We start from the raw sequence: 144,179 nt of genomic DNA on the forward strand, positions 1-144,179 counted from the left end.
TAAGTTGTTTTGGAAGATAGTTAATTGCTGCAAAAACACAAGAGAAAGCTTTAGACTCAAACATTGGTGCTAAACAGTAGACAAATCATTTTACCTTGATATTTTGCACTCAGATCTGTGAGAATGACACCGCTATCGCATACTTACCAAACCTTTCTTTAAATATAGATTTTTTTATCTGGAAGAGGTGGTGGCTACAAAAGTCCCTACAATAAAGCAATGGGACTAGATGAGGCCCCAAAGGATATGTATAAAGATAATGTTGAATTGTGGGCTTCAATTCTCACAAACATCACAAACCTGGTGTGTACAACCAGACTTTCCCAGTCCTGGTAGTCGGGGACACTTGTTCCAATTTCTAAAAATAGGATCCTTGTTTTTGCCATCCAATTTCTTCATTAGATTCAGCAGCAAAAATCATTGCCAGAATTATTCTTGATAAACTACTAGTCGGGAACTCAGTAACTTACATTCTATCTACAATCCAGAATGGGTTCAACCGGGTTAGGTAATCTTGAGTAATGCTTAAATTTGCACTTGCTAATATGAAAATTGTTGGAAAGTGTGTTATTGGTAAGGGCAGGTAGGCACCTACAGTTAGCAACAGGTCTCAAACTCCCATCAGGACCAGTGAAGCTCTCAGTAAATTAATCCTTGCTCAACCATTGGTAGCTTGGCCCACAAGCAGTTAGGCTTAACCTAGGAGACAGGTGTGTAAAGCATTAAGGCCATATTTATGCTTTTTGCCGCAAAACTGCGCTAACAGTGTCCACAGGTCCCCTAACGCCTAGTCTGACCCAGGCGTGAAATAATGTGCAAAGCAAGCTTTGTGCCATTATTTAGCCCCTCCTCCCACCTGTGCGTTATTTTAGCACAGGGTATAAATATGGGGCTAGCACCATTTTTAGATGGGAACACCTACCTTGCATCTTATTGACGCAAGGTAGGTGCATGCTTCGAAAAAAAAGGTGCAAACTCTTATATTTTGACATTAGACGTGTCAAACATCAAAATATAAATATGGAGTTAGGTTTGCGCCAACTTTGTGTAAAAAAATTATACAAATTCTGCACAACTGAAGTAGAAATGAGGTCCTTAATATTAACAAAATAGTAAATAAGCAAAACATAACCCACAATAAAAAACCCACAACAATTTTAAAAAATAGGAACTACTTTTATCTTAAAATGACATCAGCACAACAAAAAACCAATGTAGGGAACAAGAAATATGATTTTTTAAAGATTAAAAGTAAAACTAATGCTTAGAAGCAAATAGAGCTCAAAGGTTTAAAAAAGGTCACACTGGACAGGGACAAGCCCAGAATTCAAGCCACCCACAATGTAACACTATTGCAGTTAGTTCTTGATTCAGGAAATGGGTCCACAGCACCCGCCAAGGGTTCATAGGCTCTAGTTTGCCTCTTGGAGTAGGGGACTACAACTCCCACAGTGCACCTCTTCAACTAATTGAGCTTTTTACAAGAGTTGCTCCAAACCTCTGGTTCTTCTTCTGGAGGTCCTTTGGGGTCCTTGACTTTTCCACAAACTGGGTCCAAGGTTCCAGAAGCTCTGAGTTGATCCTTGGAAGTTGGGAATGCAGTTCCCAGAATGTACCTGGTCAGAATCCTCAAATGGCCACTGGACACTGGTCAGTTGGGCTCTTCTTGCGGGACTTGAAGTAGGGGGCTCTTTTGTTCCTGTAGCTTACAGAGAGTCCACTCCTGGAGCTGCAGAAGCAAGGCAAACGCTTTCCTTGGTGAAGCCCAAAGTATGCAGCTGGTGCAGTCCTTGTGAGTGCAGTTCTTCAGGTGCAGGCCTGGGGTCCAATAGGGCAATCCTTCTTCTCCAGTTTCTTCTTACAGCAGAGATCTAAATTGTGTAGCAGTTCTCCCATATTTATCCTTGCTTCTGGAATGGGAAGCAGGGTCCTGTACAATGGGGTGCAGGCCACCACCCTCTGGGGTGACCACTTCCTGTGAAGTGTGGCAAAAATCAATCCCAGAAAGCAACATTCTCTAAAAATCCAAGATGGCAAAAATTCATCCTTGAAAGTCAGATCTGGGTGAGTCCACCCACTAGTGTGGCTAAGTCTTCCTTAACACATCCCTTCCATCCCCTCGCCTAATCCAGTTTCGGTCCCAAGTGGCTTTCCCTCCTTTAAAGACCAGTTTGGCTGCTCTTCCCCCATCCTGCTCTGCCATCTGCTGCAGCAGTTCACCATCCACCAGATGCTTCATTTGTCTCATTAAGGTAGTCTGGCTAAGACTGCCAGACGCTCACCAATCAGGAAAGGGCACTAAAGGGCTGAATTTGGTAACTTTCAGAAAGAGTTCTAAAACTCTTTCCCCGTGCTAGTTATATTAAATTCAACATTTGCAAGTTGTTAGATTTATTATAACATTTACTCTGGTACCAAACTTTCTCTATTTAGCTGATCTCCTTTTGAAATAAGACGTTAATTATTTCAAAATAATGGCTCCCAATGTTAGCCTGTGGAGCCCATTGACTACAATGGTAAAAACAAATTTGCATGGTTTCCCTCATCTTTTATAAAGTCCCTGCTTACATTTATACTGCACCCAACCCTTGGACCACCTAAGGTAGACTTTAGGGGTGATGTATATGCAAACAGAAGGTAGTTTGAATCTTTGGAATTGCTTTTAATTCCAAAGTCGAATTTGGGGTTAACTTTAACTTAAAAGCAGCCAGCAAGGCAAGCCTGTCTTTACAATGAAACTGAAACTGATGCATTAACTATACTGGGCTCCCTAAACCTGCATGCCCTACCATATACTAGGGGCTTATAGGTAGGTTGTCAGTGCCAATTATATTTAGGCCTAATTTGTGAATACCATTTTAAAGCGATCACTGGACCTGTGACTGGTTAGCAGAACCCAGGGCACAGTCAAAGTTAGAACACACCAGTATCAACTAAAATGGAGGCAAAAAGTGAGGGGGCTTCTGCAATCAACCCAGTTTTCACCCATAAATATACAGTTGCTAGACACAGTTTTCTACTGTCTACTGTCTGCACTTCCTTTACGGATCTTGCCTGTGACTTCTACAGTCTTGTTAGATCTAATCTACAGTATTGTTTGCATACTATAGGGCTGGACAGAGGAGATGGTTTATGTTGTGTATGCTCTACAGTATAACCTGTTGAGTATAGTAAAACATTTGATGAGAATGGGAATTGCTCTGACCCATTCAAACTTGCAAAAGGGGTTGTACAAGGCTTGTTTCTGGCCTCAGTACTCATTTTGTTATACACTAATGGCCTGGCAGCTGATTTAATCAAGAACAAGTAGAACATGCCTGTTCCAGTCCTTCTATATGCTGACAAAGCATTTTTATTATCTGAAATTCATAACGGCCTAAGAAAACCCTTCATGGAACACTTGAATTTAGAAACCAACCTCACTAAAATATACAGAAAGGCGTGCGACCCAAAAAACTATAATCTTCCTGTCTTCTGGGGTAAAGCTATTGGAAAGAAGAACCACTTTCCTGATTTGCCCCTACCTTTTGTAAAAGAATATTCACTCACTAGTTACTCTAGTGGGATGCTTCAACATGGGTTTTCCACCTAGTATACCTAATGTATGTGGGAGTGCTTTGATGCTTAAGTTATTGCAGAGTGAGTTATCATTCAGGGATCTAATGTTTTAAAGTGACAAATATCCAGTCCTCCGACATATCAATCCCATGTTTTCCTATAGGATTTGTAATTCGGCAGACGGGATATCTGCCACTGTTGTGACGGAGTAACCGCCCACCAAAATCAAGCCCATAATCTTGGAGACAAATAAATATTGAACAAGATTTGTGAGAATTAACCTTTGAAATCAATTTTATGTGAAATAGATATTACTTTGAATAAAAAAATATAGAAAAACAGTTTATGAGATACAAAATCGACAATGCCATATGCAAAGTAACAAAGTATTGTACTCTGTAGAGTATATTTTCTCTTGTATCCTTGGTCCTTCTAATTGTCACATATACAAACTGCAATAGCAGCAAACCCTGAAGTGTTCATACATGGAACGTCCAAATCAATAAATTTGAAATTTGAAAAAAACTACTGAAAATTACTGAATTTCAAAAGGTGCTACTCAGTGTCATACAGTCCTTCATAAAAGGTGGTATTTAAGAGCAAAACTGTTTGTGTTCCTACTGAACAGGATGAGGGAAACTAGTAAAAGGTCCACCACCTCTATTTAGGCCTCAGGAAGCTTAAGTAGGACACTGAAACTGAAACAGAACTCCTCTTCCCAAAGTAAAACAGGGTCCATTGTCCATGTAACTTTACTCTGAAAACTAGAATCTGTCTTCTTTGAACCACTCTCTCTACTTTGGTCCTTGAAAACTAGGTAAATCTTATCCTAGGTCCTTGGTAAATGAAGTGGGAACACTTTATGTGTGCTTGCTGATTTTATTTAGAAGACACTGTTACTGGTAAACAATGACTGTACAAATGAATCATATACCAGTTTTATTTTCATTGTGTTACTTTATCCAGACAGAGTCCCCCTTTGAACTCCTACATCCATAGTCATTTCATTGTTGTTCTTAATCTAATTATTGTTCTTTGTGTCACCTACTTCCAACCTGCTCAGACATTCTCAGCACCTATCTCTCCTTTCTTTGAGTTGAATGATCAAAACGTTGCCCTATTTCCTCACTTTGATGCAACCAGGTCTAACCTTCTAAAATTCTACAACACACACCAGGTCTTCTTTCTCATAACCATAAAGCCTAACCAGTTCATCTATTTTAAGTACCCAAATGACCTTCTACACCTTGACCATGACTTTTAAGGACTTCCTTGAGAAAGCATCGCTAAATTCATTCAAAACAATTCACCGTCTGAGAGATATTGAGTTGCTGGCTGACTGGGGTGTGAGCCCTAGTCAAGCAGCAGCCACAATCCCTGGTAGGGTGAACCACAAAAAGTCAATAAATGTGTTTAACCCTGGATAGCTTGGCACAGGATGAGGTCGTCAGTCAGGCTTAAATTAGGGGCAATGTGTAAAGCATTTATGGAACACACAAATAGTCATAAAGTGAAATTACAACAGAAGAAAAATCCTAAACAAATTTAGAAACATAAAGTATATTTTAATAACTTAGTTGATACCCAAATGACTAAAATCAAATTAGTAGAACAGGAGTTATGAAGTTTAAAGCTTTTGAGTGAAAACAAGTGCCTAAACGATCACAGGGCCAAATGCGGACATCCAGTTATGCCAGACCGGGTCAAAATCCACCACAATGGATCATGGGTTGGATATAAGTAGTGGATTTAGCCTGACCGGTGCTTACTATCATACTTAGAAGAATTTTCAATAAAAATGCCTGGGAAGGTAAGGTGTCTGACGCAAGACCATCATCATAGGGGAGCCGCTGGATGAAGTTGTAGTGCAGATTTCTACATCTGGACATAGTCACATTTTTTAAAGTCAAAAATTTTCAACGGGACGGGGGCTGTAGCCAAAGAGAGTTCCAGGAGGCCTTACACCGCTTTGACACAGGACTACTGAACAGGATTGCTGGAGAACGTCTTGGGAGTTGCAACGAAGTCAGGCTGACCAGTGATGCAACTTGGGTGGATAGACAAGCAGGTTGGTCCCAGTCTTACCTCAGTTTTCAGATAACTTTTTTGCCAAAATATTTCTAAGTCCCAAGATTTGAATGTTGGCTATCTGGACAGCTTGAGCACTACCACCAATGGTCCATGGCTTGAGGGACACTAGTTATACCCTTGCTATACCATGTGTAAAATCACAGCAATCATAAAAACACATGACATTTAAAGTTACATCATTTGTGTGAACACAGGGAGTTGCATAGTCTGTCTTAAAGTGTAGCAAAGTGGGATAAGTTGAGTAGAGTACTGTGCAGTGGCATAGAGTGAGGTACAGTATTGTACAGTGGAGTGTAGGGTCACTGAGTGTAGTACAGTATTGTGCAGTGGCATACATTGTAGTAGTGTATTGTAGAGTGGACTTGTATAGAGTAGAGTCTTATAGAGTGGAGCAACAGAGAGTGGAGTGATGTACTTTGGCATAGAGTGGGGTAAAATGTCATACAGCAGAGCTGAGTGGAGTGGTGTACCATAGAGTGGAGTAACGTATCAAAGAGTGGAGTGGCATGTCATACGGTACAGTGTCATGGAGTGGAGTAGAGTGCAGTGGCATAGCATACACTGGGGTAAAGTGTCATAAAGTAGAGTAGTGTGTTTTACAGTGGAGTAGTGTGGCATGTCATAGAGTGTGGGAAACTGTCACAGAGTGAAGTAGAGAGGAAAAACATAGACAGGAGTACATTTGTTCAGAGTGGAGTGAATTAGAGCACAGTAGAGTGTGGTACAGTGGTACTGCACAAAGTGTTGTAGAGTCAAGCGGTATATGGTGCAGTTGAGTGGAGTGGTGTAAATTGTTTTGGACTGTCATAGAGTGAAATAGCATGAAGTGGATTAGCATAGAATTGATGGGTGTAGAGTGGAGCAGGGTAGAGGTGTAGACGGTTGTGGAATACAGTAAAATAGCATACAGTAGAGAGGCATACAGTGGAGTTGCATGGAGTGGAGAGGCATAGAGTGGAATAGCAGGCAGTGTAGTGGTGTAGAGTGGAGTACCGTTGACCAGAGTGGCAAACAATGGAGTAGTGTGCAGTGTAGTTGTATAGAATGCAATAACGTTGAGTGTACTGATGTACGATTGAGTGAAGTAAAGTAGAGTGCCATGTAGTGGAAAAGTATAGAGTGGAGTGGCGTACAGTGGAATAGCATACAGTGGAATGGTGTGAACTGGATTGGTGTAGAGTGGAGTGGTATTGAGTTTCACAGTGTAAACTGTAGTGTCATACAATGGAGTTGCATATAATGGAATAGCACGCAATGGAGTGACATAGAGCAGATTTGCATACATTGAAGTGGCATAGACTGGAGTGTTCTACAGGAGTGCTGTAGACTGGAGTGAGGTTGAATGGGAATGGGCAGGGGAAAATGATTAAACCTAATCATTACCAATATCTAAGGCACTATCCAAGGACACAGGAATAGTGGCCAAACAACAACATGGTTGCCTTTAACTTTTGTAAAGGCAATTACTAACCAATCACAGAATGTCTTGTCATCGCAATGTGCTGCAGTAGTTTTGTGAAATGCCACAAAATACTGGGAAATTTCATGAAAGTACAGTGACAACAAATGTATGAAACTCTAAATACTTGCACAACAGCCATGCAAACAGTAACTTGCACACCAAATGCAATGCTCATGAGCCCACCCTTAATGAAGGTCATGCACAGGAAGGGGGGTTGTGTGCCCATGGGGGACCATGGCATTAAGGCTTTAGCTCCTGGCAAGGCCTTAGGCTTTTGTCCATGCATTGCGGGAGGGTTGGGCACAGGATGCCTGAGGAGTTTGGGCATATGCTCAACATAAAATATGATGAAAAAACACAAACATTAACTGAGAAAAGGTTAAAGTGACATTAGAGTTAAATATTGTAATAAGATCTTAGCTTTGCTACAAAACAAAATTCCCTGGAAGAACAAAGGTTAAATTGACTTTATATTTAGATATGAAAATAAGTGAAGCACTAACGTTTACAAACTGAAAAGCACTAAAATTGTTATCTTCTCATGGCCCTTCTGACCAGATCTCACTCTCATAGAATTTGAGGACTTGGTTTACGGGAAGCAGTGCACTAGGGTCTGGGGGCAGCAAATGTTGTTTGGTCCAGGGCCATTGCACTTTACCGGTCCACTACAATGTGGTTTCCCTTTTTTTTTTTGCATGAATTCACATGCATCGAATTCAGCTTGTACTGCTTGTGCTGTACAATACACTCCCCCTATAGTCCAGCCAAAATGTACAGAGGTAACCTTGTCAGTTCAAAAAATAGTCCTTTGTTTCTAGATATAATCACACCCCCTCCTCCTGAGTGCCTGGTGAATTTTCATGAGTCAGGACACAGTTGTAAACACTATCTGTGGACGTCTACAAAGCAAAGTAGTTGCTTGGTATTGGACGACTCGACTTATGAATGCAAATCCAGAGACATTTTAAGGCAATGGCAAAGTGGACAATTTCTCAGTAGCCCACCTTCTAAGTGGCTCCCAGGTAAAGTGAGTGGAGCAATTAAAATTCATGCCACATTAGTTTTACAAATCAGCTTTTTTTCTAATTCGAGAGCTGAACATGCTTAACAGAACTCCAGGTATGCTAACAGTTTATCTGGGCAAAGTCATGTGAAATGTTGCAAATCAGGCAAGAAGGAGTGCAAACTCTTCCAAGGGAGTTTACTTTCTGGCACAAGAGATCTTTTGCGCTGAAAATGTGTCCTTTTCTCAGTAAAAATAGCACTCTGCGCTGCTTTGCACTACTTTGTATCGAGAGGCGTTACCTGAATTAACAGGGGATGATTAGTGCTGACACCCATAGTTTTTGAAGCAAAACTCAATCTACAATGATGGCAAGCCTGGACTTTATGTCAAAAAATAAAATGCCCTTGAAGAAATTGCTAGCATGGAGAATGGTTTAAACTTCTAACATTCCACATTTTCCATGTGTGCAGCACTGCATTAAATGTGTGGAATGTAATAGAATTTGTCTATCTATCTCATTTGGCCACCCCCGGGTTACATGAATCCAGGAAGGAGGGGATAGAGAACTACCTCTATTTTTTGTTAAGGGGAAAAATCTCTTTTTCAAGTTAGAACTAAACATGCTAAATTATTCTGCACCTCTAATGTTCCCAGTTATCTATTCAGACAAATTCTAGGGATCAATTGATTAGCCTAACAAACAGCTAATCAATTGATCGTGTAAGTTGCCTGAACCTATTCCTGAATAAATAACAATAAATACTAGGGGTGCAACATATTTTGTGCTTAGTTTGAATTTTTCTAGGCTTAAGATTTTGTTTTGTATGGTTATACTTCCAGTACAATTCCTATGCTAGACAGCATGCACCCATCTTTGCACCAAGTTGTGTGTGGCACTAGGCAGGCTCTCTATGTGCCAGGACAAGGGTAATGAGTAGCAGAAGGCCATTTTTATGTCCCCACCCCTCAGAAGTTCCGGGTGCTCTGACCCTGCCCTCTTATGCTTTATTTTTTTCATTTTTGGGACTTGAGGATCAGTCCCCATGTGTTCTGCCAGCCAATCAGAGTACTAGCTCCCATGGGATTTGCAGGATCTCCTTGCTCCTGTGGGAGTGCGATGAGTAATGGGCCAGCTTCATTTACTGCTTCCTACTCATGACCAGCAACAATGGAAGGCTTGAGGCTTCCCACCAGAAATAAGCCCAGGGAGGGGAGCACCAGGCTGATCATCTTCTTTTGGGTCCCCAGAGAGATGGGGGCTGCCAAGGACAGGTGGCTAAAGAGCATAGAGGAACAATGCATCCTGTCCTCTTTGTGTTGTCTCCCAGGGAGGTGTGGTCCACCGACAGAAAATTGCAGGAACAGGGCTTTCATGCACATCTACCACCAGCCTGAATTTTGTTAACCTTCTTGTGCTGACCCCAGGGCTCTTGGCCCTCCCTGGGGGTTTTAGAAACTCCAGGAGTGGATCACTACATGTCCACTGTCCTGTCCCCCCAGCAGATGGAGCACTTTTTGTCATTTTTCCATTACTTGCGCCCCCACCATGCACAGTTTTCTCATTGATAATTTTATTGCAAACATTGCAGTGATAATATCAATGAAGCCATAGAAGGTGTCATCAATGATGTAATATGCGGAGTAATTAGCTGTGCATGGTGAGGGCATGTGCAATAGTTACCTTAGGCATGAGTTATAGTTACTTGAGTTATCCATAAATATAACTGCGTAATTTCTATGGTTTTGTGCAAGTAAATTCAGAACTATAACATCCCTGTAACCTCCGTTTTTTTTTCAATGAATTTCTATGGTTTTTTTTAGCACACATTTCAATATAACCAGCGCCACGCATGACCTTTGGCTATGAGTAGTGGGTTTAGCAGTGGATTTAGCCACAGGGCCTGGCCTACGGTCAGACCTGCAGCCAACACCGCCTCCAGCCGTGTGAAACATAGGGTTGGATGCAGTGGGTGTTTTTTTTAAATCTTCTCTGGATCTGCGAATCCTACACAACTTTACACAGGGGGGACCACACTGGGACCCACTTCTGCCAATCCACAGATCCATAGATCGGACAGACAAAACAGGAACTTTTTTGCCCATGAGGGTTCCCTAAGGGATCCCTCTGTGGGGAAGATTTGCAAAACTGTCAACCAGCCCAGTGCAGCTATGAAAAATAATGCACTGCACTGTGTGACAGGAAGGGAGCAGGAGAGTGGCAAATCTACAGAAATCTGGCACTCTCTCTAGTGCTGGCACTGATTTTAGTTGCTGTGCACCACACACACACCTTTGTGCCATAATGCATAGGTGTGTGTGTGTGTGTGTGAGGGAGCGAGTGATAGTTACCTTAGGGTGTGAGTTATAGTTACTTGAAAGAACTGTAACTGCTGAATTTCTATGCTTTTTTATGAGTAAATTCAGAACCTAACTGTAACATCCCTGTAACCTTTGATTTTTGTCGTGAATTTCTATGTTTTTTTAATGCATATGTTAATATTTGTACCGGGTTTTTGGCAACCCAATCAGGGCCTTGCTTTTCCCAAGGATTTGAGGAGCATCCACGAATCCTAAGATTGTCTGAAAAGGAAATGGGCAGTTTTTTGCCTATGTAGGGTCCCTCAGCACACCGCCATATGTTCAATTGGGTCAGGATACCTGCATCCTGATCTCATATGTTGTTACACTTTTTTCCCCATCCCCCAAGCAATGCGAGAAACAAAATGGCGGCCACAGTTTTTTTCTGTCAGGTTGTGACCAGCCAATCAGCACCTTGCTTTTCCTCTGAATCTGCGTAGGACTCAAGGAAGATCCTCGCCCCTATATATCCAAATTTGTTTTCCAATTAATTACAAGAAATACGTGCTCTTTGGCACTGTTTGACAAATCTTCACGTAATTGTCCAAAAAAAAGTGTGCTAGTAATTCATATTGCGCATGGAAGGTTTCGGGATGATCCATCAAGCGGGGGCCGAGAAAGAAAGAGGGGTCAAAAAACATGCGTTTCCCATGTCACTTCCCATAGGAGTTTTGAACACAACTACAGCCCGAACCTGTAGATGGAATTACACCAAATTTAGCAGAAAGGTAACTTTCGGTACACAGATTATGCATTTTGTTATTCAGTGTAAATCCATTCAGAAGTTTAAGAGAAATTAAAGGAAAACCAGATTTGTATTCTAGGGCCGCAGATCAGTCATGATGTTTTCATGATGATTGAGGTGAATTTGTGAATATGCACGCCAACAGGAATGCTGTGATTGGTTGGCTACAACCTGACCAGAAATTAGCAGTCACCATTTTAGGTACGGGGACATGGTCCCCAGGGATGAAAAATAAATTGAAAAGTGGCATTAGGGGTCAGGATGGAGGTACCCTGACACCAAGGCTGTGGTTTGGGGGTCTTTATGGGTGAAATTATGACCTTAATTAATTATTTTTCACAACCTGCGATATTCATGAATACGTCACAATGCAGTGCGGCCCTCCCTATGTAACATTGTGAACAATATCGACAAAAAATGTTTAAAAAAAACATTCACAGACTCATTCATACACTCAATCATTCACTCATAATAGCACTCAGACATTCGTGCATGTACTGACAGATCCACTCTGACACTCACACACCCACTACCAAACGCACACAGACATGCATCAACTCACACACCCACTCAGACCCTTACGCACCCACTTACAGTCCCACCCAAACACTGAAGCACCCACACAAAGACCTGATCAGACACTGACGCAAGCAGTCACAGACCCACTCAGACATCACACATCCACTCACAGAACCACTCAGACCCTCACACACCCACTCACAGACCCACTCAGACCCTCATACACCCATTCACAGGCCCACTCAGGCACTCATGCACCCACTCACAGACCCACTCAGGCCCTCATGTACCCACCCACAGACCCACTAGGACACTCATGTACTCACTCATAGACTCACTCAGACCCTCACACACAAACTCACAGACCCACTCAGACACTAATGCACCCACTCACACACACCCTCAGACACTGAAGCACCCATTCACGGAACCACTCAGACTGTCATATCCACCCATAGAACCACTCAGACCCTCATGCACCCACTGTCACACCCAGACAGATACTCTCACACGAGGGACACCCTCTCACACCGATTCTCATACCCAAAATGATATACCGGTCGGCTGTGCATTACAGGGTTGCATGCAGATTATGTGGTGCCAACAATACAGATCAATGTAAAAAGAGGAACCACGAAATACAAGCATGTTTGATGAAATCAGTATATTTGGCAATGCGGTAAGGTGAAAGAACAGAACGTGGAAACTGGACTATGGAACTTGTGCTCTAGGTCAGAAAATCAGTTGGAAGGATGAGAAATTTTGGATTACGATTGGCATGCATCCAAAGATGCTACTGAAGGTGATATTGATATAAAGCTTTCTGCTTTGGAAGGTGAATTGGAACTGAAGACTTATGAGGAAAGGATCAAAGGAGCTTCCGCGTTAATGTCACATAGAATATTGTTAAAAGAAAGTTTAGCTCCAGCCATCTAGAGCTGGTGTAGATGGTACAAGATGCGATCGATGTCACCCAGGGAATAAGGGAACATTGATGAGAGAGAGAATGTTAGCTTTGGAAAACGTGCGTATTAATAGGTTTCATAATGTTCCTTAGAGAGACGTTCGCTCCGCCATCTTTGGTAATTTTGTAGGATAGCATGTTTGGGTTTTTGTGCGGCTGATTCCATGTGTGCACTTAAGTGTGGTGTGGATCATGATGCGTGACTGTGTGCTGTGGAACATGAGAATGCTGGAAAGTTTTTTCTCGGGCAGTGTTGTAGTAAGACATACAGGGGGTTATTACAACTTTGGAGGAGGTGTCAATCCGTCCCAAAAGTGACGGTAAAGTGACAGATATACCACCAGCCGTATTACGAGTTCCATAGGATATAATGGACTCGTAATACGGCTGGTGGTATATCCGTCACTTTACCGTCACTTTTGGGACGGATTAACACCTCCTCCAAAGTTGTAATAACCCCCACAATCTCTTACCAATCAAAAAAGAACCTATCCATTTGTGTGGTTGTTACATGGAAATATAAAGGTAAACTGAACTCTTATTCACTGGCTACCTGGACATGGAACCATACTGATCTCATATCTCTTCATAATCTTTACTCTGAAAAATGTGTAACACAATCAAATTTTCACAACTCCATTGAAGGCCACAGTTGCACAAGGGTAGAAGATACGGCATGATACCACTTTATTGGACACATTTAAGAATATAATTAGGATGCAAAAAAGAACATGAAACTAATTTGCAGTCGGGTTCACAATTTTTCCCATGAAGAGGGTACTTCTGGTTTTCTTGTGATAAATCAGTATCAGGAAGGGTCTGTTGACTTTAATGGTGGGGGGAAGGGACATTGGCATCATCTCAAAGATAGTTGTGCCTGCAGCTTCTGTTCCTTTCTCATCAATACTTAGCATTGCCTTGTGAAAAGCCTAAAAAGAAAATGTAAAAGGTTAGAAAAATAGATGGTAAGTAAGCATTGCTTAATATTTTAAAAAAGTGCCAGAGTCTATGATATTTCCCAGGCTGCCCCTATAGCTGCATCACCAAGAGTTCCTGCCACCGCTGCCGAATACCAGTACCAATGCTACCTACTAACCATAATACTCCTACGAGTGTGGCAGTGTGACCTATACCAGGTCACTAAAAGCAATAAGAATGGTCTGGATAAGCTGGAATTATTATTCTAATTTTGAATATATATGTAATTGTTAAACACTCTGTGAATGTGCACTTTTTACATTTAGACAGTCATTTGATGTATGATTTTCCATCCAAAAAAACACAAAGGTTAAAGGGACAGTTATAGTTAGGGATTTTAAAAAAACTAGGAACTCACTTAAAAATACAAAGGTTAATAGGGCAGTGTAGTTTGGTGAAAATATCAATTAAAATGTACCAATTGAAATTAACAAAACCACTGAAATTCATCAATTATAGCTATCTCAAATAGCTATTGTTAGAAATGGGGTCTCCTGTTGACAGTTCATTTGCACCCTGTCTACGTAGGGACCCTCACTCTAGTCAGGATAAGGGAGATACCCAGCTCAGATAACCCCTGCTCACCCCTTTGGTGGCTTGGCACGACCAGTCTGGCTTATCTCAGAAGCAATGTGTAAAGCATTTGCACATAACACACAGTAATACAGTGAAAACACTACAAAAGAAAACCACACCAGTTTTAGAAAAATAGCCGATATTTATCTATGTCAAATAAGACTAAAATAAGAAACATTCAACATACAGTAAGAAAGATATGAATTTTGTAAGAATTAACTTAAAAATATAGTTCCTTGAAGTTGAAGTTGATAGCTCCGTCTGGGGCTATCACATGTTGTGAACAACAAATCCAACAGTCCAGGCCAGGTGCAGCGTTGTGGGACAGCTACTGTGTCGGGAAGACCTGCAAACAGTACTTTGGAAATGCTGGGCGTCATGATCCTTGCGATGGACTGGGTTTGCGGTGCGAGATGGGATGGGATGGTGCTTCATGTACTCCATGAGTGGACCACAGTGCAGGCAGTGGAGTCAGTGTGGAGCATCGTTGTCGGGGATGCCAAGGCTGTGGCGTGAGCAAGGCAATGCGGAGTGCGGGGCCCTCAGGTCACGGTGCAAGCAGTGGCTCAGTGACTGCAACAGGTGGTGGTGGCGGTGAGACCAGGGTTGTGGTGCGATGTGGGGTACAGCTCTGTGTGCTGTTGTCAGGACACGGTGCAGTCAGCCGCGTCCTTGATTGCATCACACTATTTTTTCTTCTGTTGCAGCACAAAACACACAGGTCCCAGTGCTTTAGGCAGAGGAAGCTGAAGTCTTTGATATCCCTGAGACTTCCAAAAGGAGGAATGCTCTACTTTATGCCCTTGGAGAAATTTCGCAAGCAGGACACACAGCAAAATCACTTCTTTGCCATCTTTAAGACAGAGGCAGCAACTACAGGCCAACCCAGCAAATCACACAGAGCCAAGGTACAGTACTCCTCTTTCAGTTCTTCTCCTTGGCAGAGGTTCCTCTTGATGCAGAAGTGTTCTAAACGTCTGGGGTTTTGGGTCCTCTGCTTATACCCCTTTCTGCCTTTGAAGTAGCTAAACCTCAAAGGAAAGTCTCTATTGTTGACAGGATCCTGCCTTGCCCAGGCCTGGTCCCAGACAGACACCAGGGGGTTGGAGACTACATTGTGTGAGGACAGGCACAGCCCTTTCAAGTGTGTCAGCTCCTCCTTCCCCACTCTAGCCCAGGAGACTCATCAGGATATGCAGGCTACACCCCAGCTCCCTTTGAATCACTGTCTAGAGGAAATTCAAAACAGTCCAACTGTCAGTCTGATCCAGACATGGAATACACAAGCAGGCAGAAGCACAGAATGGTTTAAGCAAGTAAATTCCCCCTTTATAAAAGTGGCATTTTCAAACTGACAATCTAAAAAAACAACTTTACCAAAAGGTATATTTCTAAATTGTGAGTTCAGAGACCCCAAACTCCATGTCTCTATCTGCTCCCAATTGGAAATTGCACTTAAAATATATTTAAAGGCAGTCCCCTTGTTAAACAATTAGAGGGATAGGCCTTGCAACAGTGAAAAACAAATTTGGCAGTATTTCACCGTCAGGCCTTTTAAAACACATCAGTACATGTCCTACCTTTAACATACACTGCACCCTGCCCATGGGGCTACCTGGGACCTACCATAGGGGTGACTAACATGCAGTAAAAGGGAAGGTTTGGGCCTGGCAAGTGAGTACCCTTGCCAGGTCGAATTGGCAGTTTAAAACTGCAGACACAGCAGTGGCAGGTCTGAGACAGGTTCACAGGGTTACTCGTGTGGGTGGCGCAACCAGTGCTGCAGGCCCACTCGTAGCATTTGTTTTACAGACCCTGGGTATACATAGTGTACTTTACTAGGGACTTATGAGTAAATCAAATATGCCAATCATGGATAAACCAATCAACAACATTTACATACAGAGCAGCACTTGCACTTTATCACTGATCAGCAGTGGTAAAGCGCAAGGAGACAAGAAACCAGCAAAACAGAGTACTGTATACCATAAAAACAGGAGGCCACAATGCAAAAAGAGAGGGGAAACATGCCAAAAGATGTCACGTCTAACAGCTATGGACACCTAAAAGAAGGCATCCAAGGGGTGCAATAAAATACAGAGCATCAAAAACACGAAGGGAACATGCAACAACCAGAAGAAAACATCTCACCAGCCATCAGGGAAGGGACAGCAAGAGCCTGGGGAAGCCCTCCCAGTGTCCACCAAGCACCTAAGTTACTGAAGGAGACTCTACCACAACCATAGCAAGAGGAATATGCAAGCACCACCAGAAGAATAAGCCTCATGCAAACAGCTGAATAGAAGGCCTGCCCACCCAAATTAAAGTCCTGTAACTCCTTGTCTATATGATAAACATTAATATCTAACTATCTAAACTATGTGGATTCATGCAGTAGTCATGATCCAATTGTATAGGAGGGAGTGATATTATATCCCAATTATAAAGGAAAGACAACATGATTTAACCCAATTCACCTGCGGAACCACAATCGTGGCAAATTCCTCCAATAGTTGAACAGTGGAAGATTGGTCTGGTGTCCTTTACATAATGATGTTATGTATGTTATGGTATACAAATTTAGAGATTGCGCTATCACTCAGGAGAGTGTCCTGATGCTGAGCAGGTGTGACTCTAGCCAAACATAGGGCCTTGTAGGACTACTCCAAAAGCCAGGTCTTCAGCTTCCTGCAGAATTCAGGAAGTGATGAAGACAATCTTATGTGTAGTGGCAGGTTGTTCCAACCTTTAGGAATGATGTAAAAGAAGACTCAATTGCTGGATTTGGCTTTTCACTTCCATGGGATGTGTGCAAGTGGGAGTTTGAACGAGCGGCGTGTCTTGAAAGTTTGTGAAAGCAAATGCGATTGTTGAGGTCAGTGTTGTGTAGTGCAGGTGAGGAGTTTGAAATGTGCTTGTTATGAATGGGGAGCTAGTTGTGCTCCTTTAGCTGTTGTATGAGTGCGCATGGTAGTTTGAGAGGGCTTCTGGATGCCAAGTTCTGAATGGTTTTCAGCCTTCACATGAGTTTTGTGTTGATCCTGGCACAGAGGTTCTTCTCATAGCCGAGCTTGCTTGTGATAGGGTCATGTGTGTTGTTTTTTTTGTCGGTTGATTGGGAGGCATTTGAAAATCTTCCTCAGAACTTCATGGTAGGGAAGCATGAGACAGTAAAGGAGTTGACATGGGTGGTTGTTGGACCTGGCCCTCTCTGAAGGCTCACACTCAAACCTTTTGCCTTGAATGAATGAATGATCTTTGCTTATAAAGCATGCAGCTACTCATACAGAGTGTCCCGGGGCTTAAGCAACTAACAAGCGGCGAAATGAAGGAAGCCAAATCCCCCCTCTTTTAACTCTTGGGCAGGAGTGTTCTCAATTCTTTTTTTAATATATCTTTGGGTGTAATGGTCCTAAGGTGTGAAGGAAGCTGATTCCACAGCCTCGCCACCCTCACTGTAAAAGAGGAACCTCCACGGTGCTTTCTTTTAAAGCGAGGGACTACCATTAGGCCCGCTTTACTGGACCAAAGTAGGCATAACGGAAGATAGTTCATCACTCTCTTATTAAGGTAGATAGGCCCCATATCTTGGAAAGCTTGGTAGACCAATACTAATGCCTTAGAGATTATGGGGGTCATTCTGACCCTGGCGGTCCCTGACCGCCAGGGCCGGGGACCGCGGAAGCACCGCCAACAGGCTGGCGGTGCTTCCTGGCCCATTCTGACCGCCGCGGTCAGAAAAGGGGAACAGGCGGTTTTCCACCGGTTTTCCCCTGGCCCAGGGAATCCTCCAGATTCCGACCCCCTTCCCGCCATCCCGTTCCTGGCGGTTTTTACCGCCAGGAACAGGATGGCGGGAACGGGTGTCGTGGGGCCCCTGGGGGCCCCTGCACTGCCCATGCCACTGGCATGGGCAGTGCAGGGGCCCCCTAACAGGGCCCCATAATGATTTTCAGTGTCTGCTTTGCAGACACTGAAAATCGCGACGGGTGCCACTGCAACCGTCGCACCCCAGCAACTCCGCCGGCTCCATTCGGAGCCGGCTTCATCGTTGCTGGGTCTTTCCCGCTGGGCCGGCGGGCGGCCTTTAGGCGGTCGCCCGCCGGCCCAGCGGGAAAGCCAGAATGACCGCTGCGGTCTTTTGACCGCGGTGCGGTCATTCAGCGGTTCCCGCCAGGCGGGCGGCGGTTGGAATGACCGCCTATGTGTTGCCACACTGGCAGACAATGCAATTTCTCATGAAAAGGGCTACACTGCAGCAAACCTTGGATTTTTGAACAAGAGACAAACTGCACTATCTTGCATTACTTGTAAGCAGTTAGTTAAGCAATCTAACAGGCCCAAGTAGAGACCATTGGCAAAATCTGGCCTTGAAATAATCAATTCCCTGTCCATTGTCACCTGGGCAGAGTATGGAAGGAACAGGAAAAAAAAATTCAACATGCAAAAAATCCAATAGATACAAAAAATCCAATATCAAGATTTAACCACAGCTGCAACCTAAGCCCCAAATGAAAGTTGGGTTTAAAAAATGACCCCCAAATTTGAGCCACCGATGTAGGAGGAGGAGGGGTGGGGGCAGTCTTGGGGCATGCTCCAGTCCACCATGGAAGAGGGTTGCGACCAAAGTGAACAACTTCTGTTTTATCAGAGTTACATTGCAACTTATTATCCTTCAACCAATCCAGCACAGCCGACACACAGCCAGCAAAGGCCACTTTGGCCTCAGAAGAGTCCCCCTCATATATGAGCAGAAGTTGAGTGTCATCCGCATACAAGATGACTTTGATATTGAAAGACTCCACCAAAAATGCCAGAAGAGCCATATAGATATTAAAAAGTGTAAACACTTTAAATGGTAGTGGCCTGACCCCACACAAAGGACTGATAACCTCCCCAGATATCCTGGTGAAAGGGGAACTGATGCTCTTCAATACCACTCTTTGAAGTCTTCCACACTTGAAAGGCACATTAGGGTATAAGTACTGGGTCTCTGATCCCCTAAAATGAAACACTTATAAAACTACAACTGGCTCTGTCAGAAGACTGCGGCACTGCTCAAGGGACTCAACTGGACTGCTTTTCCGGAAGGACTACTTTTCTGCTTGTTGCCCTGCAACTCCCTGACTCTGCTAGAAGGACTGTGCCTTCTCACCACAAGTATTCTCCAAGGGCTTGTTAGCTTGCCTCCTGTTCCCAAGTCTCAGGGGCATCAAAGACTTGAACCATCTGCACCTGGACTCTACAAGCTGTGAGTCTGCCCTGCCTTGGAAGTGGGCCTAAGGTGCTTCAACTTTGGTGGTGTTCATGGGAACTGCCACAAAACAACGCAGAGCCTCGCTAAGACTCACCGCGCAGCTGCCAGCCTCATGGGACTCAACACCAAGCGGCGCAAAGCCTCTCAAAGTATCACTGAGGAAACCACGCACCAGGATTTAAAGTACTGTGGTCAGCAGGCCCAATGGGCATCCCGTAGCTGGCCCATGCTCTATTGCAGTGGGCCTGAACCTGTGACTTTGTCACACGACCAAATAACCACAGTTGACACTCTGCTTCTATGCAATATTTTCATCTAAATCTTTAAAATTGCATATCTCAGGATCTATGTATTGGATTTTTGTCATTCTGATCTTGTTTTATTTATGAAATCATGATCTATTTTAATAACCTTGATTGGAGTCTGTTTGTGGTGTCTTCACTGTTTTACTGTATGAGATATTGCACAAGTACTTTAACAGTGCATTCTAAGTTAAGCCTGTCTCCTCTGTGCCAACCTAGCGGGGGGGATGGTGATCAGAGGATAGTTTAGATTGTGTTGTGATCTACCCTGACTAGGATTGTGGTCCGTACTTGGAAAGGGTGCATACCTCTGCCAGCTAGAGACCCAGTTTCTAACAAATGGTAAAAAAAGTCAGCCTTAGCGAATGCCCCTACCCGCGGCTCAAGAATCAAAGATGCACTGTGCAGTTCTTACATTGTTTGGCTCACATAAAGGATATGTACTCATTTATGTCACTGTGGTCCTACTTAAAACCAAGTCTACACACTGCTTATACCCCAATGAAGGGAATAAAACGCCTTTTCAAGATCTTAAAATGCACACAACCCTGCTGGCATATGCAGAACATCCTGTGCCGTAACCTTAACCAGCCATTTCACTTTGAGTTTAGAAACCTTGTAGGCAATTATGTGGGTTTCCTGGAGAAACACAATTTGAGCCTTCCAGCAAATAAAGTGGCATAGAACTTATAACATTTTTGTAATCTAATCATCCCTCTGAAGCAGAGTATGTAGCAGTAAGGGTGGCCTCCAATATCAGAGAACGCATGCTTGAAATGAACAAGCCGAGATGGTGAGAATGTTGGTAAGCTAGAAAACAATATAACAAAAAAGGAAAACAAATAAAGAAAGAAAAAAGTAAAGGACACATTCCCCAATTTATCTGTGAAGAGGAAAACACTGAGGGCCTCATTTTAAAAGTTTTGGCGCTGGCCAACATATAAAGCTGTTTTGCTGTTCTGCTCTGCACCAAAACAAAAGGACAGGAGTGCACAATATCTACGAGATACAGCACATTCTTGTCCTTCCCCCCAATGCTGGCGCACAAATCTTTGCATGCGCCAACTCAGGTACCCTTGCACAATGGTGCAAGGATGCCTGCATTGTGTGGATGATTGTTTTGGTGCAGGAAGGAACACCTTACTACAGAAATACGATCACAAGAGGCATTTTCCGCCTTCACATAGAAAGAGGGAAAACAGGGAGAAATAATGTTATTTCTACCCGTTGCACCACCCTCACACCACCCCTGGGATGGCATAGGAAATGGACGCATTGCCAGGTTTACCAAACCTTGTAAATCTGGGAATGCAACAGATTCCATGGATGTTGCTTAGGAACACTCACAGCCACCCAAGGAATGCCCCTTTCACACAGAGTAATGCGTGAAAGGGGGCCATATTCACAAGGCCATGAAAGGCCACGCAAGGTGGCTTTGTGTCGCCTTATAAATATGGCCCTGCAGTCTGCACCGCAGGTGCATCTAAAAAAGTGACACACCTGTGTTGCAGGTTGCTTGTAAATGAGGCCCTGAGTAAGAAATCAAGAACAGTTTCTCAGTCCCATGCAGAATCCAAAAACTTCCATGTGCTCACATATTAAGCCGTCTTAAGACATCAGCGTTTTGGCATGTTTAAGCATCGACCTTAGATACGTTTCACCAGAACTAAACATAGATATACTTCTACTTAGTTGACTGGTGACTTTTCATTTATTTTCATGTTTTTTGTAGCCTGGATGCCCATATTTGACAAGACTCTAACATGGCTTACGATGTGAGCACATGACAGTTTTCCGACTTTGCATGGGTTATCTTGAGGTTGACATATTTTGATTATGTGAGATTTGACTGTGTGAATCACCAGCTGTAATTATTGAGTATTTGTGACTTGGCTATCTTTTGGTTTCAGCTTAGAGATTGTCCCTGAAGGAGGGCCAGTCATCCAAAATGAATTTGACCCTCGACGAATGTATCCAAATATTAGAGATTGGCTCGTACTTATGAAGCATATTTGGAATGTATTTACTTTTCTGAAAGAGGGCCTCACAATGGAGTGAGAAGTAATTGCAGTGAGCTTAAATTAAGTGTACAAATAAACTTTGGAATCTGGCACCATTAATATTTTGAAAGGCTTCTGCCATCATTATTCAGTGTGACGAGGTATTATATTGTGTATGACATATGACAGTTATTACATATGTCCTTAAATCCACCACATATTTCTTGCATTTATGTGAGTCATAAAGTAGAAAATGTGGGTGGATTCCAGCTGTTATTCAACAGCAAGTAACTTTTTTAGGCAGACAGGTCCTTCCATAGATTTGTTGCCAATTGTAAATGGGTGGTATGTAGTGTGTGTGTTATTCAGTGTGTGAAATTTGAATTATGCAGGTGTAATTTGAGTAATGTGGGGAACTTCAGTTTATGTTTGCGCCACATAAAGTTCAATTCCACCACACCATGTTTGTGGCAAAATTATAAAGCAGGAGCAAAGCAAGATAAAAGGAAATGTGCCCTCACATCCAAAATGGATATAAGGAAGCATTTTTCTCTAAAATATCATTTTAAATGATTTATATGCAACATTTGATTTGCATTTTGAAAACATATGTGTAATTTCATGTAATTTTCCTACATTTTTATGCAGCTATGCAAAAGCAAATTATGCAGATTTTCCTCAACCCTGGTATCTAGTAAAACCTTAGTGGTTTGAAGTTGTGTTTTGTACATCATTATGATTAATTTGGGTCAATATGAAGGAATTCCATTCTTTATTTCAATAGCAACGGTAAACCATTTGAGCTGTGGTAGGAGTCACTGGGTATCCTTCTGGGCCCCATACCTCCCTGGACCCTACTCTCCTGAAGGAGCTCTTCATTTCCAGCCTACTTCTGTTACTAGTCACTTATTTATTCAATTATTTACAGTGAGACTTTTATCACTGCTATTCAGCTTGCTTATAAGCGTTTTCTCAGCCTACTGTCTCCGCCATGGTTCCAGTGTTGCCCTCTGGGTATGCCTGGTAAAAAAAGGACTAGAAAAAATGCTAAGCATGCATACTGACAAGCCCTCTTCCCTTGAGGACAAACTCAAGAATCTTAGTCAAAACCTTTAGTCAGTCAAAGCTGATCTTCAAAATATTATATCCATCACATCCAGTCCCAAAAAGCACTGGACTCTTAACATGACTTCTAGGGTTAACACACACTAAACTGTATATTCCATTCTCAAGAATGCATCCTAACTCCACCGGGCATAATACATCGATGTGAGAAACTGGGGCTGATTGCAGAGGCCCCATAACTTTTTGCCCCCATTTTCCACTTTATGCTGGTGTTTTCCTGACTCTGATGGTGCCCTGGGTACTGCTAACCAGTCCCAGGGCCTGTGCTCTGTGTAAAATGGATATGCAAATTAGGCTAATTATAATTGGCTAAGTAAACCTACCTATAAGTCCCTAGTATATGGTAGGGCATGTAGGTTTAGGGACCACAGCATAGGTGGTGCACACCTAGGTGCATTGCTGAGGTGCCCAGTGTCATTTTAAAAGCAAGCCTGCCTTGCTGGCTGCTTTTAAATTAAAGTTATATGCAAATTCGACTTTGGAATTAAAGGTACTTCCAAAGTCTTAAACTACCTTATTTTTACATATAAGTCACCCCTAAGGTGTGCCCTATGTGCCCCTAGGGCTGGGTGCCATGTAACTATAAGCAGGGACTTTATAAAAATAGATTTATAAGCCCTGGTGAGGTAAAAACAGCCAAATTCGTTTTTCCCTCATTGAAGTAAATGGCCTTCATAGGCTAGAATGGGCAGACTTTATTTAAAATTTTAAAGTCTCCTTAAGTGTTACATACCAAGAATTTGGTATCAAATTGATTGTTATAATAAATCCCACAACTTCCAGTTGTTGGATTTAATATAACTAGTGCAGGTAAAAAGTTTAGACTTTACCTAAAAAGTTGCCAATTTCAGCTCTGCATTGTTTTTGCTGCTGTGCTCTGATTGGCCAGCCTGCAGCAGCTTCTGCCAGGCTACTTTAATGAGGTGTGAAGTGGCCTGACTTCACACAAAGGAATGTGCTTGGGGGAGAGAATCTCCCCTCAGCAGATGGTGAGGCAGGAAGGGGGAGGGCTGCCAAACTGGTCTTCAAAGGCAGAGAAGGACATCTGGAGCACCCAGCAACACCCCCACATCCTGCAACCCCAGACAGCTAGGTGCCCCCTTGATTAGATTAGGAGAGGGCAGGAGAGGGGTGTGTTTATGATTTTTAGCCACACCAGTGGGTGGGCTCAGCCAGATCTCTCCTCCAAAAATCAGATTCATCCATTTTGGATTTTTAGAGACTGTTGCCTTCTGGGATGGATTTTTGCCACACTTCCCAGGAAGTGGTCATCACAGGGGGACGACCCTGTCCCTGATTGGAGGACCAGGGCCCCCCTGCTTTTCACCCAGGAGCAAGGATAAAACTGGCAGACCTGCACCCACGCCTCAGATCCCCACCAAATTTCAAGAAGAAAGAACTACAAGGAGAAGAAGGACTGCCCTGCTGGACCCCTGGCCTGCACCTGGACCCTGCACTCAGAAAGACTGCACCAGCTGCACACTTGGGCTTCACCACAAGAAGGACTTTGCCTGGCTTCCACTGGTTCAAGGAGGGACTCCCTGTTTGCTACAGGTGAAAAATTGCTAACCAGAGTCCCCTGCACCAACTCCTGAAAAAGTGAGCAGCTGACCACTGTCCAGTGGCCAAAAAGGAGTTTGCACCAGGTGCATTCTGGGAGTTGAAGTCCGCACTTCCCAAGGACCATCACAGTACTTCTGGACCCTTGGGGTGAGCTGTGGACCCCAAAAGAACCTTAAAAGAACATCTGGGTGAAGCCCCAGAAGTTTGGAAAAGATTGGAGAAGTTTTGGAAAAAAGCTCCATAAAGTGACCGACCCGACGCGGAAATTCTAGCCGGCTTGCCTCAACCGCGACCCGGCCTGACTTCGTGGTTCGTCCCGGTAAAGAAAAACATCCAAAAAAGAGACTAAGTCCGAACGTAAAAAGTTGACCGGGACCTTCCAGCCATCGTATCCGAGAAGGGCTCCACGGACGTCGGATCAAGATCCAGGTTTACCCCGGTCGAAGGATTTTCATCTCGAAAAAACGACTAAGTCCGAAGGTAGAAATCACCACCGAGGAAACCGACTTCGCGTATCCGGACAAGGGCTCCAGGAGGTCGGATCCAACTGGCAGGTTCGTCCCGGTGAAGAAAAACTTCAAAATAAAGACTAAGTCAGAAGGTAACTTTTTAACCGAGGCTTCCCGCGACCTGTATCCGAGCAGGGCTCCATCGCGGTCGGCCTGAAAGTTTGACTTTGTCCCGGTCCTGGTGCAACCAGATGACCCGATTGGCGCTTTTTGTTTCTATGCGCTAGAAAATAATAATACTTTAAAAATTCATATCTCCGGTTCCCCTGAACCGATTTTAATCATTTTTGTGTCATTTTAAAGATAAAAATATAAGCTATTTTTATAAATTGGTTTTGGATTTTTAAACTGTTTCCTGTGTTTTATTTAATTACTGTTGTGTGATATTTGAATGCTTTACACTTTGTCTCCTAAGTTAAGCCTTGACGCTCGATGCCAAGCTACCAAGGGTAGAGCTGGGATTAATTTACTGAGACCTAACTGTACTTTTGTGGAGGTTTGTGGCTTGTTGCTAGGTGTAGGTACCTACCTGCCCTATCAATAACCCATTTTCCAACATAATTGGAAGCAGCGACGGGATCCTGTACTTGTGTTCAATATCACGTTACAGTTTTAGGTAAAACAAATTAAAAATCCTTTAAATTGTCCTAGTGCAAAAATTGTTTTTAATTTTTAATTTGGATTAATTTCAATTATTGAATTTTTGTAATTTTTCTAAATTCTTGTTTCCAATTTTTGCAAAAAGTTTTTGTTGACACAAAACTAGGGAACCATGGAGCTTGATCTGGCTAGCCTACCTACACTGACAGTAGTCCAGCTTAGGGGGTTGTGTATTGAAAGAGGGTTGCCTGCAACCACTAATCTCAGGAAGAAAATCCTGATTAAATCCCTGACAGCATGGGCTGAGGCCCAAGAGGTAGAGACAGAGGAAGCTCCAGAGGAGGAAGAAAAAGGGGAAGATGCTAACTCTAACCACTCAGGGGAGGGAAGGCATCCGAACCTAAGTGAGGAAGAGGAAGAACGGTCCTCAATAAACACAGTCACTAGGGGCAGACCCAAAGCTAGTGGTAGGAAGAGGGTCCTTTCAGGAGGAGAGAACCCATCCATCAGGGAGAGAGAGCTGGAAGCCCAGCTAGCCTACATAGCTTTGGAGGCAGATAAGCTTGCCCTAGAAAAAAAGAAGTGGGCAAGCAAAGAAAAAAAAGATGGAAGCAGCGATAAAGAAGCTGAGGTGTCCATGGGTGGGGGAGTTTGCCCCAGATTACCCAAGGGGGTGGTTCCTGCTTATGTAGAGGGGGATGACATAGATAAGTGGCTAGGGGCCTTTGAGAGGGCACTCCAAATGAGAAGGGTTAGGCCCCAATACTGGGTTTCCCTTTTGTGGGAGTTGGTCCCCAACTCAGGGAGGGATAGGCTTCTGACCTTAAGGGGGGAGGAGGCAGATTCATACCCTAGTATGAAGAGGTGCTTAGCCAAGAAGTTTGGTCTGACCCCAGAGCAATATAGAATGAAGTTCAGGGACACCCAGAAGGTCAGTACCCAGTCTTGGGTTGACTTTGTGGACACCTCACTAAAGGCACTAGAGGGCTGGATTATTGGCAACAAAGTAAATACTTATGAGGGGTTATACAATCTGATCATGAGAGAGCACATCTTGACCAATTGTATCCAAGAAAGGTTACGCCAGCATCTAGTGGACTCTAAGCTGACCAACCCTAGAGAGCTAGGGGAGGCAGCTGATGAGTGGTTGAGAACCAGGGTGGTTGTCAAGTCCCAGGGGGGAGACTCCAAGAAGGGGGGGACAGGTCCCCAAAAACCTAAGGAGGGAGGTGGTAAGCCCACCACAGAGACTCCCTCTGTACCCCAGAACCCTAAGAAGGAGGAGAGTAAATCCCACTCCCACTCTGACATGCAGAGACAGGGAGACCCAGGGTTAAAAAAGCTCTTGGACAGTAGGGCTTGCTTTGACTGTCAGCAGACAGGTCACTTCAGAGGAGATGCAGCCTGTCCAAAGAAGGTGGTTAGCACTGGGCTGTCCAGTGTAGCCATAGAGGAGGATTCCTCAGATGATGAAGTCCTCCTAGCATTGTGCTGGGAGACAGGACCAGATGGTAAGCTGGTGATCCCTGAGGGTGGGAGTAGGCACTTCCACCACATTCAAGTGAATGGGATCCCTACCACTGGCCTGAGAGACACCGGTGCCAGTCACACTGTAGTGAGTGACCGGTTAGTGACCCCAGACATGTATGTCCCAGGAAAGACAAAGAAAGTCAGGATAGCCACAGGGGAGGTCACCTCCAAACCTGTAGCCATAGTGCCCCTAGAGAGGGAGGGTATCCTTGACTGGATTAGGGTGGTAGTCAGTGCTGACCTTCCCCTAGATTGTATCCTGGGCAATGACCTCCCAGAGGTGAGTCTGGTCACAGATGGGGTGGTCGCCCAGGGCGCCCCCCCAACCCAAAGTCCTGGGGAGTCAGTCCCTACAGTTAGGAGACAGGGGTCCCCAAGAAAAGGAAAGAAGAAAAGGAAGGGTAGGCCACTCTTAAAGAGAGTTCCAGGGAGCCAAAGGCCTTCTGCCCCAGTAGGGGGGGAGCCCAGAGTTGGCACTGGTGAGGCCTCACCTGACCCCAAGGAAGTCCTGAGTAGTCAGGCAGCTGTCCAGATGCAAGGTGTTGCCCCTGCACTGACAGAAGGGAGAGTGGAAGGAGGGTGTCTGCCACAGGAGGTGGTAGCCCCCCACTCTAGACAGCAAGAGGGGTGCCAGGACCCCAAAGATGCCCCTAAAGCAGCTCAGCCACCTGTCAGTGGAGAGCTTAGGGTGTGGTTCTTGGTACTGACAGCTGTCAGTAGCCTCTGCTGGGTGCTAGCCTTCCTGGCAGCACTGTACTTGGCCTGGGAGGCAGACCCCAGAGCCAATAGCAAAGTAGGCCCCCTGACCCTATTGGTCATGGTGGGGTTGCTCAAGTGTTGGGTGACCTCTTTGGGTAAGCTAGGTGTTGCCCTAGCAAAGTTTGGAGTAGGGGAGGTGGGCACCTCACTACCCAAGTTGGCAGAGAGAGAGGAGGAAGACCCCCCTAGAGGGAAGTTTCAGTTTGAGTTGGGTCCTTTTACTGTTGGGATGGCTTCACTACCCAGAGGGAGTGATCCTGACAGGGGGATGTAAGGCAGAGTAGGCCCTGCAAAGGGACAGCCAGTTTTCTTCACTGTCTTCCTCGCCTAACAAGCCAGGAAGACTCTCCCAGGGTTGGGCTGAGTCTCCTGGGCGTGTGGGCTGGGGGGGGGTTGTGTGAGAAACTGGGGCTGATTGCAGAGGCCCCATAACTTTTTGCCCCCATTTTCCACTTTATGCTGGTGTTTTCCTGACTCTGATGGTGCCCTGGGTACTGCTAACCAGTCCCAGGGCCTGTGCTCTGTGTAAAATGGATATGCAAATTAGGCTAATTATAATTGGCTAAGTAAACCTACCTATAAGTCCCTAGTATATGGTAGGGCATGTAGGTTTAGGGACCACAGCATAGGTGGTGCACACCTAGGTGCATTGCTGAGGTGCCCAGTGTCATTTTAAAAGCAAGCCTGCCTTGCTGGCTGCTTTTAAATTAAAGTTATATGCAAATTCGACTTTGGAATTAAAGGTACTTCCAAAGTCTTAAACTACCTTATTTTTACATATAAGTCACCCCTAAGGTGTGCCCTATGTGCCCCTAGGGCTGGGTGCCATGTAACTATAAGCAGGGACTTTATAAAAATAGATTTATAAGCCCTGGTGAGGTAAAAACAGCCAAATTCGTTTTTCCCTCATTGAAGTAAATGGCCTTCATAGGCTAGAATGGGCAGACTTTATTTAAAATTTTAAAGTCTCCTTCAGTGTTACATACCAAGAATTTGGTATCAAATTGATTGTTATAATAAATCCCACAACTTCCAGTTGTTGGATTTAATATAACTAGTGCAGGTAAAAAGTTTAGACTTTACCTAAAAAGTTGCCAATTTCAGCTCTGCATTGTTTTTGCTGCTGTGCTCTGATTGGCCAGCCTGCAGCAGCTTCTGCCAGGCTACTTTAATGAGGTGTGAAGTGGCCTGACTTCACACAAAGGAATGTGCTTGGGGGAGAGAATCTCCCCTCAGCAGATGGTGAGGCAGGAAGGGGGAGGGCTGCCAAACTGGTCTTCAAAGGCAGAGAAGGACATCTGGAGCACCCAGCAACACCCACACATCCTGCAACCCCAGACAGCTAGGTGCCCCCTTGATTAGATTAGGAGAGGGCAGGAGAGGGGTGTGTTTATGATTTTTAGCCACACCAGTGGGTGGGCTCAGCCAGATCTCTCCTCCAAAAATCAGATTCATCCATTTTGGATTTTTAGAGACTGTTGCCTTCTGGGATGGATTTTTGCCACACTTCCCAGGAAGTGGTCATCACAGGGGGACGACCCTGTCCCTGATTGGAGGACCAGGGCCCCCCTGCTTTTCACCCAGGAGCAAGGATAAAACTGGCAGACCTGCACCCACGCCTCAGATCCCCACCAAATTTCAAGAAGAAAGAACTACAAGGAGAAGAAGGACTGCCCTGCTGGACCCCTGGCCTGCACATGGACCCTGCACTCAGAAAGACTGCACCAGCTGCACACCTGGGCTTCACCACAAGAAGGACTTTGCCTGGCTTCCACTGGTTCAAGGAGGGACTCCCTGTTTGCTACAGGTGAAAAATTGCTAACCAGAGTCCCCTGCACCAACTCCTGAAAAAGTGAGCAGCTGACCACTGTCCAGTGGCCAAAAAGGAGTTTGCACCAGGTGCATTCTGGGAGTTGAAGTCCGCACTTCCCAAGGACCATCACAGTACTTCTGGACCCTTGGGGTGAGCCGTGGACCCCAAAAGAACCTTAAAAGAACATCTGGGTGAAGCCCCAGAAGTTTGGAAAAGATTGGAGAAATTTTGGAAAAAAGCTCCATAAAGTGACCGACCCGACGCGGAAATTCTAGCCGGCTTGCCTCAACCGCGACCCGGCCTGACTTCGTGGTTCGTCCCGGTAAAGAAAAACATCCAAAAAAGAGACTAAGTCCGAACGTAAAAAGTTGACCGGGACCTTCCAGCCATCGTATCCGAGAAGGGCTCCACGGACGTCGGATCAAGATCCAGGTTTACCCCGGTCGAAGGATTTTCATCTCGAAAAAACGACTAAGTCCGAAGGTAGAAATCACCACCGAGGAAACCGACTTCGCGTATCCGGACAAGGGCTCCAGGAGGTCGGATCCAACTGGCAGGTTCGTCCCGGTGAAGAAAAACTTCAAAATAAAGACTAAGTCAGAAGGTAACTTTTTAACCGAGGCTTCCCGCGACCTGTATCCGAGCAGGGCTCCATCGCGGTCGGCCTGAAAGTTTGACTTTGTCCCGGTCCTGGTGCAACCAGATGACCCGATTGGCGCTTTTTGTTTCTATGCGCTAGAAAATAATAATACTTTAAAAATTCATATCTCCGGTTCCACTGAACCGATTTTAATCGTTTTTGTGTCATTTTAAAGATAAAAATATAAGCTATTGTTATAAATTGGTTTTGGATTTTTAAACTGTTTCCTGTGTTTTATTTAATTACTGTTGTGTGATATTTGAATGCTTTACACTTTGTCTCCTAAGTTAAGCCTTGACGCTCGATGCCAAGCTACCAAGGGTAGAGCTGGGATTAATTTACTGAGACCTAACTGTACTTTTGTGGAGGTTTGTGACTTGTTGCTAGGTGTAGGTACCTACCTGCCCTATCAATAACCCATTTTCCAACAATCGATCAATGAAAAGTAATTGAGCTTGCTCGTGAGATCCCAACCCTACCTCAATTTTACCTCCAGATCCCAGAGGGTCATAGACCCCCTTTTCTGATGCTGACATTCACTACCTTGTGCTATCTTATAACACATATGGACGTCACCTATGTCAGTCACTATCAGGGATATTCCTGTTGACCTGTTCAGAAAACTCAGTCTCAATCATAAAACCATGAACAAGCACAACCCACTATGAGTCCCCACACACCAATATACATTAGTTACTAAATCCCATTTTATATCTATCCTTCTCAATTGCAGGTCAGCTGTAAAACATGCAGCCAATATTGCAGATCTCATTCATACACAAGACCTTGACCTCCTTATCTTAACTGAAACTTAGCTCAATGGTTCCTCTGCACCCATTTTAGACATTGTAGTATCATCAAACTATGGCATCATCAGATTAGAAAGATTCAATAGAGCTGGAGGTGGTATAGCATGCACCTAATGTTCCAGGCTCACATAAAACAGTCACAAACTATACCATTGACCTCCTTTGAATACCTAGGTACTGAAATATGGAGCAATGATAAGGTTGTATGCAAACTTCATACGATTTATCACCCCCTGGGCATCAACCTGCCCTTCATAGAACAAATTATGGAAACCACCTTTTGTAACTCGGACCAACCCACCAACCACATCTCCCTTGGAGATTTCAACATACACTGAATTATTCCAATAGCCCCCCTCTAAATACTTTCAAGGCCTTCCCTAAGGACCTCCACCTCACCCAGTCTTGTAATGGCCCAACACTTCACTAAGGAAAATGCCATACAACTTGAATCCATCAATCCCTGTGACTGGTAAAACCACTATGTTATCTCCTTCCTTATCCCGTAAAAGGTGCTGTCTAGAAAGGGCCAACCTCTTAGACGCAGACAATGGTCAAGTCACTTAAGAAATATTATTATTAACAATCTAACTTCTTTGAGCAAAAACATTCCTACCCCCAACAAACATGACTAATGTGAATGATCTTATAGAACTTTACATCTATTTCATGTCAGATATCCTAGATTTGATTGCTCCAAAACAGCTTAAAAGAATAACCAGCAGAAAGTCCAAACCCTGGTTCAATGGTAACATAAATGAGGTACGGTGCAATCTAAGACTTGCTGAACGATTATAACGAATCGCTCCATCCAGCTCCCATCTCAAGCAATTGAGATTAATTAAAAGCTCCCACAACAAACTCATTCGTAGGTCAAAAGCTGAATAATTTTGAACCCAATCGGGCAATGCCAAAAACAGACCCCGAAAACCATTTGAAATCATCAAACAACAAGCCACTTGCCTCTCTACTCTCGGTAGATACTGGGACATTGCCAAGTGCAGATGAGTACTCCACCAATTTCATCTATAAGATAAGGAGGACTGAATATGAGCTGCAAATTACCTTTAAGCTTCATGACCAGCCGAACCTTCGCACAATGCAGTTCCGGGATTGATCCCCTCTTGCTAGCTATTCTATAAAAAAAAGGCTTCCTAGTCTTCCTTCAAAATCCCTAAGGAAGCCGACATACTCACAGTGATTTCAATAAAACCCTCCAACCATTTGAATGATCCTCTACCCGCTAAGCTCAACAAATACCTTAGTTCTTCCTTACTCCCCCTATGGGTGAAGATTGTCAGTGCATCTCTTTCTCAGGGCATAATTCCTGCTTGCCTAAAGATTGGACAGATCACCCAAATTTAAAAAAACACAAATGCAGATCAGTCAGACCCCAACAATTTCCATCAAATTTCCAACATCCTGACTCTAGCAAAGCTTCTTGAGAAACATGCACATCTGAAACTCTGCATCAAATTTGTACAATTTAAATTGCTTGACCATTGCAAATCTGTCTTCAGATCTGGACATAGGGGGTCATTCCGACCTCAGCGGTCTTTTCAATAGACCGCCGAGGGACCGCCGTACGGAAGACCGCCAGTGCTGGCGGTCTTCCGCATGGGCCATTCTGACTGTTGGCAGCGCTCCGCCCGTTTCCGGACGAAGAGCCGCCAACAGCCATACTGGCGGCAGGCGGGGAAGTGGAGGTAGCTCCACCTCCACCGCCACGCCAACAGAACACCGCCCAGCGAATCACGACCTGTGATTCGCTGTGGCGGTGTTCTGTTGACGTGGCTGTGTCGGCGGAGCTGCCCGTTCCCTCCCGGAGGATCACCAGGAACAGGTAAGGTGATCGTCCGCTAGGGAAGGGGGGTGAGGGGGTGTTGTGAGTTGTGTGCGTGCATGGGGGTGTGCGTGTGTGTATATTGAGGGGGCGTGTGAATGCGTGCATGAATGCGGGGGGTGTGTGTATGTGCATGAATGCGTGCATGAATGCGGGTGTGTGTGTGTATGTGCATGGATGCGTGCATGAATGCGGGGGGGTGTGTGTATGTGCATGAATGCGGGGGTGTGTGTGTATGTGCATGAATGCGTGCCTGTATATGTGTATGTGTGTGTATATGTTGGGGATCGGGGTGGGGGACGGGGGTCCTGCAACCTTTTGGGGGTGGCAGGGGTGGTGGCGGGGGTGGGGGAGGGAGTCGGGGTGGGGGTTGGGGGTGGGGGAGACCCCTATCAGTGCCAGGGAAGGGATTCCCTGGCACTGATAGTGCTTACCGCCATGGATTGCATGGCGGTCCCCAACCGCATGAAATCCATGGCGGTAAGCCGGGGTCAGGCGGATTGGAATACCGCCGGCGGTATGTGACGACCGCCGGGCTGGAGACCAAGGTCTCCAGCCCGGCGGTCGTTACCGCCGTGGCGGTCGGAACGGTGAAGCGGCGGCTGACCATGGCGGTAACCGCCATGGTCAGAATACATTAAAAAAGACCGCCAGCCTGTTGGCGGTCTTACTGCTGCTTCACCGCCTACCGCCAGGGTCAGAATGACCCCCATAGTACTGAAACTGGTTCTGACACACATTGTTGATGATGTACTAAGACTGCTAGATCAGAACGAACCCTGTCTACTTATTCTTCTTGTTCTCTCTTCTGCGATTCATAAAGTTAAAAATGACAGCTTGACTCACCTCCTTGAATACAAGATGGGGATATTCGGTCCCATTTTAAACTGGTTTGCTTCATTCCTCCAAAACAGAGCTCAGAGAATCAAAGTCAACCACACCCTTTCGGACATCACACTGGTAACAACTGGTGTTCCTCAAGGTTCCACACTTTCACCCACATTTTTCAACTTGTAGAAGGAACCTCTTACTGAAATTTTGAAGCTCTCAAACATACATCACCATATGTAGGCAGATGATGCACAACTAAATCTGAAAATCTCTTTACTTGATATCAAGATGCTCAACTGCACCCTACTGAAAACCCAACAATGGCTGACCCATAATCACATCATGCTCAGCACCCTCAAAACTGATATCCTTCTGATCGCTCCACACAACCACATTGCCCCAATCGAAAAATGATGCAACCTCACAGCTCTTAATTAGTTCCCCCATATTATTGACTCTACTTGATATTTAGATATAACTTTGGACAAATACCTGACTATGCAAGATCATATCAGTGAAACTACCAGGGGAGCCAATCGCCAACTAAACACTCTAAGAAAAATCAAACCCTTCCTGCCCACTGATGACTTTCAGTTAATGGTACAATCCCTAGTCATCTCAGAATTAGATTACAGGAGTTCTACGCTTGCAGGCTTATGAAAAGTAAAGCTGGCTCTACTAAAGGCCACTTGGAACTCAGCTGTCAGACCCATAACAGGATCCAGAAGCACTGACCACATTACTCTAGTCCTGCAGCATCTAAAATGGCTCCCGTTTGAAGCAAGAATCCAATTGAAGATTGCCTGCATGACTCACAAGGCCCTTCACTATAACACTCCTGCTACCTGGCCAAAAGACTCGAACTCTCCAGGGTAGATCCTCATTAAGAAGCACAAACTCCTGATTCAAACCTCAGAAATTCAACAAAAAGAAAACTTAAAAATGCTTGTATTCTGGCCTTGCCCCAAGAATATGAAACAAATTACCTCCTGAAATCAGAACATGTTCCTCAACTACCTCCTTAAAAAAAGAAGTAAAAAATCCTCTGACGCACAAATTCCTTCACCAGGAGTATTGAAGTCTCTCAGCTTGTCTATCTTTAGATGGATTTTGTCAGACCCTGGAGCTGCCTTGTTGACTGATATACTATATTTGTTTGTTCCTTGCTTACTCATTCCTGACTGTGGAATTTCCTGATCTTGGTTCTGCCTGCTAATTGATATAATTTATTTGTGTTGTTCATTGCTATTCCTTCCTAATTTGTTATTGCTTATTCCCTTTCCATATGTATGACGAGGCTGCTTTATGTAAAGCACTCTGCTACCTGGATTGGTCATGTTCGGGATATATACAACTCCTCAAATAAATAAATAAACACTATCACAACAACATCTGATGAAACTTTCCTAACATATGAAATAGTTTGAAATAGCAAATGTGAGCTGCACAGTATTTTAGTAGGGTGAAATTAATTTGGCACCTCAAACATCTCACCTTTGATACTTTCAAGTTCGGTTCTCCTGTGATTCCCGAAAAATCTGCGAGGTCACTGAACATATCAGTCATTCCTAAATTTTCAAGTATGTCTTTTAACTCCAGAGTGGTAGTGATGGAAAACTTTGGCACAAAGAGATCCACTGGACCCCTCCTGCAGAGAGACAAGTACACAAACAAACAAGCATTAGAAATGTAAAAGGGATCATTTAATAATTTAATGAAAATGGGCACAAACCTGGTATCCTGAAAATTGTTAATGTAGAATCATTAGGGACATTTAGAAATTAATGTACACCATGGAAAAGGGTGAATCTGGAAGCTGGGTATATAGATACAACCAATAGCCCAACTTGAGGCTCCTGGAAGAAATGTTATCAGCTGCCACTATGGAAACAGTTAATGTATAACCTCATACATTGTCACTTAAAAACTCTGCATTGTGTTTTCTGAGACGTTGTGAATTAGGAACATTCTTACAGCATTACACACTGAGATCACAGAACTAATTTGTCCTCTGTTCAGTTTAGTCGGTCACATAGTTAATATATTTTCTGGCATCGCAATCTCGGCATTTAGTCTGTGGGCTGATGTCAATTAAATGTAGTGCTATCTTTCTTTCTATGATTGGTCACACCTGCTTTCTTTGATGCTCCTGTGAGTACTGCAAACAGTTAGTTCTACTATATTGAAGCAATGAGGTAGCTGCAATTGAATATTGATATGTGGGCGACAGCACTTTGGGTCCACAGAGGCATTACAGGTGGCCAACTCTAAGATGACGATGCCAGAACCAGTCTTTAATAACAAATCAATGCAAAGAAAATGGGTCTAGATTATTTACAACAGAAAGACCATCTTTTTTAAAAGCAATGTGTGCGTTAGAGTGTGTGTCTGGGTATGACGGTGTGTGTGCACTGCTGGATAGATGATTGACTACCATTGAATGACTAAGAATTGATGAACGAGTGAGTGGGTGGATGGGTGAGTGGATGAACAATTGAGTGAGAGTGTGGGAGCACTGATCGTTGAGTGGTTGAATGTGTATTAGGATGGATAACTGAAGGAATGGTTAGCGATTAATAGATGAGAAGGGGAGGGAGTGTGTGAATAAATGATTGGGCACGTAAGTGAGCACATCAATGAATGATAATGTTGTGCTGGACCGTAACATATTGAGGGAAAATATTGGCAATTCCTATATAAATAGATGTGTTTTGAGTGCTTTTTGTGTGACCTCTTTTTCCACTTTGCCACCTATGGACACCTTTGGACAATGTAGTCTCTATTTCACCCATTAAACATCAATTACTCCCACCATCCATTCCTTCTCCTCTGTGGCCATCACAAATGGCATTGTATCACTTCACACTTTCTGTACTCCAAGGCTTCGGAACATTTAAGTTCTGCAGGGTATTACTTAAAAATGAAATTCATTTCAGTCCTAAAAGCACATCAACCAAACTATACGCTCAGATGTTTGTGAGAAATTCACAAAAATGCAAGGAAACTTCAAAGAAAATTACTTTTGTGAAGTTCTGACTGTATACTATAATTTCTGGGTGACCAGAGGAAATTACATTGATGTCAATAGTAATACCAAAGAAAATAGCAAACGCAGTTATGTTACGCTTCCATTCACTTTTTATCACCTCATTGAATTTGAAGAGATTGGTTTTAATATCTGTTAATTGTTGTACATGGTCATGTTGCATATATTCCCCTTCTAGAATAGGTATCGCCTTTTCTAACTTATCTAGGCAGTCCAGCAGGAGTCTTTGTGCACCATAATGTTTGGCAATGCAGACACCCCAAAGGTACACCATGACTGCCTCCCAGAGTGTGCTCACAGACCTAAATGATTTTTCATTCAGCTGGAAATAATTCAATATCCCTGCACTAAACTCCTCACTAAACAAAGAGTCAAGAAATACAAGGAGTGACAGGCACCAAGCACAGGGTTGGTAACTTGAAATGGATATTACCACTGCTAATTTAATGGGTACATATTAAGTGGTAATAGACTTTACCCAGGTGCATATGTCATGTGAACCTATCCAATAGTACAGTAATGCCCAGGATCCAAAGGCAGGAGAAACATGAGTACCCTCTTGAGAGAAGCGGTATTTGCTTCTCCATATATCAACAAGCCTATGCAATTCCAGGTTGTCAATTAATGCGTGTGCTGCTGAATGATGGGTGCATCTCATCAGGTGGGAACTGTCACTGTATCTGTCTATTACCACTGTAAAGTTACTGCACCATTCTATGGTCTGAGGTCCCAATGCAGCAAATTTGTGCCAAACCTGCCCTAGAAAATCAGGATCCTCCAGGATAAGCCCATTTACACTGACCATTATGAAATGTTTGCCATGTAGTATGCCTGAATCAAATTATAGTGATCCTGGTGATCACTCACCCTGTAGAAGAATGTAATGGTATCCCTATCTCAACAAGGATGGCAGTGCTTGTAGTGTATGAAGAGTATGTAAACCAAGTTCTATAGACACTCCATTTAGAAACAACTCAAGAAGCAGTGAGGTGGTGAGGACAGTCTTGTAGAGTAGTACAAAATCTATTCTGTGGTGGTCTAGCTTAATTAATATATATCTAAACTTATGTGGATTATTTAGCCCTCTGAAATTCCAACTATGGTTGTTCCCCTACTCATCCCAGGGGAAGCGCGTATCGTCAGAGCAACCGGAGGGGCAGGAGCCCAGTGTCCAATTAGAAGGGCAGGAGCCCTTTAAATTTTCCTCGCGCTCCCGCCGTCGCGGGAAGCGCGTATCGTCAGAGCAACCGGAGGGGCAGGAGCCCAGTGTCCAATTAGAAGGGCAGGAGCCCTTTAAATTTTCCTCGCGCTCCCGCCGTCGCGGGAAGCGCGTATCGTCAGAGCAACCGGAGGGGCAGGAGCCCAGTGTCCAATTAGAAGGGCAGGAGCCCTTTAAATTTTCCTCGCGCTCCCGCCGTCGCGGGAAGCGCGTATCGTCAGAGCAACCGGAGGGGCAGGAGCCCAGTGTCCAACTAGAAGGGCAGGAGCCCTTTAAATTTTCCTCGCGCTCCCACCGCGCGGGAAGCGCGCGGGCGGCGCCCGGGCGAAGCCCGGGCCAAGGGCGGGCCCGTCCTTGCCCGTCATTGCCAGGAAGAGCCAGGGCAGGGCCACCCCCCTGACATTTTGTAATAGGTAAAGGCTGCCTGAAGGAAGCACCATATGGTGCTGTGGGTGGAGTGAGGCACCCAGAAAGATCTCCAACAGTTCGGAACTCCAACGCCCTAAACAGGTTCCACAGATGCAGGACTTGGGCAGTGGCTGACAACTATCTACCTACCCGGACACCTTCTCAAACATAGGTGAACAGCCCTTCATGCCTCTTCATGCCTCTTAGGCATCTCAGCACTCCCTAACATAAACCTCAGCAGAGCTAAACAGGGTGAGGAAAAGAGAGGGAGAGTGCTCACAGGAAATAGATTGTTAAACTTTTGCACAAGATCTGAGTGTCCTACCAAAACAAGATGGGTAGACGGAAGGGAGGGATACCTTTGGAAGAAGCAGGCAACAACAAGACCTTAGACGGCTTCCTCCAAAAAGCGGTAGGGACACTAGAAAAAGAAATTGAACTGGTCGAGCGCCGTCTAACTGCTCCCCCATCTTTCTTTTCACCAGCTTCCCAGTCCCCCTCTGCAGAACCACCAGCACCAACCACCCTCACAATTCAAACACTCAACGCAGAGCCCTTGGACAGAACCATACATTCTTCGGGATCTACCCAGCCTATGCCAAACAGGCCTACACCCTCCCCAAATCATGGCACAAAGGGCAAAAGGAAACGGGGGGAGACGAATCTAAAGAACAAACGGGCCCGTGTCCTGGACCCCTCTGTCCATGCCGTGCCTACCAGATCTAAGGATCATATACCTGCCCAAACTACCAACTATGGCAATCTGGATATTACTTCTATCACAGACCTTATTAAAGATGAGTTTCTAAAACAACTACATCCTATAACAATCCGTCTATCAGCCATCGAGGAGAAACTCGATGCCCTCATTAAACCCAGCCAGCCAATCCCCCCTTCCCCATCGGGTTTGCACTGCTTGCGACAACACCCTATCCTTGGCCCCCCTGTCAATGATGCCAGTAGTCCCCTTCTCCCACCACCTATGGTTCACAAGCCAAAACCACCTTGCTCTGACTCACTACATCAACCAGCGAAGCTCTCTACACCTAGTCTGGCTAATCTCCCTAAAATGTGGTACCCAAAGAGCGATTCCTTTTACCTAAGGCGGACTGGTGAAATTGCCCCTTCCACAAACACGGGCGCCAAACTCCATAGAACCCACCCAAATATCCCAGTAGATCGGATGCGCAGGGACCCAGGAACTAACATGGGAACTTTACATCTACCACCAGAAGCCTGCCCCTACGTGCTTGTTATTACGAATGTCCCTAAGCTCAAGTCCATCATCCCAGAATCATTCACAGAACTGAAAAATAAGGTTATTCATTGGTTGCATAAACATGCTAGATTCGCATTCCATATGATACCCTCAATATTAATGGTGAGGAGGGTGGGTTGGGTGGGTCCACTCAAAAACCCTGGTACTGGGGACTGTATTGTTATTAACTTTAATGCGCCTTCCCTTGTCGAACAGCTTTCCCTAAATGCATGTCATCCCAACCCCCTAGGGGGGGCCACTTCACTTTGCAGGCTTCAGGCCTTTTACCCCCATAAAGCTGCACCAGGCTTCAAGGGGGTGACAATGACATCCAGAGATTTTCCTAGGGCTCAGATGCCAACTGATTTCCAGCCAAGTTGCAATGCTGCCTCGCCCACACTCTCCGAAAACGATTGACTATTACACATGACTTTTCCTAATTCCCGAGGTTCAAGCAACTGGAACAAAAACTATCCTATAGCTGGGAAAAATGAAACTTATAAAACAGGGCAAATCAACTGTGGGGCCGAATATACTCCCATTAGCAACACTAGTGAGTCTACTCTAACTCCCGCTCTCGCCCAGTCAGACTATCTTAAATGTTCTAAAATCCATATCGGGGGAACAGATAAGGAGCGCAGGGCGATTGAGATTAACTTAGCTACAGACCCACTAGATCACAGCAAACCCGCAGACCCACCTCTACTCCAGGTATTTGAATGGCTTAGGCCACCCCCGACCTAGATGGGGCTGGAAGCACCCTAGACACGACTGAGAAGGGCACAATGCTTCCCCACGGTACCCTAGCCCCAAGAGAGAATCCTGTGGCTGAAGCTCCCCATAACAAACCAGATGGCTTAGATACCATCCTCAGTTGGAACATTGCCGGGTTGGAGAGTAAAATGAACAACCCTGAATGGGGAAAATTTATAGACAAACATAAAATATGTCTCTTCCAAGAAACATGGGCGCTGGAGCCTAAATATAGAATCGGTTACAAAAGCTACTGGGTTCCAGCAAATAAGGCGAATTCAGGGAGACCCTCAGGTGGCCTGCTAATATGGCTCAGCTGTTCTCTCAAATGTCAAATTGAACCAATTGACTTGGGCTGCCCTGATCTAATGGGTCTATCAATACCATCCCTTAGAGAGAAACCACTTTTAATAATTAACATCTATAATAGGAGCCTGGGCAATAAATATGAGTCCAACGCACTGACTATTTTAGACAATTTTCTCACCGATAAATCACCCTCTCATTTTATTCTCATTGCCGGAGATTTTAACACCACTTTTGAACCCTACTCGCTGGCCCAGGAACTATATAAAGATGAAGATGCTCACTGGGGCATCCCCCAGCTGGTATCAAGCAAAAGACCTAAAATCAACAGACTATCATACCAGCTCATGGACATTACATTGGCACACGGCCTCCGGGCTTGCAATGGCCGTTCCCGCTCGGATCTTAACCTTCACCCCACATTTAGGCGTGGGTTGCAGAAGAGCCAGATTGATTACATCTTGCTCGACATCCGCCTTTGGGGCCACATGGTCGATATGAACATCATAGAACATGAGGAAAGCGACCATGAACCATTGATTTTATCTCTCAGGAACCTACTACCCCTACTTGAAACCTCCTGCCCCAAGTCCTATGGACAGCAGCTCGTACTGACCAACAACAGGCGAAATGTTAGATGGAAATCCCTGAACACTGACATAACCACTTTGGCAAAAGTGTACAGGCAGCTGGCGGATCATATGGAATATATACTTCAACCCACGAAAGATAGTGGTGGGTTTATAGCAGCCCACACACTGTTTTTTAACTCTCTAAAAACCCTACTTACTAAAGAGTCGGCATCAGAGCCTAAACAGAACTCTAACGCAAGATGGTTCAACACTGCATGCAGAGAAGCACAGCATAAGTTGCTGAGAGCCCTAAGAGGTGGCCAGATGGATTATATAAGGGAAGCTAGAAAAGACTACAAAAAGGAACAAGGTAGAGCCCGTAGGAAATGGGATGAATCAAGATGGGTCCTCCTCCTGGAATCTGCTAAAACAAACGACACCACGAAATTTTGGAAATTGGTAGCTGATGCCAGCAATGAACCACACCGTTCGCCTGGTGCCTCAATACTCCCTGCAGAATGGTCCGACCATTTTTCCCAATTATACCTGGGGACAACCGATGCTGCTTCCCGGGATCTGATCCATATCATGACCACCGAGACCCCCAAAATTGAATTCACTTTGGCAGATACCAAGGCTGCGATTGCCTCAATGAAATGGGGAAAGGCCCCCGGCCTTGATAAAATACCAGGAGACCTTTACAAGACGAATCCAGATGTATGGGCCCCATACTTAAACCTCATTTCCAATGAGATAGCTGCTGGAGCACCTGTTCCGAGCTCCTGGTTGGGAGCAGAGATAGTCCCCATTTTTAAGAAAGGCGACCCCTCTAACCCTGCCAACTATCGCCCAATCTCCTTACTCGACAACTTCCAAAAAATCTTTGCAAAGCAAATTTTGTCCTGTCTAGAAGACTGGATTTTAGAAACAAATGCCATCTCTGATCTACAAGCAGGGTTCAGACCAGCAGTCAGTAATATAGATCAGGTGCTAAGATTTTTAACAATAAAATGGAAAACTGTAGAAATAGGAAGGGGTAACCTTTACGTAGTTTTTATCGATCTCAGAGCCGCGTTCGACCTGGTCCCCAGAAACCAGTTATGGCTGACGCTAGCCAATATGGGTGTCCCACATGGCCTTCTGAAACTTATTACCCGCCTACATGAAAATACCTATGCCCAAATCAGGAACGGCAAGAAGGGTGATCTCACAGAACCAGTGGCTATTGAGAGGGGAGTTAGACAGGGGTGCGTCCTGGCCCCAACTCTCTTTCTATTATACATAAACAACTGTATCAAGTACTTAGTAAACTGCACAAATGATTCTCCCAAGCAGGCTGGAACCAAAGTCCCCTGCCTACTCTACGCAGATGACACTATTCTTTTGTCTAAATCACCCATGGGAATTCAAAACTTGGTAAACCAGTTTGGTGTATACTGCAGAAACTATGGATTAGACATAAACCATAAGAAAACTAAACTTATGATATACAGCGCCCCGAACAAGAAGCTCAGCGCAAACATAAAGATGGATTTAACTCCCCTGGAGAGAGTAATGGAATATGACTACTTGGGCATTAGACTATCTGACAAGTGCAGCTGGGAGCCAGCCATAAGGAAAGGGGCACTAACAATTAGCCAAAGATGTGGAGTAATAGGACGCAAAGCTAGTACTGCCACAAGCCCCCCTCTGATCCTTATCTCTGAAATATATAAAGCACAAATCCGTGCTGCGGCCCTATATGGAGCAGAACTTTGGGGATTACACAGACAGATGGATACTCTCCAAATCAAAGAAAATAACTTCCTTAGACACATATCTAGACTGGGGAGGGGCACGCCAATGCTCCCCCTCAGACTGGACCTGGGCTTAAATAGTATCAAAGACATAGCATATCTAAGACCACTCCTGTATTGGGTCAGACTATGGAAAACAGATGAACTTGAACCCTACAGGGCAGCAGTCAAAGAACTATTACCACCTCATCACGGATGGGAAAAAGTACAGTGGCTTAGGGAGATGAAAGCGGCATGGGCCAAATTGAGTCTATCCCAGTACTGGGAGAACCCCGAGATGATTCCTGGCAGTGCTAAACGCCTGATCAAAGAACATTATTGGGCAAAAATCAACGAGGAATCTCTCGGTCCAAATGGGTCAGGTCGGCTGACAGCAGAATTCCTGCTGGTCAAACACATTCCTTTCCCTGAAAGCTCCCTGGATCTACCCATACCAGCCCGTGCTCGCTCTCTATTACTCCAGCTCAGGTACGGGACATTGGCGGTCAATAGCTACACGGCTGGTTGGTCGACTAACAGTTCCCCATCGGACAAATGCATAAATTGTCACTTATGCAAGGAAACTGCTGAACACGTCCTATTTTTTTGCCCTCTGTACAAAGGTCCCCGAGGGAAGTGGATTATTCCCTTGTGCAGAACACTCCAACCACTATCCCGCAACAGTCTATTCAGAATATGTAAATACGACACTTCCATACTGATAATCAGCGCTGTTTCTAAATATCTGGCAGCAGCATGGAAAATTCGTAATAGGACTATTTTAGATTTTAACTCACTGTTTGAAGAGCTGTCTAGAAAATAGTAAATCAGCATCCTGTTATATTAGCCTTGGGCTCTAATTGTAAGCCGCGACTTATTGAGCCCAAAAGACCGTATCTCTGAATAAGTGCTACATTGAGTTATTTTAACTAAAGCGTTTTATAAATTTAAAATTATACTTAATTTTATAATTGTCAAGATGCAATTTATTGGATTAATTAACCCAAAAGAACTAATTAACCTAGAGCATCATCTACCACTGTCTGACTTCTTAAATTTTTTATCGGTTTTACTGTCTGGAGTTTCAATGCCTGATTTTATATAGAGATGTGCTACACAACAGTTTTTACGTTATTGTTATTTTACTGTTCAGGGTTATGTACAGGGTAAGATCCAAAGACTATTCCGAGCACCTCCTTCACCCCACCTATTTATGAAATCTTTCTCAGGCAGCTACTGGACCCCTACTTTTTTTACTATTGTTCCTTTTACTGTGTATTGGTTTATGGTTTTTATCTTTCTGTATGTATGTATATATTTTTAAACCTTTTAAATGGCCCAAATTTGGACCGAATAAACTATTGATGATACTCATCCCAGTCTCAACATCTCATCACATTGCTTCAAAAACAGTACTTCTTGCAATGTTCCAAGCAGTGTAGCCCATTTGAGAGTCAGTAAATCAGGATGAAAATGTTTTAATGTTAGCTTATGCAATCTGTTTGGTTTAAACAATTTCTATACATACATACCCACTCACACTAACTTCCCCAAAATGCTAGTGAATACTTCCCAAACAATTTCCAACCACCAAGTTCCACAGGGGGAACTAACATCTTTAATATGTCAAATGATGTTTTATTAGTAATTTGTAGAACACACGAATGCTAATTGGTGTTTTTGCTCTGCTGTCCGAACAGGGTACTAGGGAGAAAAGTGTGGCTAAAAGCCCAATGAGCAGGGAGGGGAAAAAGCAAGGTTTTTAATTATTTTCTGAATTTTAAGTGATTTGGCTGGGTCCTAAAATAGTCAGGCAGCAGATTCCCCCATTTTGCATGTGGTATGGGAGAAATATCTTCCTCTCCAGTAAGCCTTTTTAGTCTAAGGATAACTACCTTTCAAATTGTGGTAGGTTGGGAGAAGGTACATGCCATTTAAAAATCTTTTGGAAAAAGAGAGGGTCGACCTTATGTAGGGTCTCATGGGCCCCGAAAAAGGCTTTAAACTTAAACTGCTCCCCAGTTGGTAGCCAATGGGGACCAAAAATGGTTTGTGAGATTGAGCTAAATTTGGGAAGGTTCATCAACACACCGGCTGCTGCATTTTGGCTAGTCTGCAGTTTTGTTTTGTAGTTGCTGTTCGGTACCCACATACAAAGCATTACAGTAATCGAGTTGTGAGATTATCAGAGCTAATATAACTGTTTTCTGCAGGTAAGTAAAGGAAGGATTTTCTTCAAGATGTTTTGCTTGAGGAAGGAAGAGGATGTTGTCTGATTGGTGTTATCAGTGAATGCCAGTTTGATGTCAAAAATGACCCCTAAATTCTTTACTTTTTGAACCGGAGGAGAAAGCAACGCTAGATTGATGGGCGACTGGCAGTATTCCAAAAAGAGGTGTCACTGCCAAAAATCAACAACTTGGTGTTCTCCGAGTTTAATTTCAAGCAATTTAATTTCAAACAATTTGTCTTCACCCAATAATCAATGTTACTGTTAAATTGTTTGGCTACTGTTTCTGGGTTTGCAGAGACTGAAACTACTATCTGGGTGTCGTCATCATAGGAAGCCACGCGATTGAATAAGTTCCACAAGAGGGGTGACATATACATTTGAAAAGGGTGGAACTTAGCGAGGGTCCCCTGGGGACCCCACAGGTGAGTGTGATGGGGTCTGAGGTAAAGTTCTCCAGTGCAACAACTTGCTCTCTTTTGAACAAAAAGGAGCTCAGCAATTCTAGTGCCGGACCATTCATACCTATGCAATAAAGCCTGATGAGCAGAAGAGAGCGCACTTGACCAAAAGATCAAGTAGGATCAAAGTCACCTTACCACACTTGTCAACAATTAATCTAATTTCTTCTGTGGCTTTCACAAGAGCTAATTCTACGCAGTGACTGGGTCTAAACCTGTGCTGCGATGGATCAAGATCAAGGAAGTTAGTAGTTTCATGAAAGGGCATAGGGCCAGATGTACAAAGCTTTTTTGCATGTCTTTTGGGCTTTTAAGAAATGCAAAATGGCCTTTCTGATGTACAAATGCCTTTAGGAAATCGCAAACTGTGATTAGTACCCTGTAGAAATCGCAATTTGCAATCCCCAGAATAGGAAATCGCAAATATGGATTACTTGCTTGCGATTCTTATTCTGATGTACAAAGCATTTCCTAAATGTAATTTTCAGCATTCAGGAAATGCAGTTACCATCGACTTGAAGTTGATGTAACTATATGCAATTTAAAAAAATCCCCCCCAATTGCCTTTTTTAAATTGCAATAGAGCACACACAATCCCCCCTGGTTATATGTGTGCTCTACGTGTGCACCCCTATTTTTGGGGTGCCCCAAGGGAGGCCTTTTTGCAATTGCCATCCCTGGTTTTGCATTTCCCAAACAGCGATTTCCTATGAAGTTGCTATTTAGGAAATGCAAAATTGCATTTTAGTTTATCTGGCCCACAGTTTCTTGGTTCCATGTTTTTTCTATAATCTTAGCCAGAAGGGGAAGGTGGGAAATAAGTCTGTCAATTTTTACCTGTGGTGATCTAGCAAGGGTTTGTTTAAGAGTGACAGTATGGATGCTTTCTTGCCAGTTGATGGGAAGCTTCCAGAGATTAATATTTTATACAGCAGTGCAGTGAGATGGACTGAATTGTCTTTCATACATGATGGGGGAACTGGGGAGGGCAGGGATCCAATAGGGCACATGAATTGAAAATGTCAATTAATTTTGCCACCTTGTCTTCTGTAGAAGAGGTGAAAGTAGTGAGTGTTAATGGGCCTTGCTGTGGTTTGGAGGCAATGGCTTCCTCTAATGTCTCCTTCACGAGGAAGTCTCCAATTTTACCATCAGAGTGGTGAACTCCAAGAATATGTTATTACCTTTAAAAAATGAGCTATTTTGTTGCACAATGATTGGTCTGGGGGTAACAGTGTGTTTATTGTTGACAATGCAGAGAGATTCAACTGTATTAAAAAGTTCCTTAGTGGAGTTTTTGGTAGTGTTAATTTTTCACGTGAAAAATTTAGGGCTTGATTTAGATTTCAGTGGATGGGTTACTCCATCACAACTGTGAAGCATAGCCCATTTGCCGAAATATAAACCCATTGGACATAATGGCTATCCATCACCGTTGTGAAGGAGTATCCCATCTGCTGAAATCTAAATCAGGCCTTTAGTCTTGGCGGCACTTATTTGTGTTCTATATTCCTTAATCATGATTTTATATTTCATTTTTTTCATCGGAGCTATACCTTAGTCTACAGAGTTGCTCTTGGCACCTGCACTTCTATTTGAACTTTCTGAGTTCCTGTGAATACCATGGAGTGGAGGGCAAGGACTGATAATTTGCACCACTGTTTTGGGGAGCTAGCCGGGTAACTGCAACATCAATCAAGTCGGTAAAGATGGCTGAAGCTTGTTCAACGTCACTTTCATTTACGGGGTGTGATTCCCTCAGCATGTGTTTTAGTTCCATACTATCGATTATTTTCAGGGCGCTATTTTAGCACTGTGATCTGTCCATGCCAGAGGCACAACTTTCTTGACCAGTAGGTTCAGGATTGTTAGTGAAAACGCCATCAAGCGTGTGATTCGCCTGATGGGTTGGTAATCTCACCAATTGAATTGAAAGCTTTGCATCCTATTGATTAAATATTCTGTGTCCTTGTCCTCTGATCCCTGTAAATAAAAAATAACATTCCTCCAAATTGTAAAACTGGGGAGCTGTTTGCATTCGTTGAGATCCAGTAGAGAATAAATGAAAGTTTCCCTTGGGCCTGGATGGCGGTAGACCAGGAGGCCCTTGAAGGTATATGTATTGTTTATTTGTAGGTTGAACATGAAGGCTTCACAATTGAAATGCGAAAGGGGCTTAAATGTAGCCTTAAAGTGCATGTGATACCTAAGTGCAATCCCACCCCCTCGCTTGTTTTGTCTATCAGCTCTGACTAAATCGTAGCATCCGGGATGGCTGTTTTAATGTCTGGGTCACATACAGCAGTGGCCCCTGTCTCTGTGAGGAAAAATATGTTGGGGCTCTCTTACTCTATAAGGTCAGCATATTCATGCCTGTGTTTTATAAGTGACCTCGTAGTAAGGAATAAACGGGACAGTGTACAGTCCGAGTGTGCAGACTTAAAAGGAGAGCGTGCCCAGGTACTTTAAGGCGCCATTCTTATGTGAAGGTTCTAAGACAGGGTTAATTGCAAAAAAATTACAATTTGGACACCAATACTGATCTAGGTAAATTGAAATTATGTAAAGTACATGACAGAATGAGTGTCAATGTTTATTATTGCTTGGCTATTCAAACTCATTGCAATCTAAAAAGACACATTAAAACGTCAATAGCAGCAAAACACATAGTTAAAAAGTGCAATATAACAAATATAAACAAATAAGTAAAAGTAAGTGCATGTGGCGATCAGAGATCTCGCATACACACCGCATCATAATCCCCAACCACCAGCCTGTCCACGGCGGTAAGGCTGGTGGTAAGAGGGACTCGGGGTGCCCCTGGTGGCCCTTGCACTGCCCATGCACTTGGCATGGGCAGTGCAGGGGCCCCCAGGCACAGCCCCATCACGCAAATTCGGGCAGTGAAATGCGCGACAGGTCCTGTTGCACCCGCTGCACATCAACATTGCCGCCGGCTCAATTACGAGCCATATGCAATGTTGATGTGACTTTTCTGCTGTGCCAGTGGATGGAAACACTGTTACCATCCACTGGCCCAGTGGAAAAGTCATAATGGAGAGCCAGATATACCGCCAGCACTGGCGGTATACTGGCGCCCGCAGCTTCGGCGGTCTTTTTAAAAGACCGGCGAAGTTTTAATGAGGGCCAGAATGTTTAGTATACATGAACATGACCCTTTCCGTTCTAACAGATGTGCAGCACAGAGTCAGGTTTGTGATGGTGCATGGAAAGTGCATGCATAAATAAGAGTTCCTATCCTGCATTCAGTCGAAAGTTCAAATGCTCTTCAAAGATACAGAGAGTAAAGTGCTTACAATAGACAAGTCCCGGGGCCTTGCCAATCCCCTGGCTGGGTACAATTAGCTTGTGGGACTGCAATTTAACACACATGGAAATAACTGATTTCCAGGCACTCAAATATGCATTTTCCCAATTCGATGGGCTCATTGAAGAAAACAGTGGGAACCCTGGTGAATGCTGTCGTCTAGACCATTTTGTACACTGCTTCACAGGGTCTTTTCATAGTGAAAGGGCATCATTTCTGTTGTCAACAGGATGTATAGATTGCCGTGCCTTATCAGCGCCAGGATTCTTGGATAGGATCTTTACCTTGTGCCACAGTCTGTTGTGCAAAAAGAAAATCCGTGTAAGATGCAGATCATCCATAGAATGCAACTTCCTGTTCAGTGGGGACCTTCTCTTTCTGTCGTCAGCAGTTTGGGAATATCATCAGACCTTGTCAACACCAAGGTTACCTGTGCTTTTTTCACTACTTCCTTAAAACCCCCATGCCGTGTTATTTTTCAGCGAGCATGTCCTAAGCCTCCTATTCGTCCTCTGTATAGATTTTAGCTGCCAGTTTTCTTTCTACCTTGTTCAGGAATCTACAGGATCAGTTTAACAGCAGATCCTCTGGTGCCAAAGAGACCAGGACCCCCTGGATTCCTCTTTGACTTCAGAGTGGGTGGAGCATTGCTTTTCGGTCATCAAGAAGATCCTTGCCAATGCACAGTAAGTGTAGAACATCCTCCCTTCCTGCACGGATGCAAGTGGTCTTTGCTGGATTATATTTCCAGAGAGGTAGGTGGAGTAGTGAGGGCAATACTTTTCTCTGGTTACTTTTGTAAACCTTGTTTGGAGATAGGGTTGTGAAGCCACTTTACCGTAACTTTGCAGGGTAAACCATCTGTGAGCTCTGCCTACCAGCGTTGCCTTGTCCTCCATTAGTGAAATCTGACTGATGATTTTATTTACAACACTTTTAAAGCTGACATGGGTTACTGGCATTTCTGCCAAGCACTGTAAAACTAGTTGCTTTATTGAACCATTGAGGTAGACTCTCACAGGGGAGTTGTACTTGGTTATCAGTTCTTCCGAAAGGTGGGCAATCAAGGTGTTTGGTTCCACATTCTTTGTCCTGTGCCAGCAGTTAATGTATGCATCCCTTCTGCAAGCTGAATTAAAGCCTTATCTGTTTGGGTGGCATATATTTAGGGAGACTAAAGATCATTCTGTAGCCATCTGACAAATTTCCATTCGGGGTGGACACATCTCTGCCCCTCATTGGTTCACTCCCATACCTTATGATTGGAGTGTACTTCATCTGAATCACCCTGAGTAGTGGTGTGAAGCTGGGGCCAACCATTTGCTCCTTCGTATTTTTTAGTGCCACAGCTGGAGATTGCCCTTTTCTCCTCAGGACTTCTTTCTGCTGGATGAATGGCCCATTCCTATTGATCATAACTCCTAAATACTAAGTATTAAGCCACTGACTCCAGTGACTGATTGGCCAATTGCCAGTCTTTTCTTGGTTTTTCTTAGAACCAGAGTCTTAGTTTTCTCTAAATTGATCTGCATGCCGCTTTCATCTGAGTAGGTTTGAGTGGCATTAAGCGGATGCTGGAGGCAGATTGGGTGCAGCTTATAAGTACCAAGTCATATGTGCATTAATTAAAGGATTCCTCTAACAACTAGGAAAAAATAAAAATGCTTCTAAAAACCACATAACAATATTTCACCTCACAGGCAACGACAATCACCAGATCAAACTCTATTTAGGAAGCTACAGGATGTGGGTTTGGGATGTCTCCTATGTAATCAAAGTGGGTGAATCCTTATTGGGAGGATAGTATCAGCATGATATGATCAACGGTCACAACCGATCTTCAGGGGACCATGCAATTTAACAAAGTTCTATTAACACCACTAACACAGGACAAGACCTGGTGTTAGATATGGGGTCTTTCTTTGGCAGTCAGGTTACCCCTGTCCAAGCAAGGACCCTCAATCTAGTCAGAGTATAGGAAAATCACGCTCAGTTAACCCTCGCTCACCCCCTTGGTAGCTTGGCACGAGCAGGCAGGCTTAACTTCAGAAGCAATGTGTAAAGTATTTGTACCAACACACACAGTAATACAGTAATACAGTGAAAACACTACAAAATGGACAGCACACCAGTTTAGAAAAATAGGTAATATGTATCTAATGCCAACAATGAAATGACAAAAATCCAATATACACAAGTCAAGATATGAATTTAAAAAAGAATAAGTGCCTTAGGGCCAGATGTAGGAACCGTTTTGCATGTCGCAAACTGCGAAAAACGCCATCGCAATGCTGACTCACATTTTGAGTGTTCCCTTCCTATTTGCGACCCGCACCTCAATGCAGAATTGCTTTGTGACCACAATTCGCAGTTAACACCCACTTGAAGTGGGTGGTAACTCATTCGCAAACGGGAAGGGGTCCCCATGGGCCCCCTTCCCCTTTGTGAATGTCGATAAAAATAATTTTTCAGAGCAGGCAGTGGTCCAATGGACCACTGCCTACTCTGAAAAAATGAAACCAAATGGTTTCATTATTTTTTTTGTATTGCAACTCGTTTTCCTTTAAGGAAAACGGGCTGCAATAAAAAAAAAAAAAACTGCTTTATTACAAAAGCGGTTACAGACATGGAGGTCTGCTGTCTCCAGGAGGCCACCATCACTGTGAGTGCAGGGACTCGCTATGGGGTCTCAAAATGCAACCAACCTCATTTATATTCATGAGGTGGGTCTTTGCGACCCCATAGCGAGTCACAGAAGGTGTCTGAGACACCTTTCTGCATAAAATTTTGCGAGTTGCAATTTGGGAGTCAGTCTGACTCGCAATTTGCAACTCACAAAATTTTATATTGCTACATCTGGCCCTTAATCCTTACAAAACAGGCATAATGTTGATTCTGCACAAAGTACCTGATTAGCGTAAAAAATAAAGCCTCACGGGCAAGCATGCATCGGAAAAGGCAGCATTTTGCATTTCTTAAAAGCCACAAGAAGGTCCATGCGTCATTACTTCTCCAGTCGGGTCGGCCCAGCTTTTCATATCTGCCTATTTCTACACTACAATTTACTTTTTGTTTAAAACATGTTCCGGTAGGCAAATATGAAAAGCTGGGAGATAGTTATATACATGAGGTGTGGGAACTTCCCTTCTGGTACAAATGTCTCAATGGCATGAGAGAGGTTTTTCTTAGCGGTAGTGAATGCAAGACTTCAGTCAGCCATTCGATGATTTGTAAGCAGCTGTCCTTGCATGGGGCATGTAACCGCATGGGGCATGTAATGCCTCGGTTGCGAACTTGGATTGCTATCTGAAGGGAGTTCCGGTCCCCTTGATTAAACGCACATTCCAGGTGCTTTCAAACGGCAGCTACGTCCTCCTCAATAGTGAAGACTGTTGTGGCTTGCGGGCCGGAATAGTTTACGTTGTTTCGGTCACCAAGGTCGTTACTTGCTGCGGGAATGTGTTGTTTCCCCCCACTAAATTAAGGGAGGTAGCAGATTTCTGGCCTCACATTGCTACTTCCAAGGTGAATTTCGACAAGTTAAGTAGACTAAAGGCTTTATTGTTTCAGAAGCATGTGGCCCTTACATCTGCACGCGAGACCTACGCACTTCAGGTGAGCAGAAATACAGTCCCTGTTAAATACCAACTTTCCGAGCCACTTTGGTGAACTCGTGGGACGTATGTTTAATGCGTCCAGCACAGCTGGATTTGCACATTTTTTCAAAGCCGTAGGTGTTGGTTTCATTAACACCTTCTCTTCCATATTCGGTTTAATACCTTCGGCTATTCATTAAATTTTCGGAAGCATTTTTGGGGGGTTTCCTATCACTTTGACTTTATTAGTCGGCATTTTGCTGTTGCTGTTGTTTTTTCGCAATGGCTGTGCTGAACTCACAATTTAAAAATACATCTGTCAGTGAAGTTGGTTGGTAAATTGTTAGTTTGAAAATGCCACATTTAGAAACCAGGCATTTCCTTTCTTAAACCATTCTGTTACTCTGCCTGTGTGTGGATTCCCTGTCTGGGTCAGTTTGACAGTTGGACTGTGGGTACACTTGTCAAGTCGAATTGGCAGTTTAAAACTGCACACCCAGACACTGCAGTAGCAGGTCTGAACCATGTTTACAGGACTACTCATGTGGGTGGCACAACCACTGCTGCAGGCCCAATAGTAGTATTTGATTTACAGGCCCAGGGCACCTCTAGTAAAGAGGGGACTGCTCATTTGCCATCCCTAGAAGCTAAAAGCCTTGGGGTAAAGATTGACAACTCCTCTTTAGGAAAACAGGCTGCTCTGTTTTCTTTTGCTTTTACTTCCTCAGAATGTTAAGAAAATACCTTCCTTATCTCATTGAAGAAGAAACAAATCATCAGTTATCATGGCTATTGGCTCTCGTTTGGACAATGTCAGTTCCTTATGTATACACTTACCTTCCACACTTCTGAACAGGCTGCTAATAGCTCAAAATACAGTGGGTTGTTTGATTTTAAAAGCTCATAGATTGACGTCTGCTCGCCCGTTAATACAAAGATTGTATTGGCTTCTTAGGAATTGTAGTGTACAAGTCAAGTCTCTCTGTATGGTTCACAAAGCACTGTATTGTAAGGATACTGACTATGGCGGTCATTCTGACCGCGGCGGGCGGTGGTAGCCGCCCGCCATGTGGTCACCGCCATTTGGCCGCTCCGCGTTCAAACGACCGCGGAGGCCATTCTGGCTTTCCCGCTGGGCCGGCAGGCGCCCGCCAAAGGAGCGCCCGCCGGCCCAGCGGGAAAGGCCCTGCAACATAGAAGCTGGCTCCGAATGGAGCCGGCGGTGTTGCAGGGGTGCGACGAGTGCAGTTGCACCCGTCGCGATTTTCACTGTCTGCTATGCAGACAGTGAAAATCATGCTGGGGCCCCCAGGGGCCCCACGACACCCGTTCCCGCCATCCTGTTCCTGGCGGTAAAAACCGCTAGAAACAGGGTGGCGGGAAGGGGGTCGGAATCTCCATGGCGGCGCTGCTTACAGCACCGTCATGGAGATTCAGCCCAGACAGGGGAAATCCGGCGGGAAACTGCAGTATCCCCTTTTCTGACCGCGGCTTTACCGCCGCGGTCAGAATGGGTAGGGAAGAACCGCCAGCCTGTTGGCGGTGCTTCCGTGGTCCTCCACCCTGGTGGTCGATGACCGCCAGGGTTGGATGACCACCTATATTACTTTATGCTTGAAGAGATACATCCCTACCAAACATTATGCTCCTACTCGAACAACTCGTCAATTGTCCACATTTCCGTACAGCAAGATTTGGTGTATGTAGAATTTCTGTTTCTGCCCCAAAATTATGGAACTATCCACCACCTTTTCTTAGAGTTGAACCAGATCTACTAACCTTCAGACCTACACGTAAGACATGCTCTTGCAACTAGCCTTTTATCACTAACTACATTAATCATTTCAGATAGCCATCAGCCTAGCACCAAGAAAGCCTTACAAATTCACTGACAAAACATTTACTAACATGTCTGAGCCTAGTACTGTCCAGTTCTTTTCCTCAGGTTCAAGCCCTCCCCTCACGGATTGAAATGTACTAGGCAGCAAGTTATTCTTGTCCATACCCTACAGAAATGGCTAAAGGTCTTTACCCAATGGACAACCCATAGTGCTGCTAACAGTGCCCTAGTTATCTCACTCCACTAGGTAGTAAAGGGTGATTCCACTCTGTACTTAATTTGTAAAAGAGTGAGGTGGGTGCCCGAGGCCCTATACAGAAGCCCGCAGCGGTGCAGATTTTTGATCCACTGCCAGGAACACCCTAAGCTCACTCTTGCAGATTCCTATTTTATCCTTTTGTGACCTTTTTTTCCGTCTTTCTCATCCTCAGTCGTTCACTTTGCTTGCTTGCTCTCGGGGAAATGGCTGAAGCGGAATAATAAGTGCCGGTCTCCAAAAGTAAGTTCCATTGACCCCCACAGGCAACCACCACCAAATTAAGTACTGCTTCTACCTCAGGGAAGCCTATCATGTAGTCAGTGTATATTCATCCGCCTCATAACAGCATCCATACCATTGACTAAATCACTGCATTTCCAATTAATTTACTCTGCAGCGAACAGCACCTACACTTAGATGCCCTAGTTCTTCAAAATAGGGAGATATGTCAGTACTCATAACTGATTTTCTCAGTGCCTTATTCACTGAAGTAAGTTCTAATTATCTCCAAATGTCATCCTAGGTTTCTATCCCTGGTCATAACTGAGTACAAACAATCGAGGTGAAGCCGGCATTAAAGATCCATTGTTCTTATTTTCTATTTTTTAAAGGAACACCGACTTCCATGGAGCTGGAGAAGAACCCAATTGCACAGTCCTTTTGTGCATCCCACAAAATATAACATACCCGTTTTCACAATTTGATCTTTTAATGTAAAGACTGATTCATGGATGATGCACATTAAAGTAATCAATAAGACATTACCCGTGTGCTAAAGACTTGACCCATTTCATCACTGTCGGTCTTGAGAGAGCATCCTGCACCTGCTTCATTTTCCCCTCATTGGGGATAATCAGTAAAGCGCTGGCTTCGCCTTTATATGGCATTTTCACCACGGTACAGGAAAGATCTTCATCGTAGTCGGTGCTGTACATTCCTGAACGGAACATCATGGGCACCTTCACAACGGTCTTCTCATCCACGTGAAAGTCAGCTTCTTGTGTGTTTTCCTCATCGAAAGGCATCACCCATTTGCCTAGAAGGGAAGATGTGTATTGTTATGACATGAACATTTAGGGTACCTATTTCGTCTAAATGTAAGAAAAAATTCCTTGTACATTCCTAACATATTTGTTTCTAGAGAAAAATCACTAAGATTCATAGAACAGAGAATCTTTAATGAATATGATTCAATAACCTCTCTCTACTTTATTCCTCCCTCTGGCCATATGAAATTCAGTATCAGGAATAAACCAGATTAGGCGCATCATTTGTTAGAAGTCAATGGGGCTGCATGGAACTATGAAAAATGACAGAAATTACCCCCTTGTGACCTTTAGATTAAGGTTATCTTTGCTAATTTCTCATTTCAATCCCCATAGTGCCCGTATGAAAAATAGAAAATCTTTCTTTTCCAGCACTGTCAGTCAGCTCCCCGCACAGGAGGTAAGGTGAGCGTCTTGTCTCTGCTCTCAGTGACAAACTCTCTTGACTCGTTCAAGGTCTTCCAGACCACTGGTTCCCTGTATAGATGTGATAGAGGGGGATGAAACTTGCTGCATTCTCTGTTCTGCCACTTCTTGTTTCCTGATTACCCTGCTGCTGTTACTCAGTCCCAATGGCCTATGCCAATGTCAATGGGAGAGTCATATTAAGGCACAGTTGCTAGTAATGAGTTGAAAAACATCAGGCGAAGCAATGTCAGCAAATGCCAGGTAAGAATGACCTGATGCAGGAAAGCAAGAAAGACTGAGCTGAGGATAAGGAATGAGTGGGATCTCCTGCAGCAGGACCATCAGAAGAATCTGAAAACAGTCGTTAGAAATGTGCTTGTTCAAGGGAGCTGCATAAGGAATATTTGACACGAATTCCATCTGCTACCCTCAGGCAACAAATGCCCCTCTTTGGCCCCAAGTGGGCTTCCATCCAATCCAATAGGCCAATGGAGGTTGTTCCTTCCTCCACTGGAGGAGGATGCTCCCTCATATCTTGAGAAATGAATGAATGAATGAACACATATGCACATGGCTGGATTAATAGATTAATGTTTTGATGGATGAATAGGTGGCTGAGTGTACATATGAGTAAATATATATGAGATGATTGGAGAGTGTATGGATGGCTGCAGTCATATGATCTCCATACACTCTCTTATGTGGTTGCAGACTCATATTGGAGAGCACTCCAAATACTTTTGCTCGCACATCCTGTAAAAATTGGGTTACTGGTTGAGTGGGTTAAACCCTATTGAAGCAGAAACCACAATTATTTCTCAGTGTAAAGTCACAAGCAAACCCCATATTAACCTGTGCTCAACCTTTGGGTAGCTTGGAACAGAGCAGCCAGCCTTTTTTGTGTTAGAAGAAGAAAGTCATCCTTTTATGCATTACACTACATAACAGCACCTGACTAGCAAAACTTAACGGAGGGTGGGAAGGGGGATGAGGGAGGGGGGGATGTGAGAGGGCGTACATCATCTGAGTTGCAAAATTGTATCACAAGTAAGGGGGAAGTGTGGCTCAATGGTTAGAGCGGCAAACCCTGATTCAGAGGTCTGGCCCGGGACCAGGGTTCAATTCCCACCTCGTTGGGGCTTGGGCTCAATTTCCTCAGACCTGATAATTCTCCCCTCGGTTCCAATTTAATCATGGATCCCACTCTGTAACTCTGGACAATAGCTTGCTTAATATCCACAACAGCCCCAACAGTGCTGGGATGCCTGGATTTCTGTTGGGGGTGCCCAGGAGTGGGCACCTCACAGGGAAAGCTAGTAAGGGTTCCACAGTGGTATGCGTACAGCGCCAAGAAGCCTGACTTACATGGTAAAAGTGCACTATACAAGTACAAAGTTTACAATATATGAGAGTAAGAAAACATGCAAGGCCCTATTATTAGGGAGCAAGGGCCCCAAGACCCCTGCCGGGAAGGGTAAATCTCCATGACGTCTGGCTTAAGAAGGTAGAAAATTCATAGCAGAGTGGGAGACCACTGAATGGAGGCAATATTGTCCTTGGGCCAGAGAGGAAGAGATACAAAATAAAAGTATCAGGCAGTGCTGTGGCAAGGGGGTATTATAGGTGCAAGCAACTAGGAAATGGGGGCAGGTGTGGATATGGAGGCGTGGGAGCGCAGAGATGGGACAGGCTCAGGACATGGCAGGGTAGGTGGCAACCGGCTGGCTCGGAAGAGTGGGGGGGGAGGAGGTTGGGGATAGGGGGGTAGGAAGGGACTGGGGAAGAAGGCGAGGGGGACGAGTGAGGCAGGGAGGCAGGGGGAATATGGGGTGCCAGGGTATGTATGACAATACTCGTTACCTCAGTGGTGGGGATTGTCAGACGTGCTAGGGGTCATCCTGAAGAAAAGGCACCCAAGTCTGCATAATATAAAGTGGATTGGTCTTGCAGGTGGTAGATTATGTGATCATTGGCTGCAGTCTCCATCACTGCCACTGTCCATTCTGCTGGAGTGGGAGGAGTGGGGGATCTACAGTGGCAGAGGATGCAGTTTTTAGTAGTCGTGAGAGCGATGTGCAAGAGGTGGCATTGTAGGTGGGATAGGTCCAGAGATTCCCCTATGTCATGTAGGAGGATTAGAGATGGAGAGAAGGGTGTATGTAGCCACATAGAGGCCCCTAAGGTGGATCCTACCTATGTCCAGAAGGATTGTATCGAAAGTCATTCACAGTGGATGTGTTCTATGTCAGAACTAGTTGTCATACATTGCCAGCAATTTGCATGAGGTAGGATTCATGCCTTGTGTAGCGTCCAGTGACATTCATAGAACGTTTTCAAGAGACAGGATTTCGGGCGGGCCTCTTGTGTGCCTTTGTCTAGAGCTTCCATGATATCAGTCCAGCCTTCCTCTTCGATCTCCATGTGAAGAAGGAATTGCCATTTAGTGCAGAAGTTATCTTGGAGGGGCTACAGGAAGAGGTGGGAGTAAGGGTTTCGTAGAAGCCTGACATTACACCTTTGAAGCAGACCCTGGTTATAATGTAGGATACTATAGATGAAGATTGAAGGGTCCAGGGGCGAGCAGTCATGCAGCATTGTATGCAGTGCTTCAGTTGTGGGTGCCACCATGACTACTGCTGAGACTGGAGACCAAATTCTTATCACAGATGCCAAAGGGACTTGAGATCACCATCAGCCATGACTTTATCTAGGATGTGGATGCCTGCCGCGCATCATTGCACACAGTTGAGTGCCTCCCCACCTATTTGTAGGCTGTCATTGCCCCAGATTGGGGCTCAAGTGTGGACGTGGGGGTGGACGCCAAGAAGGCGATGTGCATAGTGCCAGGCTTTGTGCATCGCCCGGAGTAGTGGGTTGACAGGGTGGGCTGTCCTATATATAGAGAGTCAAGCTCATTTAGGCTAGAGAGTAGCAATCACTCTGTGGTGACCCATTGTGGCGGGCCCAGGGTTTCAGGAAGCATGTATGTCAATTGAGAGAGAGGGAGGGCCAAGGTATAATGTTCAACCAATGGGAGTCCCAGGCCCCCAAAGGAATGGCATGCCATGAGTTTGGCAGGTGATAGACGGGGCAGGAGGAGCCCCACCCCAAGGCCTGGATCTGTGCGTTTACAAGTCATAGTGTTGTAAGGGGTACTAGGAGGGGGAGCATGCCTAGTACATATGTGAATCGTGGTAGCGTGACCATCCATACTGCGTGGACCCGGCCCCTCATGGAGAGTCCCAAGTGCGACCATTTGTAAAAGTCCAGTTTCATATGGGGGGGGTCTAAATTGTCTGCCACCATTCGGTCCAATCCTCTGTTAACAAGTAGGCCTAGATATTTCAGACGGAACAGTGTCCACCGGAAGGGATAGGCATGGATGACTGTTTTCATGGTGATGGTGGAGAGGGGCAGCACTTCACTCTTGTCCCAGTTCACCCAATAATGGAAAGGATCGCAAAGCTATCGATGATCTCCAGTAAGGCTGGGAGAGAGCAGCCCTAGTCTGTCAGGGTGAGCAGGATATTGTCTGCATACTGATAGAGTTTGGACACCCTCCGCCCTTAGAGGGCTATACCAGTAAATAGGGGGGACTGGCAGATGGTGGCCACCAGGCGTTCCATTGCCAATAGGTAGAAGAGCGACAAGAGTGGGCAGCTTTGTCGTGTTCCCATACATATCGGAAAGGGGTCAGACAAAAAGCCTCCACAATTAGCCAGTGCTGTGGGGCGATCATATAGCAAGTGCACTTTGGTGATAACTTGGTCTCCCAGCCTGAATTTTCATAGAGTTGCAAACAGGTAATTCAATTCTATGCATTCATATGACTTTTTGGCGTCCAGCGATAGGTCCAGGGCCTCACCTGCCAGAGGGTATGGGACAATGTGTTCAAGTGGTTTCTGGAGGTGCGTCCCAGTACAAATCCTACTTGTGCATGATGTATGGGAGACAGGATGACTGTGTGGAGACGGGCTGCCAGGATACTAGCATGGATTTTTACATTCCCCTGCAGAAGAGAAAAGGGACGGTAGCTGCCAAACCGGAGGGGGTCCTTCCCAGGTTTAAGGATGACCGATTTAGTTGCTCTGTTTGATTTGGAGCCCAAGAAACCCTCATGGCTCACCCTCCGGAAGGCCTCGTGTAGGGAGTCTGCAACCTCCTCTCTGGTTCATTTATAAAAACTCTGCGGGAAGCTGTCTTCCCCAGAGGCTTTATGATACAGGAGATTGGATATAGCCTGCGCTATCTCGATTTTGCTGATCACCCCATCTAAGAGTGCCCAGCTGTCGGGGGAACAATAGGGGTATGTGGACGCCTTTCAAGAAGGTTTCCACTTGGCCGGTACTGGCCACCTTTTCTGGGCTGTATAGCCCTTGGTAAAATGCTGCAAGCTTGTTAACAATGTCCTGTGGATGGGTGAGGATTTCACCACTCGAGGAGTGAATGGCAGGGATGGCCTGTGTCACCTCCAGTTGGCACAGTTGAGCCACTACCAGCCTGCCGGCCTTTTCCCCTTATTTGTAATGGCAGCTCTTTAGCCATTTCAGGGCATGTTCGGCCCTGGACGTGTATAGTTCATTAAGGGCTACCCGGGCTTGCTCCAAACGATGACGCACAGGTGCTGAGGGGCGGGCCTTATATAAGCTAGTGAGGGATGCAATGTTGTCCTCTAGTACACTTTGGCGAGCTATTCTTTGTTTGGTAGATAGTGCTGCATCCCTCATTATTTGCCCCATAATTGAGCCTTTGTTATTTTCTGTATAAGTAGAGATGTGAGTCAGTAGCTGGGTTTTGCCCTGGGAGTTGCTTTAGCATTGTACAGGTAGGCGCCAGGTTTATGGCCCATAGAGGTAAGACCTGTGTCTACTGACAGCAAGATGGGAGCATGGTCAGAGAGAGTGGGTTTTAGAATTTGAGAATCTTGTGTGTGGGGCACCATGACGTGTGAGATGAGAAAGTAATCCGGCCGTGATTGGGTACCATGCACCGATGAAAGGAAGGAGTATTCTCTGTCTGCCTGGTGGCTGAAGCTTCAATGATCTACTAGGCTGTGGTGTGAGGTCAAGTTCTTCAGCTCTATCCAGGTTGTTGCCTACGTCGAGGGGGCCAGTCCTGTCAAGCACTGCATTGTGAGCAAGATCCCAATCACCGCCTAATTATGTATTGGGAGGCCCCTACCTCAATGAGGAGGCAGTTGAGTCGGTGCAAAAATGTACATTTAGATCTGGTGGGCACGTTTACAAATCCTACACTAAGCGAGTTTCCCCAGCTTTTAGTTTTGCAAAAATAAATCTGCAGTTGGGGTCTGACCATGTTTTGGTAATAGTGATGGGTAGCGACTTATGGAGCAGGATCACCACACCGAATTTCCTAGTCATCCCTTCCTCTGTCGTTGACAGTTTTGAGTAACTGCAACAGATCACACTTCTTACCCATTCCGGGCACAGTTTATTGTATTTAGATCATCAAGGTGGGTCTCCTGTAATAGAGCCACATCAGCTCGTTTTGATTGGAGGTAGGAGAGCACCTTTTTGCATTTCAGAGCAGTCAGGCTTATCCTGGAGGCAATGTGTAAAGTATTTGTACAACACTCCAAACAGTAATAAAATCAAAACACTTCACAAAAGTGATCCCACAACAGATTAGGAAAACAAGAGCATTTTTTTGTATATAAAACAAGATAAAAATGACAAAATTCCAATCGGTAGAACTGGAGATATGCAATTTTAAAGATTTTTGTGACAATAGCGCCGAAAAACACAAAGCACCCACTCTGGATATCTGGATGCGCTGGACTGGGAAAAAGTCACAGTTTCAGGCTCATCACGATGGCGGTCAGGCCAGCTATAGAGAATCAGTTAGGCTAACTGAACAAAGTACCTTAAATCCTGAATGCAGAGCCTTGCAAGAGTCCATGTCGAAGATGCATCGTGCAGCTGCAGCAATGCACCGGCTCAGAGGCTCTTCAAGGCTGAGATGCAAGGTCCTGCATCATTACAAAGGATCCTGTCAATGAGAGCTTGTGCTGTGAGGTTGCTGTTGAAGATGCATCGTGCAGTCTGGGCGATGTGTCCGTTCCAAAAAGCTGCACAGCTGCATTGTGGAGTCGAGCATTGTCATTGTGACTGCCATCAACAAGGTATGTGAGAGCTGGCATCAAAGATGCGACACGCACTGGCGGTTTTGATGAAGCTGCAGGCTGCAAAGGGGGTGTGAGGTATTAGCAAAAAGAAGACTTATGCAGCAGTGGTGAAGTGTTGATTCTGCCCGAGGTTGTGCTGCACAGCAGAGGAGATGCAGTGGTCCTGCTGGGTCCACAGAGGCTGGTAGAGCACCTTAACACACACTTCCACAAGTCCAGGACTTGGATGACACCACTTGGCAAGGTAAGACTCACAGATGGCAAAGTCCAGGTGCTGGGTCGAGGTTGTTGAAGCCGTCTATCCATGAGGCAGCCAACTAGCCCTTGGAGTCATTCTGTGGTCCTGGGTTCAATAGGTACAGGTCCTCCCCTTCTCACCCAGGCAAGAGGACAGTAGGCAGCAGGTCAACACAGAAGGACAGGCATCCTTCAGAGTAGTAGAATCTGAACCCTTTCAGGAGCACAGAAATGCTTCTTCCTGGCAGACTACCCCAAGGTCCAAAGGTGTGCTGAAGAGCTAGAGTCTGAGGCCCAATATTTACACCCAGTTTTCCTTCTGAAGTGGGAAAAGCTTCAAGCAGTTCCTCTCTGAAATGTACAGATGTCTTGCCTACCCTACCCTGACTGCAGGGGGTACGCTGCCCTTTCTGTGAAGGCAGGAGACAGACCACCCAAATGTAGATAGAGCTGTGCCCTGTCCTCCTATCCTGCCAGTGATGGCCCATTCAGGCACACCAAAGCTACCAACTGTTTGTGCCTGTTCAGAGGAATAGACAAAGCCCAACTGTCAACTACACCCAGTCATCTGACCCAGAGACAGGCCGTAGGCACCAAATGGCTAAGGCAAGAAAATATAAACTTTCTAAAAGTGGCATTTTCAAAATTGTTATTCAAAATCTGACATTGCCATAGGAGAGGATTTTTCATTACAATTCTAAAGATACCAAACATAAACTGGGTACCTGTTCCCATTTATATGGTACATTCAATTTAATAAGGTAGCGCCAATGTTATCCTATGGGAGAGACAGGCCTTGCAGTATTGAAAAATGAATTTCAGAATTTTTCATTACAGGACATATAAAACTAAAAGATATATGTCCTCGTTTTTAAATACACTATACTTTGCCTCTGGGCTATCCAGGGCCTATCATAGGGGTGACATATCTATTAAAGCGAAGGGTTGAGGGCTGGCAAAAGGTTTATTTTATTTTATTTCAAGCTGGGGTTCAGGAACAGCAATTGGGTCTAAAATAACATGATTACTGAGTATATATTTTTTTAATACAACCTCCTTTGTTTGTTCAAAAATATGTAATCCTGATCGTAAAAATCCTTTCTTGTCTCCTCATCCTGCAGTCCAGGCAGTATACACATCGTGCTTGCCATCACATACAGAATTGCAATTGTGGAACAATCTGATGCATTCTGCGGCTGATTAAAACCTGATTTCATTTGGTGCTAAATTGCAGCTGCAAAGTCATCATTCTGTGTCTAGTTGCTATTTGCAAATCCTTCATACATACAAATACTGATTCACTATTTAGGAATCACTAATAACTAATCACTATTTGGTGATGCAAAATGACCAATTTAGTATTTTTTTGGTTTACAAAAATTAGTGATTAGTGGCCTTTAGTACATTAGAAAAGGCTGTTTTAGCAGTCAGTAGCCAGTTTGTGTCTGGTTACAGAATTGAAAATCCACCATACATCTGACCCTTAATTTTTTATCCCATTCATGCATAGTATTCACAAAGCATTTTTGTTGTTTACTGCAGCAGAAATGTTCTATTTGCTTTTGTCCTTGGCTGAGGAAATATGAGTCTCTGCACCAGCTCTGGTGGTCTTTTACCGATGATGTGTTAAGGCCTCCTCAGCCTTCTGACAGCCTGCATCAGTGTCAGACATCCCCTCCACGGAGCCTTTGTTAATCAGTAAGTGTCCCTCTGAGCAGTCTTGGCATGACAATCCAAGGCACATGGAGGTGTGCCACATTTGTTTTTTCACAAAAAATACAGTGGTGTCATATCCCTTCCTGGGCGTACTTACTCTTTGGAAGAGCTTGCTATGCAAAAAGCACACAAGGTTGACTTCCTAAGAAAGCACACACATCACTGCTTTACACCTAGGTCCAGGTTTTCCTCGAACAAACAATAAGCAAACATATTAACTTCGGCAAAATTGTATTTGTCATGGACTGCCTTCCACCATTAAACTTTCCTGTTTCTTTTTAGCAATTAGGATGTGCACACCAATGGAGAATAGCAACTGCACACAACTGTGGCTTTAATTATATTGCATATTGTTTGTGCTAACAGTCTTCATCTTGGTCCCTCTAAGACATTAACCAGTAGACTTCAGTTGGTTGGGAAAGCAGCAGCAGGCGTAGCCCTGAAACTTCCAAGACAGTCATCAATATCAGGACACCTAAGTCAGTTACATTGGCTGCCAGTTAATAAATGTATTCAGTTTAAATCTCTAACATTGGCTAACAGAATCTATCATGAAGTGGGCCCGGAATACTTGGTAGACAGATTTCACCATTACAATTGTTAGAAACATGTGATCCTGTAAAGCCAGGTCCCTTAAGCCCCCCACTTTTGGATTAAAGAGGAGAGGATGTAACATCTTTTTATTACTTAGCAGTCAAATTCTGGAATACTTTTTCCTTAAATCTCTGAGAGGTGGATGATGAATCTCTGTTTGGAAATCAGTTAAAACCTAGGCTGGTTTTCCCCCCAGTAGGAGTGTGGTCTTAATTTCCTTTCTGTTATGCCTAGCACCACAATGCTATTTTGGGCAGATGTTTGTATAAATCCACATTTATCATATGTCACAACTACTCAGGGATGACTAACATCCTGGAATGTCTGTACATAATAACTGCACATAACTGCAACAACAGTGTATTGGAAAGAAGTTCAAGGACTACAAAGCTGCTTCAATTCCTTAAGTCATAAATGTCTATCACACATCTGAGGGTGTGTGGCTTCAGCTTACAAATTTCCATAGAGACTCTTACTACCTTTATGCCTCGAGCTCTTTGAAAAGCTGCAATTACACTGTACTACCAACAGAGTTCCTCACAGAAGAGTACAATGGAGATGGAAAGTACAGTCAGACTATTGTACTGTAAGAGGTCCTCACAGAATAGTGCAATGGAGATTGGAACCTTCCATTGTGCTACACTACCAACAGAGGTCCTTATAGAAGAGTGCAATGGAGATAGAAAGCTGATGTTGTTCTACACTATTAACAGAGGTCGTTACAGAAGAATACAATGAAGATGGAAAACGTGCTTCACTCAGCCACCAACAGAGGTTCTTGCATAAGAGTCCAATGGGGATGGAAAGCTTATTGTACTATTCAACCAAAAGAAGTCATTACAAAAGAGTAGAGAGATGTTGTAACCCTCTCTGGGTGCATACATACTCTTGGAAAGAGTAACTTACGCAAATTACACACAATATTGACTTCTTGAGAAAATACATACAGCACTGATTTGTCCCTAGGTTCATGTTTTTACCGATAAATGAGTGCAATAATCAAACATATAAACTTCTACAAGATTACATTTGTCATTGACTGGCTTCCGCCATTAAACTACAACACTGCATTGCACTTAGGTTCATGGATTCCCATAAAAAAAGAGCAATAAACAACTTATTAACTTCACATTTGTTATTGACTGACTTCCACCATTAAACTTTTACTTACATTGTAGCAATTAGAATGTTCACCCTAAAGGAGAATGGAAACAGCACAAATATTCTGGGATCACGCTATCATCCAGCATTTTTGCACACAATTAATACATGTTACTGCAACACCAGTGAACTGGAAAGAAATGTAAGGTCTGCAAAGCTGCTGCATTTCCTCAAGTCATTACAAGTAAAATACATTTGCTTGAAATGTCCCAAACCTGATGGGGTGTGGCTTCAACATAGGAATTTGCATATGCACTTTTACTACTTTCATGCTTTGTGGTCATTTTTCTAAAGGATAAAGAAGTGTCCACATGGTTGATGGTGATGAGTCAATATTGCAACTTATAATAAATATTGAATGTGATGGAAATAATTGATGACTCTCTATTATACATAGGGAATAATACTAATTGGGAAGTACAAGTTTCTAAGATGTTCCATTCTTAGGGAACTATTATTCAGGGCAAGATGCAGTCACTTAAAGTGAAGGTGCTCAATAGCTGAGGTGGGGTGTTCAACTGATCTGTACTTTGTGCTGTGGTATGAGGGAGCATTATTTGAGTAACATTTCAAGAGGCCAGTGGTAGAAGGGTGCTGATTGAGAGCATCTAAGTGTGATATTTTCTGGTGACATGAGGCTGGCCCAACAGCACTTAAAGGATATTATGTTAGTCCACCTGTGAATTCACCTAGAACAATGAAAACTGGGTTGCCGAGAATACAAACCTGTGATAAGCAGGTGAAACACAGATCGTTTCAACAACTTTCTCACCGACGTTTTAGAGTTGTCATTAGCCAAGATCTTCTAATTTTACTAAAAACAAATACATGGACTATTTATGGGCTTTCCTAAAGTCCACATTGTACGGTTTACTGTCCTTCATATTTTGGATTTTGCTCACTGCAACATGCATAATGGGTCGATGACCATCCCATTTCATTGACTGGTTCCTTTGTCTGTGAGTTTTGTATTCTGCCAAAGCACAATGCCATCACCCTCACACAAAGCAGCCCCTTTAAAAGTCCCTTTAACTTTACAAGCCCCCCTCCTCCTCATGCACTTCCACCAGGCAATTGCTTCTACTTGCAGCACACCACATCATGCATGTACCATACTTATGACCTCTATTTGTTGCAAAACACACTTATCTCTTTCATGATGGCTGCCCATTTGTAAGCTTGCAATGATATGCGCATACACAGGCTGCCATGATTGCGAATAAAATTCCGAGCTATTGCAGGATGGCCACACGTGCATGAATGCAAAGGTGGCCATCTCTGAATATTTATGTAAATCTTTATTAACAAAAGAAGGCTGCCTATGTATCCACATGTGTGTATCTTTTTACATGTTCTTTAAATAAAGGGCAGCAAAACATTCAAAAAAATTGGCAAAGCCATCAGTGAGTGCCAACCTATGCAATTTACCAGTGCTTATTGTATGTCCTGTTCTATTGGGCAAATAGTTGTGTACATAATTAGCAACTTTGTTTCTTTTTCACCAATGCTGTTTTAAGCCTCCTATCATTCCGATGACTTCATCAATTCACCCCCATTCTGGCCAAAGACTGATGGCCCAACACCTGTACTCCATTTGAAGTTATGCTAAAAACTTTTTTCTGGAAAGTAGCAATGGTTCTAATTTTCATGTATACTATTTACCATACCGGTGACATCTCCAAATGATATTCCTCAGTCTCACTGGCTGGTTTTTAACACCCATGAAGTTGGGTTTTCGAAGGCCCATAATTTTCCTCAGTATCGTGTAAGAATTAGCAAATCTCTATCATTCTTACCCAGATGTTTACTGACAACAAAGGTGAGACATTTTCATCCTAAAAATGTGCAGATTTCCATGTGAGGTAGGTTGCAGAGAATAAGTGTAGTAAGCTTATCACTTGAAGAGCTCTACAAGTTATTAATTCAAAATATTTGTAGAGCGACACAATCTGTCTAGCTTTGGATGTCAAAGTATACTTTGGAAGTCCTCTGGAAAAAAGTCATCTTTCTTTCCATGATCATTTGCAGATAGTACATAGCATGTAATTATTAAAAGAAACAATATGATGAGTGGGAATGTGGATGCTTTCAATCAAACTCAAGTGACATTTGTCCCGCCATGAGAGTGACTTCACTTCCAGGGCACACGACCATGGTTGGTCATGTGACCAGGTGTGTTCATGTGACCGGGCCACAGGACTACATAGAAACATGTGGCTTCATTGAGATATCTCTATAAAAAAAGGGGGGATTAGGACTGAGGAAATGGGCACACCAGCCAGGAGGGAAGGAAGAAATTTCTCTAATGAAAAAGGTGGGATCAAAGGAATACACTTTCCTTTGGAACAATACCATTCATACCCAAAGTATTCCTCACCGTGAAAAGATTTCTAGGTCCTTCGCTCAACAAATAAACCAGAGCTAAATCAATAAAGAAAATAATGTTTTTCTTTATATGTGACCCTCACCCACTGTAGTAGTGATATGCTTCATTATGTGTCCACCCAAGCCCCTAAAAGCCAGGGTGGGCTCTACCATCAATACGGTAGCAGTCAGGTATATCCTATTGGGGAGCTCAAGACAACGGCACCTCACTTTGACTAAAGGTATCCCTTTATTAGTAGTAAAAGTGGTTACAAGAAAACAAATGGGGGCCTTACTAGGATTTTTTGGTCCTAAGACCCTTACTTAAGCCGTCAACATGTTTCAGCTCTCACAACTGGCCTACAAGGTCGTAGGCTTTCATCAGGGTGAATAGAATGTAGTAGCCCTGGAATCAAGCTAGCCTGGCTGAAGAAGGGTTATACCCTGAAACCGGTCCCAGGATGCTTGTTTCCGGCCCAGGGAGGACCTGGCCTGGCAGTTCGGGCTGGACTGTTTCCATGAGGAACAGGGTCAAGACTGATTTGCATATGGCTGGGTCGAACTAGGGTGGCATGGTGAGCAAAAGAACGATGGATTAAACCCAGATCTGTGACTGGGGAGTGTTTGCATTGTCAGCACTCCATCCATCATCCTTTTGTGTTACTCATGTAGCCCTTGTGTCAACACATATGCTTATCCAGTGATTCACTAAACATCCAGTGCTAATACAATGAGTGCTGGGAGTAGTATGCTTGTTTCTACTCTCTATTTCAGGTGCCACAATCATGCTCCATATGAGGATAAGGCAAGAGCGAAGAGGGGGATTCTTAGGCGCTGCACCCCCTGAATATGGTGGAGGAGCAGAGGGATAATCAAGGTGATGGACAATGACACCGAGAGGTGGGAGCAAGCTGGGGGAAAGACTGTTGGAGCTAAACTGTAATGTTTTGAATCATCCAAAATATCAAAGTAAGTAACCAGCAGAGCAGAGGCAGGGGGTAATTAAATGTCATTTGTTTATTGGTTTTTATGTTGTGTTTCAAATGAACATTTGCTATTGCGCACTGTGAGGACCAATGTTCTGAGTACTCACACAGCATCATTGGTTATACAGTAGAGGGCTGTGCCAATGCATGTAATCATAGTGGACAATGTTACTGTGCATAACTTGGATATGTATAATACTGAAATACCAATACAAAATATTTTTTTTAAATCTGAGACTCCTTGTTTAGCCGTATTTGGGGCTCCAATAGCAGCGAATGCTCTAGTAACATAATATTGGCTAAAAAAAAATCTGAAATAGAAGCTACAGATGAAACTATCTCGCAACTAACCGATGTATGAAAATATTGGGACAAGAAGAAGAATAGCAAAATTCAACTGCCAATATGTTACAATGGATCTGGACAAGTCTCAAGATGTTAGACCTGTCTCCAAACCTGATGAATGAGGTGTGGTAGGTAAAGATCCTTAGCAACATTCATCAATAGTGTATATATTTAGGGCCAGTTTTACTAACATTTTACTTCATGGTTGCACCACTTTTGTAGCGCATCCATGACGCAAAATGCTAGTAGATATTTACAAGGCCACGCAAGGGGGTGATTCGCACCGCCTTGAGTGGCTTTGTAAAAAAAAATGTATGCAATATAGTAGCTTGCACTGTATTACGTTACATTTAATTCTGGGAGGCTTTCCATTGATTGAACATGGGCGTTCTACATGCATCCACCCATGGATTTACACAGTCCCAGATTTACAAAGGTTTGTAACCCTGGGATTACATGAAATTGCTATGCCTCCCAGAGGATGGCATAACATTCTTTTTTTTTTCTTAGTTTTGTTCCTCCTTCTATGTGCCCTGCATTCTGCAGCACCCATGGAAAGAGACGAATGCCGTGAGAGATTGTTTTTGTGCAGGAAGGTGGCACCTTCCTGCACAAAAACAATTCTTCTTGTAACGCAGTCTCTCTTACACTGTGGTGCAAGGATGCCTGCATTGGTGCTAGGCTGCATAAAGTGTGCCAGTAGCATGAGAGAGCTGACATGCACCATATCTTTTTAGACATGGCACATTTTTGCCCTCTCCCTTTCATGCAACGCAGTGCAACAAATTGCCTCGCTACACTACATTGCGTGAAAGGTTTGTAATTCTGGCACTTCTTTTTTATCTTTCTTTTTCTCATTTTATTTTCACTGCAGAAAGCATCAGTGAAAATCACCCGGTACAGGGCATGCATCCAACAGTTAATGTGTTTCTTTTTTTTGCTTATGCTATTCAAAACAGACTGAAGGCTTCACAATCCAAAATAGGAGTCTCATAAGAAATGCGCTTATATTAATAATGTTGCTGATTTTTAAAAGGAAGCCCTGGGCATGCTGTGCAATGGCATATGTCTTGTTAAAAGTTTTAATGAGGGTGTTGTGAATGCTTTTCTCAGAAATAACTTTTATACTCTCCGCTAGAGTCCTAAAATCAATGATCATTAGACAGGAGGTTCAAAAGTGTTTTGAAGCCTGATGAAGGTCAAAAGCTATCTGGCATGTATGTATTTTGTTAGAACCCCACACAGTACATAAACTGTTAAGGCAGTTGTGTTATTTGACAGGGAAAAATAATGTCTGCAGCATGTCCAACTATGATTGGGAAGTGAACCTGCATCATCTCCAACAACACCAAACCTTGTAACAAAACATTGTACAATATGTGTTGGTGTTATTGGTATTGATTGCCTCCTTTGCTCCTTTCTTTAAATAAAGTGACCTCATGCAAAACAATTTTCTGACATTTCTTGGGCTACCTAGGCAGAGAATATGTGTGATGATGTGTTTAGGAAGATTTATTTATAGAATGAAAGCTCTCTTTAGAAGGGTACAATTTGAAAGGAGCAGGTAAACAGAACATTGGGGTAGGTGTGGATTTATGGGGAAGAGGCCTAATTGCGCTGTAAAACTGCTAGAAAGCATTTTAGGAGAACACTAACTACTGTTATTACACAAATATGTTAAGTTTATTTGTGAAGTGCACTATTACCCGTAAGGGGTATACACCTAGTCTCATCTAGGGCAAGGGGGTTATTGAAAAAGCCAGGCCATCAGCTTCCTGGGGAACTCAAAAAGTGAGAAGGAGGCTCTGATGTGCAGTGGGAAGTGCTTCCACTCTTCAGGGTAATGTATAAGAAGGCCTGGCCTTCAGAATTCTTTCTATGGAAGCGTGGAATTTGTAGTAAGTGTGTGGAATCAGAGTCTAGTGGAGCAGAGGTGTCTGGATTGGTGATGGAAGGAGATGGACTATTCAGGTAGGCAGGCCCCATGTTGTGTAGTGCCTTGAATGTGTGAGTGAGAAGTTGAAACTGAGCTCATTTGTGCATCAGGAGCCATGGAGCTCCCTCAGGTGAGGTGGAAGTGTTCTACAAGGGAGGTAGAGAATGAGTTTGACTGCCTATTTCTGAACTATTTGAAGTCTTCTTGTGAGGCGTGTGGTGGTTCTGGCACAGAGGGTGTTCTTGTAAGCCAGGTTGCTGGTGAAGCGGGCATTAGTCATGTTTTTTTGGTGTTGTTTGGGAGTCATTTGAAGATCTTCTACAGATTCTTCAGGATGTAGATCCAGGTTGCAGTCACAGCACTGACTTGAGTTGTCATGTCCAGCTTACTGTCAATGATATTGAGGGTCATGGCTTAGTATCTGAGGGTTAGGGTTGCTACTTTTCCAAGAGAAAAATACTGGCCATTTGGTGTTGTCTTAAGACTCTGGAAAGGCCTGGATGTGATACAAAATAGTACTGTAAGCAAAATCATATGTAAGCATTTGTAACATGACTATTCTGTCTTTGTTTACTTTAATTATTAGTCAAGGATCATCACTGCAGCTCCCGAACACATTTAAAAGTGCTTTATATTTATATTTGTTGTTTGAAGTTTGGACAGATAAAGGGAAAAAATACTGGTGTTCTGTGATTTTCCTCATGTTTGTACCGGCAGTGCTATTAAAATACCGGGGGTGCTATTAGAAAACCAGTGAGGCGTCAACCCTACTGTGGGTTGATGTGTTTCCAAGATCGGCTGGCCACTAGGTAGAATCACATGGTTAGGTGTTCCTTCTCAAGTTCATTACTTCTGTCTTGCTGAGGTTGGGACAATTGGCCTTCATCCAGAAGGCAGCTTTGGTCATGCAGGTGATGATCATCAGATCATCCCCTTTTGTTAGGGGATAGGGGGTCTTGTCCGAGATGGAGAGTATGAGCGTCATGTTTTCTGCTCAGGGGAGGATGTTGATGTTGTGTATGTGAATGACATTGGCCAGTGGGGTAATGTAAGTGTTGAAGAGGGTCGGGCTGAGGGACAAATCTTGAGGTACACTCAGGTGACTTTGCGAGATTATGAAAAGTATGTCTGAAGGCTGACAGCTTGTCTGTTAAGAAGGAGCAAATCATTGAATAGAGGATTCTTGGATGCCAATCTCAGGCAGGTATCTGTTAAAGGCTGCAGTGTGGTCTAGGAGAATGAGGATGGCTGTATCTCCTCTGTCGAGAATCATACAGATGTTGTCCATGGTGGTGATGAGTGCTATTTCTGTGCTATGGTTTGGCCTTAAGTAAGACTGTGTGGGGTTGAGGAGCTGGCGTTTGATGAGGTAGTCTATGACACGTCTATTGAAAAGCTTCTTAAGGAATTTTTCTGGTTAAGGTAGGAGATAGATTGGTCTGTAGTTGATGAGGAAGCCTTTGTTTTCTGAGTTTATTTTGAGCCGAGGTGTGACCATGGCATGTTTCCAAATGTGCGGGAACGTCTGAGTTGATGGAGACATTGAGGATGGGAGTAAGAACTGCGCAGGAGGGTGTGAGTCCTTTGGTGAGGGTGTGGTGGGGCAGGGTTTGGACTGAGCCCCAGAGTGGATCGATTTCATGGTAGTGGCAGTCTCATTTATAGTGATGGTAGACCACATGATCAGGGTCAGTTCTTTGGCCCAGATCGGTAGGTGGGGGTATCGGGTATGGGTAAAGGTCAAAGTGTCTGTATATGGATGTGATCTTGTTGCAGAAGTACTCCGATATCCTGTTGCAGAAATCTTGTGAGGTGGCGATGTTGTTAAAGGCAGCTGCAGGCAAGATTAACTCTTTTAACAACGGTGAAGATTTCCTTGCTGATGTTAGTGCTGCTGGTGTGCTGTGCAGTTGGTGTTACGGATCTGTTGGTGGTAGCATCTTAGGTCAGACTTTGAAGATGTCTTTGTCCATTGTGCCTTGGAGCATTATATACTGATGCATTAGCTATTTTTGTCAACCTGAGTTCTTCTGTGTACCAGCTGGTTTGTGGCTGTGCTTTTGCTGTGTTGCCATGCTTGCAGGAATTTATGGTGTGGGCACATGGAGTGATTCAGCTGGTAAAGTTCTCAATGGCATCCAGATGGCTGCTGGTGTGCTCAGGTTGGTGTGTGAAGACAGTGGCCTTTCAGTCCTCTTCTGGTATGTTCTTCCAGCTACGCAGGCAGGTTCGATAGTGGTAGATCTGCGGTGGTGTGCTACGAGATACTGAACCTAATGAGGACTTGATCTGTCTAGAGGATTGGTATTTGTTGCTAGCTGTAATGCTGCTGAAAGAGGAGAAAATCCGGCCCAAGAGGTTTCTGACAGCGTAGGTGAGTCCAGAGGTTTATGAGGTTTTCTAGAAAAGGCATTTAAGTTTGGGTCAGTGCAGTCTTGCAGGTTAGAGTTGTTCAAGTCCACTAGGAGGATAAAAGTGCCTGAGCCGATGATGTGAATGCAATGAGGTCCATGTTGCTTTTGTTGTTGCATTTGGCACTGGTCCTCATGGTCTGTATATAAGGGTCCAGCACAGGCTGAGATCTGCTGTGATTGCTTGAGGAGGTCCATCCAGCTTCTAGAAGTATCTGTGGAGGTGGTGAAGCTGATGGTGTCCTTGATTATGATGGTTAATCCACCTCCAGGCTCGTGCTGACAGTCCAGCTGAGCTGTATAGCAATGTTTGCAGGAGTTTAGGGTCAAGGCACATGTAGTGATTCAGCTGTAGTGATGTCTGGTGCTGATGCTGGCTTCAGCATTGTTTATGTGAGGAAGAGCAGGTCTAGGCCATGGTTGGGCAGCTGCTCCCAGATTTTCGTACTGTGTTTGGTGAGTGGATGGGTGTTGAGGAGCATGTGTGAGAGTGTGAAAAGAAGTGTAGAAGGCAGCTGGTTTATGTGAGTCTGAGGTAATACTTTTGGGTGCGGTCTGTGTGAGAGATGGAAGTGGGTGATGTGGCACAGTCCAGGAGAACTTTCAAGAGGCGTCAGGAAGTGAATGCCCCTTCCACATTGTGTGGTGAGATGAGGCAGCAGTTTAGTGAAACATGGCAGGGATTGAGAGTGAGGAGGAGCATGGCACAGGTACCTGTAGGTAGGGCGAGGACCAAAGTTCCTGGTGCTGGGCTTGCTGTTGGCATGCCTTTGCACTGTGCTCTGTGCAGCCGAGCCATGGCCACCAATATGTAGATATTGGGAGGAGAGGGGGGAGGAGGGCAGGGAGTGTTGGTAGGGCTGAGGAGGCACAGGAGATGGGCAGGAGAAGCACGGGAGAGCAAGGACAGCTAAGGAGAGCTGGAGAGAGGAAAAGAAGGAGAAAACAAGGGTACATCCAAAATGAAATGGCACACAACTGGTGGGAAAAGTAAGAGAAGAGTGGCAGAAAAATGGATCGAAAAAAGGAGGAAAATGCATAAAGCAAAAGTCACAAAACAGAGAAGTGGCACAAAAGAAGAGCAAAAAAGACAGATTGAGAGAGAGAGAGAGACCAGGAGAGAAGCTAGATCGGAGCCACAAGGCGCTGGAGCCGGGTCTGAAAATGCCTTGCCTGATCAAAGGATTACGCACTGGTAAATCCGAAGGTGACTAGGAAGAGCCTGCTTAATGTTTATTCTATGCAGCAGCTGCAATTAAGAAGGTCCTTGAAGTGGTGAGGAGCACATAAAGGAGCTGAAAAGGGGGCGCAGGTTGCAGGAAGCTGAAGCACAGGAGAGCAGGAAAACGGGAACAGGTAAGGAGTCCTGAGAGGAGCAACAGAGCGGAAAAGTAAGCTTGTTTCTAAGGAGAAATGGCAAGAAACACAAGGTGTCAATCATGACAGAGAGACACATAATGGAGCGAAAGATGAGGCAGAACCACAAAGCAAATGTCACAAAACAGAGAACACATGCACAAAAAATGTGATGTGGCAAAGCGACACAAGAGAGAGAGATGGAGCGAGAGCCTTCAGCAGAAAAGTTAGGCAGCAGCCTCAAGGCGCTGGGACAGGTTTGTAAGTGTAGGGGGTTATGTGGGAGGTAGACTTACAATGGCAAGGAAATGTAAACAGTATTCAGGATCTAGCCAAATATAATGCACACGGAGGTCAGGATGCAAGGATAGAATGTTATAACAGAATTTGAAAATCTAAGATGTAGTGAAATTTCACTGCTTACATGATACATTGTTATGTGGCTGTATTGCAATTGTTTGTAAAATAGACGTGAATAACACAATATAACAGAATCACCAAAATCACACCAATAGTGGTAACAACACATATGTAGCAGAGTGTAGAAGTGTGTTTAGCAACTGGTTCACATCCATTTTAAAGCAGGTGATCATGTTAAGGTGTCTAAACTGAAAGGTGTCTTTACCAAAGGCTACCAACAGTAGTAACACATTTTACACAGTGCCAAATGTAGAGTTTATAGAAGGTATATATATGTTTTGCTTAAAAGATTACAAACGTGAACACATTATGAGTAGCGTTTAAAACAAAAGGTGCAGGCTGAACTACACAGGATCTACAGGAATGAAACGATTCTGAAATGGAAGGGTAGAGGGAAGATGAACCAGGTATTACTCAGATGGAGGCCTAACCTGAGAAAGTTAACATTTGGGTTCTGGCTAGCTCTCTAAAGAACGTGTAAGTATTGAGCTTTCTGAAGAAGAAACAAAATATGGATGTAACATCACCTTTTCTTCCAACGCATCAAAGGGCACGTTCCCTAACAATCACATTTCTGTTTTTACTATTAAACTGGTTAAACCAGTGGACCTAAAGTGACTTGGGAAGTTACCCTTGCCGGAAATACAGTCCCCTCAAACCTGGAATATATTTACTAGGTCAGAGGCCAGATTTTCCATAAACTGTGACAATAATGTCCATATGGGATTTCGCCCCTCCCTCACAACCCCTAGTCACAGCAGTGATCAAGGTGATCAACAAATCCATAGCCACGGTCTACTTGCATTCAGATATTCAGCTAGGTTTTTAGAAAATGTTACAAGAAAGGTGTTTTTTAGAACTCCCAGACTTAATACAGAGTTTACTTGTAGAGGTAACTTAAACCAGGTTTTAGGGACTGTATTCATATAAAAGTCACTGTATCTCCAGACCTTTAGTGTCCTGATATTAACAGTGAGAAACATGGTAAAGTTACTTAAATTGATTTAAATAATCCAAATGCTGTGTGTATGCATTGTTGGCCTATTTACCTCAATTGATATTGTTACCCAAGCTATTAAGGCGTGATTGGGCTGCCCTGGTCAATTTGGTGTTTAAAAAAACAGAAGAATGCACCAATACTCACCCACATAAGGAAGAAATACAAGTCTGAAGAGAGACTCAAAGAGCACAAAAAACTCCATGAGTAAATGTGTTTTAAAACTCAACAACAATAAATGTGTGTATTTGGGCTTGCACTTCTGGAGCATTAGCCAAGTTGCTCACAACTGAAAGTAGTGTTTTCAAGTAAGTCTGGCCTCTATCTTAACCCCGCTGGCAATGATAGAGTTTTTTGTGTCAGAAACCACATGCATGCACCTGGATCTCAACAATACTCTAATGCATCTGGTCTGTACAATCACAAAAAGTAGACAGAGCTAACATGCAATATGATACTAAAGTTGTGATGATTGCTTATCCCAGTGCATTTTAAACCAAGTGAGCATTATTCTTGATGAATGTGCGATCATGCAAATTGATAACAATGTATGCCAACAGAGACAGCATTAAGAATTTTCTCAATTTCAGCAATGAGCCCCAAGACATTCAACTTTCAGCGGGGCTGTTCTACAAGAACATGTTTTCACATTTCAGATACAAACAACTGGGTGGCAACACTAAAGGCTTTGCAAAGTGGGCAAGCTTTGCTTCCCGAAGTCAGCAGTTTCACCACCTCAGCCATACATGTTCTGACCTCTTTCTTCCAAGATTTTTCCCTGACCTTGGAAACACAGCTGGAAAAAATAATTTTACCCAGCGTTGTGTAACAGGCCTTCTATAAACGTTTTTGTGGCTTGGTGTAAATTTAAAAGCCTGTGATCCCAGATTGTATGCATTCTAAGTTGACAAACCGGAAATCTTTGTAATGTTTGCAAATTCTCTCTACATTTCTCTGGTACCACCTGACATTTTCTAAAGACCCAGTCTCTGAATATGGAGATTAGAGACCTAAAGGGAGGCCTTGCTTTCTTCAGAATTATTTTGGGAAGGCACAATGTGGTCCTGGCATGCAGCCTTTTTGTATTTGACTAGTTTCAAATATTCTGGCTTTCTTTAATTTATTGATTGAAAGCCTCACCTGCTTGGTGCTCGTAACCCTTTTTAGTTTCTTGCTAGCTCACCTGATTATAAACATTGACCTCAAACGTCTCAGGAGCATTGGTTAAGGTTGAGGTCTTGAAGCCCCATCTACTGCCAAACCTCCAGCCTTTTAATCTGGCATGTGGTGGGTTTCTTGTGACAAATCAGGCTCTTTTCCAGGTGATTTTAGTGTATGCAGGCATGGGGTTTGAGCATATAATCCCTGATCTAGTCTTGGAGTACAGACATTTTCACCAAGATCTCACCTACCTACTGGAAAGCCTTGGAAATTCTTTTCAGCATCTTCTTTGAATACTGTAGTTTTAGTCTGGTACTAATAGACAATCTATTGCCCCAGCTCAATAGGGCTCTCTTCTTTAGATGTCAGTATGAAATGTTGCCGGCTTTTAGTACACCGTTTTTACAGCTGGGTAATATGCAAATCATCTTATAACATATTACCACAGGGGTAGTTCTCATTTCCTGCATTGGTTTGCTTCTTCCACAGTTCTAAGGTGTTAGAGTTAAAGTTTGATTTTAGCTTTCTAATACATTTATGAACCTCTTTAATGCATACAACTAGCTCAGGTTTTAGAGATAAAATACCATATTGTCAGGCATAACAGTTTTGATAAGGGGTTGATAGACATAGACTGCTCTCCTGTTGCTCCTACTAATACTGAAAATAAATGCCTAGTCAACAAAATGTGAATTCTTTGCTGAATAACTTGAGGGGCATTCTATGCTTGTTCCTAAGCAGGCCTTTTGGTGAAACTTGAGGCCTGGTTTAGATATTCATGAAGGGGAGTATTCCATCACAAACGTAATGGATATTCTGCCCTCCTTATTACGATCCTATGATATTCTATGGAGATCGTAAGAAGGCGAACGTGGTATTCGTCACATTGGTGATGGAGTATTCCCTCCACAAGATCTAAATCAGGCCCTTAGGCCCATATTTATACTCGCTTTTTGCTGATTTAGCGCATTTTGTTTTACGCTAATTCAGTGCAAACCGAACTCTATATTTATACTTTGGCGCTAGGCATGTCTAGTGCCAAAGTTATGAAGTTTACATAGTTTTCTGGAGGGGAAAACCTACCTTGCGTCAAAGAGATGCAAGGTAGGTGTTCCCATCCAGAAAAGGAGGATATGGCCTTTGTACCATATTTATCCTCCCATGCTAAAATCCAGCACAGGAGGATGGGGGCTTTAAATAATGGAGCTAAGCTTGAGCAGCATCATTATTTAACGCCTGGGGCTGGGCAGGCATAAGGGGACCTGTAGGCAGATTTCCATGGTCAGAGACCATGGAAATTGCCCATATGTGCCCTTCCCTGTCCCCAAGGACGCCCCCACCCACCCCTACCCACACCAGAAGGTCACCTATGGATGGGGGACCCATTCAAGGTAAGTCCTGGTGAGTATATTTTTTTTTCATCCAAAACCACTTGGGGGCGCTGATTTGGGACCATTCGCATGAAGATGGCCCCAATGGCCATGCCCAGGGGACAATCATCCCCTGGGTGTGGCCATTGGGGTGGTGGGCATGGTCCCTGTCTTTACCAAGACAGGAGCCATGCCCATGGGGCTTGTGCATCAGGAAATGGCGCTACACTGCCTAGAGGCAATTTTGCCATAATTTGGCATGCAAGCCCTGGTTCCTCCTACGCTTCAAAGGACACTAACAGGGCCTTAGTGCCAGCTAGCGCCATTTCATAAATATGGCGCCCAGCTTGCGTCCAGGAATAGTGGTAGCCGGAGCTTTACTGTTTGGCGCAAACCTGTGTTAGCGCAGGTTTGCGCCAAAAAGTATAAATATGGGCCTTAGTTTGGAATCACATCTTCAGATCCCCATAACATTCTGTATAGCTGTTGGTTGTCAAGGATGTGTGACTCTTGGGATTTGCTGAAGCTTTATAAGTTACACCTGAAGAGGAGCTAGTTGGGGCTTGTCAACTTCACATATCTAGCTATATTTACTTCTTCATTTAGGTTTAATCTATGGCTAAAAATAATCTCCTAAATATTTGCACAGGACGATGAAGAAAAAATATGGAGTACAGCAGTGATAAAGGGGAGCAAGACATGATTGCTGGAACATGCAGGAGTGTAAAAGAGACCCTGGCTTGTGGTGGTGGCTCAAAGATGCTTGAAATGAAATCAGAGTTAGGTAGGACTAAATAAATGTGTACCATGCAGATAACATGCAGATAGTAAGAGACTTCCTGATCATACCACGGTATACCTGGAATACTCTGTAAAAACAATCACTCTGCCTTACAATGAACTTGCAACCCATTGACATTGACATGTACCCTGCTGCGATTGCTTAACCACTTTCAGTAGGTGACATAACATGACTATTTGCATCTTTGTGGCGGAAAACAGGAGCTTTCTATTACAAAACTCTACAGTTTCCATTTATCAAATAGGCCTGGGTGAAATGTTTAATTTTGCTAGTGGAATTAGTGGAAGAATGTGGCTACTCTGCATTACTCTTTTAATGCAAATTCTGCCAATCTCCGTGTGGCTGAATTTTTTTCCTGTTCGAGCAATGTGATGCCTTTGAGAACAACTAAGGCTCCGGCAAGTGAGCTGGTGAGCGCAGGCAAGATTTAGAGTCACGTAGCATGACTTCTGGTTGCTTCTGGCACAATTTTCAAAAGCAAAACTGCTCATGGTCAGAGGGCTGCTTTTCAAGTAGATTTTCTAATTGAGCAGCAGCAAAATCATCTTGAATTACCACATGCTCTTGTGCACCGTGGGGTGCCTTTACTGCAGATTTTTCTGCATGGAACACACTAGCGGTGATAAATTGCAGTGTGAGCAGCGAGACAGGCATCTTTTCTGCATGTTCACAGAATCTCACAGTTTTTATGTAACTCTGCGGAATTCCATGGAGTGAAATTCCGCAAGTTCCAACCAATCCCATCACAAACCTAAGCAAAATGAAGGGCTCATTGGCTCATGGGGCTTTGAACCTGTGACTTTTAGGTCAAGAGAACATGATTTAGGCCTCAGGCCAACCGACCCCCATAACCAAAACAGACAACGTAACATTTTACATTTATAACATACATTTTCTATATTAGTTGGGCTGTGTTTAGCATCTGGTTTTACCAACAGGCTGTGAAGCTTCTGCATAGTGGCACATTAAAACACACTGCAGTCCCTACTCATCAACACGATATGAAGAGTGTGAGTCTCCCCAGTTAAAAAAGCCCCTTCACTCGAAATATAAAGACACAGCATCACGATCATCTCCCACTGTTTCCATTGCGCACTAATTGTTTTTATTCTTTTTGTTGAGCAGTGTGAAGTAAAACATACAAACACATCAACAGGTGGATTACATTCATTACTGAACATTCTGCTCCTTGAATCTGTATCACCCCAATAAATACTTCGTCAAGAAATGGCATCTTCAATCGATAAAATATTGTGCATGACTAAAAACATCAATATTATGCATTTAATTGCAAAAAAAGCTCCTAGAACGTTTTAACAGGGCAACATGTTAGTAAAGTGACTTTGCCTTGTCTATAAACGTTAACAAATACCATTGTGTTAGTGCCATAAATGTACCCATTTAGATGATGGGTATACCTTTAGGAAAAATGGCATATAGAATACAATGTGCAAATTAAATATCTTCACAGCATAAACTCTGCTTCAAAAATGTGGAAACGCACATTTCTAAAGTTTCTAATCAGCCTAGTTACCAAAATGCATTGTTATCATAACTATCAAAATCTTCCAAAACTGTTACTTAGCCATGCATATAGATATTCAAACGTTCTAATCATCTTTGTTAGCCAGTGTTCCATATTTTGTAGATCTTTCAAGCATTGTAATATCAAAGACCGAGCAACAGACAAGGCGCTGCAAATAAAACATTGAGCAGAATTTGCTGGTATGCTTATATTTTAAAAAAAATCAAATAAATGTAGAACTGCCTCTGGTTGAATGGAAGCCCCAACAATTTTGCGTAGGTCTTGAAATATGTTAACCCTTTGCCTTTCCCTCCTCCTGTGCCAAGCCTTTTTTTGGCTATTTGGGGTAGTCCACGCTTCAGCCTTCATAACTTTTTATTCACATTAGCTACCCACGCCAAATCTGTGTCCCTTTTTTCCAACATCCTATGGACTCTAGAGGTACCCAGAGTTTGTGGGTTCCCCTGGAGGAGACCAAGAAATTAGCAAAAATACTGCTAAAATTTCGTTTTTTTTAAATAAAAGGGAAAAATGGCTGCAGAAGAAAGCTTGTGGGTTTCTCCCTGAAAATGACATCAACAAATAGTTTCCAATGATAAAATCACCATCTTCTCAGCTTTCAGGAACAGGCAGACTATAATCAGAAAACCCAATTTTTCAATACAAGTTTGACATTTTTCTGGGACATACCCCATTTTTAAATTTGTTTGTGCTTTCAGTCTCATTTCCAGTTAGTGACAGAAATAGGCATGAAACCAATGCAGGATACCAGACAGCTAAACATTTCTGAAAAGAAGACAACATTTTGAATTCAGCAAGGAGTCATTTGTGTAGATCATTCAAGGTTTTCCTACAGAAACTAACAGCTAAAATAAAAAAATATTGAAATTGAGGTAAAAAAGAGCCATTTCTGTCCATGTTTTCTTTAATAACTTTTGCCAGCTATGGCAGAGTTTTTAAAGCAATATACTGGTACGTCTGCTGGACTCTTATGGTTGTTGTGATATATAGAGCTTGTAGGTTGATCAAGAACCCTAGGTACCCAGAGCTAATAAAGGAACTGCAACTTGCAATGGGTTTTCATTGAATACCGGGTATACAGGAATTCATTTGGTGAAATATAAAGAGTGAAAAATAGGTATCATGGAAACCCTTGTATTTAAAAAATGGGAACAAAATAAGGTGTTGAGAAGCAGTGGTTATTTGCACATCTTCGAATTCTGGGGTCCCCATACTAGCTTGTGAATTACAAGACATTTCTCAAATAGATTTAGTCAAGGCAAGTGAAGGTCCAGTTTTAGCTCCTCCTTACTATGGCGGCGGCCAAGGACGCAATTGATTGAAATTCTTTGACGCTATTAAGCAGCTACGAAATGGACTGATCATTATTTCATTAGTACATTGAACACTGTTACAAGCAGACTTTGAATTATATTTTATGCCTTGAGAAAGCCCTGGTGGACACACCTTAGAGGTCGAAACAAGTGTTGGCTGAGCACTCTTTATGTTCTACGGGTCATCTATACTGTATATCGCACAATATGCTGAAATTAAAATATCTTCACAAACCATAAGCTTCACTAAAGTCTCAGAAATTCTTCTCATAAAACTAAGGAACATCGTATGCTTACAGAATAACGTGCATCTATGTACTTCCTACGAAAATCAGATGCCTATAAATTAATGCAAACAAGTGGGAACTCACCTCTCACTATTTGATTTCTCAAAATAGATGCCTTTTTTACACACTCTCTTACATTTGGAAGGAAACAATGTAGAGGAAGACAAGGGGAAATAGCATGTTTTCTTCTATTCTGTGTTCACCCAAGTCCCCTGATAAAAATGGTACCTCACTTGTGTGGGTAGGTCAAATGCCCACGCCAGAAAACGCAACATGGACACATCACATTTTTACATTGAAATATGCTGTGTTTTTGGAAAGTGCCTAGCTGTGGATTTTGGTCTCTAGCTCAACCAGCACCTTTGGGGAATGTGAGAAAACAGGGCTGATTGCAAAGGCCCCCTAACTTTTTGCCCCCATTTTTCACTTTTTGCTGGTGTTTTCCTGAATCTGATGGTGCCCTGGGTATTGCTAACCAGTCCCAGGGCCTACGCTCTGTGTAAAATCAGTATGCAAATTAGGCTAATTATAATTGGCTGTATCAACCTACCTATAAGTCCCTAGTACATGGTAGGGCATGTAGGTTTAGTGACCCCAGCATAGGTAGAGCACCCAGCTTGGTTTAATTTATTGACACCTAACTGGACCTAAGTGAAGGTTAGTGGCCTATTGCTAAGTGTAGGTACTTACCTGCCCTTGCCAATAATCCATTTTCCAACATTTTTGGTGTGCAGTGGTGGGATCCAGTACTTGGTTTAAAGTCATACTACAGTTTTAAGTGCCAGAAGCAAAAATATCTTCTAAATTGACATAGAGCAAACGTTTTTTTCAAATTTGGACTAATTTTTTTAATTATGTCATTTTTGATTTTTCTAAATTGTTCTGATCAATTGGTGCCAAAGCCCAAAGTGACAGAAAACTCAAGGGAGACCATTGAGCTCGATCTGGCTAGCCTACCCACACTTAATGAAACTGAGCTTTGGGTGTTGTGCAGAAATTGGGGATTACCTGATGCTAACAACCTTAGGAAGGCTGTGATGGTCAAGTCACTTCAAGCCAGGGTGTGAGAAAGTAGCCTCTTTCTAGCATGGTTACCCCCACGTTTGGCCTGTTTGTGAGTGTGTGTCAGTGTGTTTTTACTGAGTCACTGGGATCCTGCTAGCCAGGACCCCAGTGCTCATAGATAAAAACCTATATGTCAGTGTGTTTTGCCTGTCTCACTGAGATCCTGCTAGCCAGGACCCCAGTGCTCATAGTTTGTGGCCTAATATGTATACCTGTGTGGTGCCTAACTGTGTCACTGCGGCTCTGCTAATCAGAACCTCAGTGCTTATGCTCTCTTTGCTTTTAAATTTGTCACTGTGGGCCAGTGACTCCATTTACCAATTTCAATTGGCACACTGGGCCCCCCCTTATAAGTCCCTAGTATATGGGACCTAGGTACCCAGGGCAATGGGGTTCCAGGAGATCCATATGGGCTGCAGCATTTCTTTTGCTTCCCATAGGTAGCTCAGACAAACCCATACATAGGACTGCCACCGCAGCCTGCGTGAAATATTGCACACACTATTTCACAGCCATTTTCACTGCACTTAAGTAACTTATAAGTCACCTATATGTCTAACCTTCACTTGCTGAAGGTTAGGTGCAAAGTTACTAAGTGTGAGGCCACCCTTGCACTAGCAAAGGTGCCCCCATATAGTTCAGGGCCACCTCCCCCGAACTTTGTGAGTGCAGGACACCATTATAAGCGTGCACTAAATATAGGCCAATACCTATACGTAGCTTCACAATGGTAACTCAGAATTTGGCCATATAACATGCCTAAGATCATGGACTTGTCCCCTCATTCCAAATCTGGTATTGGGGAGCCAAGTCCATGCATCCTGGGGGCTCCACCATGAACCCCCAGTACTGCCAAACCAGCTCTCTAAGGCCTGCACTGCAGCTGCAGCTGCTGCCACCTCACAGACAGGGTTCTGCACTCATGGGGTCTGGGCAGCTAGTCCCAGGAAGGCAGAACAAAGCATGTCCTCTGAGAGCAGGGTGTTACACCCTCTCCCTTTGGAAATAGGTGTTACAGGCTGGGGAGGGGTAGCCTCTCCCAGCCTCTTGAAATGCTTTGAAGAGCACAGATGTTGCCCTCCTTGCATAAACCAGTCTACACCAGTTCAGGGACGCCTTCTCCCCTGCTCTGGTGGGAAACTGGACAAAGGAAAGGGGAGTGACCACTCCCATGTCCATCACCACCCCAGGCTTGGTGCCCAGAGCTCCTTAAGTGTGTCTCAGACTTCAGCCATCTTGCTTTGCAAGGTGTGGGGGCACTCTGGAGGGCTCCGAGTGGCCAGTGCCAGCAGGTGACGTCAGAGACCCCTCCTGATAGGTCCATACCTGATAAGGTAGCCAATCCCCCTCTCAGGGCTATTTAGGGTCTCTACTGTGGGTTGTCTTCAGATTCTGTTTGCAAGTTTCATTAAGGAATCATCTGCAACAACTTCAGACTCTTCTGACCTCAGATCAACCGCAGCCTGCTCCAAGAAATGCTTTAACTGCAACAAAGTATCTGCAAGAGACACTTTTCTTCAGCAACATCATTTCCACGTCAGCAACCGCAAATTTGCAAATTTGTTTTCGCAAATTTGTTTTTCCCTCACTGTAGTGAATGGCCTCCATAGGCTAAAATGGGGAGACTTTAATTTAATTAACAAAGTTCCCTAAAGTGTAAGATACCTCAAGTTTGGTTTGATTAGTTGTTAGAATAAATCCCACAACATACATTAGTTAGATTTAATATAACTAGTTCAGGTAAAGAGTTTCAAACTTCACCTAAAAAGTTGCCAACTTCAGCCCTGTAGTGCACTTCTCTGATTGGCCAGCCTCTGACAGCCTGGCCAGCCTGCCTTGATGAGGTGTGAAGTGGCCCGGGCTGAACACATAGAGATGTGCCTGGGGGAGGAGAACTCCCATCAGCAGATGGAGAAGCAGGAAGGGAAAAGGGATGTCAAACTAGTCTTCAAAGGCAGGGAAGGACATTTGGAGTAGTCCAGCACCTCCCTCACATCATGCAACCCTAGACAGTTAGTTGCCCCCTTGATTAGATTAGGAGAGAGCAGGAGATGGGTGTGTTTATGATTTTTAGCCACACCGGTGGGTAGGCTCAGTCAGATGTAACCTCCAAAAATCTGTTTCGGCCACTATGGATTTTGAAGAATGTTGCCTCCTGGCATTGATTTTTTGCCACACTTCACAGGAAGCGGTCATCACATGGGGAAGGACCCTGCATCTGATTGGAGAACCAGGGCCCCCTTGTTTTTCACCCAGGTGCATGGATAAAACTGGCAGAGCTTCACCCATACCTCAGATCCCTACCACATCACTACAAGGAAGAACAACAGGAGAAGAAGGACTGCCCTGCTGGACCCCTGACCTGTACCTGGTCACTGCACTCTGGAGGACTGCATGGGCTGCACACTTGGGCTACACAAAAAGAAGGACTTTGTCTGGTTTCAACAGTTTCGAGGAGGAACTCCCTGTTTTCTACAGGTGAAAAATTGCTAACCAGAGACCCCTGCACCAACTCCTGAAGAAACAGACCAGCTGACCACTGTCCTGTGGCCAATTTGGAGTTGGCGCCAAGTGTCATTTGGGGGTTGTAATATCCGAAAAAGGACTAAGTCCGAACGTAGAAAGTTGACCAGGACCACCCAGGCAGTGTAGCCGTAGAGGGCTCCAGGGACGTCGGATCAAGATTCAGGTTCACCCCGGTCGAAGGATTTTCATTTAGAATTCTTCACCGAGGGCTCCCGTGATGTGTATCTGAGGAAGGGCTCCAGGAGGTCGGATTGGACTGGCGACTTGGTCCCACTGAAGAAAATCTTCAAGAAAAGGACTAAGTCCGAAGGTAAACTTATGACTGAGGCCTCCCGCTTGCTGTAGCCAAGCAGGGCTCCATCGCTGTGGCCTTAAACTTTGACTTTGCCCCGATCGAGATGCGACCAGATGACCAGATTGACGCAATTCGTTTCCATGCGCTATAAAACATTAATTCTTTAAAAATTCATATCTCTGGTTCCCCTTATCCGATTTTATTCATGTTGGTGTCATTTGTAAGCTATAAATATAATCTATTTTTATTAATTGGTTTTGGATTTGTATTGTATTTTGTGTTTTACTTATTTACTGTTTTGTGATTTTCACACACTAGTCTCCTAAGTTAAGCCTTGTCGCTCATTGCCAAGCTACCAAGGGTTAAGCTAGGTTTAATTTATTGAGACCTACGTGAACCTAAGTGGAGGTTAGTGGCTTATTTCTAAGTGTAGGTACTTTCCTGCCCTTACCAATAATCCATTTTCCAACAGGAAACCTACCAAACCTGTGCATTTTTTTAAAATAGGCACCTAGAGGAATCATGGATGGGGTGCCTTGTCAGGCTCTCATCAGGTTCTGTTATCCAGAATCCTTTTCAAACTTCAACATATGCCAAAAAAAAAAAGTTTCCCTCACATTTCGGTGATAAAAAGTTCTGGAATCTGAGAGGAGCCACAAATTTCCTTTCATCCAGCATTCCACCAAGTCTCCCGATAAAAAATGTACCTCACTTGTGTGGGTAGGCCTATTGCCCGCGACAGGAAATGCCCCAAAACACAGCATGGACACATCGCATTTTCCCAAAGAAAGCAGACCTGTTTTTTGCAGTGCCTAGCTGTGGATTTTGGCCTCTAGCTCATCGAAAAACTAGCAAACCTGGACATTTCTAAAAACTAGACACCCAGGGGAACCTAGGATGGGGTAACTTGTTGCACTCTCACCAGGTTCTCTTACCCAGAATCCTTAGCAAACCTCAAAATTTGGCAACAAAAACACTTTTTCTTCACATTTCGTTGCTGCAAAGTTCTGGAATCTGAGGGGAGCCACAAACTTCCTTCTACCCAGCATTCCCCCACATCGTCTGATGAAAATGGTACCTCACTTGTGTGGGTTGGCCTAGTGCCAGCAACAGGAAATGGACCTGTTTTTGCGGGGGCACCTGTGTTTTGCGTTAGTGCAGTTTTGCTTCAAAAATTATAAATATGCCCCAAAGTCTTTTTGACCCTGAGACTTCAGAAAACAGGAGGCAAGCTCAATCCAAGCCCTTGGAGAGAACTTCTCAGCAAAGTCAGAGGGCAGCAAGGCAGTGGGACAACAGCAGGGCAGCAGTCTTTCTCTGCAAAGCAGTCCAGATGAGTCATTTGGGCAGCCAGGCAGTTCCTCTTGACATGTTGCAGGTTCAGGTCCAGAAGTGTCTGAGTTCGTGGGGTCAGGGACCCAGTTTATATACCCAAAAATGCCATTGACATGGGGGAGACTTCAAAGAGTGGTTCTGAAGTGCACAATGTCCCCTTTCAGTACAGATCTGTCTGCCAGGGTCCCAGTAGGGAGTTTGCCAGTCCATTGTGTGAGGGCAGGCCACTAGCCTTTGAAATATAAGTGTCACATTGATTGGAGACAGGCTGTAAGGTACAGACGGATTTTGAGTGCAGAGAAATGCTCACTTTCTAAAAGTGGCATTTCTAAAACAGTAATATAAAATCCAACCTCATCAATAAGCAAGATGTTCTATTACCATCCTGGCCATACTAAATATGACCTGGTTACCCCTTTCTGAACAGAATCAACCACTCAAACAGTATCTGAGGGTAGTCCTAATGCTGTCTTATAAAAGGAGCAGGCCTCACAGCAGTGGAAAACTAATTTAGGAGTTTTCCACTACCAGGACATATAAAACACACATGTACGTGTCCCGCCTTTTTCCTCTATAACACCCTACCCTATGGGTTACTTAGGACCTACCATAGAGGTGACTTATATGTAGAAAAAGGGGAGTTTAAGGCTTCCCAAATACTTTTGAATGCCAAGTCGAAGTGGCAGTGAAACTGCACACACAGACCTTGCAATGGCAGGCCTGAGACATGGTTAAGGGGCTATTTTTGTGAGTGGCACAACCAGTGCTGCAGACCAACTAGTAGCATTCAATTTACAGGCTCTGGCCAAGCGTAGTGCACTTTACTAGGGACTTACTAGTAACTCAATTATGCCAATTGGGTGTGAGCCAATGTTACCATGTTGTTAGGGAGAGAGCACATGCACTTTAGCACTGGTTAGCAGTGGTAAAGTTTCCAGAGTCCTAAAGCCAGCTAAAATGAGGTCAGAAAAAGGAGAGGAGGAAGGCAAAAATTTTGGGGGTGACCCGGCAGAGAGGCCATTTCCAACAACATGGCTGTCTTCAGTTCCGGCTGGAATGACCCCCTGTTTCACTTGCAGGAAGTACTTGAGACTCTGTGAAGTACAGGCCTGGCTATCAAGGCCAGTGAGTGCAGGGGTCTGCGATGTACTTGGGACACCTGGTGGGCGGGGTACGGTGCAGCCGCAACCATGCCAAGATAGAGACTATTATGGCCTGGGAGACCTCCAAAACTCAGTCTAAGGTGAGAGCCTTCCTGGACCTCACAGAATATTACAGGGGGTTTGCAAAGGATATGGCACCATTTTTGCCCCCTTGACTGAGCTGACTTCTAAGAAGCTGCCCAGAAATGTGATTTGGACTAAGGCATTACAGAAAGCATTTGACTCCTTAAAACAGGTCATGTGCACAGCCCCTGTGCTCAAGGCCCCTGACTTTTTCAGGGAGTTTATTGTTCAAACTGATGCTTCAGAGCATTACACAGGGGCAGTGCTTTCCATGGGATCAGTACTTTCACAGTTTAATGATGAGGGACTAGACAAACCTGTAGCATTCTTTTCTAGGAGGTTACTTCCCAGGGAACAGAGGTGGAGTGCTATTGAAAGAGAAGCCTTTACTGTGGTCCGGACACTGAATAAGTTGAGACCATACCTGTTTGGGACTCATTTCTGGATTCAACCAGACCACAGGCCCCTCAGATGGCTAATGCAAGTGATGGGTGAGAATCAAAAATTGTTGAGGTGGTCTATTTCCCTTCAGGTAACACAGACCTGGGACAGACAACACCAATGCTGATGTTCTCTCTAGGCTCTTCCGCCTTAGTGATCAGAAATCCCGGGAGAATGGGTAGTTCTCCATGCTTTTAGCTAGTGGGGATATTTGTTAGGCCTGTCAGCCTTAGGATTGTCTTCCCCGAAAAGTTTTGCCTGCTTACCTCCAGTTTTGCTGAATTTGTTTTAGTTGACCTTGGGACTATGTGCACTTTACAACTGACATCCACTGCTAAACTGGTTGTGCTCTCTCCAGAAAACATGGTTTGTTTGGTATATACCTATCTAGCACATTTAGCAAATTTAATTTACTTACATATCCCTAGTAAAGGGCACCACATGTGCCCGAAGCCTGTAAATAAAATGCTACTAGTGGGCCTGTAGCACTGCTTGTGCCACCCACTTAGGTAGCACCTTAAAACATGTTCCAAGCCTGCCTTTGCAGCCTGAAGGCGGTGTTGCACTGCCATGTTTGCTTGGCATTTAAAACCCCTTGCCAAGCCTTAAACTCCCCTTGTATTATGTAAAAGTCACCCCTAAGCTAGGCCCATTGTAGCCAATAGGGCAGAGTGCTATGTAATTAAAAGGCAGGACATATACTTCAAAGTTTTACATCTTCTGGTAGTGAATAACTCTTAAATTCATTTCTTTACTACTGTGAGGCCTACCCCTCTGATAGGATGACATTGGAAATTCAGTATTAAATTTAATAAGCTGTAATTCCTTTTTGCGAAGGGATAGCTGTATCAAGTTTAGTACCTATGGAATATAGATAAATCGTATTTAATGGTAAAGTCAGATTTATGGTTACAATTTTGAAAATGCCACTTGGCATCTTAGCCTTGTGTGCCCTCAGCCTGTCTCAAATACATGTCTAGGGTGGGTGACAGTTGGGCTTTGTGCATTCCCTCCAGACAGCCACACAGAAAGGGAGCTTAGGTGTGACTGATGGGCCATCCACATCCCACTGGACCATTGTGGACAGGATGGGAGGGAGGAGCTAGACGTAGGCTCACACTTACATCTGAATAGGCTGTGTTCTGTCCCCACAAAAGGACTTCTTATACCCTCTATAGTCGGTCTGGAACCAGAGCAGGAAGGGAAGAACTTTGTGCACTTCAAAACTCTTCTTTGAAGTCTCTCCCACGTCAAAGGCACCACTGGGTATATGGACTGGACTTCAATTGACCTTACCAACTCAGTACACTTCTTGACTTGTGAGTGGTCTGCTAGAAAGAAGGACCACTGTGCTGCTATAAGGGCTGGCACTCTGCCGACTGCTGCTCTGGATGAACTTCTTCCTTTCTGTGCTGACCAGTGGACTGCTGCCTCCCTTGCCTGGTGAGAAGGAATGGACACATATCACTTGAGCCCATAACCAGAGTGACTCCAAGAGACTGCTGGCTTGCCTCCTGTTTTCTGAAGTCTCAGGGACATAAAAGACTTCCAAATCATCTCCTACAGCACTTTGACTCTGCCAATTTTGAGTCTTTCCTGCCAAAGGGTGCCTATCCGGTACTGGGCCCTTGGAAGTGGGTATAAAGTTCTGTTCCAGTCAACAATCAACGCATCGATGCCATGGTGCTGGTTGGACAAGGTGCATTGCATTGCCAATGGTGCACTGCCCCCATGGCTCAGAGTCAACACATTGTCTACATCCAAAGGATCAACGGAGAAGCATCACCTCCGTTGCTCCTCAAATCTCTCTCGACATTGACACAAACAGGGTGCTTGGCAGCAGGCCAAGGCTGGTCCCCGTATACGATCTGAGCTCCATCGAGGTCGGAATGACTTTTCAGAATTGTCCAGGTTCAGAACATCCAGTTAGCCCTGAATGGTGCATTATGCTTTTACACACTACAATTCGGTTTATTCTTTAAAACTTCATATCTCAAGTTCTGCTTATTGGATTGTCTGTCATTGTGGTCTTGTTTTGTTCAATAAATTAAGCTGTATTTTTCTAAGCAGACAAGGTATCTTTTTGCGTGGTGTTTTAACTGTTTTACTGTTTGAAGTGTTGCAAATATACTTTACACATTGCCTCTTAAATTAAGCCTGACTGCTCTGTGTTAAGCTGCCAGGTGTTGAGCACAGGTAAATTTAGGGTATGTTTGTGATTTACACTGACTAGGATTGTGGTTCCTGCTCAGACAGTGTGTCAACCTCTGCCTTTCAGAAACCCAATTTCTAAAAGAAATTATTTTAAAAAGCATATATTAGTAGCAAGCTGAAGTGCATCTTGATAGTACTGCAGTACGAAATGCAATATCTGGATGTGGACAGTTTATTACACAACATTTCATTTCATTTCTGCAACCTTTCACACATTGTTTCTAGAACTGCAAATATGTAAACAAGTCCTTACTTGAGATGAGAGATTCAAACAAACGGAATATATGCAAACCTGTCTTAGAAGAAATGTAACAGTAACCTTAATTGAAGACTTTATAACAAAAAAATCTGGAAATTAATATTAGCAATTAAGTGTAGGTTCACCAGTACAGTATCACAATCAGTCTTACCTCTGAAGAAAATGTAGTTAACTAGAACCATTGCAGTTTGTTGGTCAATACTCTTCAAGAAGTCAACAATTTTTCCATTTGTGTGCTTTGCCACATAATCATTTATCTGTTTTTTTGCTTCTTCTTCATTTTTAAAATTTGTTGAAAATGCTTCTGAATGATATTGGCTTTTGACGTCATCTAGAAATTTGGGCACAAGTTTCAATTCCTCCTTGATAAAGAGGGCATTTCCCATGCTCAGCTGCAGCTCGCTATCAGCTTCATTTAGCATCTGAATAAGGTGATGGAAGCTCTCGTGGATATCTTCGATTGAAATACTTGAAAGGTTGAAGTTCAGACCATGTAGAATGTGACTCAGAGTGTCATGTTTTGCCCCTACAGACAACATTGCCAGAGCAGTTGCAATACTTATAGGGGAGAAGAATATATTACGGGATTCTCCTACCCCAAGAGATTGATTGAAGATCTGGAAGGAAAAATCTGAAATGGGCTGTGAAATTTTGTGGCAGGTCATATTTTCACTTCCATGGTGTTTGCGGTCATGGCCTTTATCATCATGATGGTGATTGTGATGATGATGGTGGTGGTCAGTGTGCCTATGTTTGCTTGCATTTCCATGCCCCCCACGGGCTTTGTGGCCTTCATGATGATCACAGAGGACTAATCCATAAAACAGAGTGACAAATAAACTGAGATATAGTGAAGACCTCATGTCCTTTTGAAAGAATATCTGTGAAAACAGGAAAAAGTTAGGACTCCTAGAACCATGAAAATGTCCAACAAACAATTAATTAGACAATAAATTACTTCAGCTAGGAGTATAGCTTTTGTTTCCATCATTGCTTCTGTACTGGGTGGCATTTACTTGAGGTTGCCTAGCTTCTAAACACATTCCTAGTCATCAATCAAGTGTGCTTTTAGAAAATTATTTGGGAGTGTCCTGCAAAAAGGGAAAATACTACAGGGATGAATGAGGTCAAAAGATGTAGAGATTTGAATGCTCGAACCATAAATTTCAAATCATGATTTCACTCATAGAAAGTAGTCTTATGGAAGATGTGATTAATTTGGGAAAATGCTTAATTGTAGACCCAAATCTCTAATTTATACTGAATATGGTAGACAATAATCATTGAGGCCAAGTTGGGCTTGATGTGTGGTATTTGGTTTGTATATGTGAGCAATGTTCATAAGGGCAGACAATTTTATTTTTGAGAAAGAAGACTGGTATGTTCACACTCACAGAATTTGAGATTTTGAAATGTATTTGCGAGTTCTGAGATAAGGAAATCCATTAAATATCCTTCATGATCGTGTAGTTGTGAATTATTTGGTTATTAGATGGCTTCCCCAGTGGAGCGCCATTGATCAGACATGGTAAGTTATGGTCGATATTACTGACTGTCCCTCAGTCAGCCTAGAACCTGTTGGTATTTACGGGTAGTAATATGTTAAAGGATATACAGTAACTTAAATCCTTTACCCCTATTCTTTGGCAGGAGTTTACAGGTATTTGCTGTAATATAAAGATTTTGAGATTGTTTAGAAAAATGTTTTCATGAAAGATGCACAAATGTAAACGGAATGTTAGATTATGCATCGGTTTAAAAAGAGTTCATCCCATATCACTAGAGCCTTCCGGTAATGTGGGTTGATACCCCAGGGTGCGGATCTGAGGTTGCTACGGCAACCGTAGTGCATCTCTCTTTTTAAAGAGCAGCTTTAGTCCTCTTTATATGGTCTGGTGACACCGGTAGTGATGGCAGTATAATTCATAGATGATGAGCGTGGAGCCTGGGGCCATGCTTGGTTGTGTGTATAAAATAATAGATGTTGGGTTCCCTGTGCATGTAGGACAACCCAAAATGGATGACGTTTGCTTTCCTGGACTTTTGCATTATTTCCGATCCCTGAATGTCTTACGGTAGGAACTTACAGTGTCCTTTGTTTGATGTCATATTTCTCGTTTAGTATTTTGCCTACAGGTCTTTTCCAGAGTACTTGCCCCTCCATCCTGTACGACAAAGGATCTGGCCAACTGTGGGGGCCCATACATATGCATCTGTACCTAAAATGTTAGAACTAGCTCACGAAGGGTCCTCCCATTAAGTGGCCCACACGGCTACACCTGGGGAAGAAATGTACTTCTGCCTTTGACAAGATTAAATGGCTGACCAATGGCAAGGAGTAAAGTGGTCGGAGAGGTGTTTGTGAGCAGTAATGAACTTCACTGTCTCTCAGTGCTCACAAAATTTCCAGGCTACTCACTCCTGGAACAACGCATTCCCCTTTGCTTCTATACAATATAACGCTACTATGGAACTATGTTATTTCAAGGGCTTCTGATCACTAGGTTGCCTTTTGTGAATTCCTTCTCGTTAACAAAGCCATAATTTTGTTCATTTAAGTGAAACTCAGTCCCTGTGTAGTTGCACCTCAGGTGGAAGAAAAGCGAATGCAGTTTGTAAGTGTAAAGATTTTGCACATGCTCACAACTGGTCAAGCATAGATTTTATTTTAGTTCATACAATACAATTATTTATTAGCTGCCACTTAGGCCTTCGTTATAGGTGACTCTGGAATACTGATTTCCAACACCATGGGAATCAATCATTCAAAGAACGTGAATAATGTTGCATTCTGGACTGAAGCATAAGCGACCCGTTACAAGTGGGGTATTACTGAAGGCATCTGTGTTTCCCGCCCTTGATTCCTGCATGTGATTTCAGACATTGTGACTGATTCACACTTCACATGACAACTGAAGTTTGCTGCTACAGAGTCTGTAAAGGGAAAATTCTGAGATGTACTTTTGTCGAATGAGTTTGAATCCCCGATTGGCGCAGAATTTGGAGCTGCCAGAGGAATCAGGAATTCCATCCCACTTGTAAAGAGTGACTTCATAACCAGCGATCCATCGTAAAATAGCTGTGAGTCTACTAAAACTTCCAAGCTACAAGCAGCTCTGCAGGTCCCAGGCTTTACATTTTCTACAAATCTCAAAAAGGCAACATTTTATTTTATTTATAAATATGTTTGCTACACTTTGTGTCGTAGTGCATTTTTTTTCTATTCGACATCACATCTGACAAATTTTGGAGCTGCCAGTAATTGTTAAACCCGGATTTTTTTCATTTGCAGATAATAGTTCCTGTCTTCGTAAACACTGATAGCTTTGCATATAGGCCTGGAACAGAAAGACATAACAATGTTCATTCCATGACACAGTGTATTGTAGCAATTTTGCCAGTTCTTGGTAATGCATTGCTCCATGTTACTTAAGGCCTTATTTGGAGATTTGCAGGATAGGATACACCATCACAAACCTGGCAGATGCCCAATTCTCCATATTACAAGTTTTCTATAGCATATGACACTTATCCCTTTTTAGTATAGTATCCGGCCCAACAAACTCTTTCACAAAGCCCCATGTTGCTTATCAGTCGGGCAATACCAATTAATGTAGTGTCAGAAACCTGACAAATGTCTCTGAGTGCACATTTCTCTGGTACCCATACAAATCTTTTGTATCAATAGTAATTGAGAAAAAATGCAACATATTAATATCATAAATATGCAAGGAAAATCAATATGCAAGCGTTTCTAAGCCACGGAAGCAGAATACACAGGCTTTCATGAAGCAATTTAATAAGGAGAAACAAATTTCGACTAGGAAATGTAGGGGCATATTTATACTCCGTTTGCGCCAAATTTGCGTCGTTTTTTTCGACGCAAATTCGGCGCAAAACTAACGCCATATTTATACTTTGGCGTTAGACGCGTCTAGCGCCAAAGTATGAGGAAAGAGCGTCATTTTTTTGCGTGAACGCCTTCCTTGCGTTAATGAGATGCAAGGTAGGCGTTCCCGTCCAAAAAAATGACTGCGACACAAATGCGTCGTATTTATACTCCCGGGCAAAAATCACGCCCGGGAGTGGGCGGGGCAAAAAACCCCGCATTTGCGCCTCTTTTTAACACCTGGGTCAGGGCAGGCGTTAAGGGACCTGTGGGCTCAAAATGAGCCCACAGCTGCCCTCCCATGCCCCCAGGGACCCCCCCTGCCACCCTTGCCCACCCCAGGAGGACACCCAAGGATGGAGGGACCCATCCCAGGGACATTCAGGTAAGTTCAGGTAAGTATAAATTTTTATATTTTTAATATTTTTTTTTGGCATAGGGGGGCCTGATTTGTGCCCCCCTACATGCCTCAATGCCCAATGACCATGCCCTGGGGACATAAGTCCCCTGGGCATGGCCATTGGGCAAGGGGGCATGACTCCTGTCTTTACTAAGACAGGAGTCATGTAAATGGCGTCTGGGCGTCGTTAAAAATGGCGCAAATCGGGTGGAGGCGATTTTTTTGCGTCAACCTGACTTGCACCATTTTAAGACGCCCTAACGCCATTTTCCCCAACGCCGGCGCTGCCTGGTGAACGTGTTTTTTTTCCACGCACACCAGGCAGCGCTGGTCTGCTAGCGCCGGCTAACGCCATTCAATAAATACGGCGCCCGCATGGCGCTTCAGAATGGCGTTAGCCGGCGCTAAACTTTTTTACGCTAAACTGCGTTAGCGCAGTTTAGCGTCAAAAAGTATAAATATGGGCCGTAATATCTATCTATAGCATGCCTGTTGCCCACGAAAAATGTCTGGGTAAATTAGAAATACAATTTGCTCACACAGATATCTGAAGCTGCTACTATGGGTTACTGTCATAGATAATATTATGTCTAATGTGATGTTGTCCATGGTTTAATTTGATGGAATTTACTCGACTGTAGGAATGTCCTTAGGTAGTGCATCCATAAAAACCACCAATAACTACACAGTTTATGTGTGGATGCAACAAAGCCCTGTTTAGGCATAAATGTTTACAAGCAAATACCCACATGATCCTAAGCTGGATATTAGTAAGTGCCAGATTTAGTAAATATGTTTTACAATCCTTGCTCGTCTAAGGCCCTCATTTTAGACTCGTGAAGCAGTAATCCTGGGGGCACACAGCTCTAGGCATTCCACGCTTTCTAGTGTCTCGGGGTTTGGGAACATTAGGTCCGTAGACTCTGAACAACAGAATTAGGGGCCCAGAAACACCAGATCCAGAGCCAGAACTTTCACAAGCACTGAGAAAAGTTGCTGCACCTCCCTCCCATTCTCACTCAGGATGCAGCATGGGGGAGCAACAAGTGATCCCCCAACTCTTCCCTCACCAGTTCTGTTCTCCTATCCCCTCTACCACAGCCTTCAGAATAGCCTTTACTACATGCTCTACACAAGTGGAAATAGTGTATGATGCGCGTCCAAGTATTCCCAGGACAATTTGTTAGTCCCCATTCAGGTGTAATAATTTGTAATCCTTGGATTTAATATTGGAGCTCCCAGCCAGAATCAGAGATTCCATCCCTTTAGTATACCAGCACCTAATACCTCGTATTGAGGCCATGGAGGGAAAACGTTGCAGTTTGTTCTGGCACTGCACATTTCACATACAACAGATTTACAATGTTTTGGCGCAGGGCAGCGCTGCAAGCCTTCTTGCTGCGCAGCCCTGAGACAAAACAAAAGGGTGGGGATGTGCTGTATCTACGAGATACGGCTCATTGCTGTCCTTTTCCCCTGCTCTGGCACACAAATTGCTGCTGTGCGCCAACGCAGGCACCCTTGCACCATGGTGCAAGGGTGCCTGCATTGTGGGGATGATTGTTTTTGTGCAGGAAGAAGCACCTTCCTGCACAAAAATAATCCCAAGGGGAGTTTTCCTCTTTCTGTGTGTGCTGCGAAATGCAGCAAACCTTGAAAGAGAAAAGAACAGTGAGAAATAATGTTATTTCTCCCCGTTGTGTCACTTCTACGCCACCCCTGGAGTGGCGTAAGGTTTTGACCCATTCCCAGGTTTACAAAACCTTGTAAATCTGGGAATGTGTCAAAATCCCTGTGTGTTGCGTGGAGACACCCACCCAACACCCGTGGAAACGCCTCCCCAACGTAAAGTAAGCCAATGCTGCGTTGCCTTACTAAACATCTAAAAAGCAATGTAAAGCCATACAAAATGGCTTTGTGTGGCCTTGTAGATATGGGTCAGCATCCTCTCAGATATCTGGGCCTTTGTGTACAAACTGAGTTCTTGTGGCAGGCCAGGGATCTTGGCAGGAGCAGAAGCCTCTGCATCTCTCATACATAGAGGGTAGCAGCATAATGTGAGCATGACATGCACAATCCCATTTCTCTACAACAGTCATTCTTTCCACAGGCCTGCTGCAGAACAATACACAAAAGATAACACCTCTTAAAAATACCATGTGTCTGCATTGGAAAGCATATTAACTCGACTGCGATGCAGCTGTTGTTGCCACCCAGTGAAATGCAATGACGTGTGCAGATAGGACTCGTTTTTCAACCACCATCTACATCATTTACGAATTTAATACTATACGATGAAATGTAACCACACCCCCGCACCCAAATTACAAAAGACAGTTTATATAAACAAATAGGGGCATAGAAAAAGTGTAAATAGAAAAGTAATTGACGCTTACGGTAAGTTTCGAAAGGTCCGCTAGACTTCACCAGGCCTAGGCTCATCTCAGCAGGTGTGCTTTATACCTGGAAAAACGCACATCTTTCAGAAAACGGTATGTCTCGGTGAACATTAACCACCAGATGACGTGTTGTTTACTGACAGAGTAAATAGTGTGGAAACATCTTATCCTACACATTAATAGAAACGCAACTCAGGTTATGGTAGATAATGGCTAACTTGACTTAAGAGTGGAATCTTGTTAGCTGAGTGTGACAGATAGTTTACCCACTCCATAAAATACAGTGTGCAACCTGGGTATTCAATTTTACTCTGGGCTCAACATGGGTGCAAAGAGTTAATCTTTAGTGTCATCACGTACCTTCAATTTAAAGAAGTTGAGAACACCTATCCCCTCCCTTAGTGAAGATCGACGAAAACTAGCAGCAGCAGTTATTGTTACACTACAATGGATGACAAGCTCGGCTCATCTTGGCAGTGTTTAATATCTAAAGGGGAAGTTTGCCAAACTGTGCGTGCCTGCCAGGGTTACCGAATACCCAGACTCTTTAGTCGTGATTTTAATATGTGTTCAAATGTTTGTGGTAGTATGTGGGAAATCAACAGCTCTACTGGTGCTACATTGACGTCTTGTAACGGTACATATTGTCTTAAAAATACCATGTACCATTCAAATATGGTTTGATCGTACTCCGTTATTCATTCAGAGACATACTTCACTGTGCCTTCCCTGCAGGACGTTACGTTTCTCCTTACTTTACCTCCTTTTCTAGTTCTAAATGTAGACAACTCTCCCTTGTAAATGGTTTCTCAGTGCAAGAACCTTCACTTTGGAACAAACTATCCCTCCAACTTCAATGTGCTCATTGAGTTGTTTCATGAAAGAAGTCGAAACGTTTTTCTTTCAAAATAAGTACATTAAATATATAGTTTACCACTTTTTCACCTAGCACTAAGAAATAATGTGATGAACCCATGCTTTGACAAATAAATATTAATTTAAGTCCAGTCCCACCCGAAATGTTCAAAAGAGGGTGATTCTGTGCAAAAAAACAAACTTCACCTTTTAAATAAAATGCATCGAACAATGCAATGCCATCAAAATCTGGTGCTTGAAAAGCATCGGCCCTTGCCAAGAGGACCAAATCGGACACATGATAATGACGGAAGAAATTATGAATATCTCATTACGCTTATTTGAAGGCTGGTTTCCATTCACACAGAATGGCAACAAACCATTATTATGTAGAAAGATAGGCGAATTGTCTGACATCTTTTGGTGACTGAATAAAGACTGTTTTTTATCAATCATTAAAAGGGGAACTCTGAAAGTTTAGTAATAAAAAAAATCAGTCGCTAAGGTCGTTAGGCAGCACTGACCTGGCCATGTAAACACACCTCATTAGAGGTCATGAAATGGTAGGGGCAAAGGACTCGAAGAGATAGAGAGTAAACTGTCAGATCCGTAGGCAAACATTGCCAGTGATGCACATTGGACTCCTCAGGAAAGTCCAGTCATCTATACAGGCTTTCCCACACACAGTGTGCTCTGCACTATGCTAAATGTACACGTGTTTTCATCTACATGTGGGAAAATGGCTTATTTAACAATAGTGGAGTTTAAAAGTAGGTCAGGTGTTGGTTAATTCAGTAGCGCCTGTCACCATGAACAGAAGGAGTACGGAATAGTCTAGTTGAACAACATATAGGATGCCACCTGTTAGAAATGGGGTCTATGGTTGACAGTCAGGGTACCCCCCGTTCAAGCAAGGACCCTCACTCTAGTCAGGGTAAATGAGAATCACCCTCAGCTAACCCCTGCTTACCCCCTTGGTAGCTTGGCAGAGCAGTAGGCTTAACTTCAGAGTGCTAGGTGTAAAGTATTTGTACCAACACACACAGTAACTCAATGAAAACACTACAAAATGACACAACACCAGTTTAGAAGAATATGAAATATTTATCTAATCAAAACAAGACCAAAACGACAAACATCCGACATACACAAGTCAAGTTATGATTTTTTAAAGATTAAACTCAAAAATAGCACCTAGGAACACAAATTGCTTCGATGAGGTGTTAATACGGCGTTGTGACGAAGTCGTTCCCAACAAGCCAACACCAGCGGTGCCGGACACGGAGTCGCATAGACCCCCAAGTACAGTACCTTTGGTGAAGAGTGAAAACAAGCCCATGCACAAAGTCGGGGATCGCGGCGTCTGTGCGAAACGTTGAATCCGTGCACTTCGAGTGGCGTCGGTCACGACGTGGTGCTGCGACTTCCACGCAGTCGCAGACTTCAGCTGGGCTGCAGCGGACTCGGGCCTGCGAAGGTCATCGCATTCCAGCGAAGTTCACGGAGTCGGTTGCCGGAGGCGTCTCTGGATTCAGCAGTGGCATCGGTCCGAAGTCATCCGAAGTCGGTTTCCTTGGATTTCCACCAGCTTTCCTTCCAGGGACCAAGGAACTGTATAGGGCACCACTTGTCAGATCAGGAGTCTCGCCAGAGACTCCAGGTGCTAGCAGAGAGAAGTCTTTGCTGTCCCTGAGACTTCAAACAACAGGAGGCAAGCTCTAAATCAAGCCCTTGGGGATTTCTTCACAAGATGGACGGCACACAAAGTCCAGTCTTTGCCCTCTTACTCTGGCAGAAGCAGCAAGCGCAGGATAGCTCCACAAAGCACAGTTACAGGCAGGGCAGCACTTCTCCTCAGCTCTTCAGCTCTTCTCCAGGCAGAGGTTCCTCTTGTTTCCAGAAGTGTTCCAAAGTCTGTGGTTTTGGGTGCCCTTCTTATACCCAATTTGTCCTTTGAAGTATGCCTACTTCAAAGTAAAGTCTCTTTTGAATGTGAAATCCTGCCTTGCCCAGGCCAGGCCCCAGACACTCACCAGGGGGTCGGAGACGGCATTGTGTGAGGACAGGCACAACCCTTTCAGGTGTAAGTGACCACTCCTCCCCTCCCTCCTAGCACAGATGGCTCATCAGGAAATGCAGATTACACCCCAGCTCCTTCTGTGTCACTGTCTAGTGTGAGGTGCAACCAGCCCAACTGTCAAACGGACCCAGACAGGGAATCCACAAACAGGCAGAGTCACAGAAATGGTATAAGTAAGAAAATGCTCTCTTTCTAAAAGTGGCATTTTCAAATGCACAATCTTAAAATCAACTTTACTGAAAGATGTATTTTTAAATTGTGAGCTCGGAGACCCCAAACTCCACATGTCCATCTGCTCCCAAAGGGAATCTACACTTAAATCAGATTTAAAGGTAGCCCCCATGTTAACCTATGAGAGGGACAGGCCTTGCAACAGTGAAAAACGAATTTAGCAATATTTCACTGTCAGGACATATAAAACACATTACTATATGTCCTACCTTAACCATACACTGCACCCTGCCCTTGGGGCTACCTAGGGCCTACCTTAGGGGTGCCTTACATGTAAGAAAAGGGAAAGTTTAGGCCTGGCCAGTGGGTACACTTGTGAAGTCGAATTTACAGTTAAAACTGCACACACATACACTGCAGTGGCAGGTCTGAGATATGATTACAGAGCTACTTATGTGGGTGGCACAACCAGTGCTGCAGGCCCACTAGTAGCATTTGATTTACAGGCCCTGGCACCTCTAGAGACTTATTAGTAAATCAAATATGCCAATCATGAATAAATCAATCAACATTACAATTTACACAGAGAGCATATGCATTTTAGCACTGGTTAGCAGTGGTAAAGTGCTCAGAGTTCAAAAGCCAACAGCAACAGGTCAGAAACAAATAGGAGGCAGGAGGTAAAAAGATTGGGGATGACCCTGCATGAGCAAAAAAAGTCCAACACCACCAATGTCGTCATCCAGTGCCTGACACACCATAGAGAGACATATTGGACAGTGGATGACCAGGGGCAAATGGCGCAAAGACAACCAAGATTGCTTGGCAGGAAAGTCCAATCATCTGTACAGGCTTCCCCAAACACAGGCCCATATTTATGGATGGATAGTGTCACCGTAGCTTCATTCATTTTGGTGCTAAAACGGCGCTTACCTAACTCCATATTTATATGAGACCCATCTAGCATCAAAATATTGGAGTTAGCGCCATGTGTAGGATGTGCATACACACCTCGCATCAATGAGATACAAGGTAGGCGTTCCTATCTAAAATATGACACTATTCCCTGAGCGCCATATTTATCCCCCGTGCTAAAATGACGCACGGGTGGGAGGCAAACCTAAATAATGGTGCTAAGCCCGCTTAGTGCCATTAACTAATGCCTGGGTCATACCAGGTGTTAGAGTGGAATGGGCACAAAGATGACCACTCCAAGCCACAGCAACACCGCCACCCACACCACAGGGGCACTACAGGACGAGGGAAACCAGCCCAAGTAAGTTTAGGTGAGTACATTTTATAATTCTATAAAGTGCCATTAGGGACCCCTTACATGGGGGCCCATGGCTGGCACTGGGTATTTTGGGCTTGCCCAGGGGACACTGGTCCCCTGTAGTGGGCATAGGTGTGGTGGGCATGACGACTGTCTAAACTTAGACAGGAGTAATTTTTTGGCTGCTTGCACGTTAGTAAATGACACTACGCTGTCTAGTGGCAAAACCTTTCCCGCTAACCAGCCTAACGTCTTATCTGACCCACTAGCGACATTCCCCCTAAGGCGACCCCCAGCTAGCATCTTATTTTTTACACTAGACATTCCTTAGCGACATCGTTCCTCATTCCATAAATATGGTGAACGGATGGCTTTAAGGAATGGCATTAGCCTGCATTAGGAAAAATGACGCACAACTGCGTAGCACATTTGTGCATCATTTTTCATGAAAATGGGCTCTGCACTTTGTTAAATGTATAACATTTTTCACCTACATGTGGGAAATTGCTTTTTCCAACAGAAGTGGAGTTTAAAAGTATGTCCAGCATTGGTTATTTCAGTAAATGGTGCAAAGACAAGGGAGAACTGTGGTGAGTTGGGAGAGAAGGGATAAGAGTGGGTTAGGAGTTGGTATACTCTGAGGAGCACCAAATGCACACTCATAGAATATTAAACGACTAATGGAAGGCAAAAACAAAAAACTATTTCCATGGCATCATCACTCGAAAGATTCACCTCATTCTGTCAATGGCACAGATAAACACATTTTACTGCAGGTGAAGTCAAGCACAGAATAGGGAGGATATACGTTCATAAAAAGGCAGTGAAGTGAGTGACAAAAAAATCACGAACAAGGAGTTGCCTATAATTACACCCCAAAAAATGCAAAATGAAGGAAATTTATGGTAAAAGAAGCATAGTAAGGTGCAATATTTGATGGCAGTGAAGGGAGAAGAGACGTGACACTCATGTTAATGTAATCATGTTGATGACTTTCAGTAAGGCATCATTAAAACTGACTACCTTAGGGAAGTCTTCCCCCACCTTTTTGCCTACCTCCTCCATTTTTTCTGACCTCTTTTGTGCTGGTATTAGGACTCTGTGCACTTTACTGCTGTTAACCACTGCTAAAGTGCTTGTGCTCTCTTCCCTAAACATGGTAATATTGGCTTAATTCCAATTGACATATTTAATGTATTCATAAATCCCTAGTAAAGTGCCCTACATGTGCCCAGGGCCTGGAAATGTAATGCTACTTGTGGACCTGTAGCACTTATTGTGCCTCCCACTGAAGTAGTGCTTAACCATGCCTCAGGCCTGCCATTCCACGGCCTGTGTGTGCAGATTTACACTGCACATTGGCCTGGCAAAGTAATCCTTTTGCCATGCCCAAACCTTCCCTTTTTAAACATATGTTACCCCCCTTAAGGTAGGCCCTGGACAACCCAGAGGGCAGAGTGCATTGCATTTAAAAGGCAAGGCATGTACTTTTATCTTTTCATGCTCTGGTAGTGAAAAACTTCCAAGCTGGTTTTCACTACAGCAAGGCCTATCTCTCTCATAGGATAACTTTGGGATTACCTTAATATGTCTTATAAGTGTAATTCACAATCTGGAAGAGACAAATGTTTTGAGTTTGGTGTCTTTGAAATCACAATTTAAAATCACAATTTATGGCGAAGCTAGATTTTAAATTCCAAATCTGAAAATGTCACCTTCAGAAAGGTGACATTTTCTGACTTTAGTGCCTGCTACATGTCTCAGATCACTTGTTTAGGGTGGGTGAATGCTGGACTTTGTACATTCCGTCAAGACAGTCAGACACAATGGGCGCTTATGTGTGACTTGATCGGCCATCCTGGGAGGGAGGAGCTGGGTACAGTCTCACTTACACCTGACTAGGATGTGTCCTGTCCCCACACAACGGGGCAACAGCTCTCACTAAAGTTGCAATTATAGTAGTAAGCAAAGCAAATCCAACAGCTGCCACATCAACAGGGACAATAGCAGTCACAAAAATAGACCACTGCAGCAATACAAAAATCAAAAACAGCTTCCAACACATCACTAATCACACCATTAACATAAGCAGCAAACACAAATGCAGGCTTAGCATGGACCACAGCAGCAACCTCAGAAGTGGCAAGAGCCGCAACAACTATCACAACAGCAGTGACAGCACCCACCACAATTGCAGGGACCTCAGCAGAGCTCTAGTCTTGAGAGGTAAAAGCATTAAAGCTGCAATACAACTTCCCTTAGAGAGAGTTACGCGAAACTCAGTAGCAATAGCATGAATTCAAAGAAGAATTAAAAGTATCTCTCAGAATGAATCTGAGAATCATCAGCAAAGATTCTGAGTCAGAATGTATCTGAGTTGTTCCTCTCTCAGGAAAGTCTGTGACAGGGACTCTCAAGCAGTCTAGGAAGAAGAGCATCTAAAGAGAAGTGTCTCAAGCTTATCTCTCTAGTTTGGTAACACACATTTATAACAGCAATTCATACCACTGAAATGCAACTTTTTGTAACGTTTTTTGATAACAGCTTGTCGGGACCAATGGCAAACAATGTATTCATGGAAAGAGGACAGTTTTTGTTGATTTAGAAAACTTAACAAAGAACGTCCTACACAGAGGATACAATATACTATGGTTTGCAACATAACTGTCATTTGAGTATATTCTCCCAGGGTTACTTCTGAATAAGACAAAACAAGTCAAGGTAAGTACAGCATATTTCACAATGAGATCACTCCATTTCTCCTTCACCTCTATCGAAAACATATTCATAAAGAAATAACTTTTGAAGATTAATCTAACATTTCAACACGTTATCATATTTCACATAGGTCAGATGGGTAAGAAAGCTATGACCTAACATTCTCCCCATTCATTTTATTGTTTCAAGAAAACATTAGTGTCATGGAAGGATTACACTGTTGACCATGACACAGGTAAGAGATAACAAAGAGGAAAGGACGAGGAAAAATGTATTTGTCAGTGGTTTAAACAAAGTACATGTCTATATGAAGGCTTCAAATACAAACCATCTCCTACAAGTTAATAATATTAAGTATTTAAATTAGTGAAAATGTTTCTGCAGCTTCAATCTCTTTTCATTATCTAAGCATGGCAACTATCTTGTGGGACTAATTATAGAACTAGTTCCTCTGGGTGAAGAAGGGACACTGAATTTCTGTTAAATTTCTTTTTTTGTACCACTGTGTAAAAAGGAATGAAACATTTCTTTACAAGCTCTGCCACAAACATTTAGTCCCACAAGTAGGACCTCATGTATAAAGTGGTCAGAATAGAAGGTTTCCTTCTCAATTTATACTACAAACAGGCATGAAGAAGAAAAATGTCAGCGGAACAGAAATAGAGGATTTTTCTATAAACTGTTGGCCCAGAAGGATTAAAGGTTTACAGACACAATGTCAAAGGCGTAGGAGGGTAGGCGATATGAATATTATTGATATTGCAATTGCAGACTTTGACAATTATTTTGTATTCTGTGTGTATTGGGATTATAAAGTACTAATTGTTTCACCTATATTGTAAGTTTGGAAAGTAACAGGAGTTCCTAATTAGAGATCAAATTGACATGCACTTTAGAAACCCTGTTATTCAAGAAAGACTATGGTTAAATGAGGATTCTAGTCTTAAATATATTTTAGCTGCAGTTAAGAAAGTCTAGTTGTCTAGCAGGAGGAATTAAGCAGTAAATAATGAGGGTAAAAAAAAAATGAAGACATTTTTGGGAAAGGGAAAGGGAAGTTACTACAAACCATCTTCTAACATTCTGAAAAGGTGTTCTCATATTGTGATAGTGAATCAAATTTAGTATATAGCATGAAGTGTCCAGCCTTAAAGCATAAGTTTTATCCATGTGTCATGGTTGATAATTTCTCAAAAATATCCAAAAAAAAGGATGTGTGGATGAAGGGAGTTCAAATGAAGAAGAGATCATGCAAATTAATAATATTAATGATGATCCTAGTACTGTCATCAATGACCAAAACAACAATGACGAACATTTAAAACAAAATTGTGTGAAGACCATAGGTGGCATTAACATATATATGTGTGCTGATTTAGGATCTAACAAATAAAGATGTTTGGAAAGTAAAGATTGTGGATAGACTTGGAGATAAATCCTACAAATCTGATATTAGACCAGAAGGATACTCCAGAGAAAGAATATAGACGTTAGCATGTGAAACTCGTGTTTTTAGCCTAAAATATAAAAAAGATATTGGAAAATGATGCTGCTAAAAAAGAACCTTCAGTGTTAAGGTGGATGACCAGGGCAATTTCGTATACTTTTTTAACCCTAACAACCCAGAACTGGTTCTGATTGCTAATGATGGGGAATATATCAGAAGGAAGCTGTTAGATAAGTTCCTGAATGTGTTCAGTGGAAAGAGTAGGAATTTATCTGGTTTGAAACATCAAACAGTTTTTTACAGAAAATGCTTGTCTTAGGATTTATAATGTAAGAAACAATTGTATTTTCCTCAGAGCTGAATTAGTGAGGGAACCTGAGAAATTAGTGGATGCTGATATTATTGATGCCATGAAAGACTCTGAGTGGACTTCCCCTGTTGTGGTGGTTCTGCACAGAGGTGGTCAGATCATACTGTGCATTGATCTTAAACTTTTCAATAATAGTGTTTGATTCAACAAATTACTCTTACTAAAAAGTTTAGTGATGTTCGCTCTAGATTGAAATATTAATTGTTTCTCTCCTAAAGATCTTTAAGCATAACGCATGAGATATCCCCTCATGGGAACAGCAAAAAAATTAAGCATTCATTACTCCTGTGGGCTGTTATCAATGTAGCAGAATACCATTTGGGCTATCATCAGCCGCTGCGGTTTTCCAACAGTTAATGTACACATTGTTTGTTAAGATTTCCAATGTGCAGTGTTTTCAAGATGACATATTGATTTATGGGAATGGTAATTCAGAACATGATGATATATTGGAAAACATTTTTAAGGATCTTACTGAGAAAGTTTTGACTGTAGAGTATACCAAATGCAAGTTTTCAGTTAAATCTGTAACTTATTAGGATTAGGTGTGATGGGAGTCTCTCTTAAATCTAAATGAAGAGAAGCAATTCAAATGGCGTCTGCACCCACAAATAAAAAAGAAGTAAGCTCCGAGGGCTTGCTCAGTAAAACACTAAATATGACAAAAACATTTCCTCTAAAACTTTCAACATTAGTCAACTGTTAAAGAACAAGAGTAAATTTGTGTTGAGTGAGCAATGCAAAAGTGATTATGAAAATGTTAAGAAGGCTATTGCTAATGCACGTGTTTTTAGTGGTTTTCACCCCATGCATATGTGTCAGCCTATAATCCTGAAGACACTGTGGAAGACAGTTGCCATAGACATCATGAGTCCCACTGATATCCAACCTAAGTTTATTATCAACCTCATTGTTAAATTTTCAAGTTGGACTGTGAGCAAGTTTGTGGACAAAGCAGACACAGATTTGGTGTTAGATCCCATGCAAAAAGGGTTTATAAGTGAAGATTTGCAGGTGCAAATTATCAGTGGCAATGGGGGTTCAGTTAGTTTACAAAAAGGCCAAAACTTACTACCGTAAATTAGGCATAAAACACCACACTACATCCCTTTATGCTCTGTGTGGAAATGGCATGGTAGAAACATTCAATAGAGTGCTGTTGGACTGGATCCTTTCTGCTGGGTCCCCCCAGATTTTTGCTTTCCTTTGCTGTACCAGTTTGCTTGTCCTCTCCCTTGAACACATGGTAAAATGGGCCAGATGAGGCTCGCAGCTGACATCTGCTGAAGTGAGTCCTGATCCTCAAGAGGTGCCCCTTCCCTTGTTTTTGGACCTTTACCTATCATCAGAGTGTAATTTTCCTGCCTCAAAACAGAACTCCAGGTGAGAATCAACAGAACCCCATGTGAGAATCCGGAGGTTTTGGGCTCGTCGTAACCGAAAGCACACTCTTCGGAAAGAGAAATGATTGCCTGTGATGCCCCCCAATGTGAAGCTCCAGCAAGGACCTCCTCTTCACGTCAGCAATGATTGTCCTCTTCAGAAGCAACCGCTGCTTCTCCTGCCAACGCAAAGCTCCAGTTATGACCTGCTATTCACACCAACTGCATCAACTGGCAGCATGAAGCTCCAAGAGTGACCTCCTCCTTTTGTTTCACCCTGATAAGTAGTGTGTACATTCCTCTCAACTAATAACCCCATCTCCTGCAAGTACTTAAAGGGACAGTTCAGTTAGCTGTGTAAAATAATGGGAATTAGGAAGTGCAAGTTCTCATATCTGTTTGGCTGCATTAAGCCACTATGAATGAAATGACTGATTGTTCTGCATTCAAGATCATGAGAGGAAGGTGTCCTAGAATGAAAAGCAATCCTGAGTGGTTTAAAACATCATCATTTTGGAATGTTTCCATAGATAAAGTAAAGAAAAAAAATGAAAATATGCACATGAACTACAAAAAGATGTATATTAAATACAAAGGTTCAAAGAGTGATCTGAAATCAAAGTGGGAACGCTAGGTGAAGGTTATGAAACCATGGCAAGTTCCAAAGGGTTAGAGTCAATTCTCAGAACTTCTAGAAATCATAAAATAATGAGGAATGTGGTACAATCAAGTGACGGAAAAGCAAGTACTAAAAATAAATAGCTATTTTAAAAGTGCTGAGAAGGTGTAATGTGATGGAAATAAATCGAGTGGAAGGTTTATTTGGGATCCTCTAGATGATGATGAGGATATGGATAAGGAACAAGATGTAAGGAACAAGAATGAAATACAATTATTAAGTGGTGGGTGATTTGGTGATTGATAATTTGGTCGGTAGCTCATCCACTGTTGAGGCGGAAATGCATGCGTGGTTATAGAGGAAGTGGATAACAGTAAATTATTAAGAAGGAGGTGTAAATGCTTAGCAGATTATGGCCCATATTTATTCTTTTTGACGCAAAACTGCCAAATGCAGTTTTGCGTCAAAAAGTATAGCGCCGGCTTGCGTCATTCCAGAGTGCCAGCCGGGTGCCAAATTTATGGAATCCCGCAAGCCGGCACAAAGGGTGGGCTAGCATCTGAGAAAATTAAGTTAGCCGGGTGGGGGTGGTGGTACGGGGGAAGGAGGTTTTGCACCAAAAAATAACACTAGGCTGGTTAGAGACAAAACAATACTTTTAACTGGCCTAGCATCATTCACTGACCCAAAACCATCCATACTACATGGCTCCTGTCTTAAAAAAGACAGGAGTCAGGCCCACTACCCCAATGGCCAGCACAGGGGACAAGGGTACCCTGGGCATGGCCATTGTACCCAGTGCCATGTAGGGGGCCCCATTTCAGGGCCCCCAATGGCACTTTAATGTTTTTTAAAATACTTACCTCTACTTACTCTACTAACCTGGGATGGGGTCCCCCCCATCCTCTGGTATCCCTCTGGTGTGAGTGGGGGTGTTCCTGGGGCTTGGGGTGGGCACCTGTGGGCTCTTTCCATGGTGTTGGACCATGGAAATGGGTTCACAGGTCCCCTAACGCCTGCCCTGACCCAGGCGTTAAATAATGGTGCTAAGCAAGCTTAGCGCCATTACTTAGGCCCACCTCCCTGTGCACCATTTTTGCACAGGGGGATAAACAAGGCACTAGGGTCTTGAGTCATTTTTTTTATGGGAACGTCTACCCTGCATCTCATTGGCCCAAGGTGGTGTCACGCATCCAAAAAATAACTTTAGCTCCAATATTTTGACGCTAGATGGGTCAAAATATACATATGGAGTTAAGTTTGCACTGAATTTGCGTCAAAATAAATGACGCAAATTCGGCGCAAAAATAGTGTAAATATGCCCCTTTATTTGCCAAGAATTGGAAGTGGTTGAAGATGTTTACATTTGCATATATTTGATAGGCTGTATTCTTTTTTCTTATAGTATGTTGTGTAGGTTGTATGTAGTTTTATTTATTTTCGTTTATGGACGTTTGTGTGATTTTTTCTGTTAATCGAAGAAGATGTGTTACATTATAACTTTAAGCTTCTTGAGGTACTGATTCCGATTTAAGCATTCTGTGTACTGCAAGGTTGTTAGCTGGTATCAGAACAGTTGCCTGGAGAAAGGGGGAGAAGTACACGCTCCCCTCTTCCTGGTGTTCTTGAAATACTGAATAAAGTTTGGGAATTTTAATGCGGCGTTTTCTCATCTTTACATTGACCTCAAATGGCTGAAAGGTGAAATTGTTCTTCCAAGCGACCTGCAAGCTACAAACAATTTCAACAGTGAGCATTTAATTTGGTTTGTCATCTTGTCAGCTGTATAAATGTTAACAATTGTTTTCTCTGGCTGCAATACCTGAGATGGTCATCATGGAACAGTTACAGTATCACATTGAGCATTATATGCTGTACGCATAGCTTTAGACTATAAAACAACATAGGGCCGGCAATCCTCAGTACAAAGGAATAATTGCATTTGAGGGCTAATGAAAATACAGCAGTGTTTCATATTAGCTTTGATTCATCCACCATCAATCAATCATGTCTCTACTGTAGGTCGGAGATCAGTGCTGCAATACCCCCTGAATTAAAGATAGGGCAGTATAAATTACCTTTAGTGACCACATCTTAGATACAATATATTTCAATATGTGGTGTCATCTGGAATAAGAAGGGCTGGGGAAGTGCTGTGCTGATGAGGTTCATTAACACATGAATGTGACAGGTAACCTGAAAAGCTGCCGACCAAGGCCCAGATTTACAAAGAGCTTGCTTTGCCGTGCATCATGCAATGTGCCCAGAGCAATGCAAGCCCATTAGAGGGATTGACTACGCCACAGAAAGCCACCGTGCATGGCTCTGCATCGCTTAGTAAATCCAGAATAATGCAAGGTAGCCAAATCACTGTCTTGCATTATTCTGAGCTGGGAAGGCGTCCCATGGGTGGAGCATGGGCGTTCCCATGCATCCACCTATGGATTTTGACACAATCCCTGGATTACTACAATTAGTAAACGCTGATTTCATCAAATTGATATGCTTTCCCAACAGAGGAATAATGAGGAGAAATATCTTTATTTCCTCTTTTTATGTGTGGTGCTGAATGCCTCAAAAGATTGTTTGTGTTCAGAAAAGTGTCCCATCCTTCACAAAAACAATCCTACCTGTAAGACAGGCACCCATGCACCATGATACAAGGGTGTCTGTGTTGGTACTAGGTAGTATTCAGTCTTCCAGGGCAGAGAGAGAGCAGGAATGTGTATTATCTTAGTACTTATGTTGCTTTTCTGCTCTCTCCCTGTCTCCCAATGCAGTGCAGCAAGATGTCTTTCTTGACTTCTTTGTCTGAACATTAACAAGTTGCTAACAATAAAGGGTGACCAAAATATGTCTAGTCTAAATGACTCTAAAACAGAGTGGTATTAATAGAAAAACGATTACTTGGTAGTGAACATGTTCTTAATGTAACAGATGTTTTTCGTTCTTCTGTTTGACACTTTCAGATGCATCATTGACCTTTATTTTGAAATCGCAGGTGGAAGACATACTGAGTCACTCAACACATCTTTTCTGCTTTTCTACACCATCAATCACCGGCACACAAGTACAAGCCCCTCCATGCACCAACACCCCCCCTATCCACTCGAATTTTCCTCAAAGACCAGACAACCCTAGCATCTTACAACCGATCACATGGAGGCTTCTCAACACTCGCTCACTCAGCAAACATGCCACTGAAATCTGGGGTCTCCTCAGCAGCAGTGCGCCAGACATTCTCTTCCTCATGGAAATCTGTCTCTACCCAATGACTCCTGACATTGCTAGGGCCATCCAGACATGCTACAAAATTGCACTCCAAGACAGCCTTGACAAACCAGGAGGAGGGCTCACAATTATTTCCAAGGGCTCCATCAAGGGAAAAGCGCCCACACCGAAGTGGGGGGGCGCGGCCCGTTAGGGGTCGGTAACTCCGAGGCCCTAAGTGCACTCCCCCTTTTTTCTATGTTTACCTCGCAGGGGTGCGCGGTGTCGGCCAGGCTTCCGCCCTCGCGAGGCATTGGGGCGGAAGTGCAGCAGGGGGCATGTCGTGGGGCCATCTTTGGCTGTTGGCCAGATCCGGCTGCCGCAAACCGGTGGGGGGCTATTTAAGAGCCCCCCCAAGAAGGCTAGTCCTTCTTTACCTGTGTTGCGGCGGCCGGACTTGTGCGGGAGCCCGTGATTGTGGAGCCCCCGAGCAGGGTTTCTTTGTCCTTCGTTTCCTGTTCTTCAAACCGGCATTTGGTGTAGTGCGTAATTCTTCGTTTTGTGAAGGACTACGGGTCCGGAGGAAGGGCTGAATCGCACAGGCGACGCTACGATTGGAGCGGCACAGAAGTTTTACCGAGTCAGTGTTCCATTTGAGGTGAGTTTCAACATGGGCTGCTGAGTGTGTGATGTTGGCTTTTGGCGCGTGCGCTGGGGAATATTAGTTAGAACTTGCGGTCAGGGTTTTGGCCGTGGAGTATCCTCGAGCGCTGCTGATTCGTGTGTAGCTGCATGTTGTTTTTCTACGCGCGACGCCAGAATTAGCTCTTTCAGGAGAACGTCTTTGTTTATAAGTTTGGAGGTCCTCGGTTCGATTCCTGCCCCCCCCTTTTTTCAGGGTAAATGTGTAACATTCGCGCCGGTAACGCAGGGAATTGGGCGAGCACACGCAGCGCGTCTGCTCCTTTGTTAGCTGTCTAAGGCAGCGGGGTCCTGGGGGTCTACCGAGCTAAAACCTCACGCCGGTAACGTATGGTAGTTAGGCTATTTATTCAGCGCATGTCTGCAGCGTTTTTTAAGCTATTTTGTTAATCCTGCTTGGACAACAAGGTTTTTTTCTTGCCATTTTACGGTGCTGGGCCCCTGCGCTGGTGCGAACTAGGCAAGTATTGGCGCACGTGGGGCGCATTTATTTATTAAATAAAAAATAAAAAAACAGATACCGAGGTGCCTGAAAACAAGTGGGTCATTATGTTAGGCACAGCTAACCTGATTCTGGGGCAGGGTTTCGTAAGTAGCTGAGCAGCTAACTGGCTTCGAATTTTGATGCGGTGTTTTATCAAGAGGCTTACTCAGATTCAGCCACAGGGTTCTGGGATCTGTATGGTGGCACAAATGTTTTAAGGTGGTTGTCGAAAAGTTAAGCATTTGGGAAGGGTTATCTTATTAATCCTTGTGTTTGACTGTGTTGTATTTATCTTATTTGCAGGTTCATCCAAAAAAAAAAATATATATATTAATATATAGGTAATCTTTTCCATTTTGCCTCAGAATAGTTGCCATCCTTACAGTCCATCATGCCACCAAAGGCTAGCACCCAAAAAGGGAAAGGGCGTGACCCTGAGTTATCCCAGCTTTTAAGATTAGTCCTAGAAAAATTGGGGAGTGAGGACACAAGTGAGGTCATTGAGTGTCTGGAGAAGGAAGTGGGTAGAGTTAGGGGTTCCTGCCCAAAACGGTCCCACGCGGCCCCCAGCGCTGCTTTCCCCCCCGGTTAATCGCAGAAAGAATGGGAAAGCGCAGGTGCCAGCCACCATTAATCTGACGCCTCCCACAGCTGTTAGTCTGCCAGCACAGCTTATCTTGCCTGATACCCCGGCCCCGCCCGCAGTGCCACCCCCTGCGCCTCCCGCTTTAACTACGGACACCACGGCACCTCCGGGCAAGGGTGTAGAAGGGGTCCTAGCTGATATACGTAAATCCTTGGCGGCCTTAGCGCCTACTGCTCAGTCCGGGGCATCACCCACCCCTTTCCCAGGGTTAGCTGGTCCCGCGCCATCGGGTCCCCCGCCAGAGCGCTTGCCCGAACACCAGGCACAGGATCAGGATCCTTCCAGGTTGGCGCTATTAGAGGTATCTAAGTTATTGGCTGGTATTAATGCTCCAGCTACCACCGCACCACCACCTACAACACCGTGGGGGTTAAACGACTCTTGGCAGAATACAGTAACAGACCTAAAGCGTCAAGTATGTTCACTGGTGGCAGCGCATACTTCAAACCCTTTACAGGCTTCAAATAGTAGCCCGAGTGTCGGCACGGCACCTAGCACCTGTCTCACCCCACCCCCTTTGGTTCAAAACGTCTTGCCCAGCTCCAGCAAGGTTCCGGGTCAGGACAACCCTACTAAGGAAGGGACTACAGATTTGTTACTATCCAGACCAGGTAAGCTGGCACCTCACGTTAGTACGGAAGTTAAGGAGAAGATATGGAAGGGGGAATTTGTGGACATTTTTTCATTGATAAGGGTGAAAAGGAGGGAGATTGAAGTAAAGGAGAAAGAACCTAAGTCATCCTCCTATGTGGAAAGGAAGCCCAAAATAGAGGAGAACATCACAAATCGGCTTTAACGTTCTTATGTCAATCCTGTTGGAGAAAAAAACAGAGTTGGGCACCTCTTTGATTTATTACGCTAATAAAATATTGAAAGCCCAACACACTTATGAGGGGTTGGCCTGGTTGGAATACGATAGAGATTTTCGTTGGGCTAAAGTAGAGGATCCATCCATTGGGTGGAATCAAACTGAGGTTAATGTGTGGCTTGAATGCGTTAACAAACAAGGTCCCAGGGAGGCAGCCCTTTCGGCCTCAGTTGTCAGGTGAGAAGAAAGGGTTGTGCTGGGCATTCAACAGAAAGATGTGTTCACGTCCAACAGGAACCTGCAAATTCAGACATAATTGTTCCTTTTGCGGTCACCCCTCCCACCCTGAATCAAAGTGTATCAAGAAATCAAAAGAGCGGGGTAGGGACCCCAGTAAACCATCAAATTGATCACCCCCTGCCCTCCCCGATTAGGTTAGAAGCGTTACGCCCTTGGTTGCAGGCTTACCCCTCTTTGGATTCAGCATTAGTACTTCTTCACGGTTTTTCCTTTGGTTTCAGGATACCCGCCCCTAATGTTTCTCCTGTAAATCACTGTAAGAACCTAATATCCGCTTCCCAGAACACTGCAGTGGTAGCCAGGAAGTTGGAGAAAGAAAGGGCCCTGGGCAGGCTTGCCGGCCCTTTTATATGCCCACCGCTAACTGGTTTTGTGTGTTCCCCGTTGGGAGTGGTTCCTAAAAAAGAACCAGGACAGTTCAGACTGATTCACAATTTGTCGGCTCCTCGGGGGTCATCAGTCAACGATGCCACTGATCCTCGGCTTTGCTCTGTCCGCTATGCTTCAGTGGATAATGCAGTAGATAAAGTTAGGGCGTTGGACCGGGGGACTTTGTTAGCAAAAAACGACATTGAGTCAGCTTCCCGTCCACCCCGATGACTACCACCTATTGGGTTTTCAATTTCAGGGTGAATATTATTATGACCAATGCATGCCCATGGGCTGTACTATATCATGCAGTTATTTTGAACAATTCAGCTCCTTTCTTCAGTGGTTTTTTTCACTCTGTACTGGGCACCGCGAGGTCATCCATTACTTAGATGACTTCTTGATTCTGGGCCCCCCTAGTTCTGACAGGTGCAGGTGGGCTCTCCGAGCATTGATCGCTTTGTTTGAAGAATTCGGTGTTCCTTTGGCGCCCGATAAAACGGTTGGCCCTTCTACCTGCATCACTTTCCTGGGGATTGAAATTGACTCAATGGCGGGGGAGTGTCGCTTGCCTTTGGATAAGTTGCTGGCCTTCAAAGAGTCCATTTGTGCTACATTATCTCAAGAAAAGGTGACCAGCTACAGGTACTTGTGGGCCAGCTGAATTTTGCTCTGAGAATCATCCCCATGGGCTGCCTCTTTTCCAGGTCAATAGCTCGCTCAATGGCGGGGCTGAAGGAGAAACATCACCACACTCATTTGTCTAGAGAAGTTAGGGAGGACCTAAGGTTATGGGACCTGTTTCTAAAGACTCAATGGCTCAGTCATTTGGCCGCAAAAAGCAATTTCCAGCCCCACGTTGGGCCTATACACTGATTCCGCAGGTAGCATAGGTTTCGGTGCAATACTGGGCTCTTTATGGTGTAGGGCAAATTGGCCAGAAGATTGGGTCAGATGGGGGTGGACCAAGAATATAGCCTTTCTAGAATTATTCCTAATTGTGGTTGCTGTGAACATCTGGGCGGAGGAATTAAAGAACAGGGTTGTCATTTTTTGGTCCGACAACATGGCGGTAGTAGAAGTTATTAACCGCCAGGGGGCTTCATGCCCTCTGGTCTTGCGCCTGTTGAAACACCTGATTCTGGCTTGTCTTCAGCACAACATTATGTTCAGGGCAAAACATGTGCAAAGGCCTACTTGGCGGCGATACGTTTCTTTGCAAATATACGGAATTTTGAGAGACCATTGAATACTTTTATTAAAAGACAGGCCCTAGTGGGTTGGGCCAAGGGGTCCCTAGGTGGCACAGATGCCAGGCGTCCCGTCACCACCCCTTTGTTAGAATTTTTTTTAAGGGCACTCCACGTCATCTGCTCTTCACCGGCCGAGGCGGCTCTATTCGCCGCTGCATTCGCTTTGGCCTTTTACGGGGCTTTCCGCATCAGCGAGTTGGTGGGGTCTTCCAGGGGTGATCATTCAGGGGGACTACAGCAGAGAGATGTGCTGGTATGCGCCGGGTCACTGTCCATAATGTTGCGCAAATCAAAGACAGACCAGCTTAAAAAGGAACACGCATGATCGCTCTGTGCTGCGCCCGGTTCACCCTTATGCCCAGTGTCACTTACAAACAGTTATCTTGCAGTCCGCCCTACAACAGGCTCTTCGGCCTTGTTCATACACCCCAGTGGAGACTGCCTATCGCGCTACCAGTTCTCTGAAGTCTTCAAGTTGTCCCTAAAAGCAATTGGGGTGGATCAAAAAGGGTACTCATCCCATTCATTTAGAATAGGGGCAGCCACGGTAGCGGCGGCAGCAGGCCTTCCAGCTACCGCGGTAAAAGGCATAGGTCGGTGGTCCTCAGAATGTTACAAGCGGTACATCAGGCCCGATTTGGTGTAATGGTAGCTCGGATGCTTGGTGGTGATGTCTCACGCTCCTGTTTCTTTTCTTTCAGTCAAATGTCTCAACGTGTGGTCTGGGTTTTGGGTCATTCGTTTGTTCGTCGGGCGGCGTACCGGGTGCAACAGCTCCGTGGGTCAAATCCGGCAAGCATGAAAGGCGTGGCATTTCGCTGGTGCGGTATTGGTGGAGGAGGCATCACGCAACTACAGCATCTGGTCAATATGGCGAAAGGATGTGGGGGACGGCAGTCTCCAGATCTAATCATTATTCACTTGGGGGGCAACGATTTGGTGCGTTTAGGCCGTAAGGCTCTGAGGAAGACAGTATTCCTAGAAATCACAAAAGTGGCAAAGCAGTTCCCAGGGGCAGCATTCGCCTGGTCACACATGGTACCGCATTGGAAGTGGGGTGCAGGGATGAGATCTAGGACTATCAATGTGTCAGTTCGCCGGCTTAACGCCGAGATGGCAAAACTCTGCCCGAGCCCGGGGCGCCTATGGAACATCCCCCACAAACTGTTGAAGGGCGCCCACATGTTTCACAAGGACCAGGTGCATTTATCTGATGAAGGAACCGATCAATTTATCTGTGACATGTGGGGTTTTGCCCGCAGCCTCTTTTTGGGGGAAATTGAGATATAAATGTGACTAGAAACAACAGGAGGGGGTCCCCAGGAGGACATCTGGGATAGGATCCTGAAGTTCTGAGCCAACCAGCGGATGTACACACCAGATCAGGGGGTAAGAGAGCTCAGATCACTGGGGGGAACATGGGGCTCCAGCTCTTGGACCCCCCATTACACCCCAAGGCTGATTGGTGTTTGGAGGGGGGCGGAACCCGAAGCATGAGGACAAGGTACGGTGTAGTCAGGGTAACCGCCCCTCCTACGGATACAGGTGAGACATGGGTCACCTGTGTGGTCCAATGGTGGTTCAGGACAGGAAGGGATCCTGTCAGATTTGATTTATGGTCACAAGAAATTCTCGTTAACATGTAAATAAAAATGTTGTGTAAATGATTAACCTTTGATATACTTGCTATAAATATTTTGGCTTGTTGAGTTATGAGATGTTTTTTGATTTATGTCTCTAAAAATAAAGTAACCTCTTCCAACGATAAAAAACTTGTCGCTCTGTGTATTTCTGGCGGGGGGAGTGTGGGCCGTCTGGAGGCCTCCGGATCCTAATGCATCACATCCACTGAGACCCCCTTTATGGAACTAATACACTTCTGCCTGCAAACAAATACTGGCTTCTCCTTTGAAAGGACTTTAGCATACAGACCACGAGGACCACAAATCAACTTCAGCAACCTCATCACAGACTTCATTGCTCCCTTCACCATAAATTGTTAGGAATTTATATATTTTGGGACCTCAATATTACCTTGAGGACACCAGAAATTCCTGCTCCTTAAACCTCCTCGAGAGCTTTAACATCAGACTCTCACAGCTTGTCACAGACCCAACATACATAGCTGGACACACTCTTGATCCAATCATCACCACCAGCAACAAAATCAAATACCACTCCAACTCTCTACTCAGATGGATTGACCTCTCCATCATACACTTCCAAATCTCAACACCACAAGGCAATGCACCTACCAGCATCAACCTGCCCAGCTGTGACTAGAATAAAATTAAAGAGGTGAACTGGTGCAATTCCCTCAAAACAGACCAACCTAACACTGAGAACCTAGATAAGGACACCATCAACTTCAACCAATGGAAAAAAACTGTGCAGACTAACTCACATCTATCAAAATTAACAGACAAAGAAGAACAAACAAACAGGCTAGCTGGTATAGAGATGGGAATATTTATACTGCTGCAGACAAGAAGAACGAAACTGGAGATCCATTCACAAAGTTGATGCCAGAACCACCTACAAGGCTGCACTCAGGCACTACCACCATCTCCTGAGAAACACCAAGAGAAGCTGTCTAACTGAACATGTAGAAGCAAGCTCGAACAGCTGCAAAGAGATCTTCTCATTTTTCAAAGATATTGCCAACAGAGAGGCTGCAGCCAACACCATCACACTATCACAAGATCTCTATGATAATCCATCCAACTTCCTTCAAAGCAAAATTTAAAACAAATTATAGCAACTTCGAACAACAACCCGACCCTAAGGATCTCATTGCCAACCTGTCCATTGCCAGCCAAGACACACATCTCACTGGCTGAGAAACACTCACTTAAGCAGACACCACAGCCATCATGAAAACAATCAACTCAGGGGCCCCAATGAACCCCTGACGTCATCACATCTACGATATGGGAGGACCACAGATCAGCAAATCTTCACCCACATCATCAACTCCATCTAATCAGCACCTTCCTGATGACTGGAAACATGCAGCTGTCAAGGTCCTCCTCAAAAACCATTAGCTGACCACAGCGAGCTGAGCAATGTCTGAATAGTCCCCCTTCTCCCGTACCCAGTCAAAGTGATGGAGAAGGCAATCAACAAACAACTCACCAAGTATCTCAAGCTCCACAACCTACTCTACTGTACCCAATCACGATTTCAGAGCAACCATAGCACAAACGCAGCACACAAACTGCACTCTTCGTAGCCACAGACAAAATCTGCACAATTGTAGTCTTTGGAGAAACATCTGCCGTTATCTTATTCAACTTCTCCGCTGCTTTCAATATAGTATCACACTACATCCTCATCAGAAGACTGCACAACAAAAACATCTCAGGACCACCGCTTCACTGGATATGCTACTTTCTTACAGGAAGAATACAGCAAGTCATACTATCCCCCTACATATTGGAACCCAAAAATCTGATCTGCAGAGTCCCCTAGGATTCTTGGATCAGCTGCATGTGCAGTTTTAAACTGTCAATTACACCTGGCAAACTAAAACTTTTGCCAGGCCAAAAACCATCCTGTTTAGTATATAAGTCATCCTTAAGGTAGGCCTTGGACAGCCTAGAGGGCAGGGTGCAGTGTATTTAAAATGTAGGACATGTAATTTTACCTTGTACATGTCTTGGTAGTGAAAACTCTTAGATTTATTTTTCCATACTGGACGGCCTACCTCTCCCATAGGATAACACTGAAGTTACCTCATTATATTATATTTAATAGGCTGTAATTTCCAAATGGGAACAAGTAACCAATGTGTGTTTGGTGCCTTCGGAATTGTAATGAAAAATCCTCTCTCATGGTGAAGTCAGGTTTTATATTACAATTTTGAAAATGCCACTTTTTGAAAGTTAACAATATCCTACTTTAGCCATATAGTTCCTATAGCCTGTCTCTGGGTCACATGACTGGATGTAGTTGACAGATAGACTTTGTGTATTCCTCCAGCCACTAGACTGGTGCCCTGCTGGACTGGTGCCTTGCTGTGCTGACCTGCTGCCTGCTGCCCTCTTGCCTGGGTGAGAAGCACTGGAACTACATTTGTTGAACCGACGACCCAAAATGACTTCAAGAGCTAGTTGGCTGACCTCTTGACTGGAGATTCAGGAACAGAAGGCTCTAACAATCTTGAACCCATCACCTGGCCATCTGTGAGCCCTACCCTATCAAGTGTTATTTCTTCAGTCCAGGATCCTTTGAAGTGGGCTTGAATATGCTCCATAAGCCCCTTTGTGGATCCAGCACAATCAACACATCTCCTCGGCTTTGCAGCACAGACCCAAGCAGAACTGATGCCTTGCCTCTGCTGGGAGGGTTCTACTGATGCACAGGGCTCCTCAGCCACATTGGAACCACCACCTATGTGAAGCTTTCCCAACGCAAGCTCTCGCATCTTTCATCAACAGCAGCTTCAATTATGATGCAGCTTCTCACACTGCAGCCTCCCAACTCCTTGGAACTGACTCATTGCCTCAACTGTACCACACATCTCACACACCAGACTTTGCATCGCTGTTGGAAATGGGGTTTCTTGTTGGCTAGGGTAGGCACCTAAGCAAGCCAGAAACCACCACTCTAGTCAGGGAAAATAAGTGACACACCAAAGGCAATCTGTGCTCACACCCGATAGCTTGGCACAGAGCAGACAGGTTTATCCCCAGAGGTCATCTGCAAAGCGTTTTTGCAACACATTTACAGCAGTGACACAATAAATAGACCACAAAAGACACTCCACATGATATATATGAAAATATAAAATATATTGTGCACAAGTCATAGACCAATATCATACATCATAGATGCTGTGTATGTTATACCATTACAGGCTTATAGTCACCATTCTGCTAATGTCAGAACCAAAGAAATAGTGTGCATAATGCAATACTTTGGAGACTTAGTGCAAAGATCATATGGTGAGACAACATGACTGTCCATATTACACAGTCCCCCTAATATAGTGTCATAGCCTAACATTGGAGGAACCCTTACGATCTACACCACAACATCAGTAGGCTGTTAAGCATGAACTATATCTGCAAAGTGACACATCAGCATCAATAAAGTACCTGGATTACTACGAAAAATATGTATCCCTCAGTACTGTTACCAGAAGCCAGACAATAATAATTCTACATAGGCTACAGGGACACATGTACTCTTACTAGCAGAGTTACGGTACTTTTTGTGGTGGCTGGGTGGAAAGGAGTATCCATGGGGAGGCGTAGTCCTCAAAAGTCTCTGCACACCTATTATACTCAAGGCAGTAACCTGTGCGAGTGGGAGCCTCTATCGAGGATTTTTTCTCCCTCCGTGATGCCACAACCGCCTAAAGAAGGTTCGGCGAGAGATGGGGTGCACACTCTATGGACGGTGGCGGGGGGACCTCCTTTGGTCCCTGCTGTGCTGGCCACCAGGGCTTGGGGCTACTGTGCTGGCAGTTTCATGCCCATTCAGCATTGCCGACAAAAGTGCAATGAGTGCTGGGGAAGAACGGCACGGCCCTGTTGTGACTGCTGGATAGTGATGTATGTGGTGTCTTCTGGGCTTTGCCAAAAAGTCCAGGACTGTCAGTGCTCAGCGTCTGTTATCACACATACCATGGTTGACCGAGGCAGCATTCGCAGGGTATGGCAGAAGTTCCTATTGTAGTGTTTCAACTCCCTGTCATCAGTTGGCACCTGGCAGCCCGAAAGGCAGTGGTCACTGGGGTGCGGGCGAGGTCTCCTTGGGTAAGCACTGTAGCACTGATGATGAGTGCAGTCCATGAGATGAAGGTGTGACTGCCACACTTGCTACATGCTGGTGGCAGGCACAATGCGAAGTGCTCAAAATGCGCTCAGCAAGGAGTCAAACAGAGCATGCAAGAGTAAAGCACTCAAGTAGAACCCTTCAAATACAGCACTTTCCATGCGCCGCTAGAATGAAGAGGTAGGATTAGGAAAAGTGCTCTCCAAGCGGAGGGGGCCATCAAAGGGGGAATGAAGAGCTCCTCACCACATACTAATTCTGGGAAAAAGTCAAGGAGTAGGACGCAGTGCTCCCCACATGCTGGACTCCTTGGGAGGCACTGGAGGGGACACAAAGGGGCAGGCAGGCCAGCACACAACAAGAGGTGTAAGTAGTGGTCCCTCCTAGAAGTCCACAGAACCTTGGCAGCCGAGAGTCAGGGAACAAGCTGGCAGCAGGGCAACATACAGGAAAGCAATCCAGATGAGTCCTTTGCTCCACTCAGCAGACACTAGGCACAGGGAAACATCAGACGGGCAGCCCAGACGAGTCCTTTGTACAGTCCAGCAGTCCCTCTGTCAGACGTTCAGTCCCATTTCCACAAGTGCTCTGTCATAAAAAATCAGAGGGCAACAGACCCTCTACTTCTTCTGCACAGCTTCTAGAAGGTGGGAGAAGGTTCAAGCCACCTCTGACCCGTTCCAGGAATGCCCCTTCCCCTCTACCATGGCTCCAGACATCAGTGGGGGGTAAACAAGCCCTTTATGTGAGTGCAGGACACAGCCTATTCAGGTGTAAAGTGTGCCCCACCTCCCTCTCTCTCAGCCCAAGAAGATCATCAGTATGCAGATGTAACCCTGTCATACCTAACCCTCGCTGATGGATGGCTGTCTGGGGAGTATGCACAAGTACAGCTGTCTCCCTGCCCTAGATGTGGATTGGAGCCATGCTGCAAAGCACCAGAGCAGAGAGAAATGCCCACTTTGTATAAGTGCAAAAAGAACAGATGATGGACACAATGCTGAAAAATGCAAACCTTCACCACCAGTCACAAAGATCTGGGTTTAATCCATCGTTTTTTTGCTCACCACTCCACCCTAGTTTGGACCCAGCCATATGCAAATCAGTCTTGACCCTGTTCCCCATGAGAACAGTCCAGCTTGAACTGCAAGGCCAGGTCCTCCTTGTAAAATCAGCATTTCTAAAATAGTAATGTAAAATCCACCTAGAACAGAAAGCACGATTTTTCACAACCATACCAAACATGCCCACGATACTCCTGATAGGTCAAAAATTACCACTTAGGCATATATAGGGGAATTTCTAATGCAATCCTATGAGAGGGGCAGTATTCATAGTAGTGAGAAACTAAATAGGCTGTTTGTCACTACTATGGCAAGTAACACAAAAAGATAGATGTCCTACCTTTTATATACACAACATCCAGCCCATAGGGCTATCTAGAGCCTATCTAGGACCTATCTTAGGGGTTACCCAGAGGCAGGCCAGAGACATGTTTGAAAGGCTACTTCTGTGGATGGTGCAATTTGCCTGCAGACCCACTGATAGCATTTAATTTACAGGCCATGGGTATATGGTATAAGGTAGACCACTTTACAAGGGACTTACAGATAAATTAAATAAGCCAAACAGATGTAAACCAATCATTTCAGGTTTTAGGGGTGAGATCACATGCACTTCAGCACTGATTATCAGTGGTAAAGTGCCCAGAGTCCTAAAGCCAACAACAAGAGGGCCAGAAAATAGGAGAAGAGAGGCAAGAAGTTTGGGGATAACCGTGTAGAATGGCCATTTCCAACAATCGCAAGCCTTCATTGTTGAATCCTTAACGAGGATGCATCTTCCCGGCTGTGTAACCCATCTTCAGCGTGGTCCCTTGTGATACTCTGCAATGAGGATCTAAGGTATTTTGTGCAGCTGGCCTAACTGGGTCTCTGTAGCCATTGTGGTCAGCATGAACGTGTGACTTTGCCTCGGTCCTGCGCGATCAGATGTCCACAGTTGGCTATTTTTACTGAAAGCTTTAAACCTCATCTCTCCATTTCTACTGATTGGAGTTTTGTCATTTTTATCTTATTTTATTAATTAAAACTTACTTTATTTTTCTTATCGGGTGTTAGATACTTTTGTGTTGTGTTTTCACTGTGTTTCTGTTTGAAGTGCTGGGTAATTACTTTACACATTGCCTCTGAGTTAAGCCTAACTGCTCTGTGCCAAGCTACCCAAGGGTTCAGCACAGGTTAATTTAGGGTTTTCGTGTGAGTTCACCTTGACAAGGATTGTGGTTCCTGCTTGAGGAGGATCCCACCCCCCTCCACCAGTAACCCAATTTCGTACAATATCTTATGCCAATGACACCCAACTCATCCTATTACTGTCCGACAAGTCCATCATTACCAGAACCAAGTTCTCTGACTGCTTGATCTGAGTAGCATATTTGATGAAAGCCAATTGTCTGAAACTAAATTCCGACTAAATGGAAATGTCGACCTTCAGGAACCAGAACTCCCCCTGAGACTCCACCTGGTAGCCACCACAACTCAGACTCACACCAGCACCAACATACCACGCAATAGTCTGGGAATCATCCTCAACGACAAACTCAACATGTCAGCACAGGTCAACACAGTCAGGTCCTCCTGCTTCCAAGTACTCTGTATGATTTTCAAATCTTCAAATCTTCAAATGGATACTCTGGTATACCAGATGTACCGTCACACAAGCTCTTATCGCATGCAGCAAGACAACAGCAACGCACTGTACACTGGAATCACCAACCACCTCCTCCACCACCAACGTACCATCCAGAACATTACAGGAAAACTCACGCTAGACTTCCCATGACACACCCGCATCACACAACATCTGGGAGAGTTCCACTGGCTCCCCATAAATAAACAGTGCCAATTCAAACTTCTCACACACATATACAAAGCACTGAACAACATAGGATTAACATACCGACTTCACTTCCACCAACCCATCAGGCATCTATGCTGAGCCTCACTCACACACAATGTCCATATCCACAAAATCAGATTGGGAGGTCTAGCATTCTCCCACATTGTACCCAAATCCGAGAATGAGCTCTCTCTACACATCAGGGCCTCCTCGCCTTTTGAAATCTGCAAGAAGCTAAAGACCTGTCTCTTCAACTAACTTTCTGTGGCTGACTCACTAATTACAGTCTTAGTCCCACACCTTTATGCCTGCTCCAGTGCATGGATACCCTACGGTGTGGTAAGCCACTCTGTGCAAATCTGCATAACATACCAAAGCAAAGCATTACCTAACAGTAAGGTTGGACAGAACTTGTGGCTTTTTACTCTGTGGAATTGTGTGGAGTTACACAAAAACTCTGCAAGATTCTGCAGAGGTCCATTAGCAGTGGAATGCTGATCCGCCGTACATACTCATGATCTTCCAATCTTGAATGGACTAGTGAAGTGGAGGAACAATGTAGAGAATAGGTATGTTGACTCAGAGCAGGACCGGCCTTGGAGACGGTAAAGTGCACAGTTGCTGGAACCTGCTTCTCTCCGGAAGATTGGTCCCTGTGCACCCACTGCTCTCTCCATCAATCTACGTGCACCCTTGCAGCCACCCTCTGACAGCAACAGGTGTGCGCCCCTGCATCAGAAACCTGGAGACAGTGAACATCTGCATACAGCTACAGCGCACACGCAGATCCAGACAAAAGTGCCCTGCACGACACTGGCTGCACCAATGAAGTTCCATCTAAAGAACTTCCAAACAATCAAGGAACACTTAATAAATTATTACATTTTAGCAAGCTCAAGGACACAAAAATCCATTGTGGCTTTCTAATGTCATCTCATTACACTTATTTTCACTCCTTCTGCCTGGGCTGCCCCATTAATGCCGAATGAGCGGCTCACTAAACATATCATTGTAAAATATTTAAAGCCAGCAAATCATTGAGATAAATTAAACTAGCCTTGCTTCATGTTCCATCACTCTACCATTGGTTTTACCTTTAGCAATAAAAAAGAAACATTTGTTTTAATAATAGCCCTGTTGTTTATGTTGTCATTTTCCCACGTTGATTTGAACAGCCAAACAAAGCAGGCCTCAAACACCCATCCCAGCTGCCAGGACGCCACACTTTCCTGACCCAGTGGAGCGTTGGGTCTTGTGCACCCCTCAGACCAGTGCTCGTGCCCTACGAATGTTGAGGATGCCCTCATTACCTTGAACGCCTTGAACCAGTATCATTGGGTGTATGCCTGATCCATCATAACCATCACTGCCTTCACCAGCTGTTCGCACAGGGTGTTCACCTGTTCAATAGGCAACATTATTATGCTTGGGCATGAGAACTGTAGGGTTTGTTTGTAGCCAGTGCTTAATTTGCGCTTGTTGTTTCCGGTGCTGAGCACCAGCACTTATTGTTGAGGGCCGGGGCTTATTCTTCTGCCTCAAACATTTGTTGCGAGCAAAAGACACACATGGGAAAGACGGATAAAGGGAAAAACAAAAAAGTGTCACAAAGAGAGGAAGTAGAAAGCTGCAAGAGTGAGCTAAAGGGGCAGGGAGTGGCTTCATATGGATTAAAGAGCAACGAGCTGGCTTCAGGATTACGCTGCCTCAATATTTCACGTTCACACATTTAATTGCAGCAGCCGCGTGTTTAAGAGGAGGGCTTTGGGCACCAGCACCTTTCTATTCACAAATTAAGCACTGTTCGTAGCACTGAGTGTACTCCCTTAGTTGGGAAATATTCATCTAGCAATTGCCCTTGCGTGCAGATTCAGTGAACATCCATTGAATGGAGTAAGATGATAACGGTCTCGCACAGATGCCTTGGGTGAAAACAAGGTTTAGTATGCAAAAAATTCCACGGGTGACTGCAGCAAAAACGCATGCGCGCTGCGTGAGACACACTGCACATGGGCATTTCTCTGCTCAATGTCTATAATGGATACGCTGTCATTGGACTGCTTCAAGGTCTGAACTGATTCATAAATTAGGGGTACGTGGTTGACTCTACCACACAGAGGTTGGCAGAGTTTTTGCCAAAATCTGTGCTCCAAGTGGATTGCGGAGTGGGAAAAACTCCACAAACTTCTCTGGCAGAAAAGAGTTTTCCACCCACCCCTACATAACAGTCTTCTCCCCCCTCCTAATTAGGATAATTTTAAAACACTGTGGGTCAGATTCACAAAGGTAAAGTTAGACTTCTGGTTTAAGTTGAGACCAATAGTCTAAATTTAGGATTTTTCAGTATTCAGAAAGGTAAGAAACAAATCTGTAGACTGAAAAGTTGTAAAGTTAGACTTTTGATCTAAACTAATACCAACAGTCTAAATTTATCTTTGTGAATTAGGCTCTGTGTTTTTCCTCCAGGGTCCTCATACTTGTAATAAAATGTGTGATACTCAAATAATCAAGAGATGAACAACTGTTATTTTATCAAATGTACATTCTTACCATGTTGTTTTGTTCTGCAATTGTTTCATGCAAAAATTACAATCATATGCGTATATTCATATTATTTAATCATTTCTACTGATCTTATAATTATTATCCATTATAAACATATAAATTATCGAGCAGGTAAGTCATTAAATGTTACATTTGTGCTTTCTCTCAAAGAACATTGTTTAATAATTAGAAATAGCTGAAAGATAATTATGCTTCTGCATATTGATAATTTATTCTAACAGTCAACAACAAGCCCCTGATTAAGTATTATAAACTAAACCAAGAGAACCAGCGGTAGTGAAGACATCATTGCACCAGTTGTATCGAGACATGACGGGCATGAATGCAGCATCCATTTTAATAGAATATTTCTGTGAGCTGAATGGCTTTCGCTGGCTGTCCAAGTGGCTGTGATTGTTCCTTCAAGGCACACAGCTGCTCAGTGACAGAAATATCAGGATTGCTGTTCAGGCAGAGCAATAGGTCCTGTTGTTCTGAATCAGGTATGCAAGTGCGTACTACCTTTGAAACTCAAGAAAGGCTTGTAATGTAGTACTCAGTTAAAACTAGTATTGTGCTTAGAAGTGACTGCTAGATTGCAATAACCCTGTTGCAATATTTCCTGCTGTCCATACCATTCATGGTTTTTCATTGTCTATATTCTGTGTGGTTGCAAATCACATGGTACACACTAGATTTGATTAAGAAATTAGGTTACTGGTTGTGTGGGGTGGAAGCCCCACTCAGGCAACAAACACAATTCTTGTCAGGATGAACAAAATAGTCATGAAATCAACCTGTGTTTACCACTGTACTAGCTTCTATGAAAAGCAGTCAGGCTTAACTTAGAAGCAATGTGTAAAGTATTTATAAAGTACTTAAACAGTAAAAAGTGAAAACACAACACAAGAATAATAACAAACCAAGTTAGAAAAGTAGTACAACTTGTAGTGAATAAAATTATACCAGAACAACAAAAATACAATCAGTAGAACCAGCGGCATGCAACTTCACAACTTAAGTTAAAAAAAAGCACCTAAAAGCAGAAAGTGCCACTCCCAATCATCTGTCATGCTAGAGTGGGGGAAAGTAATAAGTTCTTGCTGACCGTGAAGGAGCATGGGTCAGATAGAGGGACCACGTTGGTTCTGCTAAAGAGTTACATTTTGAGGTCATCGCAAGGGGTTTCATTCGTGGTGGAAGAGGGCATGAGGAGCAAGAAGAGAGTCATGGATTGTAGTTGCTGTAGCGTGAAGAGCAGTCTGGGTGGCATGGGCTGTTGTCGATGTACTGCGAAGAACAACTTGGGCATTGCGGACATTGTTGCTGTTGCTTCATGTTTACAGTCATTGTAGCCTAAACTAATTTTCAAAAAGAGGAATGACAGTTTGTGTTCTTGCGGGGCCCTGATTTAAAAATGAAACACAAGGAACCATATTGACAGTCTGCGAGACCTGTGTCAGTTCATAAAGTAGCAGACACAACAAACTGTATGAATCACGCCAAACAGGCAAGTAATTAAAAATGCCTCTTTACAGAGCAATTTATGGACTGCTAAGATGTTTATTATCATAGCGGGGGTCTTGCCCAGGGAAGGAAACGAACAGAAGACTTGCCATAGTTGGCTTACCCTCATGAAATTTTAACTGCAAAGTCTTAAATATTAGTTTCTTATCTTATTGGGAAAGAAGCAGACTTTTTGTATTATTATGGGTGAAGGACAACAAAAGCAAGGCACTTTCAATATACATGATATAGCATCCTGGACCATTTCAATAGTTTCAATTCAGTTATTGGTCCTGAAGAAGATGGGACATGATTTAGATGTATTTGGACCAATGGCTGATAAACTATATTAACAAATGCCACTAGTATTTTACTTTAAAAAGTATGAGATTCTAAATATTGTGGTTTGAGCATAATTGTTTTGTTTTTTAGATCAAAGTTAGATCTCTTCTTGTGTTGATAATTAAGCATCCACATAGCAAAAGTTTGGATGTTAACCACAAGCCCAGGGGGAAAAAAAACCTTTGTATTGGTTTGGCTGAACCCTAACCCTGTACCTTTATAAAAAGGGGTTACTCTCTAAATTGTTGAGGTCATTGAGGCATGCCACTTCTGTAGTGCATAGTGTGGTTTTCGCATTGGAGATCATCACTGGCAGTCGCTCCATCGTGAAGAGCAGGTTTCACAAGCTCTTCGCAATGGAGGTTGTCATGGGTGACAGAGTCCTGGCTCAAAAGGGCCCTTTCGTACTCCAGAGGAGCCCAACATTCATAAATGTCACCCTTTGTTGAGGAAGAGTACCCTCTGAAGACAGCTAAAGGTCCAGGACCTAGGGAGGCACCTCTTGGGGATTAGGGACTCACTCCAGCATGGTCAGGAGGGCTCAGGCAGGTCCAGGTAAGTCCCGGGCCGAAGGTCAGCTGGGCAGTTGCAGGGAGGTTTCTGAAGCATGTTGTGTCCTAGTAGCTCACACAAGATCTGACCCTTGGAATCACTATGGGTAGCCTGGTATGAAAGCATGCAGGTCCAGTCTTCCTTCTCAAACAGCAAGGCAGCCCTCAAGCAGCAAGGCAGTCCTCTGGCAGCAGGGCAGTCCTTCTTTTTTAATGTCCACATGTGCAGGAGAGTTCCCAAGAATGGCACAAGATGTCTAATACTATACTTGGTGCCAGCCTTTGAGTGGGGAGGACTCCCTACCCAACCCCTACATCTGGTTCTGGGTAGTTCTTTCCCTTCCCCTGTCAAGGATTTGAACTGTCAAGGGGTCAGAAGATAGGGTCAAGGGAGCAAAGCCCACTAAAGTGTAACTGAAGCTCGGAATAGCTCCTACCATTCATCCTGCCAGGATGGCTCATTCTGTTCACACCTATACCTGCTTTGTTTTACTGTTTGGAAGCAATAAACAAACCTCAAGAGCAGAGCCATTCACAATTATGAAACCCAGGACACTGCCAGAAGGCACAAGTGGTTGGTACAAGAAAATGTAAACTTTCTTAAAGTGGCATTTTCAAAGTTGTGAAGTAAAATTTAAATTCATATTAAAGAGGATTTTGAATGACAATCCATTCGAGTGTAAACACATCTCTGCACCCGCTCTCAATCTAAAGTTATCACTTGTTAAATGTAATAAAGCAACCCAATTGGGAGAGATAGGCCTTCCAACAGCGAAAAATGGCTTTAGCAGTTTTTCAATGTCAGGACATGTAAAACTTAAGCACGTGTTCTACTTTTTCGATACAATGCACCCTACCTTTTGATTCCTTATGGCATACCTTCTTTGAATTCTTTTAATTGAAAAGGCAGGTTTAGGTCTGACTAAAGGTTTATTTAGCCACTTTGAAATGGCAGTTCAAAACAGCATAATATGCCTCAGTGGCAGATATGAGACATGTTTTAAAAGGCTACTTTAGTCAGTGTCAAAATGAGGGCTGCTGCCTACCAGTAGCATTTCATTTAAAGGCCCTGGGTAAAGGTAGTACCAAAAACTAGGGATTAGGCCTTCATCACCCTTCAGCTACATGAAGTAAGATTTACCTTCACATGGAAGATGAACCTTAAGTTGTAACTGGCCTACTAACATTCTTCATGGGAGGTACCCGCTTCTGCCATGTCTCACCCTCCTACTCTTTCCAGCCATAAGGAGCAGCAGGAGAAATGGCCAGTTGTTACTAGTCATTGGCATTCTTATAGGCAGGCAGCAGCTTAATCGGTTTGAGGACATTCTGCACATTCAAACCACAGAAGATAAGTTCCACATGGGCAAGGGAACCTCACATGCACCACCTGGATCACATTAGTGTTCTTGTTAACTAGTAGTGCTATCAATGAAGGAGAATATACAAATGCAAAGGTTTCAAGACAGCTGAAGACAAATCTCTCTTCTCCTCAGATTCTTGACTACAGCAGCAGGAACGTAGCTTTTCTTTTCTTTTCAGTTCCAGTCAGATATTATCAATGGAGTCTGTTAAGCCGGGTATTTCACTGTGCAGCAATCCAACACCACATGTCTTCTCTTAGTTGGATTTACCATTGATAAATATGCTTTATAAGCAACTTATTTACCAATTGAGAGTTAATATAATTCAGAAATAAAACAGTTGCCCACCAGTGCTCATGCCACCCTAAACCTTGGGCTTAGATTTACTAACCTTTCACGCAATGCACCACAACAAGGCAACTTACTGCACTGCGTGAAAGGGAGAGAGCAGAAATGCAACATATTTACAAAGATATGTTGGACTTCTCCTCTCTCATTACTCTAGAGGACTTCAGGAAGCCAAGCACAAAATCAGGCACCCTTGTGCCATGTTGCAAGGGTGCCTGCTTTACAGGTAGAATTGCTTTTGTGTGATAAAGAATACCATCCTACCCAAAACCATCTTTAGAAGTATGTTCCTCCTTTTATGTGTGTTGCAGAATGCAGCCCACATAGAAAAAGAAAGAAACAATGAGAAATTAAGATATTTCTTCTGGTATACATGGGTGGATACATGTGAATGTCTACGCTCCATCCATGAAACGACTACCCGACGCAGTGTAATGTAGTGCAAGGCATTGTGTTATGTTACTTTTTTTTTACAACGCCATGCAAGGTGACGCAAATCCACCCTTCCATGGCTTTATAAATCTCAACTAGCATTTTGCATCATGGCTGCACCAAACAATTGGTGCAACCATGATGCAAAATGTTAGGAAATATGGGCCTCAATGCACAACCCAAAGCAGTGCAAATGGCAACCCATTCAAATTTCTCATACAAAAGTCATTCAGTGTCAAGATTTGCTGTAGATGCAGTGTCAAAAATGCAAAGATCAACACTCTGCAAATATATACAAAGGAGTCTGTATTTGATGCATAGCTGATCAACTAACATATAGCGTGAGTTGTTTTGCATGAAATTCTTATCCCAGTGGAAATCAGATGCAAGGGACTGGCAAGAAAATATCCCAATAGTCACGCTGTAGCATTTGCAACTGAAGTGAAATTGAACATTTTGTTTGTTTAATCTTTGACATCACCACATTGACTTTGTACCATAGGAGGCACTTTTTATATTGCAGACATTATTGGTGTGTGACTCACTTCATTGAAAGTAGAAAATCTATGCCTCAATGTACAGAACACAAAAATGGGGAACATGGCAAGGAGAAGGACTTCTTACAATCACTGAAAATAATCATCACAGCCTACTAACAACCTTATCACACCCTATAAAGTCATACAGAGATGAAACAACCAAAGTATGAAGAAGTGGCTATTTACCCAGCCACTGGCCATATAATACTTAATCTTGTTATTTACCTGGCAGTGGGCAAAATAGTGCATAATCTCTGCTGTTTATCCAGCCACAGGCTAAATAATAGACATGATATACAATTTTGCCAAGGAATAAATAGTGTGAAGGAGATCTTTATTTAGCCGACCATGAAAAAAAAAAAAAACAAGCAGCAAGCAATAGTAGTTTGGTGGCCATTACGCGTGAGGCCATCAAACTACTGTAATGTAAGTGCATATGCAAATGTACATTAGTTTGTACTAAAGTAAGTGTATGAACTAAGCTATGTTTTAAAGCATTTCACATAAATGGTCTATTCATTCATGAGAAAACATTGTATTTTTAATGTTCATAATCCTCCTTTTGATGGTTTTTGAGGGCTGAGCTCTTTCTGGGCTTCTTATGGAAGACCTTGTACTAGTTTTAGACTTCTTTTTAGTGTGGTTGTGCTTGCTTAGTGTTGGATGTGGATCTTTCTGCAGGGTCACCTTCATCCCCAAACATTTTGCCTTTGCCCTCCTGTTTTCCAATACTGTTTTTGTTGACATTTGGGACTCTGCACAGTTTACCACTGCAAACCAATGCTAAAGTGCTCTCTCCTTGAAACATGGTAGAATTGTATTACACCAAATTAGCCTATTTAATTTACTTGCAAGTCCCTACTAAGGAGGTACTACCTGAGCCTAGGACCTATAAATTAAAGGCTACTATTGGGCTTTGCAGCACCTTTTGTGCCACTCACTTAAGTAGCCCATTAAACATGCCTCAGGCCTGCCATTGCAGCCTGTGGGTACAGTTTTAACCTGTCACGCCGACCTTGCCAAATAAACCTTTTGCCAGGTTCAAACCTTCCTTTTTAATTCATATGTCACCCCTCAGAAGGCTCTTAGGCTAGAGAGCAGGGTGCAGTGTATTTGAAAAAATGGGCATGTACTTTTAGATTTTGCATATCCCAATAGTGAAAAACTCCTAAATATATTTTTCACTACTGCAGGGCCTACCCCCCATTGCATAACATTGGAGATACCTCATTACATCTAAGAAGCTTCCAATTGGGAACAGGTAGACAGGTCGAGTTTTATGATAAAAAGCACTCTTTAATGGTAAAGTCAGAATTTTAATCGTAGTTTTGAAAAAGCCACTTGTAGAAAGTTGGCATTTTCCTCTCCTAACCATTTGGTGCCTACAGCCTGATCCGCGGTAACATGACTAGTTGTAGTTAGCACTTGGTCTCTGTGTATTGCTTCACATTTGCACATCACAAAGACCCTGTCTGAGCACCCTCACAAAGGGTTTGCCACTAGTCGTTTGTGGCCCAAGACAAGTTGGGGTAAGGACAGGGAGGAAGGGGATGCATGACACCACTTTTCACTTGGATTTTTAGGTTTAAGGATCACACTCTCTATCTGCATTTCCTGCTGCAAATATTCCATTGGATTGTAAAGACTTTGGCCCTCATTTCAACCCTGGTGGTTGGTGTAAAAGTGGCGGTAATACCGCCAACAGGCTGGTGGTAATTACCGCCAAATTATGAACATGGCGGATAGATCTCAAATAGACAGCCACTTTACCACACCGACAGCCAGGGCGGACACAACAGGCACCACGGCGGTAGCCGCCTACAGCCAGGCGGACGTCAATGTTATGCCCACCATATTATGACATGCCAAAACGCCACCTTTTCCGGGGCAGTGCCATGACATCAAAAGCCTGGCAGAAATACTGCACAGAAGTGAAAGGACTCACCATTGGAGATACAGGGAAGAACCACGCTGCCATGGAGCCCGAGCTGCATGTCTTCCCCATGGTCTACGTGCTGCTCCACCACGAACACTAACGACGGCGAAGACGACGACGGTGAGTACAGCTGCCTAGCGCACAAGGGAGAGGGGGTGGAAAATGACAGTGACACACACATGCACAACACACACCCAATACACACACACCATACACACAATAAGATGCACAAGAAAACAAGTTATTCCCCTTAAAGTGGCTGAATAATGCTGAGACAAAATGAATTTACTGAAGTGAGTGTAATCAGATCAACACATTATATATACAAATTTAGCTAATGCAACAGATATCTACAATTGTATAGTTCAAGGGACACTGCCCAGTCCTCAGTTTGCGTGGACCACATGGCCACAGGCCAAAGTCCAAGGCCCCACTTGCCACCTGCATCAACACGGAGAGAACACTGCAGGGGCATCAGTTGGTAAATAGGCAGGCACCTCAGGGGGACGGGGGACGGGGAACGGGGGGCACCTCAGCCAGGATATGAAACAAGACCACTGGTTCTGGAGGAGGCAACATGCCCTGTGCTTGGTCATGGGGAGAGCAAGGCCACAGTCTCTCAAGTGGGTGTCTTAGCCACTGGTTCTGGAGGGGGCATCGTGCCCTGTGCTCTTGATCCTGGGGAGGCTGGGGTTGGTGTGTGTCTTCCCCACTTGTTCTGGAGGGGGCATTGTGCCCTGTGCTCTTGATCCTGGGGAGGCTGGGTTGGTGGGTGTCTTTCCCAGTGGTTCTGGAGGGGGCATCGTGCCCTGTGATCTTGATCCTGGGGAGGATAGGGTTGGTTGTGTCTTCCCCACTGGTTCTGGAGGGGGCATCGTGCCCTGTGCTCTTGATCCTGGGGGGTCTAGGGTTGGTGGGTGTCTTACTCACTGGTTCTGGAGGGGGCATCGTGCCCTGTGCTCTTGATCCTGTGGAGGCTGGGGTTGGTGGGTGTCATCCCCACTGGTTCTGGAGGGGGCATCGTGCCCTGTGATCTTGATCCTGGGGAATGCAAGATCACAGTCTCTCAGGGGGGTGTCATAGTCACTGTATTTGCAGAGGCCAGGCTGCACAGCAGCCCATGGAGGCAGGACTACATAGCGTCCGCCGGCGGTGACAGCTGTTCAGTGGTAGTAGTGGTGCTGCTGCAGCCGCCGGTGGGGGGGAAGCTCCTGCCCCTCCCCTGCAGACTTGGACGGCTGCTCAGAGGTGCTGGTGGTGCTGCTGCTGGTGGGGGAAAGCTCCTGCCCATCCCGTGCAGCCTTGGACGGCTGCTCAGTGGTGGTGGTGGTGCTGCTGCTGGTGGGGGAAAGCACCTGCCCATCCCCTACAGCCTCGGGCGGCTACACAGTGGTGGTGGTGTTGCTGCTGGTGGGGAGAAGCTGCTGCCCATCCCCTGCAGCCTCGGACGGCTGCTCCGTGGTGGTTGGTGGTGGGGGCTCTGTCACAGTTCTAGCCCCAGGCCCCTTGCTCTTCCTGCCTGCTGGTGCAGGGTCCTTGCTCTTCCTGGCAGCAGCTGGGACAGGCTCCTTAATCTTCCTGGCAGCAGCTGGGACAGGCTCCTTGCTCCTACTGGCAGCAGCTGGGGCAGGCTCCTTAGTCTTCCTGGCAGCAGCTGGGGCAGGCTCCTTGCTCTTCCTGGCAGCAGCTGGATCAGGCTCCTTTCCCTTGAAGGTGCCTGGTGCAGGCTCCTTCACCCTCAGGACACGTGCCCTGGCACCTTTCCCACCACGAGTGGGTATGTTGATGACTCGACCCATGGACTGGGTGGCTGAGGTGCTTGGCTGAGTTCTTCCCACCCTGGCCAGACGTGCAGGATGGGAGGAGGGGTAGGGAAGAGGTCAATGGTGGATAGGAAATGTTTTTAGGGACACTGGGGTGGGAAGAGAGAGAAGGTTTGGGAGTGGACGAAGAGGGAGTGGTTGTAGGAGGTGTCTGTCGGCTGATTTTGGGTGCAGGTGCATGGGTTGGATGCTGTTGTGAGTTGGATGGCTGTTGGATGTCTGAGTGCTTGCACTTGTGTACCTTGGGGGGGGGGCACAGACACAATGGGAGAGGATACAGGGGACGTGTGCATGACTGTTGTGGAGGTGTCTGCCAGTGAGGTGTGTGTTCTGCTAGGTGTGGTGGTGATGCTGGTAGTGGATGATGGTGTAGTGCATGCAGGTGTGAGTGTAGACGGAATTGGGAGGGAGGTGGAGGAGGAGGAGGAGGGGGACACAATGGAAATTGTGGATGTTGGTATGTCTGCATCTGGATGGTGTTTGTGTGAGTGCCTGTGGGATGAAGTGTGGTGCTTCTGTTTGCCTGAACCACTCTTGTGTGTTGTCTTGTGTGCATGCTCGTCTGCCTGTGTGCTTGGGATAGGTTGGGAAGAGGAAGTTGGAGGGGGAGGGTGGAAACAGGCATGATGGCTGCCATCAGAGAGCAGGCCAGGGCCTGGATTGATCTCTGTTTGGCTGCCAAGCCAGTGTGAATGCCCTCCAGGAATGCATTAGTCTGTTGCATCTGGGCTGCCAGTCCCTGGATGGCATTCACAATGGTTGACTGCTCTACAGAGATGGATCTCAGGAGGTCAATAGCCTCCTCACTCAGGGCAGCAGGGCTCACTGGGGCAGGGCCTGAGGTGGCCGGGGCGAAGGAGATGCCCACCCTCCTGGGTGAGCGGGCACAGGCGACTCGATGAGGGGCTGCTGGCAGGGCAGTGCTGGTACGGGGTGGTGGCTGTACCTGTACCTGGGGTGGTCACAGAGGTGTCTGCCACCACCAGGGAGCTTCCATCGGAGGAGGTATCTGTGTCAAAACTGTCCCCTCCAGTCTCTGACGTGGTGCTCCCCTCGCCCTCCGTCCCACTGGTGCCCTCAGCATTGGTGGACTCTGCCTCCTGTGGGATGCAGCTCCTTCCTTCGCCGGTGCCTCTGCTCCTCCGCAGATGATGCTAATGCACATAAGGACAGGGTGACAAAACAAAAATGGAGGGGAAGAGACAAAGGATACACTTGGTCAATGGCTGTACAAACTCCACTGTTGGCGTACACAGCACCCTCACACACAGGGAACAGGCCTATGCACTATGCATTGCACAACCATTAATAATGCTAGCCACCAAGGCACGGGGAGGGGCACACACCGCCAAATCCAGCACAGCTGGGACCCACGCAGCCCTGACCAGTATTGGATGGCTAAGAGCTAGGTAGCAGGACTATCCCTTCAAAACCCTAGCCATCAGGGGACCTAAGCTGCAATTTCAAGCCTGGCCTAGGGGCACCCATGGACACACATCCCCTACTCGGATACCACTCCACCAGGCATTAGTAGTAATGATGGACACTGTACTCACCTCCTTGTGGCTCCTGTGATAACCTCAGCACCCACCCAGCTCTGGATAGGCCACCACCAGTATGCCGACCATCAGTGGGGTCAGTGTTCGATGGGCGCCCCTTCCTCGTTGGGAGGCCATCACCATCTGAGACTCCGCGGTCTTCCATGCCCAGCTTCTCAGGTCCTCCCACCGTTTCCAACAGTGGGTGCTCCACCTGCTGTAGACCCCCCAGGGTGTGCACCTCCTTGGTGATGGCATGCCCTATACCCTTCTTTTGATGGGTGCTGACATGCAGAGACAATACAGACAGGAAAATAGTATTAGTCAGACAGTCCTACCTGTTACACTTATGGCCCACCATACCCCTTCACATCACCATTTGCACACACATGGCCCAGCGCACAAACAACACGCCACCCAGAGGACATCCACCCACCCCCTTACATGATGCCTTCACACACCACTCCATGCATTCATGCCACATGCATCGTGTCCACAGTGTACTCACCTGTTGGTCTAGATGCCCATACAGCAGTCTGTACTGGGGTCGGATCCCATCCACCAGTCTCTCCAACTCCACCGAAGTGAAGGCAGGGGCCCTTTCCCCAGTCACACGGGCCAAGGTAGGTTCCAGACACAGGTCACAGCAGCACATGCAGTGTAGGTCCTCTTCTGTTGAAGATCAGGTAGCAAGTGAGGAATCTGATATAAAATGGCGGTCACGTCCGTGGCGGTGCATACCGTCACCCTCGGCATGGATCACCATTGGCCACTGTAACCCATAGGACCCAATATTACCCAATGAGGAGTTGCACGGCGGTCCATGACCGCCTCCCGCAACGGCGCACAACGTCAGTGGAATTACCTCACTTCCACCTGTCCCTCCACACAGGACAGGCTGACCCATTTCAAGGTTGGGGGGCAAACCCTAGATAACTGGTCCGTCACTGTTTAAATTAGGACATACTGTACAATTCACACTGACCCATTACAAATTAACAGCATGCAATGTCCTGTTGTAGCCCGGTTGTTCAGTCTGTGACCGGCTCCTCACTCTTTTGCTCCACAGATTGCTACTGCTGTGGATGAATAAGAGATAGAGACATTCCCCCGGTGGACTTGGCAACACTGGAGGACAGGCATATTATCCTCACCTATAGACTGGACAGGGCCACAATCACAGAGCTGTGTGCCCAATTAGAGCCTGACCTGTTATCTGCTATCCGTCACCACACTGGGATACCCCCTCTTGTGCAAGTTCTCTCTGTGCTCCATTTCCCGGCAACTGGTTCTTTCCAAGTGACAGTGGGATTGGCAGCAGGAATGTCACATCCAATGTTCTCAATAGTGCTGACAAGAGTTTTGTCTGCCCTGATTAAACACATGTGCAGCTACATTGTTTTCCCCAGGTTGAAGATTTGACCACAGTGAAGGCCGAGTTCTATGCAATGGGACAGATCCCCAACATGATAGGGGTGACTGATGGAACACATCTTGCATTAGTCCCCCTCCCCATCAGAATGAACAGGTGTACAGAAATCGTAGGAGTTTCCACTCTATGGATGTACGGATGGTGTGCTCGGCAGACCAGTACATCTCCCATGTCAATACTAAGGGCCAGATGTAAGTAGGTTCCAATTTGCGACTTGCAAATTGCGAGTCAGAGCGACTTGCTATTTGGGAGTCGCAAAGCGGAATGTAGAATGGTGTCCCTGACACCATCTGCGACTCGCAAGGGGGTCGCAAAGGCCCACCTCATGTATATTCATGAGGTGGGTTGCAATTTGCGACCCCATTGAGACTCACGGCACTCACAGGGATCGTGGCCTGCTGGAGACAGCAGACCACCATGTCTGTGACTGCTTTTAAATAAAGGAAAACGAGATGCATTACTAAAAATTGAAACGTTTTTGTTTCATTTTATCAGAGCAGGCAGTGGTCCATAGGGCCACTGCCTGCTCTGGAATTTTTTTTTTAATGCCATTCACAAAGGGGAAGGGGACCCATTTGAAATGGGTGCTAATTGCGATTGTTTTGCGACCGCGTTCACAGTCACAAAACGATACATCACGCTGCGACTCGCAATTAGGAAGGGAACACCCCTTCCTAATTGCGACTCACAATCCCGTTTTGCGATTCGGTAACCAGGTTACCGAATCGCAAAATGGGGTTTGGGCATCGTGATGTGCTTTTTGCATGTCGCAAACAGCAAAATTCGCTGTTTGCAACATGCAAAACATTTAGTACATCTGGCCCTAAGTATCCTGGATCAGTGCATGATGCCTTCGTCCTGAGGAATAGCAGCATTCCAAATGTGATGGGCCAACTACAGAGGCACAGGGTGTGGCTAATAGGTGAGCCCTGGTCCCCACCCAGTATATGTTGGTGTATGGGTATGGTGTGGGCCATATAGGATGGTGTGTGGCTGAATGTTGTCCCTCAATATTTGCAGATCACTCTGGTTACCCCAACCTGTCTTGGCTGCTGACCCCTCAGAGGAATGCCAGGACAAGGGCAGAAGAGTGTTACAATTAGGCACATGGGCAAACCAGAAGGATTATAGAACGGACCTTTGGACTCCTGAAGGCCAGGTTCAGATGCCTGCATCTGACAGGTGGATCCCTGTGCTACTCACCCAAGAAGGTGTGCCAGATAACAGTGGCATGCTGCATGTTGCACAACCTTTTCCTGAGATGCCATCTGCCATTTATGCAGGAGAAGGAGGCTGGAGATGCCCCTGTGGCAGCAGTGGACCCTGTGGACAGTGAGGATGAGGAGGCAGAGGATGAGGATGAGAACAACACAACGGCAGTCATCAGACAGCACATCAAATAACACACAAGTAAGACAGTGTTACTTTAAATTTCATTTTAATTATATTTAATTTCTATGCCACTGGCATGCTGTTATTTCCCACTTTTATCCCCACTTACTGTACCCTTACGTCTATTTTTTCCAAGTGTGTTTTTTTAAGTGATAGGTAAAAGGGGTGCAAGTGCTATGGGATGGGGTGATGATGGAGGAAAGTCCAGGGTATTGTTCCAGTCTATTTGTAGCACAGATGCATTGTTCAAAGGGACATATGAAGGGGATCAATGGCAGTTCAAGGTGGACAGGGTGACTGTGTGGGACACAAGGGTGACAATCAGGAGAGTCTCGGGCCTGGCGGGGGTCTTGATAAGTGTCTCTGGCTTCAGTCTGGATCGCAGGGAACGTTTGCGGGGTGGTTCTCCTTCTGCAGGGGGAGGGGTGCTGGTGGCCTGTTGGTCCTGTGGTGGGGCCTCCTGTCCACTAGTGGCAGCAGAGGTGGAAGGCAGTTCAGATGTCTGGCTAGTGGCAGGGGCCCGCTGTTGTGAGACTGCCTCCCTCATAATATTGGCCATGTCTGCCAGCACCCCCTGCTATGGAGACCAGGGTGGTGTTGATGGCCTTCAAGTCCTCCCTGATCCCCTGGCACTGTACCTCCTACAGCCGCCTGTTATCTGGCACATTGTCCAGGATCTGGCCTATCGTGTCCTGGGAATGTTGGTAGGCTCCCAGGATCTCTGAAAGTGCCTCCTGGAGAGTCGGTTCCCTGAGCCTGTCCTCCCCCTGGTGCACAGCACCCCCCCGCCCAGTTTCCCTGTTGTCCTGTGCCTCTGTCCCCTGAACTGTGTGCCACTGCCACTAACCCCAGGTCCCTGATTGTCTTGGGTGCGAGGTGTGGCCTGGGGTCCCTGTAGAGGTGGACACACTGCTGATTGATGTGTCCTGGGGACAGAGGTATGGGTACGCTGGGTGGGTCCTGTGGTGGTGATTCCTGATGGGGGAGGTTCTGTAGTGGTGTGTGACTGGGCCTGGGTAACCAGCTGTCCAGAGGTCCCTGATGGGCCAGGTTGGTCATCCAGATAATGAAGTCCAGAGCTGCTGTCATCACTGTGGGCCTCTTCTGTGGGGGGACTGGATATTGCTGGCACCTCCTCTCCGCTGAAATTGGCTGGGGATATAAATGCTGTGTTATTGTTTCTTGTCTGACATATTGTGCATCTGTGGCTTGCCCTCTTTGTTTGTATTTGCCCTGGCAGTTTTCACTTGTGTATGTTGGTATGTGGTGGGATAGCTGATTCTCTCTAGTGTGCATGCTTTAGTGATAGGTGTCCATGCAGGTCTGTGAGTGGTGTCCATGCATTGGTATGGCATGCAGTGCTTGGCATTTGGATGAGTGAGATGTGATGGTGGGGTGTGTGGGAAGTGGTGGAGTGAGGGCGAGGGTAGGGGTATGTGATGGCATGCAGGTAGGGGGGTGATAGTAGTAGAGAGTTGACTTACCAGAGTCCAGTCCTCCTCCTACTCTGGCCAGGCTTTCAGG

General features: G+C 44.4%; 1 protein-coding gene across 1 annotated transcript; it reads right to left on the bottom strand.

The window, feature by feature from the left end:
* Window positions 1-13,366: 13,366 nt before the first annotated feature.
* On the bottom strand, window positions 13,367-99,613 carry LOC138260098 (alpha-1-antitrypsin-like). The gene is made up of 5 exons (XM_069208243.1): window positions 99,537-99,613; window positions 93,003-93,732; window positions 55,655-55,925; window positions 35,333-35,486; window positions 13,367-13,632 (listed from the first exon to the last, which is right to left on the bottom strand). The coding sequence occupies exons 2-5, from the start codon at window positions 93,712-93,714 to the stop codon at window positions 13,441-13,443; spliced, it is 1,329 nt and encodes a 442-aa protein (XP_069064344.1). The 5' UTR covers window positions 93,715-93,732; window positions 99,537-99,613; the 3' UTR covers window positions 13,367-13,440.
* Between the last annotated feature and the right edge of the window lie 44,566 nt (window positions 99,614-144,179).

The sequence above is a fragment of the Pleurodeles waltl genome, chromosome 9 (assembly GCF_031143425.1).
Source record: "Pleurodeles waltl isolate 20211129_DDA chromosome 9, aPleWal1.hap1.20221129, whole genome shotgun sequence".
Taxonomy (NCBI): Eukaryota; Metazoa; Chordata; class Amphibia; order Caudata; family Salamandridae; genus Pleurodeles; species Pleurodeles waltl.

Coding starts and splice junctions, on each gene's coding strand:
- LOC138260098 (XM_069208243.1), bottom strand. CDS start 93,714: ATGAGGTCTTCACTATATCTCAGTTTATTTGTCACTCTGTTTTATGGA. Junction 55,926..93,002: donor TAACTACATTTTCTTCAGAG/GTAAGACTGATT, acceptor CTTCCCTTCTAG/GCAAATGGGTGATGCCTTTC. Junction 35,487..55,654: donor GTCAAGTCTTTAGCACACGG/GTAATGTCTTAT, acceptor GTCTCTCTGCAG/GAGGGGTCCAGTGGATCTCT.